The sequence below is a fragment of the Tyto alba genome, unplaced genomic scaffold (assembly GCF_018691265.1).
Source record: "Tyto alba isolate M040663 unplaced genomic scaffold, T.alba_DEE_v4.0 Super-Scaffold_3, whole genome shotgun sequence".
NCBI classification, from domain to species: Eukaryota; Metazoa; Chordata; class Aves; order Strigiformes; family Tytonidae; genus Tyto; species Tyto alba.
The window spans coordinates 11,832,250-11,975,484 of NW_024881304.1; the positions used below are offsets into that span (position 1 = coordinate 11,832,250).

General features: G+C 44.6%; 2 protein-coding genes across 6 annotated transcripts; both read left to right on the forward strand.

Annotated features, from left to right (window-relative positions):
- The first annotated feature begins 9,316 nt into the window (after nucleotides 1-9,316).
- SYNPR (synaptoporin) lies at nucleotides 9,317-120,485 on the forward strand. Of its 5 annotated transcripts, XM_042799370.1 has the most exons (8): nucleotides 9,582-9,617; nucleotides 64,329-64,401; nucleotides 65,387-65,534; nucleotides 89,731-89,855; nucleotides 91,704-91,751; nucleotides 107,967-108,165; nucleotides 117,688-117,879; nucleotides 118,704-120,485. In XM_042799370.1, exons 3-8 carry the CDS (start codon nucleotides 65,517-65,519, stop codon nucleotides 118,968-118,970), a joined length of 849 nt encoding a protein of 282 aa, XP_042655304.1. In that variant the 5' UTR covers nucleotides 9,582-9,617; nucleotides 64,329-64,401; nucleotides 65,387-65,516; the 3' UTR covers nucleotides 118,971-120,485. The 5 variants fall into 5 exon arrangements, with proteins under 5 accessions (XP_042655301.1, XP_042655302.1, XP_042655304.1 ...); XM_042799367.1 differs by lacking the exons at nucleotides 64,329-64,401; nucleotides 65,387-65,534 and adding an exon at nucleotides 9,317-9,463 and having other exon boundaries at nucleotides 9,552-9,617; XM_042799368.1 differs by lacking the exons at nucleotides 64,329-64,401; nucleotides 65,387-65,534; nucleotides 91,704-91,751 and adding an exon at nucleotides 9,317-9,463 and having other exon boundaries at nucleotides 9,552-9,617.
- Nucleotides 120,486-127,082: 6,597 nt separating this feature from the next.
- On the forward strand, nucleotides 127,083-130,572 carry SNTN (sentan, cilia apical structure protein). The gene is made up of 4 exons (XM_009975496.3): nucleotides 127,083-127,192; nucleotides 127,830-127,864; nucleotides 128,646-128,785; nucleotides 130,283-130,572. The coding sequence occupies exons 1-4, from the start codon at nucleotides 127,083-127,085 to the stop codon at nucleotides 130,439-130,441; spliced, it is 444 nt and encodes a 147-aa protein (XP_009973798.1). The 3' UTR covers nucleotides 130,442-130,572.
- The last annotated feature ends 12,663 nt before the right edge of the window (nucleotides 130,573-143,235 follow it).

The window sequence follows — 143,235 nt, forward strand, 5'->3', positions numbered from 1 at the left end:
CATCTCTGGGGGCATCTGTGGGCTGCACAGCCAGCTTTATCGGTGGGTACCCAACTCCTCGTTTGGAATGAGGATGCAGCAGGGCCTGGAAGCCCGTGGTGGGGAGGGAAAACTTCAATGCTGTCCATCTTGGGCCGGGGAGAGCTGGAACTGTACCTCTCCCTGCCAGTGTCGTGTAAGGAAAAATGAACTCAACAGGCTGTTGGAATGGGCAGTAAAAGTTGCTCTTGTTTTTTTTTTTTTTATTATTTTAATCCTTCCACCAAACCTCAAAAAAACTTGAACATTTTTACTAGTTCCAGTTTGATGAAACACAAATTTCAAACCCCACAAATTTAAAACATAGTCCTGGGAGGAGGGAATGGATTTTAGTGTTCTCAAAAGTGCTATAAATAGTATGTCAGCAAACAGTATGACTGTTGCAACAGCTTTAACCAGATTGCATATCTGAAGGAAATTCAGATAAAGTTTAGCATGAGAAAGGGATGTAATGCTAATTATCATGAAAATGACTGTCTCCAGTTGTTTTCTGGTGGTTATCTATTGTTTTAAATAGGTCTCTTTATGACAGGTAATAAATCTTCTGTTTTGAGGTGCTATTGATAATCTGAATTCAGCACACGCTGGCAAACTAGTCATATTGCTAACAAAATTTCCAATTAAATCCAGCAAAGATCTTTATTAAAACTTGAGGGTTTACAGCACTGTTTCTTGTTCAACCCCAAAGCTTGAGAAATCACTTGGGAAAACTGTAGTCAGTGTGAGGAAAGCAAAGATAATGTGTGAATTGCCTGAAACAAGAATAAGAGGAGCAGGGGGCTGATGTTCAGGGATGTTATAGGCAGTCTCTTTTGGGGATTTGTAGGTTTTTGCTTTCCCATAATTTACACTTGTCTAGTCCATTTCTGTTTCTGATCTCTAAAAGTGGGATGTAGAGAACTGCTTATTTCCTAAAAGTTTCTTGAAATCGTGTTGCAGATTACAGGAAGTGGTGTCATGCTTAACTCTTCTATCCACATATCCAGTACTAATGAGATGACTTTTACAAGAATATCCAAGTGGGTCACTGTCTTCAAAGCCTAGCATTCCACCAGTAAAACCTGCTGAGTATTTTGATCTTATTTGGAGCATCCCTCTTGCTGCTGTGACTCTGCCTGGACTGCACAGCAGATGATGCTTTGCCTCTCAGCCTAGTCTCACCGGCAGCCCTGTGCTTGGGGCACCCTCTGGAAGGGATGGTGTGAGTTTGAACTTTCCCTGGCTGGAAAAGAGACTGAATTTTCCTCCCATGCTTTGCATGAGAGATCAGGCCACAGGGTAAACAATAAGTAGCAGTTTTAGGGAGAAGGAGTTGTTGCTCTCTGAAGTGATGGGGCACCAGCTCCTCCAGGCTGTGGATGCATGTGGAGTTACATGGGTATGCCTTGGAAAGCGATGGTCTCTGGGATATTTTCTATCCTTTGCATTTTTATTAACTATTTTAGCCAGCTGTGGAAAATACTTTACAACTTCCAGGGCTGTGCTGGTGTGAATTTGAGTATTTCAGTGAGTTTGTTTTTTCCACTTTGTATTTTTGGAGCTTTGTACCTGCTCTGCTGCCAAATTTCAGAGCTTTAATAAAGACTGAGGGAGACAAATAGATACTCCCCTAGCAAGGAAAGGATGGAGGAAATACCTTCTGGGATAGACATGTGCATGCAGCATGCCTGCCTCATCCCTTTCTAAGGATGTAAGTGCTGTGCATGTCCTTTATACCAGTATTGAGGGTCCAAGTTTGGGTTTACAGTATTTCTCATTCAGTCCTGGAGTGAGCAAGGTGAATCCTCCCCTCCACTGGCTAGCCCTGACCCTCTAATCCCCTACCCTGAAAAAAGCTTTCATCATGCAAAACAGCAGCAAGGTGGGTTTAGGGTTTTGTTGTCTCCCTGGTGCCCTAAAAGGGCATTGGGCCAGGGCACAGCATGGGTGTGAAGGCATGTGTCTCACGGGGCTGGGACAGCTGAGGGCATTATCTCCGTGCAGGATGTGGTGCAAGCACCTTCTTCTGTGGTTACCCCAAAGCAGCTCTGGCTTCTGCAGCTGTACCTTGGAGCTGGTGCACTGACATTTTCTCTCTTTAAGAATAAAAAGTCTATCATTTAAACATTGGCTTTAGTAAAGGAAGAAATGGAAAAGTAGGTTAGATTTGAAGGATTCCAGCCCTGACAGTGTCCCTCCTAGAGCTCCAGACCCAGGTTTTTGGAGAGAGACAGAATATGACTGCAGCAGTGCTTCCCATGCTCATTTGTGCTTTTTGTGTTCCCGTGTACAAAATCATCCTCAAAATGCCCAGGATAAATTATATTCCCTTGCTTTTAAGGGAAGGATTTGGTTGCCAGCAATATATTTATGAAATGAAGCTACCCCTGTTCAGATCCTATGAAACTTAGCTGGGTTTTACCAGGAAGGAAGCTTTTTTTTTGCTTTTAAATAGTCTAAGCTAAATTAGCTGGAACCTAATTAGAGAACGCTTTTGATTAAAGCCAGACAATATGCTCTGGAAGCTAGGATCAAAAATGACAAGACTTGATGTCAGTGAAGGATTAGAAGGAAAAGAAAAATGACTGATTAATTTTAAAAATCAAATCAGGATCACTCTTTATACATGGAACAAAGGTTGCAGAGAAGTCAGGCAAACCTTTAGGACTCAGGAAAACTTTATTTTCAATAATATGATTTTTAATTTAATTTCATGGGCACGTAACTGAAATCCAAGAAAAAACACCAAAGATTATTTCTGCAGCTATTTTTAGAGATCAGGAGAGAAATAATTGTAAGTCTTGTGTGAGATCTAGAGATCTTATTAAGATAGTTTGACTTGTAGACTTGATACTTTTTGGTCAACATCAGCTGTGCAGCCAAACAGCTGGCTGCTTGCCTTAATCACTGAACCTTTAGAAAGTGCTCCATAATTATTTTCATATCATACTCTGAAAATAACCCTGCTTAAAGAAATTGTGCATGTTGCTAGAAAAACAAATGCTGATTCAACAAAGCTCCTTTTAAAAACACTTTTGTACCTTTAGCTTAATAATAAGCAATGGCCTCATTGCTCTACTGATTTGAATCCTGAAGGCTTTTTATTGTCTATCTGGTGACATATTGAGACATGGGTTTTTTTCCAATCTATTTTGCTCTGAAACTAGCATACGTAGGTTTCTATATGCAGTCTTTTTTCAGCTTCTGAAGGTGGAATATTTGGCAATACTGTGAAACTTTAGTTTATTGATCTTAACATATGGCCAGGGGGATTGATGTCCCTGCTTGACCCTATCCTCTGGACACAAGGAAAATTGGGAAATTATGTTCTTTGGGAAATTAGGTTTATTAAGAATTATTTATAAGCAAGGATGCAAATGTAGAATTCGAAAACAGAACAAGGGGTGAGGCTCATGAGTGCTGGAAAATGTGGTACAGGAGCTGGCTGGGACCTAAGGGGCAGAGACTGGTGTCTCCCATGGATCCCCAAATGTGGTTCCTAGTCACAGGGAAGGTAATTCTTGGTTATCCCAAGGTCTCATATATTGTTGCTTATCTATTACTAAATTTTAGAGTGAAGGCATCAAACAAATGAAGCCAAGCCATGAAATGACTGGCAACTGGCATTAGGACGGGAGAGTGAACTCCCCTGTGCCAGGAAAAGGTTAAAAGCTCCCTGGTGCAGAATACAGCCTCAGGGGAAAATATTGTAACCTAATCAAAATGACTGGTAGCTTTAAAAACAACAGAAAGATCCAAGAGATGGCACCAAGCTCTCCTTTTCTTGGGATAATGTATTGCGAAGAAATTTGATGGAGACCCCCGGAGGATGAAATGACCCTCAACAGTGTGGATCTTGAGAAGAGTGACAGGTAGAGTGTGAGACTGAGGCCTGGCTGGAGCTGGGAAATCTGGTGTGCTAAGCGCCATATGGTCTTCCTAGCGCGTGTGCGAGACCTCATTTCCACACCCAACTGCTCACAAAAAAATAGCACTGGTGCTATCACCAGTTGCCTTAAACTTGCTTCAAATTGGGTGACCCCGCCGTCTGGTCCTTGCTGCTGCAGCCTGGATGATCCATGGGTCATAGGCTTTGTGCTCTGCCACATGCAAACAGAAAGGTATTTTCAACTACTTACTTTTTTTAGGCGTATGCGCATGTATATCTGTATGTAAGTAGATCTGGCTTACATTTAATGTCCAGTCCAGCAGAACAAGAGATCGTTCCCAACCATTTCCCCATTAGTAGATGGAAGTAAGATTTAAACTAAAGCAAAGACATCCCAAGCAAAGACAAATCCCCACTGTCCTCGTTCAGTCCCTCGCTGGCACAGCTCTGCTGCAGCCCTGGGCAGGGGCAGCACTGCTATTGTCCCTGAAGTTAGTGTTCTCTTGCAATGACTGTTTCTCCAGCCCCACAGGGACAATTTGATCCTGAGCCACATGCTCAGGAGTGGTGCTGGCACAGCCGTGCTTGCATGGATCTGCTGCTTTCCAGTGCAGTGTGGTCTGCAATTCATGGGTGTGGAGCAAAGGTCTGAATTTAGTTGACTTGGTGCTTGGAAGACACAGTAGGCAATTATTTGCCAGAATACAGGTTCAGGCAGGTCAGAAGTCTAAAATGGATCTTTTGGTAAAGCCCTGGGAAGAAAACCTTTCCAAGCTAAGAGCGAGAAGTAGGCACAATTTGATGCTCTGCCTACTGATATATAACATCTAGCAGATGTAGTTCTTACACTTGCCATTAATCAGGGAAGCTTCCCACTCTCTGTATCCAAATGAAAAATCAGGGTACATGCTTCCTAGAAACAGGAAAGAAATCACTGTAGCTGGACAAGATGCTAATCCTGAAATGAGGACTTCAGCTTTTAAACTTGCTGTATCAGGATTTGTGCCAATTTAAATTTATTTTTCCAAACTGAAGAGGGAAGAGATAAGAGGATTTATCTCTTGGTGGATAAGAGAAGAGCAACTGACATCATCTGCCTGTGCCTGGGCAAAGCATTTGGCATTGTCCCGCACAATGTGGTTGTCTCTAAATTGGAGAGACATGGATTTGGCAGATGGAGCACTTAGTGGATAAGGAATTGGCCGGATGGTCGCACTCAGAGTTGTGGTTAACAGCTCGATGTCCAAGTGGAGACCAATCATGAGTGGTGTTCCTCAGGGGTTGGTGTTGGGACTGCCGCTGCTTGACGTCTTTGCTGGTGACATGGACAGTGGCACTGAGAGCACCCTCAGCAAGTTCACTGATGACCCCGAGCTGTGTGGTGTGGTGACACGCGGGAGGGCAGGGATGCCATCCCGAGGGACCTGGACAGGCCGGAGAGGGGGGCTTGTGGAAACCCTCATGAAGTTCAACAAGGCCAAGTGCAAGGTCTTGCACATGGATGGGGGCAATTCCAAGCACAAATCCAGGCTGGGTGAGGAGTGGATGGAGAGCAGCCCTGCAGAGAAGGACTGGGCGGTATTAGTGGATGGAAAACTGCCTGTGAGCCAGAAATGTGCACTCGCAGCCCAGAAAGCTGCCTGTGCCCTGGGCTGCATCAAGAGAACTGTGGCCAGCAGATTGAGGGAGGGGATTCTCCCCCTCTACTCCACTCTCACAAGACCCCCCCTGCAGTGCTGGGTCCAGCTCTGGGGCCCCCAACATCAGAAGGACATGGACCTGCTTGAACGGGGCCAGAGGAGCCCATAAGGATGATTGGGGGAGTTGGAGCAGCTCCCCTGGGGGGCCGGGCTGAGAGAGTTGGGGTTGTTCAGCCTGGAGAAGAGAAGGGTCCGGGGAGACCATGTGGTGGCCTCCCAGTACTGAAAGGGGGCTACAGGAAAGGTGGGAAGGAACTCTTTATCAGGGGGAGCAGGGATAGGATGAGAGGTAATGGTGTTAAACAGAAAGAGGGAAAATTTAGATTAGATATAAGGAAGAAATTCTTTCCTGTGAGTCACTGGCACAGGTTGCCCAGAGCAGCTGTGGCTGTCCCCTCCCTGGAAGGGTTCAAGGCCAGGTTGGACAGGGATTTGAGCAACCTGGGCTGGGGGAAGGTGTCCCTGACCGTGGCGGGGGGTTGGAACTGGATGATCTTTAAGGTCCCTTCCAACCCAAACCATTCTATGATATTCAGCACTGAAGCAATAGTGTCCTGTGGGGGACTCTGGCTGCCAACAGTGATGCAGGACTGGCATTGCTGCTTCTCCTATGGCACTGGTGGATCCTCTCCAAGGAAAGAAAAAGGTTGGGAGGCTCCTGTATTACACTCATGGTGTAAGGTCCTGTCCCCATGAAACACTTCTGGTCTTCCCAGACTATTTTTTCATTCATCATGGAGATTTGTAACTGCAACTCTCATGGCATTTTTTGATTAATGCATGTCAAGCACAGTCACTCAGGTGTGAGAACAGTGAATATAATTTAGTATCTTGGTGTATAGCCTCTTGCTGTATCTCCAGCAACTGCAGACCTATCTTCTCTGACAGTTTGAACCTAAGTTTCAAAGTGTTTTATTACATAGTATCAAAAAAGGTCCTTAATGTCATTTGCAGAGCAAGGTTTGTACTAGGAAGCTCAAGAACTGGGAAGGAGATGCTCTTCTGAGCTAACTGGGACCATGTATAAAGAAAGCATCTGTGAAAGCCAGAGAGACACCCTGCCGTATCAAAGTATGTACAAATGCTAATAGCCTTCTGGAAGACTTGATAATGGCTAGAAGAGGCACTGAACACTGACTATAAAACCAAGTTGCTGCTGTGGCTCTGCAAGGATTTCCAGTCAAAGGGGGGCTGAGGTGGGGATGGCCAAGCACTGAAGAGCACCAAGCCAAAACACAGCTGGGATGGCAGAAAGGGAATGGAAAACACAGCACGAGGGAGCTCCTGTAGCTGCCTGAAGCCCAGTGTGCTGAGCTAGAGAGCAGTGGGAAACCATCCCGGTCTTCAAGAGGGTTCAACCTACCAGTGGTGAAGGTCTTAAGAATACTTGCTCTTGTCAAAGACAGAAAAACAATTTTTGAAAACTGAAGTTTAAGTGCTGCTAAAAATCTCAGGGTTATAATAGGAGATAATTAATAAAGGGCGAGAGAATTAAGCTTGCATCTCTCCACGGCAGTCAATGGAGGTTGGGCATATGTTTTTTCCAGAATATACTACCAATAAAATTAAGGAAAAAAAGTTTCTCCACATCTCCCCAGCCTACTGCTTGGTTATGCCTTTACTAAATGTTTCAGTAATTTTTTAATCTCTTGGGAGATTTTTGAACTGCTTCAGTACATCCACAGCTGTAAGTCTCTCCATGAAAGAAACCTATTAAAGGAAACAGCACATGAAAGTCATGGTAAACTGCAAGTAATGAAACTTCCCACAGCCAAGAACTTTGGTTACTTGTTACATAGTTAGTTACAAACTAACTATGGCTGATACTGGAGCTGGAAACCTCTGCAGGAGGAAGCATGGTTACTGTGCTCTTCTTGGGGACTGAACTGATTTATTGTTCAGGTATGAGAGCTGAAGGCAGGGGGCTGGCAGTAGCCTGGCCCCGCAGCTCTGCACCAGGGGGAGAAGTGCTGGCTGAAAGTCAGCAGGCCTGCTTGTGCCTCCTGGAGATTTAGGGATGCTCTGTCCCTGTGAAGGGCCTCTGCCTTCCATGGCACCAGGTCACCAGAAGGTGGTTACTAGAGTTGCTGATAAGCATTTTATATTTCCTAGATGTTATTTAAATAAATTAAAAAAAAAAAAAAAAGCTTACTTGATAACATTTTGTAAGGCAAGGTTCTCTATTTTTCTTTCCTATTTTTTTTTTCCTAGGGCAGAAAAAAAGGAGGACACAAAATACGACCGTGTGTTGGGTTTTTTTCCTTGAAAAACTGAAATGCAATTGTAATTCTGACCTCAAAGCTGGTTTTGATAGGGTAAATAAAGATTATTTATAAAAAAAAGAAAAAACAGAACTGGACCCAGTCTCATTGCTACCATAGACTTCAGCTGGGTTTGTTGCAGATCTATGACTGACACAAAATCCTCTGGTGCAAATTCCAATTAAACCTTCAGAAATTCTTCCCCTCTTGCCCACATCTTGTTTACTCCAAGAATACATTTGGAATTTTATTTAAATAGAGCTTTAATCTGAGCAAAACTAATTGACTTATTAAACTTTTGCAGATGGCTGATTCCTTCTAGGGTATAAAACCTTCAGGTATGTTTTAGGCAGATATTGCTGTCTCTGACCTACTTAGGGCCTAAATCCTATTTGAGCACTGGTGTCCTTCTGGTGGCATAACTGGTTGTCAGGGTGGCAGTTAAATTGAATATGCAAATGTTTGCAGAATCAGGGCCTAAATCTAGTTGATGGATATGTGCTGTTAAATAGGGTGATGGGTTTGTGCCCTTAAAGCTTTCCTGAGCCTTTGCTGGGGCAGGAGTTGGCTCCATGGCAAAACCCTCATGGTGATGTTTTAATGCCACAAGGAGCTGGAAATTCTCTCCGCAAGCAAGGGCAGCACAAGCACGGACGGACAGAGCAATCTGCTGCTCCCACCAGGCTCTGCCATCCAGGATGCATTATAATTATTAAGGTTATGTTGGGAAACGAGGCCAGAACCACGGCAAGACAGAAAATGCTGTTCTGCTGTCAAGGAAATGCTACAAAAGCAGGAGGGAGCGAGCGCTTGCGAGCAGGCTAGCAGAGCTGCAGCCCGGCCGGAGCCAGCAGGCGAGTTCGCCCCGAGAGGGGGGAAAGAAGGACACGGTGCAACGTGGTGCCATCCCATCCCTGCTGCTTCCACAAAAATATTCATAGTTGCTTTGTAGGCGGTGGGGGAGGCGGGGGGTCTTTTGTTTGCTTTTTGTTTTCGTTTGGTTTTTTTTTGTCCTTGTTTGGTTGTTTTTTGTGTTTTTTTTTTTTTTTTTTTTTTTTTTTTTTTGTTTAGATTGGTTTTGTCGTTGGTTTTTGTGTTTTGTTTTTTTTTTTTTTGGGGGGGGAGGGGTTGGTTGTTTGATTTTTGTGGTTTTTTTTTGTTGTTGGTTGTTTTGTTTGTTTGTTTGTTTGTTTTATTTTGTTTTAATTTCCCTGACCTTTTCCTTTCCCTCCCTGCCCCAAAATAAAAAAAATATTTAAAAAACCAACCAAACAACCCCCCCCCAAACCAAAACAACAACAAAAATAATAAATAAATAAATTACTAAAACCAAGCCAAAACAAAGCGACATACTAATTTAAAGAGTGGCGGAGTGGCGGGCGAAGCAGCGCGGAGGCCGGAGCGGTGCCCGGGCGCGGGGCGGCTCCGCGGGGCGGTGCGGAGGGCGCGGGGCCCCGCCCGGCTGCTCCGCCCGGCGTGCGCGGGGGCAGCGCCGCGCATCCCCGGCTGGCGGGCGGCTCCGCACCGCTCCGCGCCGCTCCGCGCCGCTCCGCTCGGCTCCGCGGGGCTGCGGCGCCATGGAGGCGGTGGACCAGGTACGCGGAAGCCCGCGGGCGGGATACGGCGGCGGGGCGGGCAGAGCGCGGAGCGGGCGCGGTGCTGACTGCCTCTCTCTGCCCGCAGCTCGCCTCCGCGGGCACTTTCCGCGTAGTGAAGGAGCCGCTGGCCTTCCTCAGGGTGCTCGAGTGGGTGAGTCCCCGGGGGGGGGCGGGTGGGGGGGTGTCGCGCAGCGCTTCGGCCGCGGGTGGGCTGGCGGAAGGTGGGGGGGGGGGGGGATACACACACACAGGACTGTCTCCAAAGTGCGCGCAGGGCGCCGCGCCCCGCGGAACAGGTGGGAACCGGGCTGGGACAGCGGCGGGGGCTGGGGACAGGGGACACGGGGGCTGGGGGCGAGGGGCTGAGGCTGGGGACGCTCATGGCACAGCGGGGTGGGCTGGGGGGCTGGGTTTGTGTGTGACGGGGTGTGTATCCCCTCGTGCACGATGTAAACGATTTTTTTTTTCTTTTAAACGGGGGAAAAAAAAAAAAAAAAAAAAAGAAAAAACCAAAACAAAACAACCCCCCAAAATCCTCATTATGCATTTAGCAAACTTGTCTCTGGGCCGAGCAGGGAAGGAGGCAGATAATTGGTTTTAGGAGCAATGTCACTGTTTGTTGCTCTGATGCTCATTCGTAGTGAAGTCTGCAGGTCAAATGACATTCATCGCCGGTAGGTCTGCGGGAGGAGGGAGCCTCTCTGAACGGAAAGTTCAGAACATGTCATGGAGGATTAATCATGTTCCCCTAACGCCGGCTGGCTGGGGAATTATGTAAGCCGTGTGTTTTGGGAGGCGCATCCCCATGCGGGTGCGTTTATCCATGTGGCCGTGGGGTGTTTGCGAGGGGTTTTGGCGTGGCGGGGGCAGCTGCTCACCCCACACCCCGTCCCTGCCCGCCGTCAGCAGCTCTTCTCCGCTGGGCGCCTCGAAGCACCAGGTCCCGTGCAGGTGGGTGATGGGGACGAGGAGGCCCTGCAGCGGGGTGACCTGCACGTGGAGGATGGACGAGGTCCCTTATGTTCCTCACCCAGAGCTCCTGCAAACCCACCAGCTGCTGCTGCTCCTGCCTCGAGGAGGAGTTCAGGACGTTCAGGGGTTGAGCCCCAGACGTGGGTCTGGGGGTGCTTCAACGGCCCCGCAGCGCTTGCCGCAGAGCAGAAGAATGGGGAGCAAAGCTATTTTTGTGACAAATATCTGGTTGGGAGCGTGGTCTTTGGACTGTCTGCCCAGTGAAGCTATGTCTGGAGGCGGTTGGGAAGTGAACTCCTCCGGGAAGGGCTCCGGGCTGGGGGGTGCAGGCTCTGCCCTTCGAGGAAACTCATCCCCGCAGTGCGTTGGCGTCCTCGGGACAGCAACTGGGAACTCTTTCTCTCTTGGCAGTTTCCTAGGTCTGTAACTTCTTCCAACAGCCGAATATAAAAGCTGCCTTTGTCATGGTTGAAAGCCACATGTAGAACTCTTCTGGCTGCTCTATCTGCACATTGCCTGGTTGTATATATGTAAATGCACATGCGGCTGTATGTAAACAGAGCTCTTTGACACAGCTGAGGTGTACCCGTCCTTGGCAATAAGGGAATGTGGGAAGAGGGTGCAGGGTGTGTTAACATTTAAGATGGTCTGAGACATTACTTTTTCCCCCTTTTGACATGTATGTGTAAGTAGAATTGAGCACATTTAGCATATGGTGTTTCAGTGTGTGGAAGACTTTTTTGTTTTAATATACTTGAAAGGCTTTTTGGATGACCTAAATTCCAGCTCTGTTCACTTCATCTTGTTGCTTCCATCTTCCTTCTCCTGTCATCCTGCCTACCCCTTCTCTCTACCATCTCCAGTATCAACTAAGTGACCAGCTCCCCCTCAGACTCCTTTTATCAGCCTAATTATCATTTTAAACTTTAAAAAAAAGACTGAAAGCTCCATCCGATTCTGTGGCCACTTCCACATTCCCTGGCATCCTCACAGCCCTCGGTGCGCTTGATCAGAACAGTCAAATTATACCACTAATTGCTGGATTTACAGCTGTTTCATTTCAGGTGTTAAATGATGTGTGAGTGGGGTTTTTTATGCAAAAAGTGCTGGTGACAGTGGAATTTATTAAACCTGCTCTTGTTAACGCTGATGAGATTTTCAGAGCTTTGTAGTAATCACCTGTCAGAGGGTGTGACCCGTGTCATGTGAGTGGTGTGGCAGCTGAATCATAGCACTAAGCTTTACAGAGTTTTAGGATTTGGGAAAGCAACTGCAAGTAATTTTAATGTTTTCTTCTTTTGGCTTATTTGTCATCTAAAAGGGAGGTGTTAACTTCTGCTTTTGGAAAACTTGTGTTTTGGTTTTTTTTTTTTTTTTTTTTTTTTTTTAATACATATTTCCCAGAAAGCCAAGTTTTGGATTTCTAGTGTGAAAAGCAAGCAGGTAGGACACAGAGGTGGGGAAAACCCTTTCTGCAATCTAAGAAGGGGAAAACTGGCAGTTCTGCCCTGTTGTTTGTGTACTATAGCCCATATGCTACTCATGGCACCTCTTAACACCTCCCACTTGAGTCCTAGATTGCATCTGCAAAGAAATAAAGTTCATAGCCCAGCTGGTGATGCAGTGATTCTGGGCGTGGGGTGGCTCTTGTGCTTGGGGGGAGGTTTTGTGGTGTTGCAGCACAGATGGCAGAGGAATGGGGGCTCATCAGAAGGGCTGGTAGGGTGGGGATGGCGTAGACTGAAAATGTCCTCAGCTGGTCCAGGCAGTCTGGCCTTGAATTTGCACTCTCATCTTTTGGGCAGTTTGGGTAGGCCCATGGTGGCACAGGGGTGCAGCATGTTTTTATTAATAAACCTCTTGTAGAGTGGTGCAGCTGAAATTTGTCTATTAACGAGTGCAAGCATTTGCAAGTGAGGATACAACTGAGGTAGCTGTAAGTTTCTCAAGTGTGAAACTGTAACTGCTGCAGAATTAATCTATAGGTGTGCAAATTCCAGTTTATGCATAGTCTGGCTGAGACATGGGCTTCTGTCTCGTGGAGCAGGGACTTTATCTGACCTTCAGTTTTCTACTTTGACTATCACTTAACATCCAGAGAGAAGATGCTAAGATAAGACTGATTATTCTGAATACTCACAACACTGTAATATGTTTTCATTTGTATTTCCCGTGTACTTTGTAATCTTATTTTCAGCCAAGAAATTGCATTTAGAAGCCATTAAGAGACAACACTGGCTCAGGCCCAGGCAAGGTAAAGAGAAAGTAAAAAACAAAACAAAAAAAGCCCTCAAACTTGTAGCAATTAAGCAAGAGTTGTGGGTTTTTTTTAACTCTGTGTTGGTAGGTGTTGTGGTTTGGGCCTGGTTGGCAGCCAACCACAATGCAGCAGCTCTCTCTCCCTTCCCCTCCGGCAATGAGAAGGGACAGAGAGCCAGGCTTGGGGTTCGAGATAGGACTGGGATGGGGAAAAATTCCCCTTTATGATCATGCGCAAAAGGCAGACTCGTTAGGGGAAGAAAAAAAAGAACATACATTTATTACAGACACTAACAACACATAACAGAGTAGGACAGTGAGAAGCATTTCCACATCTTGAGAACACCTTCCCCCCACCCCTCCCTTCTTCCCGGGCTCAGCTCTGCTCCCGATATCTCTACCTCCTCCCTGAGCAGTGCAGGGGCAGGGAATGGGGGGTGCAGTCAGCGCTGCCACTTCCTTCATCTTCGGTGAGGGGAGTGTCCGGAACTTGTTCCTCCTGCTCCATCGTGGTCCCCCTCTCACAGGAGACAGTCCTCCACAAACTTTCTCCGACGTGAATTCCTCCCACGGGCCGCAGCGTTCCCCACACTGCTCCGTCATGGGTCACTAACTTCCTCCGACTGGATTCCCTCCCACGGCTGCAGCCCTTCCCGAGCTGCTCTGGCGTGGGACTCCCCCGCATGCTGCAATCCTCCCAGCGCTGAATTACAGCAGCGGGGCTGCCTTTTCCCATGAGACCCCGGCCTTCTTCGGGCACAGAACCTTGATCAGGCAAGCAGAAGCCACAGACCATAAATCAATGTCTGCTCCACCGTAGATCTCCATGGGTGGCGGGGGGGGGGGCGCCCTGCCGTCTCCCCACAGGATACAGGGGGGTCTCTGCTCCGGCACACCTCCCCCCTCCTTTCTTCCTCCATTCCTCCACTGACCTTGGTGTTCACGCAGCTGCAGCAACTCCTCCTCACAAGTCCCACTGCCCGTCACCACGTCCCTTCTTAAATACATTATGGCAGAGGTGCAGCTGATGGGCTCAATTTCCCAAACAGAAGTGGAGCTGGGGGAGCTTCGAGAAGCTTCTCGCAGGGGGCCGCCCCGATAGCCCCCTCCCCTGCCACCAAAAAACTCCACCACTCACTCAACCCAGGACAGTAGGATTGTGTACTTGGAGTATGTGGATCACAAATTGGGCTTGGAAAACTGCACACAGCTGTATGAGATGGGCCCTGGGTGTTTTTAGCTTTGAGTCAACTCTTCCTTCATGGCAAGGACTGGGGTCAGGGAAAAGCTGTTTCAAAGCTGTGTTTGTTCTTCCTCCTCTTTATTTCCCTGGCTGTTACTCCACAGATCTTTTCATGAGAAGAGGGTGTCCTTCTGAAGTTTACTCCTCACAATAATCTGCTGTGGCACTACAAGCAGTTGCAATGTCACAAACACTATTACAACTTCACTTGAGAAATGACTCTCCTATATGTGCACCTGACAATAATGAGTATGGAAAGATGAAAGAGAAGAAATATGTTCATTCATCTCCCTGGATTAATTTCAGTCCTGTGAATTTCTGGATGTGTTTAGACTGCTTTTATTGGGGTCTGCACAAAGTGAGCAAGACAAGCAGGTTTGTCAGTTGTGGTCTATTTGTTCTGCAGTTGTTGCCTCTCTGGAGCCCTACAAAAGCAAGTTCAGTGAAAAGCAGGCTCTGTGTACATTGCAGTGTGATGTGTGTCTGAACCGCCTCATATATAATCAGGTGGTTACCTGCAAAAATATTTGTGTAGAAATGGAAACTTCGTATGTCGAGGCTGAGGTGTGTAATTACTTTTGCTGCTTCCTTGCAGTGATTTGACTCAAACAACTTTCCTCTTGCAGACCCAAATCAACCTGACGTTTGTCCAGTTTCCTTGTAAAATAACAGGTGCTGTCCTTAATGCCTTTTACCCTTGATAAATAGCAGAGATGAAGAAACCACCGTTTTGCCAGTTGGGAGGTGTGGCAGTTGCCTGGCTGATTATCTGCAGGTTGTTTTTTTTAAAATACTGTGCAGCAAGCTCCCTGCTCCACCAGCTTGCAGCCCTGTCTAGGCTGGTATGGGCACAGCAGAAGGGGTATTTTGGGCACAAAGACTGTATAAGTAGCTCTTTCTAAGCCAGTGCTGTTTGTATCAGGGCAGATGTGAGTCATTTATGTTTGCAGGACAGATCTGGAGGACACTGGGGCTTTTCTTGATAGGACAACTTGTAAATGGGCGTTAAGATGTTCAACGACCCCAAATGTGTCTGATGTTTTAATTCTTGCCTTTGTGCAGAGAAAATACATTCCAGGCCTTGCATGACTGCAGATCATCACTGCTTGTGAGCATTTTCACGGGACATGCCAGAGATTTCCCAAGCAGTGCAGGCTATTCCGACAACAGTTCTCCATTCATCTCAGGTGGAAATTGGACAAAGGAATTGAAAGGCAGTTTGAAAAATACCTGTGTGTTACATGGACCAAGCTAACCTTGTTTTGCTTCCTTGCCTTCATAATGTGATTATTTGACTGGTGAGCTAGGAAAAAGGCCAGGCTGTTGCTAGCCTGGCAAGAGTCAAGCTTGCTTTGATTGTATAGATTCTGAATGTGTTAGCACCCCTTGCCTTGCACACAGATGTGTATTTGGAAGGGGAAGGGAATCTGAATCTTGAAAGACTGATGATAAGTCTTGTCTTTTGTCCTAACTCTGATTGCTCATCTGGCCACGGAGCGCTTTTGTTGGATTATATTTGCATGCATATGAATGGACATAAGTAGCTGCATGCTTTGAAGTGTGTCCTAGAAAAGCCTAGATATCTGGAGATGCTGAAAATAAATGAAAAAAAAAAAGAAAAAAACTAAGAAGGTAATGCTTTCATGAGGCATGTGTGATTAGTGATTCGCTCTGTATAGTGTATTATGGGCCTGAGATATTTTGTAGTTGCTTGAGACTTCATTATGTTTGGTTGTGTGTGTTTGGTTTTTGCTGAATCAGAAGGCTGCTACTCTGGCCTGGGCAGAGGCTTTAGGTGATGGAGCAGGGTAACCTTGCTGAAGTTTAATGCTCCTCATGGATGCAGGATTGGAAGAGTTGAGTGTTTGATCTTCTTTACCCTCATATTGAAAGAAAAGACTTAATAAAAGGAATATTTGTTTATGCTTGCTGATGTTGCTTATGCAATGCCAGGTTCAGATGCTGCATTTAGTGCTGAGTCCATCCATCTTGTATAAGATGTGTAAGATCCACAAACACATGTAAAAAATGTATTGGCAATTTTTTTTATGTCTGCCTTGAGGTGTAGGTACCTAGCTGTTCTTGAAAACCTGGTCCCAGTTACCACCTCAAAAGTCTCGTATGTGTAGTGTCAGGTCAGTAAAACATGTGACACTTAATCAAAAACTGTAAATCCAGTTCTATGGTATTTTAATATTAGGAAGGTAACTACTGTGTAACTAACCTTTCTGTGTAAGCTATAATTAATTGGATGATTTCTTATAGGTAGCTTAACATAATGCATGCAAAATACACTGCAGCTTTGTACAGACAAAAACTGCCAGAGTGAAACAATGGGATGTGAGAGTCCAACGGACCCAAGCCCTGTGAAACAGGCTTTATCGGTTCTTGTCGTTGGACCTACAACTTCTGAACACATATCGGGGCATCGGCAATGTGCAGGCAGGGTACTCTGAACAAGTTATTTTTATTAGGAAGAACTGGGAGGTGGATTTTGGTGTTAGACATCAGGTTCTGTTGTGTGCCATAGGAAAGGTCTGAAAAGTTTTTGTAGTCTCGCTGAAGACGGGTGTGAAAGCCATACATATGTCACTCGGTCAGTGGGACCGGGCAGCAGAAGCAATAGCAGTGCCTACATGGTGTTTTACCTTGTGGTCTGAAAGTCTCAGCTTCTGGGAGTTCTGTGATTCTGAAGCCTTTGGCTTTGATAAACCATATGCTTTTATATCATGGTAGCAGAAGAAGGATGGAGGCCCTAAAGACTGAAGCCCCAGAACACAAGTGAAAGAGCAGAAAATGTCTTATGATTCCATGGTTTTACACAGACTGCAGAGCAATGGCTGTTCTGCATGCTGTTCACAATCATGTTTATTTGTGTGCGTATGTTGTTGGAATCTGAGAACTGTGCTAATCTTGTCCTGTTGAAAAGTTGCTGTTAAAATGGTACAAATGCTGGTCCAGGCAAGGAGGGAAGGAGAAAAGGTCAGCAATGCCTGACCGCATTGCAAATAAATGACATCTTTCATCTGAGAAGTGCCTACCATTTTCCACTTAGGCTCACATTGTGATCATGGAAGAGTTGATTTTAAAAGTTCACCTAACAATTCATTTAAATCCTGATGATTCTCAAGCAGCCCTGAGTCGGACCTGATATAAATGAGTTACGTAGGATTAGCACATATGGTTGAGATACAGTGCTCCAAGAGGAAGGAGTTTTTGGAGTTATGTACTGCTTCTGTGGAAAACCCTTGGTGAAACTGGTAAAATCCCCTCATGGTAAGCCACCTTCTTGATGGCAGAATCTGCTGGTGTTATCTGAATGTGAATGTTTGAAGCATTACGAATAGAAGATGAGGGAAGAGACTCATTAATGCTAAATGTGATTATATATGCAAACCAGGTTTCTATGAAAGGAAGAACAAAAATGATCTGACTTTCAAACTAGCAAGATGCATGGAGATAGAGGGTTTCGCCATTAGATATAGACAGTTAGAGTCTCCTTGCCAGTTTTTATGAGGGAAATGTTTCAGTCATCACTCCTGTAAATCAGCATCTGCATAATTGGTCCCCTGGATAAGAGACATGCATGTTGACATCTCTGGATTCGGATGTTGCAGTTGAGGGCGGACAAGCTTGGAGATACTTGTGATAAAACCGTTTCACCATTTGGATCCTGTGGTCCCTGAGTTGACCTGGATTTATGGCACTATGTGTGATCCCAAGGGGCAGGAGACCTCCTGGTCGCTGGCTGAAGTTTCCACTCTGTTTCGGGAGAGAGGAACATCCTTCTGACACAGGAGAAGGGGAGAGGCTCTGCACAGGGCTGGCAGTGGAAGGCAAAGTGCTCATGCCACATCTCTGCAAGCGCAACTTCTCCTTCAGCACCGAATAAAAGTAGTTAAGTAGTATAATGGTCCTGAGGTGCAGTGTGGAAAACAGCACTTGGCTGTCTGTCTGGCTGTCCAGCCCAGCAACTGGCCAAAGGGGTCTTAATGGCTTTTACTCTCGGGTGGGATCTGCAAAGTGCTGTAAAAAACATTATGGGAAGGAACATACAGCATGGAGGTGCTGCTTTTAAGGTGTTTGTTCAAAGTGGCATATGTAGTGCAAAGTGTGACATAGTTGCTAAGGTGACAGCTTGCTTGCTTTTTGGCAAAAGCAAAAGAATACTGAATATAGCCAAAACTGTAAGCTTTTGCTTTGTTTAATTTGCACAGTTTTATCTTCTGGCCATTGTAGAGAATTCTCAGGTTTGTCTTTGGAAGCAGTGTTTTCCCATTCAGAATACTTCACTCAGTTAGAAAAGCTAATATTGCTCCCCATTCTTAAGGAAATGCTTAAATTGCATAAGATGGTGGGAGTTTCAGTGAGTATAATTGTAGATACAAATTATGTCACCGAAAAGGTTTGTTAATGGTATTCAGTCAGGTAAAGAAGCATTGTCTAAGAACCTTTTATATAATCAAAAAATATTAGGTGTTGCCTCATTAACGGCCTATGGATGCGGGCACATCCATGAGTGCACAGTCCAGAAGATTTTTGCACATAGTATTTGCATACGTTTGCAAACTGCTCAAACCTAAGCTGATATGCGTGGTGAGGAGAGGACTCCCACTGTCAGGCTCAGAGGTTGCTTGTGGTGAGGGGGAGCAAAGTCTCGGCAGTAAGTCTTGCATCGGACAGCTCGGTGGCTGCCCTGGTTGAGCATTTTCGTAATGCTGCTAAGGGAGAAGGATCAGCAGAGGATTAGACTGACGTGACCCCTCAAGAGAGGGGTTTTCCAGATGAGCAGCCATCTATGGCATGAAGCAATGTTATAGTCCTCAGTGTGGAGAGGAAAGCAGAAAGGTCTCACAAGCCTAATGCCAACTTTGGTCCTTAAAGCAGTGGGTACGTGCAGGGTCCAGGAATAATTGCCAGAAAAGGAGGAGATAATGTCCTCATTGCCCTTTATTGTTTTACCTTTCCTTTCTTTGTGATGTTCTAACGGATAGATAAATGTGTTTCTCTGAGCAAGCTGTTCTGTCTGTGCCCTTTCTAAAATGCCTTAGCATCTGGGGAGAAGGCTGTGTTAGAGGCAGAGCCTGGGAGAGCTGCTGAGCTAATGCTGTGGGGAGCAGAAAGTGCTGCAGCATGGAGCTTGGGATAAAAGTTGGGGGGAGCTCTGTGGGCTCCTGTTCCCAGGTAAGCGTTGGTGCAGATGTACCAGTCCCAGTTTGGCGGTGCCATCACAAGGCAGAAGTTAGCGAGGATATTTTCAGAATGGTCAGAGATCATGATACCCTCCACAGGGGGCTTTTTTTTTTCTGGGGGATTGGGGATGTCTCTTTGCTAAGGAGACCCCAACAAGCATCCTAGGCACTGAGATGTGCAGAGGGGAGGTAGTCTTCTGTTTCTCTGTGTTAAGGAAGCAGGAGAAAAACTGTGGAGCAGAAAGATTTCAATAAAGCGTTGCACATTTTCAGATGAGGTGTACAATCCCAGACCCGCTGTTAGAAATAAATCTGATTTGACTGTCTTGCAAAATCCCTGACCAGTCAAATGGATCTTTATTGCATAAGAAATACCACAGCCAGCTGTAAACAGCCTGACTGAATATTCACTAGAAGCCCTCAAGAACCGCAAGTATTGAGGGTGAAATTTTGCCCAGAAGATCTCAGAAAGAAATGCTACCTAACATCGGCAAGGTGATTGGTACATCAGGAAGTAATTTATAGTAACAGCTCTTCAGTAGTTCTTTGAATTTCAAAAAGATGTATATTGTATCTGTCCTCAGTCTTCACTTTTCCTGATGTTAATGCTCTGCCCTCCTGTGTTATTTCTCAGGTGATGCAAATCCAAAGTATCTTTGGCTTGAAATGCTAAGCCTCAGCTCAAATACTTTGGCACTTGCATGTTGGGTGCTTGTATTGGAGCCCCATGTTTGACACTGCATTTGCTGATCTTCCTTAAGATTAGGTCAAAAGCCTCTGTGGCACCACAAATAATACTATAGAAGTAGCAAAATCTTCCTTCCCAGGTTCCCAAAAACCAAGGAGAGAACTGGTTTCTTAGTTCAGCCTTCCTGATATGGGCCATATTGTGGCCTGTGGCTGCCTTCAGCATCCAAGACAAAATACCGCAGGGTGCCAGAAAATATCTTAGTTATTTAACAAGCAAACTAGAGCCTTGCTTGAACTGTTTTCAGAATTATGTTCTCCCTGGCTGTGTCCTGGAGGTATGCTTGAAGCAAAACAAAACAAGTTCCCCATCTGTGTGCAAGTTTAAAACCACATAGTTACTTACCTCTGCTAATTCCTCACGCAGAAGCTATGCTGCACACGAAAAAGCACTGCTCTGCATCAGTTTTTTACCCCATTTAAAACAACTTTAGTATGGAGAGTGGTGGCTGGGAGAGGTTGGACATGTCAAGGCCGCAGCTCCCAGTTGGGACTGTAAGGGGGAATGATGCCTGTGGGTGTATATTGAGTCCAGCCTGATGGGGTGAGGTTTGATACTGGAAATTGGCTTATTGCTGCAGAATACATATATTGAAATAATTATCCTTTGGAGTTGAGCAGTTTCTCCAAGTGCTTTTTTGGAGACTGTGTTTGAAAACCAAAGCAAGTGTGGGATTCCCCCACTGCCAAATCCAGCAGCCGATAAATCTTGCAGAGCTCTCCTGATTGCCATCTCCAAGGACAGTCAGAGTGCTGGTGTGGAATTAGGTCCCAGTTTGAAAGAACATGCCTGCCAAAAAATTAAACAATGGATGCCTTCCTGTTTAATTTTAACATTTTAATTAAATTCTTTGCTGCTGCGTGCCTTTGAACTCAGTGAGCTGTTAATACATGGTGTCTGCTGTTGTGTTGCAGCAGCGTTTTGTTCCAGTCTTGCACGCAGATGCAAGGATGCATTTGAGTATGGATAAAAGTGCAGAGCTGCATGCTGCGAGGTACCAAGTGCATTGCAAACTTACTTCTCCAACTGGTAATCAAAGGCAAGTGGACAGAGAGATTATTCATGAGTATGGCTCAATAGAGCTTCTTTCTGAACATAATTTCTCACCACTTTTTAATCTGCTTCTGTGAATGGTGCTGCAAGAAGAGTTTCCTTGATGGAATTACTCATTGAGAGGATTGAGACCAGGAGCTGAGATTTTATTGCAAAAAAGAATCAGTTTCAAGTGGGATAATTAATAAAGTTTGATCCCTCAGTCAGAGAGCAGAAGCAACGCTGTAGGGCGTTGACTGGGCACATCTGTTGATTAGTCCCAGCCAAGTGCCCAGTTTGAAAGCATTTGGCAGCCTGCTGGCTTTCTCTACAGCCATGAAAAATGTGGGTACTGAGCAGCACGTACCCAAGCAGCCCCACCGCAACCGATTTCTAAATGCGTGGGAAAAATTTTCAAATAAAGACGTAGTTACAGTTTTTCCCCTCTGCTGTTGATGGCTGAGCTTCAGTGATGATGGGAGGAGGTAAGCGAGCTGGGAGCACACGGTGTTTTCGTGGCAGGGAAAGGTATCAGAGTGAGTTTCCTCATGTTTTGTAGTCTGGGGTAGGTGACTGAGGACTGTGTGGAGCATTTGTCCTTTGCAGTTTGAGCTGTACCTGGATGTCAGGGAGGCATCTGTCACTGCTGCATCAAAAGGAGTCATTGGTAGGGCTGACTGGGGAAAAGGAATTTCGTTTCCTTGGAGGAAAAATATAATTTTTAATCTAAATTTCCACTGGAAACTGGCATTCTGGTGAGATCATGAATGAAGAAATATTTGTCCCAGAAAGCGCAATATTTCAGCACAAAATAATTTTGTAAAGAAACAGCGGCTTGGTCGTATTTTCCTTCTCCTCTCCACAGCCCACTGTGATGCCCCAGGCTCACTCCTCCTGGAGGAGTCCATGATGGATCACATCAAGCGGGACCTTCCCACGCGTTGGGGTGGTGGAGTCTGGCTGTGGCGCCTGATTTACAGATCAGGGACAGCACCAGGGCCAACCCAAACTCCTTGGAGGCACAGCACTGTTCCCAGGGTAGATCTTGCAAGCTCCTAGCACTGGGACTTGCGAAGAAGAGTCAATGACAGCTTTTTTGGAAGAGGATGAGGGAGTCTAAGCTGCGGAAGATGGTTTTGGTGGAAAATTTTCATCTGACTTTGAAGACAGTGTGCGCACACTGGTGTGGTGGTCTGCATTGTGCGCCTAGCTGGGGTTTTTTTTGGTCCAACGTGGAGGTTTCCAGAGCCGCAGAGAAGCAGCGCGCGGCGGTCGCGAGCCGCCTTGTTGTGCTGCCTTGGCTCTGCGGGCTGTGCGCGCTCCGGCTGCTGCCGGTGCAGCCTGTCGCTCGTGGCAGGCGGCTCTGCGGAGAGGGCGCCCGTTCCAGCACAAAATCTGTGCCTGTCCAGATTGCGAGGCCCTGGCAGGCAGCAGGAGCTGGCTTCGGCGGGCCAACATATGCGGGGGACTTGGGTGTGCCACGCGGCAGAGAGCCTCCTGCCACCGCCGCCCGCGTTACAGTGCTTCCCGGGGGGGACACACACGATGCTGTGGAGATGAGCTCCTTGCCTGTGGTCACTCTGCTTTTTTCTCTCCCCCCCCCCCCCCCGCCTTTCTTTTTTTCATCCCCTTCATCCTGGTTTTCGCAGCAGAATGACTGAGATGGGGCTCGGGTCTCATGGCAGAACTGGTCCAGCATGGCTTGCGTTGCTGAGGAGGTAATAAAAAAGCTCTTTCTGCCATATAGCTCACCGTGGCATAGTTCACTCATTTTTAAAAATAGTTTTTCCATCTTTTTGTTTATGTGCTCATTAGCACTGGCCACCCATGGGTGCAGCGTTGGTTGTTAATGCAGCTGAAGAGGCTCTGACAAAGCTAATAAATGGGTTTTTTGTGCAGCTTAGTCCTCCAAAAGTAGTGACTCAGCAGTGATCAAACATCTCTCATGGGACAAACAGTTCCCAGCTATTCCTGACTTGCAATAAAACCCGTGTGTCACTGGGCTGCTGGGAGGCAGGGCTCGAGTACCCCACATCTGTATTACTTCTGCACAGAGAGATTGCTAAGCATGTCCTGGGTGCTAGGACAAGAGTACTCTTGCTTGGTTTAAAAGAGATATTTTTTTTTTCCTGGGGATTTTTACACTCCAGCCCCGTGATGCGCTTTGGGATGCATTCAGCTTTCTCTTCTGAATAGGGCTCCAGATGATGGAAATAAATTATCATAAATTAGAATAGATTGCACTCTTCAGCATCTCTACATCTGTCATTATGTTTCTTTAACAGTTCAGTTTAACATTTATACACACTCTGACAGCAGCTACTGGTGTGTATGCTATAAATATTGGCTTGGAGAAGACATTAATGGAGTTTAGGTAAACGTTTGATGCCGCTGAGATTCTGTTCCATATGGTGGTACGCAGCAAAATAGGATTCAACGTGCCACGTATAGCGCTCATGTATTCCCTATAGACTGGCCTCCTGGTATTTCATCAGCTTACTGCATTACCAAGAAAGCACAGGTGCCTTCAAAGAGGAAAGTGAGCTTCTTGCAGTCTATTCTGGTTTTTACCACCTGTTTTGTTTGTGATGTTTAAAGCCAATATGTAGCATGTACAGATGGGAAGGGTTCGGGGAGAAGAGACGTCTCGCAGAAGCAGCGGTCAGGAATTAGGCAATGAACTGGGGGAGCGCTCAGCTCCGAACGTCCGTGGGATGCCACTTTGTTCAACTGAGTAACAGGGTGAAAGCTTTGCGTGTTGGTTGGTTGTGCTTGCTAAACCTGAAATTTGTGACTTAACTCCTGATGAAACTTTCACCAAAACCACACATGGGGAGCGTGGCTTTAGGGTTTGTGGAGTCTGGCTTACACCTACTGACTTGAAAGAGGACAAACAGCCAAGACCTTCACAGCAAGAGGAAAGAAGAAACGTATTCTGGTCCCTCTGGTGTTCCTTCCATAGTTAACAGAATTTGGATATCTCCCACAAGTTTGTTTTGTTTTTTCGGTTTGGGGTTATTTTTTGGTTTTGCTAATTGCAACACCTTGATTAGTGTAGCCTGATGATGTGGCTGCCACCTCTGCAGTATTGCTCTGATTCACCCTGCTTTCAAACTGATGTGAGGGTAAAAAGCGTGTTGCTGGGCTCAGCGCTGCGGGGGGGCAGTTGGGGTAAGGCAGCGGGCAGCCCGGCCTCTGTGCCTGATGTGGGGCCCTGGGAAACATCTGGCTCGTGCCAGCCCTGGCGCACATCTGCTTCAGAGAGGAGCACGGCTGCTTCGTTTGCCCCTGTGCAATGCAGTGTAAGTAATGAAGTAACTAATGTAGAAACTGGTGCAAAGCAGAGCAATCCGAAGAGAAAGTGCTCTTCACACTGTAAATTGCTAAAAGTCTTTATGATGCCAATGAATTAAAAATCTGAGAAGAAAAAACCCTCCAGTGCTGTAAGTTCAAGACTCATCTTTTTAAAGCTGCTGGTGGGGAAGGGAAGAGATAACTTATCTGAATGGGAATGTATTTAAACTCTGTATCTTGGTTTCTGTGATAATGTTACCCCTTTTGATCTGGATCATTAGCCAAATTTTCAGACTTCTACAGGTTATTTCTTTTAAAAGAAGTTGCTTCAGATGTTTTGGTGATTCATGCATGCTTATTTGCAATGGCAGGAGCCTGGTGTGCTCCTGCATCTGGTGAGGGACACTGCATCCACAGCCTCCTTCCCCCCTGGCTGGGCAGAAACCCCTCTCTCGCCTCTTCACAAGTTTCCAGGTTTTATTGTTGTTCTGACTGCTTGCGTGGTTCTTCTGCCTTAACTTCCCTCTTCTTTCTGGCTCCTGCAAAAAAAAAAAAAAAATGCTTTGCAAAACCATTAGCAAAATCCTGCCCAGAGCAAAATCTTGCTCATGATTTTCCTTTGAACAGCTAGCTGTGTCTCTCTGAGCTTGAGGCTGGCATTTTTGTCTCTTGAATGATGCTATAAAGGAACTAAACTGTATTTAAAGAAAGGCAGCATTTACATTCACCTGATGTTAAAGACATTTTAGCCCAGCTGAAAAGATTTCATGCTGAGCCTGGGCACAGAAAGGAACCCTTCAGCCTTCTCCAAGCTGAAAGAGAAGCTGGACTCTGCAGGGCAGTTTCAAAGCATCAAAACTCTTTTATCATTATTTATTGTATTACTTTTCTGCATCTTCTGGCTCTTTGAGGCCTGAACACTTCAGACCTGGGCACTCTGGTTAGAGCCCTACCCATGTAGCTATGACAGGCAGGGGTTTCTTTGTGATGCCCTCCTATGAGCATGCTGAATTTGAGAAGGGATGTGCAGTGGGGGGGAAATTAATGTAAACAATCTGCATTGGATCACTTGTCATGAGAATGTTTCCTTGAATTGTTTATTTAATTGATTGCATTTTTTAAATTTAGCTCTGATCTAGACTATAAAGATACTCTTGGGTGGAGGGGAGAGAAAGGAGCCATTATGTCATGGTGGGTTTTTCTGTTTTCAAATATACATGATGTTCCCATAGGAAATGGGTATATGTCCTTCTTTTTCATTAAACCTGCCATGTTTTAGCTTTCATATATGACTGATGTTCATAAATCCCAAAGCTATTTCTTTTAGGCTTTCTGTCCCCATAGTAAACCTGGAGATGAGCCATTCCCAGTTCCTACTGTCACCTGTACCTGGTTGAAAGGCCCCTCAGGGTAGGATGGGAGAAAAGTCACACTTTTTGCACTCCAATCAGTGCTGGATCTCAGAGTTTAAAAATATCACAAGTGAAAAACATGGATGTGAGTCATACAGAAAACACCCTTCATTTCTAAGGGAATATAGATATCAGAAAAACACATTCTTCAGATGTTTCCTCCTCCTGAGAGGTAGCTACATCTAAGATTTCTCTTTGAAGTGTTCAGTCATAAACATTGATCCCCTGCTGTCAGAGTGACCACTAGATACAGGAGACACCTATTAAATGTTAATAGCTAATACTGTGCCAGAGCTACATCGGTCGTGAAGGTCTGAGTGAGCTTTGAACGAAGGGGAAAGGCAGAGAAGGCTGTGACTTCATTGCTTGATACTCCAGCGATCACAGTCTGCAGTAAATGCGTCACTTCTGGAAAGTTTGGTGCTCGCTTTGGAAAGAAATGCTTGTTCACATCTAACACATCTGGTGTCGTATTTGAGGGCAACATATCCGCATGATTTTGGGAGAGTGGGCTCTTGCTTTTCAGTTATCCCCTTTGCCCCTCAGCAGCTGGGAGACTATGATTTTGTATGAGCTGGGCTTAGTGGTATTTTTGAAGCAAGCATGTGTTAAAATGCATATGCATTTCCCTGCGTTTTTACAAGATTAATATTTTAAAGGCTATTTAATACAAAATTGCTGAAAATTATTTAAATCAGAGACATGCTGGAGAGATCAGAGAACTCTTATCAACTGTTGAATTAGTAATGTTGCATTAGACATGAGAAAATCCTTTCCAATTGAAGTGGATTTTCTCAGAACTTTTTGCATGTTTAATATTTTCATTCTTTCTTCTAGTAATTGTTCCAGTTTTGGCTCTCCCTGAGTATCCGTGCAGATGTGCACAACACATATGATTCAGACCCTGATCCATTCAGCCAAGCTGTACATCCCTGAGGACCATCAGGGAGCCCCAAAAGCACTTGTCTCAGGTGTCCTGGGTTGAGTGAGTGGTGGAGTTTTTTGGTGGCAGGGGAGGGGGCTATCGGGGCGGCCCCCTGTGAGAAGCTTCTCGAAGCTCCCCCAGCTCCACGTCAGCTCCACTTCTGTTTGGAAACTGAGCCCATCAGCTGCGCCTCTGCCATAGCGTATTTAAGAAGGGACGTGGTGACGGGCAGTGGGACTTGTGAGGAGGAGTTGCTGCAGCTGCATGAACACCAAGGTCAGTGGAGGAACGGAGGAAGAAAGGAGGGGGGAGGTGTGCTGGAGCAGAGACCCCCCTGTATCCTGTGGGGAGATGGCAGGGCGCCCCCCCCCCCGCCACCCATGGAGATCTACGGTGGAGCAGACATTGATTTATGATCTGTGGCTTCTGCTTGCCTGATCAAGGTTCTGTGCCCGAAGAAGGCCGGGGTCTCATGGGAAAAGGCAGCCCCGCTGCTGTAATTCAGTGCTGGGAGGATTGCAGCATGCGGGGGTGTCCCACGCCAGAGCAGCTCGGGAAGGGCTGCAGCTGTGGGAGAGAATCCACTCGGAGAAAGTTAGTGACCCATGACTACATTTTCCTCCTGTGGATGTGGTGTAAAGATTGAGCCCTTCATGGATAATTTCATACTTGTATTTGAAAAACCTGGTTTTGCTGCTGTCTGAGAGAATGGAGATGATGAGTGCTCTTCAGTGTAGACACTTGAGCATTATCTTCCAAGAATCTTAAAAATTTTAACTAGAAATAACATTTGCATAATATTTTGCAAGAATGCTACTATGAGGCTCTGCAAGGGGAATTACAAATACTGCTTTTTTTTCTTCATAACTCTTGAGGGGGTCATCTTCTGTCCAGTGCCACTTGATAACAAGCTGCTGTGAGAGCTTAGCAGAGCAACGTGTGTCCTGGCCACACCAGATGGATCTCATTTGTGTTGCTGTTCATAGTCATGATAGACAGTAAATGGAGTGGAGCCTGAGGCAGCACGTTGGTGACTGATGAATTATGGAGATAAATAAAGTGAGAGTCTGCCTTTGCTTTTCCCTTTGCGTGTGCACATAAGTGTTAGGTGGCCCGTGTTTGAAGAGACAATGTGAAATGAGCTTTCAAATATTTCCTTGAAGTTGTCTTAATTATTTCATTATAATGGTAAGGAACAAAGCAGAAGAATCAATACGCCTAATTATTAAATCTAAATGCAAGAGAAATTAGCCAGTGAACTCTCCCTTCTCTGGGGAGGATTAATCTTCCTATGCTCTATTTCAAATGTCTTCAAGAAAAATGAAAGGCTTATCACCTAGGAAACACACGGTCCTAATCGCCCAGGTCTGGCACTTGGATTTACAGATGGTGAGGGGACTCTGAGTTGGTCTTCTGAAGCACAAAATTATATTGTTTTGCTTGTGTTTAACTGTTGGAGTTATGTAGCTGGGTGATTTGAAAGGCAAATACAAGTGGGGCATGCACCAAGTATCATATAGATATGCCTTGGCCAGCTCTGGATGAGCTGATGGCCCAACTCACCATCAGACAGGGCCCTGTAGAGGGGATGGGTTGGATCCTAATGTGATCCAGTCAATGGGGCAATGCTAATTAGATCAGCTTCTCAGCAATGAAGTGCTATATTGATGAGTCTATAATACTTACAGAGCTATCTCATTTACCTTTGTGCTGTACAAGACTTGCTTTTCTGATAGGTATATGAGACTGCAAGAAGATATAATTTTGCTGTGGCCTGGTAGCAAATAGCCATGAGATGCTTACAGGTGATCCTGGTGGGACTTGATTCTTCACCCTTGAATTAGTCACTCAGTTGAAACAACAAAAATATTTCCTGAATACTGGGTTTAGTATGGCAATAAATTCTAGTTCTAACTTCTTGCTGTTGACTTGCACCAAGTCAATGATATCTCGTGATACTTTCTGCTAGGTTGATTATAAGAATTGCGAGCTGTGACACAGATGTAAGATGATTTCAGATGAAGTATTGAATGAATAATGTCATCGTTATATAAAATGTGTTTAACCCCCACCCCCCATAAGTTCTGACTTTCTTTAGGTTTTGTCATTTGTTGTCATGTGTCATCCTGGTAGAAATCCAAGTCTGGAAGTACTAAGATGTGCTTCCCCAGAATATTACCACGTTTTTGCAAGTCAGATCATGCTCAGGAAGAGAAGGGTTAGGTTTATTCCTTGCCTGCAAACCTACCTCGGTGTAAAGAAGACTCAGCAACTAAAATATGAAGTCTAAATAAAAGAAAAAAAGGGCCGTTTCTTTGCATAACACTGGGGAAATCAGCGTTGCAATTCACAAACTGAGATGACAGCTTGCTGTAGGGAAAACTTCACTCCATCATTATTTTTCATTTTTGAGCTGCATTACTCGTGGAAATTTATTAATTAGTTTCTATTTTGCACTCTTTCTTAGAAGAAAAAGATTTCAACTCATTACGTATCACCCTTGTACCTTCCTTCCTTCCCAAATTACTCTCTGCATCATGGTCAAGTTCCCATCTTTCCTGGCTGTCGAGTTGATTAACTGGGTGATGCTGACTGGAGGGCATGGGATGGGCCACTGATGCACCACCTGATTATGTGGTCATGGAAACCCCCGGAGGTAAGACCTCTGTTATGAAAATAAATTGGGATTTTCTGCCAACTAATGGCTGGTGAAGCTTGCACTAATACTAGATTCTGCTGGATGGTGCACTATGGAAGCCAATTAGCCTTTGCTGATAAGCTAGGCTTTGATTAAGCTCTTCCAGGCTTTCTCATCACAAGAAACATGTATTACTCATTGGACATGCAGATGCATTTGTAGTGTGTAATTACAAAATTTTCTAAAGAAGCGACTTCTTTTAAACAGGGCTTTTGTTTCACTCTTATTCCTTCGATGCGCTTACCAACTCAGTCACACAGTCTAATTCAGCAAACATAATTGACTGGTTTTAGGAGTTAAAATATCCTATTGTTGGGTGTTTTATGCTTCAAATACCAAATATAATGAAGACCACTGCGGTGGGTATGTAAGCTATCTGCAGCCACTCTGAAAGCCTTGCCCTTTGCAGCGAGCCTTTGGGAAGCAGTGGGCTGGCAACGCTGTGATCTGCAGCTTGAGCCAATTTAAAAGTGATCTTGTCCTGATAATGCTGTGAACAAACTCTTTTTCTGTAGCCATAGGCAGGGATAACTTTTCCTGCTCAATGTGCAGCTCATTGCACTTGATGGGAATTCATGTATTGATCCAATTAGCTCCCAACCTCTTTACAGGGTGATTGTGGATGAACCAGTGTAATTAAAATTGATTATGGCTGTGTATCATGTCTTTTAATCTTTGACACTTGGGATTTGGATATTATGGTGTGCCTTCTGTAGCTGATAATGGATTGTGAAGAGCATCAAGGAGTTAACGTGTTTTCACACTCCTTAGGGATACATTTTCTGTGTTACATTCTCATTTATGGTGGTGTTAACTGAGTGACAGTATCATGTTTCTTACCCGGTCCTACGAATTATGATAGCTTTAGTCACTTCATCTAAGACATTGCGTGAGCTTGTAGATCTGTGTCTATATCCATATGATGGTGCTTTAGAAAAAAGCCTAGGAAATGGAAATTTCAGGTCTAATTCATAGTTTTAGTCCTTGAGTGTAACAAAGGCATTCCTATAGTTAGATGCATATACTTCCTATTTCTGGTGCCTTTAGTTCACTGCATGCCTAATAACATGGAAATCAGTTTTCCTAGTCAGAGTTGTATACTGTGGTACAATGATGTGATCTAAGTTTGGTATAGTTAGCAGTTTCTGATTGAAATGCCTTGCAAAATTCTCAAATCAGAGCAGAAGAAACACAGAGGTGGGCAGTGGAATGCCCCATCTGCATTTTCCCAGTTGTACATCTCTCCTGTGGCATGGCTGCAGTCAGAGGTGTGAGTAACGGCAGAAGCAGAGCTGCTCTATCTGCTGGGCCCATATGCACCATCCCATGCTCTGTCTCCCCCGAACTCCCAGTGCTGCACCGACACCTGGGCTGTAGGGGTAATGCATTTGTCCCTGATGCAGGGGGACCAAATTACTGCTGCTATCACAGAGCCTCTGAGATGTTCTCCAGAGTCTATCAGTATTAGTGCCTTGGCGCTTTAGCAGATTCTTTTTCTTTCCCTCCCCACCCCCCCCCTTTTTTTTTTTCCTGTTTTATTTTTACCTACAAGGGAACCAAGGGTTTGACCCCTGCAGAAAACTGTGGTTGAGAGTCATTATAAACCCCAATCCTGCAGGAGTGATCTTGTGTGCGATACAGGTTTTGTCCCTTTTGCAGATTATGATTGATGACTTCAGCTTCCCATACCTTAGCAGTGGGGCTGGTGGGTTCAAGAAATGCTTGATATGAAGGCGCATGTAGAGCGTGGGCATCCTTCCCTTGTGGGGCTTTGCTGTCCCAGCCCGTGCTCTCTTGCTACGCTGGCTCCTTCTGCTAATTGTGTGGATGCTCCCCGGGTTTCAGCTAATGATCACAGAGCAGACTTCTCTTCTTGCTCTGAAGTCATGTGTCTATCCTTTTCCAAATTAGCAGTTTTCAAGTGTCCCATTGGACTTCAGGCTTAAAATAGTCTTAACATTTCTACTGCTTTACTGTCATTGCCATCTTTCATGCATGCACAAATAATCCAGTGAGGCCATCATCTAAATACATGCGCCATTGTGGCCTTTATTTAAAAGAAATTCCACCTACGGTAGAAATTTTGCAAGGGTAGGTTCCAGGACTGATGTTTTAGTGTGAACGTCAGAATTATAATTTAAATTCTACAGCATTTAGGTTTAAAAAGAATTTTAATAAAATCTTAAGGATTGTAATTCTTTCCCATTCTATCAATAGTAACTGCAAACTTGAGCATATGCTGCAAAAAGCATGGAGGCAAAGCATTCAGTTAGAGAACACAAGTGCCTTTTTCATCTGAGGAAAATTAGCAAAAAGGAGACAACTTCCAGCAAACTGTGGCTTCCGATTTACAAGATGATAAAATCTGCATATTAGTCACAAGTTATTTTTCCCTAGTTCATTCTGTTTTCTTAATTAAAGATGCTTAAATTCTCTTTCAGTCCTTTCAGTCTCTGTTTCATAACTAGTATACTTGGTGGGGGAAAAAAAAAACAAACTCAAAGTCATCACCACCACCATTGTTATTATAGCTCACATCTGGCAGGTTGTGATTTGGTTTTGTCTCAACCAACAAAGATGCCAAGCTGTTTTTTATTCAGGACTAAATCTAAGGAAGAATGCATTCTTTTATTAGGACCACGTTCTGTAAAAATGAGATTTTTCCCAAAGAGGAGGTGTTATTTTATGACAAAAAAACCCCACAGGTTTAATTTATTAAATCCAAACCCTTAATTGCATGGGTTTTTTGCTCAGTATCCCATCACATCCAGTATTTGCACACTGGACTTCTTTAAATCTGAGGTAGATCTGCACATTTTATGCCATTGTGGAAGAACATAGCCATTGTGAGTCTTTGCAGTGGTGGATGTGTGTCTGTCCAGGGCTTGATCCACACAATTAATTGCTGTGAGGATTAATGGTACTCCACTGATTTCACTTGCCTATCAAGGTGTTTAAGTGCCATAAGCTTTTTCTAATTATAGGAGACGTCCCTGGTTTGGGAAAGGGGTAACATCACTTGCCTCATCTTGTAATGGTGCAAAGTCTCAGGGAAACATTTCCTTATCTGAAAAGATGGTCCTTTAGCAGTGGTGTCATCAAAGAATCAGTTTATCTGCCAGAAATAGTAACCACTGGTTACAGCATGGGCATTGCTGCTTAGGATAACGTGTTAGAGTATTTTGGTTGCAAAGCTTAGCGTTTTACAACTTTGTAGCCTTACAGTGACTGAGGAAATCTCTTGCTCTTCGCTTCAGTCACAGAAGGTGTTTTCTGCACTGCTCTGGCATGTGGTAGTTTGTGTAAAAATTGTTCAGGTGGTGCTGCTGAGACTGAGTTTCTGCCACATCATCACCTCTGGAAAAGCACTGGTGTTCTCAGCATTGTCCATACAGTGGGTAAAGCAGCTGGCATAATCAGAGCAAGTACCAGAAAATCTGTTGGCTCTCATGGTTTCCAAATACTTGTCTGGTGCTGGCTGTTGTTAGTGTATGTACACTTTGACTGGCTTTTCTTGTGTTTTCAATCCTAAATTTAAATTTTATTCACTTCTACAACATGGAAATATGTACAAAGGGGAAGGTACATCAGAGGTTATTGGAGAATATACACAGAATTTGCAGACTAGGAATATTGACCTACAAGCAGAAGACAGCCTTCAGCAAGGTCCAGTTTAATATGTCCAGCACATAGATCCAGCTCAGTTTGTGGCAGAAAGCTGTTCTACTATGTTATGCATTATTTTTCCCACCAAGGAGTCATCCATACTTGTGCTTTTCACTGGCCATTTTTCTTCCTTGCACTCCTTTCTTTCCCCATTTTCACTGCTGCCAGCCTGATCATTGCCTAGAGATGAACAAGCGTTGGTCCATCACTCATGACAAGGATTTTTTTGGTTGAAACAGGACTTTCTAGAAGAGCTAACATAGGGTTCATATTTTATTCTTCAATCTGTAACAGAGAAACTTAGATTTTCCAGTCCACTCTGATGTAAGAGTTAAAGCCAATCTGCACATTTAGCTACAGCAGTGAAGACTTTTTATCCCCTACGAAATACTAAAATGCCATTAAAGCAGAATGTTTGTAGTAATTTTATGTGTGTGTATGCATAAAGAACATAAAGAGAAGTGAACCTTATCAATTTGATGGCACTCATTATCCTAGTGCTGTTTTTTTCACAGAGTCCTTCTACCACATTTCCAGACCTTTTTTATTTTCTCTTAAAATTTGCTCTGACGTGGTTTGTGTTTTGGAGGAATTTTCCCTCCACAAGCTAAAATACCATCCTGTCATCTCATTTATTTCTTTATTATTTTATTTGTGGCAAACTCTTAGAAGTTAAAAGCTGAATTCATGGTGGACTAGGAGGAATACGTGATTATGTTGACCTTTATACATAGTTCTGTACTGAAAATGTCCTCTGTTTATTTTCTGTTAAGGCAAGCTAATTCATTTGCCCATGACAAGATTTTACCTCGCCAGTGATATGTCATTAATAAAGACAGTATTTTCTAATAACTATAGCATTGTGTCTTTTTATTATTATTATTATTTTCAGTGTGACCTTCATGTTGGTTTTGTTTGTTGTTAGGTTGAACAAGTAACAATGTTCTGCAGTGGTACACCTCTATCTATAACAACAGTGTTGGGGTATGAATTTTGATTATTGTTATTGCACCGTGTGTTGAGGTGATGGGTGATTTCCATACTCCAAGTTACTGCTCTTCTGAAAAGGCTGATGTAAGTAACTCACCTCTTGGCTGAAGGAAGCTTTCAGGAAAGAAAAAAAAAAAAACCACAAACACAAAGAAAGGTTTTACAAAAGCAGCCTATACTGGAGGAGGTGGCCTCAACAAACAAGCTCAACTACCACCCCAGTGTCTGCACCTGCAAAATCCAGGTGGAAATCATGCTGGATTGGGTACTGATTCTCTCTGAGCCATTTTGACTAAGTGACTTCGCTGTAGATTGCCATGACCATCTTCTTGATGGTCTTGATTTTCACCAAATCTGTCACTGGCAATGAATAAAAGTTGTTGGGGTTTTTTTGTTTGTTTGTTTGTTTGTTTGTTTTTCATGTTAATGTGGTAAGACATTTACAGTAGCTGCTCTGATTGCATGCAAGGGAGAGAGTGAGGGACTGCATGTGTGTGCCCAGCACGGTGCTGGGCCGGTATCTGTCACCTAAGCAGGATACATGCTGCTTTGTGGAGCTGTCGCAGCTGGGATACTGCTGTGCTGATGCTATAATATTTATATCTCTGAAAAAGATGATTGGTGCCTATAAAAGTTGGACCTCCTGTAAAAATAAACCCAAAGTTTTTTGGATGATGGGAGAAGCTTAAGACGTGGTTCACAGGGGTGCAGCTCCTCTGGATCCAAGCAGAGCAGGTGAAAGTCTGATTTGGTGGTGATTTTGGATAAGAAGCCTTTGGCACGTGCCCTTGCCCTGTATCTTCCAGAAGTATTGGGATACAAAAAAAACTTCAGGAAAGCTTCCCTGCAAGCTAGAAAAATTACTGTGCCCATTTTAAAGATGAATCCCTATTTTTAATGATAATTTAAATTTATCTTACCTCTGACATGCTTTAAACTTCAGTACCTGAAATGTTTAATGGAGAGCCAATCTGCAGGGCTCTGTAGGTAAAAAAAAAAAAACAACATATTTCCATGGACACACTGATTTTTACTTTCTAAAGGCAGAGATTGTGATTGCAGTCTGTGTCCCCCAGGACCTTGTTTGGAGCAGATATAACCTCTGAAGACTTAACTATCAGAACCGTTTTCCTCTTGCTTCACTATTACTTTTTTTTTTTTTTTTTTTTTTTTTAAGAGAAAGCTTATAAAACATGGGCAAAATGTAAAGCTGCAAGGAAGAGAAGCCAGGAATACTAAAGAGAGGGAGAGAGCTTGCTTGAAAGTGTTGGCCAAGCAGCTGTTCATGCCTCCTATTTAGCATGAATGGAAGACATAGCCCTGATTAAAAATGGTAGGTAGCAGCTGCACAGCCTGGGCTAAGGATTACCAGATGGTTAACTGTGATTGACTTGTCTCCATGGAGCTCAGTGGGGAGGGAGGAATGGAATATCTGAAATGTGATGAACATGCTAGGTACACAATTTTTTTTATAATGAATGTGCCAGATTTGTTTACATGCTTCTTGAATAAAATATGGCTGCTAGTTTGACTTAAGACAGACATCTTTAGTACATGCTATGTTGCAAAACCTTGCTCTTTTGATTGTAGGTGTGATGATTCCCCCTCATCTCTCCCCCCCGCCCCAGTGCTGTGATACAGCATAAAATAATTGGTTGACAGAATGTTGATTCTGCAGCACGGGGAGGATTTGCACAGATGGGAGTCAAAATATGTCTCCTTGCCTTATGCTAATGCCACCACAAAGGTTAGGGAGAAGTTCAGAGCTGAATGTGGAATCCTTGTGCTGCTTTAGCTGTTGCAAAGTGTTTAAAGTCGGTACCTGAAGGAGGAAGATCTGGATCCAAATGCTCTGGTTGTCTGCTCCCTCTGTTTTACAGCAGAAGGATACCAGCACTTGCTACATATTCATAGTACAATGGTGCTTATGTGGCTGCTTTTCCTTGACATGTGCTTATCATGGCCAAAGTGGGATTTTTTTCTAGCCTGGACAGGGCTAGAAATCACAGATATCTCTAAAAATACCGTGGCAAGAGGATGACGCATCAGCATGATTCCAAACAGCATCTTCTAAGGGGGCTTGGCCAAATTTCTTGCAAGTGCCAAACAGTTGGCACTTGTTTAAGCATTATGTTCTGCAGAGGCCGTAGCCGTTTGCAAGGTGGTGTATTCGTCGTGCCACCTGCTCACGGGCGAGAAGGCAGGCACCGGTCAGGTTGATGGCCAGAACGCCTCACCCACTTCTTCTCCTGGGCGATCCCTGGGAAGTGACTACTCCAGGACTCGGTTTCCCATCCCCTCCTGATCTCAACCCTTTCGCGATGGGCAGCAGCTCTTGTGTGTGTTTTTGGAGGAGTCCTGGAGCCGTGGCATCCTGAAGGCCATGGGGTTCACGGGCAAACAGTCCCACACGCTTCCAGCCATCAGCTCCGTGATTGCCCCGACTTCCGTGGGAGATGGAAGTTGCAGGTAACTAAGAGTAGAAGCCAGTAATTTGGAAAAGTAATGCCTTTGTTTGTCTTTAGGAAAAAAATAATAATAACAGTGAATAATTTAGAAACATGAACATAAACACTGTGTTTGAGGCAATGTGTTCCCTCCAGCTGAAGGGAGTGGGAGACATTGATCGTGTGTTTCTTTATCCTCTGTGTTGAACATTTTTACTTTATGTTTGCATTAATTTTTTAAAGCAAATTACAAATATGTCAAAAAGATTAAATTGTCAATTCTGCCAACTCATTCTCTTGAATTTAAGTATGGATGAAATTGTAATGCAATTTTGTTTTCATGAATGAATGCTTCATACCTAGAAAATATTGCGTTTGAGTCTGACACTTCATACTTTATTATTACTCTCACCTGAATGTTGTCACTGTATATAGATACAAATAAAATACTAGTTCAAGTTTCTGATATTGATAAGCAAATGGTTTATTTTGACTTTATTGGTTTTTTTTTTTTTTTTTTTGGTGTTTTAGCAATATCAGAGCCTCCCTTCTCTTCCTTTCCAAAATATGAAATCAAACCAAGAAGCTATCTGATTTATTGAAGGTGGCAGAGTCTTAAGCGCAGTGATTTAAAGGCTCATTATCCTTAAACAATAAACATAAGTGCCAAAGGGAGGAGGTTGTGGTGGGCATGATGGTCACAACCTCTGCCTTTATGTGGGATAAAACATTTGTCTGTGGGTTTCATGGTCCCGGTGTAATGAGTGTCCTGGCTGAAGTGGCACAACCTCATTTCCTACATCTTTCAAGTGCAGAAAGAGAAGCTCATGAGGAAAACAAACCCATGTTTGCCAGGCTGAGTGCGAAGCCCATGAGGTTTATGGTGCCTTCGTAAGGGAGCAACAAGATTTTGGTCTCCCCTTGGGCATCGAGGCCTTTGCATACTGGGGTACAGTGGATGCCCATGGCTAGCTCACTGGAGCAGATAGCGGGGTGCTTGTTGGGGCTCCCTGTACCTCCCTTTTTTCTGCATGCTGCTGGAAATCTGATTTCTGGGAAAAACTCATCCTCAGCATGGTCTGATTCTCGGTGTACTAGAAACTGAATTAATCTTAACAGTGCCGTAGACCAGCTAATAGATGGAGGTAATAAATCTGCTAGCAGTCACACCAAAATGGCTGTGTTTGTGGAGGTTAGGCATTATTTGTGGAAGATAAATGTTTAAGGTTGGGCCATAGCTTGCAAAAAGAGCAAAAGAGGTGGACAAGGAGAGCTTTCCTGCCTGGTGTTTGATATTAAATTGTTTTCTGAGAGCAGGGAAAGGTGCAAAAAAGTGCTGGTATGACGAGGAACGGAGACTGTTGTGTAAGAGGGAGACAAAAGTGGGCTTGGCTTGGTTTTTCTGGTATAATGGGCCCACTTAAAAATAACTTTGCTCTTTGAACACCTGAAGGGGGAGAACAGCTGAGCTAATGAACCAACTATGTGTGGATGTAGGCACACCGTAGGTTAAAGGAACTCTGCAGCCCTTGAGAGGATGAGGCTCCTCTGCCAGCGCGGTGGGAAGAAGGGAAGCAAAGCTAGTTTTGTGAGAAAACGAAGAAATTTGAGGGTGGTGATGCGATGCTTCCTCAACTGGAGGAGATTTGGTGACCCTCGCAGTTGCTTCCAGCCCTGTGAGAGCCAGGAGAGCGCGATGGTTGCGATGCCCTTGGGACAGGACGGGGCAGAGGGTGTCCCCACTCGCCACAGCCGGGCATTTCCTTCTGCAGCCACCGCCACGCCTCTGAGGGTTGTTGCAGGGTGCGGGGCATGGGAAGAGGAAAATCTGCCCTTTTCCTCCACGTGAGGGTAATTTCTTCCTCAATGATGCTTGGCAAAGCCACGTGTGAAACAGCCTTCACGTCTCACTGAAAAAGGCAAGGCTGCCAAAATTTTGTCTGTTTTCAGTCAGGAAGAAATGTTGAAATGAAATCTTGAAAGTCTGTTTCCTTGAAAAAGATACCAACACCCTAAAACTCAGATCTGGTCAACTAAAGTATTTTGATCCATTATACTTTCTTTTTTATGTGTTTTAAAAATTTATAACACAGTATTTTTCAACCAAAACTGTTCATTTTGAAAACTTCAGAACAAGAATTTTGGCAGTGTAAAAAATTTCTGTACAGAGCATGTCATCCTTCCTATCTACAATTATTTGTGACACATCAAAGTTTTAAGGGGAAAACACACATGCACAATAATAATTCTTTTGGAAATTCCTTTCCAGCTGCATTGTTTAATACAAATTTCAATTTTAATGGTAAAGGAGATGGCTAGTATAGACCTGCAGATTATTTTGAGAATCAATGGCAATTCCTCTTGAGGCTTAGTGAGCCCATCTCTTATTGATGGGTGGATGGATCTTCTGGTGTCCCAACAGCGATTGGGGGAGCTCTCAGGAAATCATCCCCCACCACTTCCCTCCATGAGTTGAAGCCAGGAGGTTTCAGGAGGATGCGGCCGATGGCACAACTGTCATAGTCCCAGTGCGACATGTGGATCTATCTGCTGAAGAGAAAAAGAAGTGTTGAGGAATTTGGAAACAGAAAAGCAAAACTGAGGAGCCAGCAGCTCTGCAACGTCAGCTCTGTGTGCACGGCTGATTGCAAATGGAAGGTAAGGAGCAGCAAAGACTGGGGTGGCACCTGCTGGGAAGAAACATGACTCACAAGGTCATCTTGGGAGAAATGTGTGGGTTTTCAGGGGGGAGTGGGTTCACACAGTGCCTCCTCATGGGTCAGTCTTTTCCCCTCCAAAAACATCAGGCACCTCCATATCAGCTGTGGTGGCAGACCGGTTGAGAGTGAGTACACCCTACCAAAGGTGCAGTCCCAAATTGAGAGGAGCCTCCTGTCCATCAGAGGAAACTACCCATGTACAGCACTGTGTCCAGTACTAGGGTTGTAGCTAATATTAATGAGAAAACATGCCTGGACATAAGAAAGTGGTGAAAGTGAGGTGGGGAAAGCTGTACCAGTGAGCTGTCTGTCAGCATAGCAGCAGCTCAGGCTTTCAAGTTTGCTTTCAAAATGGCCAACAAATACAAGTTAATGACATGTTGCTGAAGCTGCCCTTGAAGGTAAGCGTCTATGGCCATGTTTTTTATGTGTCATTTACTGCTGCGTGTTGTAAATACCAACATATATAAAGAGAAGTGTTGATACCATATTGCTTTGGTACAGTATTGTGTTCTGCTGGTGCGAGGGTGATTGCTGATGCCTTTGCATTAAATTTGCATTAAAAATATTTTAATCTTGGTGAGCTACACATCAGTAAGGACTTGATAGCAAACAAAAAATATCTGACTGCTCTTTGTGACTCCATCATAAACAAAACAGATGCAAGTGTTTTTTCTTTTTAGTGTTGTGTGCTGAGCTTCAGGCCCTGGAAAAAACAGTGCCATCCAAACCTAGTTACATTTTGTATTTTGCCATTTTACTCTCAGCGCAAAACCCATTGTCTCCATGTCATTCTATCATGGATAACTCATTGCCTGACATCTTCCCAGCAATATTTCTAATCAGACTTTTCGTACCCAGTAGCATAAACGCTGTGGACCAGGATTTATGCTTTGTAACTCAAGGCCTGGCACTCTGTACTGAAAATAACATCTTGCCATGAATAAAAGCTCAGTGTCCATGTGTCAGGTGACTACAGGATCCTACCTTTTGCACTGCAGGATTTGTCTCAGAAGGGGTATGATGAATTAGCTCTTTGGCACAGAACTTCTACACGTGTAGTCTGCTTTACAGGTGCCTGGGTGACTCACTCGCACTCACACAACGTGAATCAATTCTCTCTCACTGTCTGAGTGCTACCTTGAATGTAGACAGCAACTTCAGAAATTGTCTTGCTAGAAACTGCATTTTTTATCAGCTTAATTTAATTGTTAAAATTGTTTGCAGTGATACAGAAAAATGCAGATGATTTATCCATTTTTATACAAAATCAATGTATACTTACTCCATGTTTTGTGAGTATAAAGCAATATAGAATTGGCTTAAAAGAGATTGCATCTATAATATGTGATTTTTGCCTTATCCAGATTAACTAAAGTAGTAAAATCTTACCATTGTCCTGCTGCAGTATAGAATGCATCTATGTATAGATTGTAGAAAATATGTATATGTAGGGAGAATATAGAAATATATATTTACACAAACGCATGCTTGTTTACATATATATAGAAATTAAGTAGCGAGTGCATGTGTGGATGTCGGTAGGAACCAGGATTTGAAGCATCACCTTTCAGTTTGAAATCTGTACCACACCTTAACAGGGCAAGATGTCACTCTGCTACATTTTGTGTTTGGATGTGCCAAGAGCAGGCTGCATTAAATGAGGCTGGATTAAATCTCGTTAGTGCTGTACAGGTCCTTGCCCCAGTCTTCGCTGTTTCTTTCAGTTGGATGCTTCCATATAGTCACTTTTACGAATAATCTATGGATGGAAGATAAAGACCCTTTCTGAGCTGTCTCACAGACTGCTGTAGTGCAAGCCTCGCATTTGGGTTTATTCATCGTGAACATGTGCAGACACCCAGCATTGCTCATGATGAGTGTGATCCCTAAAGCCCCATATTTAAAGCTTGGTTAGTGTGGGGAAGCTGGGCAGCAGGTTTTGCATGCATCTGTGCCTTGCATGCCTACGTTTTTGTCTTCAAAAGCAGCATTCCCTCTGTTACCTGTGTCTGCGACGTAAGGTGGTGCTGGGCTCCAATCCTGGTCCTGGGGGTGTGTTGTGCCACACGGGGCTTAGTGCCATTTGGAGATGTGGAGAGGTGCCGCAGGACCTTGCTGCCCAGATACATCATCTCTTCTCGTGGTACCCTCTGTGTTCGTACAGCACAACAATCTCATCACAGGAGATTAGAGGGTTTAGTTCTGCATTGTGCGGTTGAACCAGTTAAGCTGCACTAGATTTATCCACGTGCCCAGCTATCTTGATGAATTCATCCTGCCCTACAGCATGTACATGTTCTGCTGAGAATTAGATTTATGTTTTTAAATTTCTGGAAAAAAAATCTAAATAAACTAACAGAGTTGAGCAATTGGTCTGGATTAATGGGGACCAACTCTATTAGCCTAATACAACACTAATCTGATTCCAAACTGTTAACATATTAAAGCTGCTTAATTATATGTTTGTTTGACACAATGTAGTAATCCTGTATGATTTAGGGTATATTGTCACAGCTCTTGACTTGCAATGCCTCACCATTGATAAAAACACAATTAAAACCCTTCAGTATGGCTTAGGCATTCACTTCACCCTTTGCTGTATTTAAATGTGGTTTCTTGTAAGTGCTGCCAAACATCCTCCCCGCTTTTATAGGCGGGAGAAACGGTCACCACCTCTGTTTAATGCATGGAAAAGCAAGGGGCAGGAAAGGCTGGTGTTTACTTGTGCAGGGAATGGGTGCCTGAGCTGGGAGTTTAATCCAGGGTTCCTGAGTCCCTGTCACTGATTTAATGATGTGACAACCACCTTCTCCTACTAATGCTGCTAACAAATCTGAGTTTCATCATACAGCAAATAAATCAAACATTCAATAGAGGATGTCTGTAATTACTTCTAGATTAACCAGTAAGTTAAAGGAGAAGAGAGTATAGCACTGTGATGTATTTGGGCAGTTATCTAGTGTCGTGCAGTATTTTCTACCCAGTCTGGATACAGCAACGCTCCAAAAAGTGAAAAGCCTCCTCACATCTGCTCACTGTGAAGAGTGGGATAACGAGATGCAAAATCAAAGCAGAACACAAGCCCTCTTTGCTTATTTGAGCCAGGCGCTGTCAGAGGAGAAGATACCTTCACTGAGAAAATTACTCAGCCATTTCTGCATGCTGTTTATGCAAAGGACCCAATCTTTGGCTTGTGGGGAACATGCCGCCCTGATCCACTGTGGGAGCAGGGCCAAACCTGGGACATTTCTGCCTCACTCACTCTGCATCTCCATGGTGCATTGTGTTTTTCATGGCAGAATATGCAGTGTGAAACGTGCCACAGGCTCAGAGGCACAATGTGCATTTCCTTGTGCAGAATACAGCATCCTTCTGGCTCTGCACAGAACCAGAGCTGCAAGATCTGACTCCTGGTGATAAATGAACTGAACAGACCAAGGTCACACACTATCGAAGATCTTACCAGAACAATTCAGCTAATATGCCTGTTCTAAAACCACAGTTAGCACCTCTGCTTTTCAGACTGTCAAAATCTCTGCTGACCCAGATTACAAGTTTTATTTTGACACCTTGTACAATACCCTTGAGATTTTGCATTGGTATTCAGGCAAGGCTAGGCTGCGAATTTTACATAGCATCTTTGTAATCGATACAGATCAGAGGCATTTATACTTTCAGCTTTATATTGAATTGAAAACTTCCAGATTTTTAAATACAATTGAAAATCTTGAAGGGTTTTTGGCAGCATTGGTATGAAGATCTTAGCTTAAGCTTGACGGAGAGGATGTAGGGCTTTGGCCATCCAAAGTGAAAATATTCCTGGAATGGATGACATATAAAATGGTGCCTTGAAAACAAAGTAAAACATTTCTGGTCTTGTGTCTGTCTCTCGAATTCAGCATCTGCATTGCCTAATGAAGCATCTGCAAAAAATTCAGATTCCAGGAATTGTCTTATATGAAGATATCAACAACATCCTCCCTGAACCTAGTAGATAGTGTCTGCAGTGACGGTGCCTTCAGTGGCCACTGTAGCAACAATCTCAAATAATATGATGAAATGTGGACCTGCCAAGTGGATGCTAGAAGTTCTGGGGTGTTCGATAGGGCTGTGGCACTGGGATGGATAATCAGAGGGAGAAAGAAGAAGAACAGAAAGGCCTAAGTTTCATATGATTCTGAAGGTTTCAAGGCTGCTGTTAAGTTTTGTCACTCCGCAAGGGTTTTCTTGCTTCAATCAAAGGACCTGGGGCTTATCAACCAGTAAGGAAGGTCTGTTCCCAGTTAAAGACATTTGTATCCATGGCAGCTCGAGTCAGAATAAAGAGTTTTGAGTCCCTCCGGGAATGTCTTTCACATGATGAGGCAGTGTCAAGATGCTGCAAGAATATTTCCTCACTGATCATCTTCAAAGAGTGGCAATGTCTTTAGGCACCAAGTATGGTGGCAGCATTCCCAGAGTTAGAGCTGGGTGCTGCTTTTGTGTGTCATGCCCTCCATGCATGGCATTGCACGGGGGGCCTGGGATACATTATCTCCTGTGAGAACTTTTTTTCATTTCAGGTAGTTTTTGTAACTGATGCAGAAATATGAATAACTCATATTTTCTCTCTGCTTATTCTGTGCTGATTGTAGAAATGTCATGCATGAACACAAAGATATGAGACTGTTTGCAAATCTCCCCCATCTGAGCTGTTTTTCTTTCCATTACTCCCACTTTGGTGTTATTTTGGATTGACATAGGAAGTCTCTGTTTCAGCACCGTTTGCTCCGGGCACCAGGATAGGTAACTGCTATTTACAGTTATCACTTACCTTGTTCCAAGGTACTCTTCAACTCTCATGCCTTATGCCTTGCTTTACACATTTGGGGGCTAACTCCACCTCAGCTGGAGTTGTGGGAATGACCCAAATCAATTCCTCTCTGGAAATCTGGACCATAACTGCTCTGTGTGTTGGTTTTTGACAATAAAGCAAAGGCTGCAATGCTGACTTTCTCCATAGGCTAGTCTGCGTTGTTCAGAGGCAGCACACGACCCTCCCAAGCCCCCACATCCTTTATGTGGACAAGAGTTAAACTCAATGGTCAGGTTAGGTTTTTCTTTTCTGCAAGTTGTCACACTGTAGGAATGATTGCAAACATCAGGTTATTATCCAGAGGCAACTGTATTGAAAGCTTTTGTACAAGAATGGAGACAAACAGCACCCAATTTTGGAGGGGAAAGTGGCCATTTTTTCTGGTTATACTGGTGGTACATGTGAAAATTGTCCCCTTGAGTAATAAATAGCCCGATAAAGGAGCATTTTCAGATCTGATCTGCGTTAATCAAGAAGTTAGTGACACCTGGTGGCAAGCTCCAGCCGGCTGCAAAACCTGATGGAAAACGCGCTTTTCTGCCTGACCCAGATTCAACAATTGCCCTTTAAATATGCTTCTGCAGAATTTGCTGCTGTTTTCTGACAAGGACAAAACGCTCCACATTAGAGTTATTGTTTTCCAGGGTTTTTCAGTGATAAAACCTGGTAGGTAATTGCGTGCAGTGATAGGAGCATCCCGACTCTCACGTGGTTCCTGGCTGCCTGGGCAGGATGATGTCCCTGAGACTGTCCATGCCTTTTTCTAGCTGCTTGAATTCAGCTGATTACCTCCTCTCAAATCACCTGGAGCATGTTTCCTGTAAAGGATGAGAAATTTGGGGAAGAACAGACCGTAGCAGAGGTTAAGCTCAACCGACTTCTTATCCAGTGTATTTTGGAGTAACTAAATGCCATTTCTTCGTAACAGCCCACATAAGTTTTATATCGCTTTTGAGTATCTGTCTTATAGACACATAGGGAATCAGTTAAAAAGAAGATAATAGCATGCTTGCATTTATCCATACCTGCTATACTTGCCAGCATCTAGCTTAGAAGGATACTTTTGCCTGGTTAGGCGGGGTTTGGAGTCACTGACCCTTTTTGGTGCGAGGACCCTTCCTGCACACAGCGGGGGCCTGTTGGGCTGGTGCACACGTGGAGCAGCAGTTTGGGATGAGCAACAGCCACTGTTCGGGGTGGTGTTTGCTGCTGCAGAGCCAAAGGGGGAGCCTCAGCAAGGTTGCAATCGGGCTCTTTCTGTGTCTCAAAGAGTAAAATGGCTCCAGTCCCAAAACTCTGTAAAATGGAAACCAATTAAAATACTTATGAAGACCTCTTTAAAAGTGACTTACCTTCCTTTACAATCACATCTTGTGGTCAATAGAAGTATAGCATCATTGTATCAGAGGAGTCACATGAAAGCATTATTCAGAAGGTATTGCTACTGATGTCCTTCTCCAGTGATGGCTTTATTGCAGGAGATTAACTATGAAACATATTTATTGGATGGCCTAAAACCCCCAGTGTTTTGAGATCAGAAAAATAGAGACTTTTCTAAAATCCAGTCAGTTCAGTTGTACTAAGGTGTCTTTTCAGACATTTTTTAATGTTTTGGAAGTCTTTTATGCTCTCAGTTTAATTAGTTTCCTCCAGTTGAATTTGGATTTTTAATGTTGACTGAGTGATTCTTCCCCAAACTGCCTGAGGCGTCAAGTTGACCTCAACAGAAATGCTGAAGTAAACATTATTATTTGGTAGCTGCGACCGTTTAGAGCCGCATCACTGGTGCTGAACTGTTACTTGCTGTGACAGCTCATTATCTTCCTGCTTTCCCAAGCATAGTAATACCAAAATCACCCTGTCTGTGTTCTTAGTAGATCTTTTTCATTTATCCTGATGGACTGAAAATAGATTTGTGTCTGGTTTTGTATGTATAGCTGTTTTCTGTACAATAGTGTAACCGTGTGTGTTAAGTGTACAACATCTTAATGGTGTAGTTTTATTGGTGCAGAGGCCAGTGGGAAGGCATGTACTGGTGTAAGCTTGTCTTATGAAGTCCAGGGTATTATTTTTATATATATAGATATATAAAATACACTATAATATATATATTTTTTTTACATATATACACATTTATAATAGTGTGTGAGCAGCTCAGCTTGTGCATGGATGAACATGACAACTGTTTCCGGTCAAGGCTGTTATACCTCCCAGAAACAGTCAATAAAGAGCTTTCCTGGTCTAAAATACCTAGAGATGTATTTCTGAAACTCATCTGGCTTCTGTGATGGACAAGGACAGTAACATTGTCTGCGCTAGGTGACTTTTTTAAAAAATACACCAACCAAGTATATCTGTTGTGATCCATCAGATGTTTGTTGGAATTACTGTAAACTTTTGGAACCATTCTGAATCTGTATTAGATTTTTTTTTTAATGCTCCATCTCAGTAAAGGTGAAAATATTAAGCCTTGAAACTCACTTCTATATTGTACTATTCAGATGGAATATGAAGCTATAAAAGCCCATATTTGGCAGTTTGTCCCTCTTTTGGTTTGGCAGATGGCCTTTCAGGCACATGTGTCGGGAAAGTGGAGTAGATGGAAAATCTGTGTTTCCTTCTCTGGCTGGGGGTTTGTGTTTCATTGTGCTTTATTACAGCTGGGTCATCTTGGCGATCAAGTTTATTTTGAATGGGAGTTTCCTGGTTTTGCACACGTGGCTATATTTACATTGAATCCCATAAAATGTTCCTAAAAACAAAATAAAAAGTTATTTCTCTTTTCTTAAACATTAGGGGGAACAGTGACGGGATCATAACTGCAGAGAATTTTCCAAGTCAAAAATGATGTGATTAGGGTTATGCTACATGGATGGAGGACCCCAAATACAGAATGTATTTTCAATAAAACATCTCTCAGCTTGAACAGCTAATGCAGCATCACCAGGCTGATGGAAGTCACTAATTTTTCATTATTTTTTAAAAAATTGTAAGGAAAGATGTTGTCTTTGTTCATGACCTGGAACAACCTTGTGATTTTGACCTTTTGACCAAGAAAGTAGCCATTTTTACATGTACACAGAATTTGTAATTTGCATTACACATATCACTAAATCATGGCATATTTGAAAAAAAAAAAAAAAAACAAAAAAACACAAACCCAAAACCAGCTATCTGCCCTTATCTGTGCAACAAACTGCTTTGCACTCTCATGAGAACTAGGGACGGAGCCATCTTGAAGGCTGCAGGTCTGCCTGCGGTTGTGGTTTAGAAACCACTTTAGAAAGCCACCAGTTGTGGCTGGTGCTGGGAAATGCCACTGCAGGGGAAGGATGTCCTGCTCTCAGGGCATACAGATAGATATCTCTGCCCTAAGCAGATCCCTGGTGCAATAGGTTGAACTTTGCTGACAACCTGGTCTTTCAAGGCTCGACTAAATGGATTATGCTCTTGCAGAGTGTTGGAGTGAGGAGCTCCACTAACATGACCTGCCTGGATCTCGAGCTCTTACAGTGATGTCTCTTGAAGCAGTAATGTGTTTTTATTTAGTCAGATAGGGGACACTATTCTCAAAGCTGAGAGATAACAAATGCACAGCTTAATGTGCTACGGATGCGTGTGATGGTGAATCAGGGCCTTGGAAAGCTTCCAAAGAGGCAGGCTTTGCTGCTGGGAGTCGTGTGTTACATGAGCTGGTGTGAGAAACCAGCCCTGTCATCCTTGCGTACTTCAGTGTGGTGTAAGTGGCAAGCAAGCTCTGAGCAGTGGTTTGCAGATGGTGATCAGTAAGAGACTTACCTGCTTCTCCTTAATTGTGTATTCTTTTCCTTCATTCACAAAAAATTTCACCCCTGAAGGAACCATTTCTAATTTTCTAAGATATGCTTGCCTTTTTCTTCAGCAAGATGGATTCATTGCATTGTGTATGTATCTGTTGTCATAAATATGCTGACAAAGGAATTTGCCAAAATAGCATTTGTTTGCATAAATTTAGCATGTAAAAACCTGCTTGTGATGAGGTTGAATACAGGGAAAGGATTTTTGATATGAAGAGAACCATCAGCTCTAATTTTGGTATCAGCTACAAAGATATTCCTGTGCATGGATTAGTGCATATTTATGTGTATTGTATGGTGAGACTGATATTTTAATGGTATTTAAAATCGTGTTGAAGGAGCCTGTGTTGCTCCAGTGAGACAGTGAGATGCTGAGGGTGAAGGTTTGCATGCAGCCCATCTCTCCTCTGGGGTGAGCTCCTATTCCCCATGCTGTGATCAAGCTCCCATGCTTGGCAGCAGTTACAGAGTTGTAAAAATTTGAGAAACCCACAACTTCCCATGTTCTCCTGTAACATCCAAAATGTGGTAAACGCCTCAATCCCCACTCCACTACCTGTTGACCTACTGCTACAGTCTATCTCCCCATCCCCAATGCACATGCTGTCTACAGCATAAGAATATGGGGGAAAAAAAACAACCGACCAAACAAACAAAAAAAAATTAAACAAAACACCCAACCAACAACCAAAAAAATGGGGCAGTTTGAAGGCTCAGCCTTATATTGAATGTACACAGCTCTCAGCTGCACTTAAATCCTCTTGCTCCTGTCATAACTGAATCTGTGGCACGGGAGATAATTCCATACGAGCAGAATCTATGTTTGTCTGGGGAACCACAACCACCCTGATATTAAAGACAAGTAGAAGAATGCTCTTTGCATGCGCTCAGTGTAGAAGCTCAGAGGCGAGAACAGAGGCAGCCTGACTTCTGGCAGTGAGGACTGATGACAAATAAGCAACTGTAAGAGGCAGGATCACACCCAGATATGTGTGTATATTCAGAAGCCTGGCCCAGAGGGGACTCTCTTTGTGGATGGAGAATACAGAAAGAATGAACATCTCTTTCCCTGATGCAGCCCAGATCCAATGCAGTTTTCTCAGAAAAATGCTAACATACTGAGCTCAGCTGCTGGAATCAGCTGCTTGTGAAGCAGGGATGGGTTAGAGAAAAACTCTTCTAACTGAGCTCTACCCCAGCATGATTCACCACTTTGAGGGTGCTGATGTCCTGGACCTGGCTTTTCTCCTGGGCAGAGCAGGGAGCCAATGCCTTGTCCTGAGAGCTGCTCCTCTCTGAAATACCCCAGAGGAATGAGGTATACAGCCAGAGTAGATGGAGGCTGGAGGATAACTGTAGAGTGAGATTGACACAAGAAATGTTTGCTGAGAGCTCTTTAATGAACTGAAGTGTCTGTTCTTCATGGGGTCTGCAGTGACTACAGGTCTCCCCCACAGTAGTGGCACCGTAACTCACTTAGGAGTCTTCCCTTGCTTTTAATAGACTTTCTTTCTGTGCTTCTTGGTGCTCTGAGCTATTAAATTACCCAGTTGTCTGGCAGCACCAGAAGGATGAGGCAAAAAAAGGCTGCCTTGTCAAGAGGTGAGCACTAGCATTTCTGGGTATAGTAAATTATTCCACACCGAGCCCTCTGTGTGCCAAAAGCACCTCTCTCCGTGCTCATCCGGAGAGTCAGAAAAGTTAGAATTAAGTTTAAGAAGCTACTTAAAAACCCCTGTCTGAAGTCTATCACAAGGGAGACATCATTCTCTAACTGTTCCTTGCTCACCGCTGCTTTCCCCAGCAGGTAAAAGAGGGGTGCAGGCAGGGCTGGCTGTGTGGGGTGCGCATCTCCCAGCAGCAGCGGTGCAGGATGCCTGGGGTCTGGTGTGTGGCACGGCTGCATCCCAACCCCCGCAAGTTTACCCTGCAAAACTCTCTGCCCTTATTTCCTCGTCTCCACAGGCTTTTTACAGTAAGTGCCTCTCTAGTGCACTGGCAGCTTTTCATAGCTCGGCTGTTGAAGCAGCACCCAGAGGAAGGCTCCCTGAAGTCAGGCTGATGCTGCAGAGGTCCTGTGGGTAGTTGCACTCTCACGCCTTGGGAGACTTGCCTCCAGATATTACATGTCGATCCAGGTTAAGGGAATGATAATTGAAGATATTTTTTCCTGGTTGTTTATGTTTTGACGTTGTACTACATAGTTTCATTTCAGCAGTCTCCATAGTTATTACAGGCTTTTTTGTGTGTTTTTTCAGTGAGTGCATAAATGGTGCGCCCTTACTTTAGAATTTAAAGCAAAGCATCTGTTTTCTGTTCTGTGTTTGTTTAAGCAACTGTGTGATAAGCTCCCTGGCTTTACAGGCACACTCCTTGCTTTCCTGTGGTAGGTCAAACGAGTTTCCTTCTCATTGCTGATCACTAGAAAATTCCCGTTCCTCTCCCTAGTGCTGCACTCCTTACCTTGCCTGTGAATCTTGCAGGGCGACTCATGCTGTTGCTGTCTGGCACTTATGGGGTGATGTCCTGCAGGTGAGGTATCGCTCTGTGACACATTTCAGCCTTCAGATTCATACATCACCCAGAGATACATAAAATAATGTGTTTGATAGCAAATTCTTATTTATGAAAGTAGAATAAAATCGCAAACTGATAAATGGACAGACAGCAATTATGGTGATTGTAAAGGATTTTTTGTTCAACATCTCCAGTAACCTTCAGTTCTTCCCTTTAGGTCAAGCTGGAATCTCCCTCCATTAGCTTCAGGTGAGGTTTCTTGCTTATATTTTCTAGAGATTGCAGCTGTACCACCTTCTTCCACATGGAGAAGGGAATGACCTGGGCAGGAAACAAAAGCTGGGTCCTGCACCATCCCAGGCAAGAATGCAGCACTTGCTCCTGTTTCAGAGTATTTCCAGCAGTTGGATATTGAACCAACCTGGTGCATGGAGGGAGTGGTTTTCCTCCATCCCTCCTAAGGGTTTGGAGGTTTTTTTTCTTAATTAACATGTTGCTTGAACTTAATAACTGACCCAGTTCTGGTTTCTGGCTGCAATATTCTTCGACAGGCTTCTGAGGACACACTGTAGATTGTGTCATGATAGATACTAAGTGAATCATTTTCCTAACAGGTTTGTAACTACTCTTCCTCTGTGAGCGTTACGTAATGTATGTGATGCAGACAGTGAATTTGGGAATAGGATGCTTGATATGAGTAGTTCTTTCCACAGCAGTGTGACCACATTTGGCTTTAGAGGATCAATTCTTATTTAGAGACATACAAAGATAATCAAGTAATTGCTCAATTTCGTCCATCCAATGAGTAATAATTTTTCCACGTAATTCAGCTGTTTCACATCTTTTTTTTATCTCAAAAGTTCATTTCATCCATTCTCCTGTCCCAATACCTGATCAGCCTAAACTATTTCAGACAGGGATTTATCTAACCTACCTGTTCCAAGTATGTCCCATGATGGAGACCTGTTACCTCCCAAAAAGGAAAACAGTGCTCCAGTACCCCCAACTACTTATTTCTGTTTATTTCATGAGAGTAACATGCTATGAAGAAGATAGAAGTTTGAAATAGATGACTATCAGCCTTAGGATAGGGTGATTTGACATATATTAAGCTGAGTAGCTTTTTATAATGTATGTAAGAAGTGCTCAATAGAGTATATCAAAAAAATTAAAACTGTTCAGTTGCAGCCATAACCACGTAACAGTACTACTGCACCTGATGCTGCAGGATTTCAAATGATACAGAAAACAAACACTGAAGTTTCTAAACTCAAATGTGTGACTTGAGTGTAACTTCATATATAATAGCAGTCAATAGTGAACAGTCTTTTAAAAAGCTGAGTCCTAAGTAAATGAATAGCTTTTTATGTAATAATAGGTTTCACAGACACAGAGGAATATTTTCTTAATTAGGTGGGTTTCATTTTCTTGTATGGATTTGCACTGCCAGGGCACTTCTTCCAGCCTTCTTTTGATAGGAAGGATGTGTTCATGATGCTGGACTGTCACTGAGAAATCTGGGCTTGGTTCTTGGCTGGGTCACAGACTTTGTGAGATGCTGGCAAGCAGTTTCTTCTTGTGCCTTGGCTGTAAATGGGATCTTCTTTTCCTCTATCAGGAGCTCAAGGCTGTTCCTTTTAATAATGCACCAGCCTCATTGCCATGTTATAAATAAGGCTTTCTTTTGCATATCCTATGCAGTAGTTTGATTCATCACTTCAAAGTTATCTCGATTTTTCATTCTTTCTTTACTGAGCAGTATTATCCTGTCTCACACTTTCATTTGCCTTTGCCTAACACTGATGAAGAAGAGATACACACAGTGATAAAGTACAGCTGCTGGTGCTCATCTTGCAGGGAGGGTTAAGGTGAAGAGTTTATCTATTGCAAGGCTTCTCTCGTAATCCTGACACGTTGGTTGGAGCACAAAAAGGACTCTTTCTGAATGATGTTGGAGGCAGCGTTCAGCTCATAAATATTTGTGTTTCATCACTTCATCAACGAAAATCTGGAAGGCTGTTATACCCAGTCGGTTCTGTCTTCAGTGACAGTAAAATTTTAATTGGTTTTACTTCTGGTGCTTGTTAACCCAAATGTAATGCCTGTTTTCATGTTGAGTTCAAGGGGAAATGAGATCCCTTCCAACATTTTGGAATGCAACTGTTTAAATAGAGGCCTGTTTTTGTGTTTTAAGACAAACTGTTTTCTGCTCTTTGCAGAGGAAAAGCCTCCCACTGCCTTTATCCTTAGTTCAGCCAACTTGTTTACAAGGATTGAGCTTTAAAATCAAAGCACCATAAGGACTCAGCTGTGACTTTGCCTGGATTACAGCAATGACAAGATCACTAAATACCTGCATCGTGTTATTACTTGCTGTAAGCTCAAGCTCTGTGGAAGAGGCAGCCTTTGCTCTTTTTTTTTTTTTCTTTTCGTATACCACCTCCTACAAAACACGCTGACCTGTGCCCCAAGTAACACATCCACCCTGACCTTTCATGGCAAGCTTTGTTCTGACACTGTCTCCATAAACCTCAAACTGCGACCAGAGTTAATGGAGCAGCGTTTTAGCCTAGTGGCACCAGGAACTGCCGACCTGTCTGAGAAGAAACCTGGGGAGAACGTGGTGGATCTGCAGAAGAGAAGACTGATGAGCAAACCAGGCTCTGGGGGAGACCATTGCTTGCCACTGGGTCAGCATCATCTCTGTTGGTGGATCTGGATCTCCTTGCGATAAACTGCTCTGCACTTGATTGTCTCCATCCAGGGTTTAGGGAGTCAGAGCCAGCCCCAGCACATTGCCTGAGCTGCATATGGTGGTTTCAAAGCTTCTCTGCCTTTCCTGGGTCCAAATTTCAAGGTGGAGAAGAGGGAAAGGTTGCTGTGCTCTGTTTCTTCAACTAGCTAAAATCTTGAAGAGACAGTACCACTGCCTTGGCTTGGAATGGATAGTGATTGAACTCTGCCCTTCCAGGATAATCCAGCTCCAGAGAAACAAGGAAAACCATTGCAGAAGCAGCCAGAGATTTCTTCCAGCATGTGGATATTGGGCCATGCATGACATCTCGCATGGGAACTGAATTTCGCTCCCCAGCGTTAATTTGGGAACATGCTGTCAGCAGAAAGCTTTAGCTGGGGGCTTGGAAAACATGATACTCAGCTTTTAGAGGTTTGTTTTTTTTTTTTTTTTTTTTTTGTGGTGGCTTAAAAAGAAATGACTGTAATTAATTTTGCAGTGCCATGGTTATTTCAGAGGGCTGACTGAAATCATATCCCAGACCATAGGACATCCCACTCAGCATATAAAGCTGAGGGAATAAGAAGGAAGGCGGGACACATTCAAAATGATGGTGTTTCACTGTCCAAGTCACTGTTACACATGATGGAGCCCGGCTGTCCTGGATGGCTGAGCACCTGCCTGCCCAGGGGGAGTGGTGAATGGATTCCTTGTTTTGCTTTGCTTGTGTGCGTCGCTTTTGCTTTACTTATTAAACTGCCTTTATCTCAACCCACGAGTTCTGTCACCTTCACCCTTCGATGCTCTCCCCCATCCCACTGTGGGGCAGTGAGTGAGCGGCTGCGTGGGGCTGAGTTGTGGTTAAACCACAACACGTGCCATATGATTAATGGCCTGTTTCTCCCATCACCTGCCAGCACTTAATGGATGTAAAAGTGAGGTCAGAGTTTGATTTCTGTTTGATTTTGATGCATCTAGTTTTAGTTTGATTACCCCAAAGCTGAGTGCACTTGTTTTGACTCCCCTTAGGACCACTGTCTACAAAGACTCATTTAAGCCTGTGTCTGTTTGAAGTCATGTTCTGCAGAATATTACTGAATCTTGTCGCTGGTAATCCATATATGGAAGAGCCAGTAAGCTCTAGTTAGAAACAATGAAAAGAAAATATAATAAAATAGCGTAATACTACATGACTGGCTGAAAAAAATACAGGCTTAGAAATTTTTTTTCTTATTTCCTACTCTTTCCTTCTTGAGTTACAGTGAAGTATTTGCAGCTTGAATTAATCCAAAGCATGAGCCCTGGTGTCATGTCCTGTATGTGACCTGGCTGATAGGAACATTTCTAACCCTGTCCCAAATTGCCCAGTACGAACAGGAAGATATCATCTCCCAACTGGGTGTTAAAATCACAGTTCAGGTAAGAACCAGCAGCCCATTTATGAATGCAATTATTAGTCTTACCTAAAACTGGCAGGCTGGAAATGTAAAGATCTTTTCTGCATTAAAATGTCTTCAGGCAGTGGTAGAACTTTGCAGAGCTCTGTAAAACCTATTGTCTCTAGTGAAATCAGTCTCTTTGATCTCAGTCTCCATTTTATGTTTCTACGAAATTAAACAAAATATTTGAGAATTAAATAGTTATATTACAAATAAAGTGACTTTTTTTTCTCTTTCACATGGAACATGTTTTTATTAAAGCTGGCATTCCTGAATTTAAAAATACTTGCACGATAGAAGAGGAGAAAATTGGTTTGTTAATTATGTGGATTTGCAGCTGCAAGGTGATTCGCAGTTTTTAAATGTCACATCCGATATTCTTTAATATTATTTTTTTTTTTTCCCCCCCCCTCCTAACTGGTGAGATAACTCTTCCAAAATACTTGGCAGCTGGATGAGACAGAAGAAGTGAGCTGCAGGTGCGAGGCAGAGAGGCCATCGATGGGGGGCACGGGGAGAGCAGCCCACCGGCTGCTGCCCCGCCGCCCGCTCCCCGGGCCAGGGCGCAGAGCAGAGCGTGGCCTCTGCCGTCCCACCCTGTCCCCCGCACGGCCGCCCCGTCTGCCTCCCGAGGCTGCTGGCGAAGGGCACGGGCCCCAGCCCCCCGGAGCCAAGGCCCCAGCCCCCCGAGCCAAGGCCCCAGCCCCCCGGAGCCAGGGCCCCAGCCCCCCGGAGCCAAGGCCCCAGCCCCCGGAGCCAAGGCCCCAGCCCCCCGGAGCCAGGGCCCCAGCCCCCCGGAGCCAAGGCCCCAGCCCCCCGGAGCCAGGGCCCCAGCCCCCCGGAGCCAAGGCCCCAGCCCCCCGCCCTGGGGTGCAGCGCTGGCCGGGCGCCGGGAGAGGCGTTTTCTGGGGGCGCGGGAGCATCACGTAGGCGAGGGTGGGCGCAGTGAACCGCTGTGTGAAATGGCACCTGCACGCTCCCTCCACAAGCTCCTCCTGGATGGCCAGCGATGCCTAAATATTACATAAGCGTGCATTACACGTGTCGCGTTTAATATGATAATACATACAGCCGAATGCACACACGCAGAGGTTCAGGCATTAAATTGTTTGAAGACTCTTGTTTACCACTATTGATTCATGACAGTTCTGCTCTGATTTTAAATCCATCAGGGCCTTGGTGTTCTTTCGCTTTGATGGTTCATACTCCTCAGATAACAATTTGTATGTGTTTTATTTATAACCTTGTGACAGGACACAGTTTCACAGTAACAAAAAGGATGCTTTACACGTGAAATAATTAAATTGTCAAACGGCTTCTGAGCATGCACTGAAAAATTGTCTAAGCTAATTATGTGTTTATGGTTTTCATGAGAATTTGCATGTGCAAATCAGGTATTTTGTGGCACAACCCCCATATGAGTTACTGCAAATGCGTGCAGGCAGGTTTGGCAGGTATATTCGGGCTAGAGTCAAGAATTGCTATATGCTAAAAATCTGGAGGGTGGCTGAAACCAGGCTTAGTCTTGGTCATTAGCATTAGAGGAATGTTATCTTTGTAATGCTGCTTAAACATATTCTGGCTTAATTTCATTTTATGCAGGGATACTAGTATTTTGTGCTCTCCTTGATAGGGAGCTAGTCCTTTTATATTGTTTTTGAATTTATTACTCATATACATATACGGTTTATCACTTTTGATTCATAAGCTTTTTTTCCCTGAGTGGTCTGTAATTCAGAGTCAGCTTCTATGGAAAAATGAAGGGGTTTTTTGAGACTGGGCATGAGACATTGTCGCAGACCTGGAGATAAAGTGTAAGTTAAATGAGCCTAGCACAGTGCTCCAACACCACTGTACATGATAACCACAGTCACAGTTAGAGGGATGACCATGCAGCTGGTGAAAGAAATTTATCTAATAATTAGTATACTACTGCTGCTTTCCAGGAATTATTTGTTAGTAATTATTTGGGAAACGGGGACAGTATCTATTTTAGTGCTCTGCCCAAGTCTGTTTAAAGGAGATAACTGCATGCCAAATTGTTCAGTACACAGAAAGGAGTGAAGAAAGTTTATCTGCAAATCTAAATGTTGCTCAAGTTTTGCACAAACCCAGTGTAGCCTGTGGTGTGCACAGCCTCTTGGGGAGGCTGAGCCAGGTGCTGAGGGATGGAAGGAGGGAGCCGTGATTGATGAGCCGAGGAGGAGCCCAGCCACACCTGCAGTGAACTTGGGATTTGTGAACGTGAAATTAAATCACCAAGCCCTGAATGCCTAAGTCACTGCAGGTGAGTTTAGGTCAATCAGACTGAAAGTTTAAGAGACCATCATTAATCGCATCTGCAGAGTCTCATTCAGCCATTGCTTTTAAGGGAGGAAGGGAGAGGGAGCAGCAATTTTGACCAAGTGGCTGGTGCAGATGTAAGCTGAAAGGTGCTGTGCTCATGTAAGTCAGACCTACCTGGTCCTTGCTGTTGCCTTTCTCTGCAGCACAGATCCTGTGCAGAAATATGTGGGATAGGAATGAAAATGTGCCCAAGGCAAGCTAAAGTGACCAGTGAGTAAAGGGATCAAGAGATTTTAGGATAATTAAATTGTGCTGTGCAGTCTGACTGGGCTTTTTATATAGACAGCAGAAAAAGATAGGCTCCTTAAGGTATTTTAAGTGATGTCTTTGCTGAGAAAATATCTGGAGAAATGTGATTTTGTGTAAGGATCCTTTGGGGAGGTGTAGGAACAGCTTCACAAGTACAGCCTGGGGTGAGACTGTAGGGAGGGGAGTTTTGAGGAAAGGGTTTGGCTATGACATGGTGCTTTGTAGACTGGAAGTAACAAGTATTCTGCAAAGAAACCAAGTAAGTATGGGGCTACAGCAGACTGGGGTGGGGGGTTGCCTAATGGGGAGGTAAGAAAATCCTTCCTGCTTTACTTTGTGCTGGTTAGAATCCTTGGGAAGCATCCCACTTTGGGCTTCATCCTGAAAGGAAGAGATGATTGAGGAAACAGAATCTAGAAAGGTACAGTAAAAATGAGCTAAGAATAGAGACAGTGGGGAGGAAAGTTGTGGGACTAAGGCTGTTTACTGTCGCGAAGAGAAAGCTGCAAGGAGATGAGATCACTGTGTTTGAGTTCTCCTGGGCTGCTGCAGAAAGGAAGGGAATGGGCAGGTCTCTGTGTCTGTGGTGGTTGGGATGAGAAGAAGTAATATTAAGGGATATATAATTTTAAGATGAGGATGGAGAAGCACTGGGATAGGTTTGCCCTAGGAAGTTGGGGAGTTGCAGTCACTGAGGGTCAGAAGTTAGACAAACATCTGTCAGAAAACATAGAGATGACCCTGCCTCAGGCGGTGTGATGGGCTGCCTGGCCTCTGCTCTGAGGCTCGTTCCAACCCTCTTCTCTGTGATGACATGGAAAGCACGTTCTGCACAAAAATAAGTCAATGTGTTGCTGTTCCTCTCCAAGGAAGGAGATGCATGGTGTGTCCAGGAGAAATAGATATGGAATTAAAGTAGCTGTGGCAAGGGGCAAAATGGGACTCAGACCTGAAACCAATATAATTATTATTTCCTTCCTTCTCTTTAAATATTAATAATAGACTTTTTTTTTTTTTTTATGCTATCAAGATAGCCAGCATTATTCTATGCTGTTGCCTAAGCCATTAATGCACTGTGCTCTGAGTGATATTTTGCAGGCCTTTTTCTTCCCCTCTCAGAAGAGATTTTCTTATGAAGTGCCATTGTAGGCAGCGGAGCCGGGCGCTCAGGTACAATGCAGCGTGGTACTTTATGAACAAGTTCCTTGGGTTCTGGAACAAACAGTGACTTTCTGACGCAAGACTCCTTTGTGTCCCTATTCAACAGTAGGCAGCCCTGCAGGATGGCTGATCTTGATAAAGAAAAGCACACTGTGTGCACTGGGGAAATAAGAAGGAAAGGATTCGTGAGTGATTTGGAGTGGAATTCTAGGGGCCAGCATCCTTGTCCAAAGGAGCTGTTAGTACCAGGAACACTGCAGCAAAGTGCAGTAAAAAACTTATCAAGTGTATACCATCCAAAAACATCTAACAGCACAAGTGTGTCAAGTTTGGGATTTACGGTCGCTCCCGGCCCTCCTGAGGTGCAGCGAGCTGAGGTCTGGTAGCTGTAGCGGTGGCCGGTGGAGTTGCTCTCTGGGATGTAGAACCAGCTATAGGTGGGGTGGATGTGTCCTGCCTGTCCAGCTACAGGTCTTCTCATGGGCTGTGGTCATCAGCTTGAAATCAAAGCTGAAAAAAACCTGGAAGGTTTTTGCTGTTTGGAAGCTTTTTTTTTTTTTTTTTTTAATTAATTTGTTGAGATGCTTAGCATCAAACCTGGGCCGTGGAGTATCGGTGTGGCCCATAATTTCAGGTTTCTGTGATCAAAGCTTCCTGATGAGTAAAGCCTTTTTATCAACATCAGTGATGGAAAGCAAATAGGCTTTGTTATCTCTCTGCTGCAGAGGTTTTTCATATTGCCCTGTGCCCCCTGGATTACAAGAAGCTGGGGCTGGCCCTGGCTGGCAGTGTTGCTGCTGTGTTGGCAAGAGGCAACATCCCACACCTGGAGAACTTCCAATCTTAGTAAAGACTGTCAAAGTAAGGAAATGCAGGCTCTCGTTGGCTCATTAATGTCTGTGCTTGTTGCTTCTAAGTGGAAATATGTTGTGTGGCTTTTGCATATTAACAGGCTTTTGATATTGGACAGGATTGTGGAGAATTCAGTAGCTGCTTGAAAAATCATGGGTGTGTTTTTTTGTTTTTGTTTGTTTTGGTTTTTTTGTTTGTTTGTTTGTTTTTGTTGTGGTTTTTTTTTTTTTTTTCCCTCCTCCTTGTCTTGGATATGCTGAGGATAAACAGCTCTGCCCTCTAGTGCCGTTTGCCAAATCTGTTAAAACCGAATACATCAGCGATCCTGGGAACATGCCTTGTCTAGAGCATCCCTTGGAGCCTGCTGACCTGTGCCAGTCTGGGGCTGCTCTGGGCATCGTGCCGAGGGGGGGCTGGGAGCACCTGAAACCTGGCAGCTTCCAGGTAGGAGGGTTTTAGCCCCATCCCAGGCAGGGGAGCGTGGAACATGTTGGCATACCTTCTGCGCAGTAGCCGCAAGTTCATTTCTGTATTTTCACTTGAGCAACCCTGTCGAGTCTGATATTTGCTTTCCCATAATGTTTATTATGCCTTTGAGAGACATGTAGAAGAGCTAAATGATGAACAACCATTTCAGCAGCTTTGCTCTTTCAGCCCCATAAATAATGAATTCATCGGGGTGAGAAAACACATGCCCAGACTCAAACACATGCAGAGCCTTGCAGAAGAAAGGGAATAAGCACGGAAGCTTAAGATCCAAATGCAGAGCCCTGTGCCAGTAAAATAGGAACTGCTTTTTGGAGTGAGAAAGTGTCAGAGGGTGGGCATGGAGTTAAATGCCTCAAGAGGAGATAAGAAGCAATTAGGAACGCAGGGGAGTACCAGCACTGAGGTTTGAAGTGATAGGTTGTTACCTGGTTGGCTTTTGGAGAGGGCCATTAGTTCATACAAGATGTTTGTTTTATTGTCTGTAAGTCCTGTCTTTTAAGCATCAGCTGAAATAATTCAGTTGTGACTCAGCTTGAGTGGTGGCCGGCTCCCTGCGGCCTGACAAGATGTACAAATGTATCTTGAACTTGCTAGCCAGCTTTTACTTGATCAGACAGGATGGTGTGGTTTCAAGGAGTCTGCTTTTCTGGAAGTTTTGTAAAAGTAAATAAATAAATGAAACCTCCCAATTCCCACGCTGCCCCTGCTGAGAGTACTTGAAGAGGTAATGCATGTGCAACTTTCTATAGACACCAGAAAATCCACGCTGGAGCGGACTCAGAAGGCAGCTCCACGGAGCTTCCTTAGCCCCAGTGCTCACAAACAAGTTGCTGTGGCTGGAGGAGCGAGGGTTGTGCGGCGAGGCATTGCATCACGGAGCGTGCCGCTTCCAGGGCTAACGCGGGGGGAAGGGAAGAGCTGGTTTCTTCTGATTCATTGGCAATTAAAACGGGCAAGCACAGCGAGGCGAGGTCTGGTGTGTGCTGGCAGAGCGTGTCAGCGGAGCCCCGCAGACCCGAATCTAATCGGCTGAGATGCAGAGCTGCCAGTGCTAGCCAGGGGCTCGGGAGCCTGTTGGGATGTAATATTTCAGGCTTTTCTCTGCTCCAATGCGTTTTCCCCAATTTTTTAGCACTTGCCAGCTCCTGCCTTCAAAAAGGGGCCTGCCTGCTCTTTTGATGAAGGGATTGCATGCAGCTGGACAGCGATAGCCTCTGTCAGAGGCCGTGTCTCCTCTCTGGCCTGGCAAACCTGAGCTGCATTGGGAAGGCAAATGGGATAGAAGTGTTCAACTGGGTGAATTTAGGAGTGTTTTCCTGGCTGGAGAATAGCATCTTTGGGTTAACTCTGTGAATTACTTTTCTGGAAAAATATCAAGGCAAAATATACCGGTTTGCAATTAGTCCTTCAAACACAAGTGCTCCTGTAGAGCCAGTGAAGCACACAGGCAGCCCTTTGATTTATGAAACACTGAGACTTCAGTTCTCTGATCCATCTTAACTTGATTTGTCCTGATAAGAGTTTAGGGTATTTTTGTAAAGTTTGATCATCTGCTTATAGCCTTGTCTAAAATGTTTCACAAGTCAGCTCTCAAGATGATACTATCTTTTGTGGAGCTGGAAATATGTTTGTGAAGTGCTGGACAATTCAATTTGGAGGCACTTTACAGCTCAGCAGGTGGTGATGGGGGGGGGAAATTCATGCAGAGTTTAAAGATACTGAATTTCTGAGTTTAACTGGGGCTCACAGTTCTTATGCTGGCATTTAAACCATAACTACTTGACTATTGCATAAATAGGCCACGGATCTCCAGGCACTGATTGATTTTATTTTTTTTTTTTTTTTCCTCTTGAAACTCAGGCTGTCTATGACAACTCTTGCTTTGCTGTATTTTTCTCATTGATCTCTGAAGCAAGCGAAGCCTATAAGATCATGCTGTCTGAGCTCCTTTTTTCTCCCCATAGATTTTGAACTCGTTAGCCTGTCTTAACCAAAGATGACAAATGAAAGGGGGAGAAGGGAAAGGCAGACATTAGTAATTCCCAAATCTGGGAGAAGTTCAGCCAGAGCTTTCCCCCTTAACTGTCAGTTCCCTTCTCATCCCCCTTTATATAAATAGTTGGTGTAATGATGAAAGCTCAAATATGACTGCAAATAGGATGTAATTTTGCAGAGCATCATTCCTATGAGTGCTACAATCATTACAGACTGAAATAATGTAAGTAGAGACATAATAGTAAAGAGAGGAAAACGGAGCAGCATGAGCAAAACCAAGTTTTCAGCCAAGTTTTGGAAAGAAATGGAGAGGTTAATGAGTTGGAGCTCATCTAGATGGCAGCATCAGGCATTGCTTTTCCTACCAGGAGAGGTGATGTGTGTCTTGAGAATAAAAGAGAATTAAAAAGTTGCCCAATTAATGGGTGGGGGTGGAAGGAGCTACAGAAAAGGACTAAGAGTAGACTGAAACAATTGAGGTGTGGATTTGTATGTACTTAAGTTTATTCAGAATGAGCGCCTGATACTGGGCTGCTTTATCTGTCTAATCCCTTTCTGTCTTCATTTTTAAAATAATGTTTGGTTTGAGCAGTTTTCATCCTATTGCTGCTACAGAGTGGTCAGGAAGGGAGAACCAAATGTGATGACAGAGGGTTTGCCCCAGCCTGGAGACCAGCACCAAGACATGCCAGGGTTTGGGGCCATCAGCATGCCCACTCTGGCCCCATTGCCTCCTGGCTGGTGGGTTTAAATTTTAGCAGCTGGTTAGACTGAGCTGTGGCCTTGGTGTGAGCTCAGGGTGTGCCCCAGCTGTGTAGGCAGAGCCCTCCTGCTTGGCTGCAGTACCCCAGGCAGAGTGGACCACAGACACGGGTGGAAAAAGGGCAAATAGTCCCCAGCATCCTCAGGAACCAGAGGCACGTGTGTTTTGCAGGCTTGTTTATCCTCTGCCCTCTCCCAGGAGCACAAACCTGGAGCATTTCACGCCTCGGGGTGGCTGCAGCCTTTTGCCCCAGCTGTGGTGCCAAGCAGAGGATATTTTTCATACTGCCAGATCTGGCATTTGATGTAGGCAGCTCCTTTGCCCTTTTTTTTTTTTTTTTTGGTGAATCCTGGTCAAGGAAGCGAATAGAGCCAGCAGCTGTGTAATTAGTGGGAGCAGGTCCCTGCGTTTGCGTGGGGTATTTGATAGTGAGCCAGCGGTGCGTGCGGAGGTGCTCGCTCTGCCTTCGCGCCGCTGTGCCAGACGGAGACGTCGGTGAAGACAGACACAGGTGGGCTGCTTAGTGTGACAGAAAATAATTAGGAGAGCATTAGTTTTAGGTTGAAATAAATGGGTTGTCCAGCTGTAGCTGCTGTAGAGAGGAAGCTGAATGTTAATTAGATGCCACCAGTAATTATGGTGATTATGTATTTTTTGAGTGGCTGTTGGGAATAGCTCAATTCACATCCAGAGGGTAACATGAATGACATTTCTAATCTCTTTAAGGAAGAGGGAAGGTACTTTAAGGGGAAAAGGAACCCCAAGGGCAATTACAGTAAAACAAAGGTACAGTAGGATGCTAAGATCTGTAAATGTTTTGATGCTCAGGAAAAATGAGTGTTGGTTGAAGTAAGAGAAAATGTTTTGTATCTGGTGCAAAAAACTACATCCTGCTTTTCTACATAGAAAAACAGATGGTGACAGAGATGGGACCTCCACCTGTTTTTCTATCTCCTGGTGTATTTTCTCAACTGTGAGACAAGCAGTCCTCTTGAAAATAACTCTGAATTTATTTTGCTGACTTTCAGGCCTGTATGATGCTTCCTTTTGCCCCTTACACAAATAAACAATGATGATGCCAGTAAAATTAATGGGAACAGTGATCTTTGTAAGAGACTGTTACCTTATATTATTTGTAGACAGTCAATTTTAGTATTTAGACCAGAAACAATTTTACAGCCTTGTCCATACAAAGGGCTACTTTGAATCAGTTGTTTCATGCATATTTATGTAGGCATTGTGATAAAACAAGTGCCCACATGTGAATCTATTCAGGAATAGCTGTTGTGCTTTAAATTCCATTTTTCTTTCATTTTTTTTTTTTCAGTTGTAGATCAAACCTCTCACTTATACCCACTAGTTAAGGAGTGAACTCATTAGCATGCCACCCACTGTGTCTGATAACCTAACAAACACCTTCGATCTCAGACGGTCTCAGCTCAGATTCACTCTTAGCATTATTTGTCAAGATTATTTATAGAATAAATTTGCATAAATTCTCATCAAGCATGTACTGGACACCCAGACTTTTGTGTGATGTTTTACTGGAAATGGATGATTCAGACCCAGTAGATGAGAACTTGCATGCACTGTGCAAGAGTGTCTTCCATGCAAACCCACTAAGTGCTTATGGGGGTTCTTCATTTCTAGAAATAATAACAAACACTTGAGTATTATACAAATGAAAATGTGCAAAAGCCGAAGGACAATGAGCTAATTTGCACAGAAACCTCTGATGGCTGAACAAGGACAGTCTTCTGTGATTCACAGGGAAGGTCCACCTGAAGCACTTGTGTGGCTGCCTAACACAGAACTTAAAAAATTAAATCATACATTTAGGTTGAAAAAGACCCTTAAGATCCTTGAGTCCAACTGTTAACCGAACACTGCCATGTCTGCCCCTAAGCACCATGTCTACACTTCTAAATACCTCCAGGGATGGTGACTCAACCACTTCCCTGGGCAGCCTGTTCCAGTGCTTGATAACCCTTTCAGTGAAGATGCATCATTCCCCTTCGTTCACAGGGGAAACACAGTACCTCACCACCTGACCTTTCTGAAGCTGATGTTTGGAAGACCCCTGCTGATGATGATTCAGGTAAGATATTACCTTGGTTTTGGATCAGCTCTGTTAATTGCTCTCAGGGGCATGACTGATTTTCCTGAGCACTGGAACCACCAAGATACCCTCATGATTGCTGGTGTGTCTCAGGCAGAACTAAAAAGATATCCAGCATAGTGGCATAGCCACCTTTTTGGTCTTGCATTCCACTGCTCAGGCATTGATTGGAGGTGTGTAATTTTTCACCAAATGGCCAACCTCTTACCTTCCTCCAGCTTCTTTCTCCATGTGGAGGTTCTTCGGTGGTCCCTGGTCTTGTCACATGGGATCACCTACTTCTTTGGGTGTAGCTAGAAGTGCACCCATCACAGGGCCAAAGGGCAAGTGTCCCGCATCATGAGATGGATGTGTGCAGTCAATTCCTGTCCCTTGCACCCAGGCACGTGGGCATGTCTGTCCCATTTGTTTTGCTCCAATAATGGATGTAGTTGAATGGCAGGGGAAGTATTGCAGATCTGAGGGAGATGGAGCAGTGGGGATTGATTGCTGCATCAGAGAGTTGCCCCACATCTGGGAACAAGCCTTGGGCTAACAGCTGGCTGAATACTTTTGGTGGGTTGGATGCATCCAGGGCAACATGATTTGCCAAAGGAAAAGCTCCCCTCCCAACTGCAAACAAAACAGTCCTTGCATTCCTTAATTACTTCCATCTAGGAAAGTTGATGGCCTCTTTGATTCAACTATGTTAAATGAAAAGTAGGTGACAAGATTAACTCTTTGCTTTTGCTTCCAGAATCCCACTACTAATTAGACGTTATTGAATCAGGAATGCACTTTTCCCCCCCCTTTTTTTTTTTTCCTCTGGCCAGCCAGTCAGTTGAAAAATATTTTTACCCTTTCATCTGTAGTACTTAAATTTGGGGAAGAGTGAGACCCTGCATGCAGACCACTGTGCAAATTTGAAAGTTGGACTGGCCTTGATTTACTCAGTGCTTATGCAGCCTGTGCTCTCCTCTTCCAGATTCCTCCTGAAAGATCTGCCGCTGGTTGATGGGAAGTCATTAAAATACATTGTGCCACATTGGGAGGAGCACAGGATGGCCTGGGACTCTTGTCCCTCTTCTTTGATGATGAAGAGTTGACAAGTCTAAATGGATACAGCACAAGCAGTTGAGTCTGGGAGAGATGGAGGAAGATCAGGAGCCCCTGGCAGAGTTTGAGACTTTGAAGAATCAGTCCCAAAGGATGTTCATCTAGATATTAAGGCCTGTGTTTATAAGACCGGTTGCTCTGCCATGCTCTCCTTGAGGACCTGGCTGAGCATCCAAAGTGGGCGTATACACTGTCACCTTCAGCAGAGGCAGGCTGGCTCATGCCATCCTATGTGTTCTGGTGCTCTGAGCTTCTCCACATGCTGTGCCATCAACATCACTTGTTCCTATAGGAGTTTTTGGTGTCCCTGTGTCTGGCAGCTTCGGTTTTCCTTGTTTGCCCTTTACTCTTCTCCCTTCATCCTGTATTTAGACACAGGGATAGTTCTCAGTCACGCTAATGCTTCAGCTCTGATACATTGGTGCTTCCCTCCTTCATCCTTTCTATGTCTGGCACAGATGTGGAGGCTGTGGGCTCTGCTCACTGGTCAGGGGCTGGAAATTCCATGACAGAGCCGTCACCAGGGGTAATTTTGGCTATAACACAGTTTCCCTGGGTCCGCGGAGCTTTCTAGGTGAGGAGATCCATCAGCCTGCAGGTTCATTTGCCCTAACACTGTGGGTGAGAAAATGAGCGCTGGGTCAAGCCATGTTTATTTTAAATCTGAGGGGCTGCCAAGAACTGTGTCAGCCAAGGCCACCCGGCAGGTCCTGCTGGCCCCAGGGGTGTCCTCCTGCAGTGTGGCTGGCTGCAAGCCGTGAGTAGCACCTCCTGGGCGGCAGTTGAGTCTCCGTCCCTGGGGACACCAGGGCTCTCCAGGCTGGCCTTGCTGGGAGCTCTCCTGGTTTTCCAGTGAGTGCTGCGGTGCTGCTTGGCAGCCTGGGCGATAGCATGAACTGTTTGCTATCCTTTTGTCTCCAACAGTAAAGCAAATAATGTGACTGAGGGAGGAAGGAGTAATGGAGCTCAGGGAGGAGCTATGTTCCCACAGAGGGTGGCACTGAGCACACTTAGGTGCTCACAGTGCACACAGGGGGGTTTTTTAACCCCGGGATCCCTCTTGAGTGCTGGTAAGGGTGTCTCAGGCACGCATGGGAAGCAATGGTTTCCATATGGCTGCAATGCGTCATGCTGTGGCTGATCCCTCCTTGCTGTGGAGTGGAAAAGAAAGTAAGGAATTTCTTGTGCACAGTTTTTTAAGCTCCAGAACAGGTTCAGCTGCATTCAGAGACCTGGCCCTGGCTCTCTGCTGGCATGGGAACCTCGAGCCCTTGCTCTTCAACACCACTTTGAGAAATGTGTTCCCCCTCTTCCTCGCCAACTCTCAGCAGTTTCTGTGCGTGCCCACCAGAGAGCAACCCCGGCACAGGGTTGTTGTCTCCTGAGATGGGGATGGTAGGTGTGGGTGTGAGCCAAATCTATCATCCCTTCCTCTTTCAGCCCTACCACCTCGTCCCAAACCTGAGCTGAACAGTGAGTTTGGCCCCACCGTGTCCTGGGCAAGAGGAGCATCCTGCTGGGCAGGGAGGATGGGCTGCTGCGTGAAGCCCTGGCAAGAGACCCTGCAGCAACTCCACTGCCTTCTCCAGGGAAGGACCACAGAAGGTGTTAGCAAGGAGCATCTGTCCAACGCACAGGGAGCAAGTAGGGGTTCAGACAGAGCTTACAAAATGTGGATGCATGAAAATCCGGTGCTTCATGCAGTCTCCCAAGTAAGTGTACAGGCAAATGGTGCTCATCTCACAGAATCATTTAGACTGGAAAAGACCCTTCAGATCATTGAGTGCAGCAGGTATCTCAGTGGATATCTTTGGTGCTTGAACACGTAGTTGGGTGTCTCAGTGTGGTTTTGTATGTAAGATACCCTCCCAGTGCTTGGTGTTTGGGGAGGGAAGAAACTTATGCTTTTTCATGCATCCACAGACTGCGAGTGTCAGCTGCACTTTAGTGCTGGCACGAGGTCCCAGGGTGGGCAGTCGCAGCTGGGCTTGGAGGTAGGGATCAGCTATGCAACATCAGATAACTTACCTGAGCTGCTTGTGCCAGGAGGGAGAGATGGTCAGGATTTATCTTGTCTGAGGCAGACACGCAGTGCAGGGGGGCCGAATTGCCTGTTGGAAGGACCCATCCCTCTCCTCTGTGCTCTGCCTGAGCCGGAGGAGCCGCGTTCATGTGCCTGTGGTGGGTGCAACGGTCCGCGGCACTGCTGAGCCGCAGCCCCAGTACTTGCAGAAATGGGCTTTGAAAGAAAGCTGAGGGAAGAAACAACTGCTTGCTATTTTTATCCTTGCACCAGCCTCCGGGGATTTCGATTGACAGGATTAGTTATGAAGCCAATATTATGAGTTCAACTATGAGTGAAATAACACAACTTCTGTGGGAAGCAGAGTAAAAGAGGCAATTATACAGTAGTTTAATAACAGTGCTCTGCTGACTGGGTAGTTGAAAACTTAGAGTTGACAGTAATTATGTTTTTTCATTCTTCATGTTAAATAGCTATAAAAATTACAATAGAAATTAATCTGATTCTCTTTTATTCCATTCTGTTTTCATCATCCAGTCCATGCCCATTTGGCCTTCAGATTATTATTGTATATGTTTTTAGTGTCTGGTATTTCAGGCATGCAGAAACAGGACCTAATGTTGAAAAATGCAGAAAGTGCTAAGAATAAGGGGTGGCAGTAACACTCTTCTGAACATCAGAAATCCAAGGGATGCTTGGATGGACAGTGAGGGCTTTCCAATTTGACTCACCCTGAATAACAGCTGGACTTCTAACCACAGGACTTACTCCAAATCATTTAAAATTACAGTAGAAATGAGATGTTGGAAATTAAGCACTCTTGCCTGTCTGTTACTGTAATGCACCACACATAGATAAGCTGTGAGGAGGGAGATGCTGTGGTGCAGCATTCTGTATGCTCGCTGCCCTCGCCTCCCTTGTGGGATGGGAGTCGATGTGGGGATCTGGTGTTGGGCTTTGTTCCCACCTTGGGCACTGTGCTGGGATGGCAGCATGAGTGGTGGCAGGTATTTGTCAGCGGGACTGGTACTAATTCAGGCAAGAACTTGCGCAATCCCTCAAGTCGGCAGAGCGTCTTCTCTTCCCAATCTTTGCTGCTCCTCTGCAGCCCCACGGTGCTGCGATGTGTGCCAGCAGGCTGGGGCTCTACAGGCATCTCATCTCCCTGCTGTTTACACCCCAAGTGATGCTTACTTGTCAGCTGTCCTCCTTTCAAGCACTGTCCTTTTCTTTTTTGCGTCTAGACAGCAGTAAGTTTTCTCTTTATGACATGAAAACTTGAATTACTTCAGCAACTGTGTATTTCCAAACTTGCAGGGTAAAACTTGATGAGCCAGCAGATATGTGGCATTTCGGCTGCTTATGATCATCGCTTGAAAGCACTATGCAGCACAAAGGAAAGAGCTCTCGGGCTGCTTCTCATCATTGAAAGCTCGGGATGGGGTATTTGCTTGGAGGCTGAAAGTATTTTTCCTCTTGCTCTCCTTTATAATGTAAAAGAACCAGGTATGACAAATGATATCCTAGTTCTGATGTTGTGATGGGGATTGAGGGTGAGCTTGTGTTTTGCAGCTCTACTGTCTGGTGGGATCTCTGACACATGCAGTAAGTACGCTCTGCAGCAGCACGCTTGACCTCACAGCAGAGCACGTCTCTTATTTTATTTCTTTTCCTGTGCTGTGGCAGGAACGTTGCAGTTCAACTTCACACTTGTGTTTTAGTTTTAAGCCACTCTGGCAATGACCAGACCCGTTAGCAGGGCAGAGGCCACCTCCAGGTATGCTCCTACCCCATTTGCTTCCACTGCTCAACAGAAATATGCTGTGCTTTTGGCAGATGCAAATGGTCCAGATGGTACTGGAAAACGTGCAAATGAAAGATTTGATTCCAGCCCTTCTTCACTTTAATAAAATCCTGTTCATATCTCTGGAAGAACCTTTTTTTTCCAGGGGCTTTTAAAAATGCATTCCTCCTCCTTTCTCCTACCCTTAACTCTGAGCTTGTGACCTTCAGCTCATTCCTGTGTCATTGGAAGGTGTGCTGCTCATCATTGCAGTCTGCCATCCAATGCACGTGCTTTCCAGCACGTCAGTCTGGTGCTGAGATCATAGTCTGTAAAAACTGGATATAATCCATGAATCAGGGTATCCACCTGTCTCTGTGGTGGGGCCAGCTGCCAGGTTTGGGCCGGATGGTCAAGGTAGTGAGCAGTTCATGGGGTCTCAGCACCCAGGCGTGCACTGGTGTGGTGCAGACCTTCAGCGCGTGGTGAGAGGAAGATTCCATCTTGCCCTGGGTTCCCACTGTTCCCAGTGTAACTGCAGCAGGGGCAGCATGTGGCTCGAAATGCTCAGTGCTGCTCTTGGGCTTTGCCTACTGCCCAGGTAGGCAATGTCCTTCTGCAAAGCCATGGTAGAAGAGCAGGGAGGCTGAAAGTAGTCACCCTCTGGGGGTGGCCCAACCCCTGGAGGGGCACTACCTGGACCTGAATTTGGCTTGGGAGGATGAGAGAGAGGCGAGCTGTCATCTGCTCCATTAACTCCATCTGGAATGGCATGCATGCTCCCAGTCGTGTGCTGTGCTGATGCTCATACAGTGCCCGAGTCACCACCTTGCATTAGCTTAGTCCACCACATTTCCTTGTTACAAAATTAGATCCATTTTGCAAATTGCTCCTGCACTAGTAATTGAACTGAAAGGTGTTTTTTTGTTGTTGGTTTGTTTTTCTTTTTTTTTTCTTTTTTTCACTGGAGTAAATCAGGAATAAGTCAACAGAATCAAGCCCTTAGTGCTTTCAGCAACATGCTCATTTAAATTGGATGCAAGAGGGTGTCTGTGTTTACATTTGGCCTGCCAAGAATCTCTGTTTCAGAAACTGGCTTACATAATATGTCAAAATTGGTTTACTCATTAGCATTGCAAACTGCGTGAAACAAGCCGCAGATTGATAAACTCGCAGCAATATTTGCATCCAGAGCCGAATGGCACAGGGGGAGGGGAGGTTCATTAGGAAACGTTCCATTTCCACAAGAAAAACAAATGGTTTCCAGTTATATATCTCAGACTTTGTTAATTTTCTGTCTTCCCAAATGTAAATAAAGATTGAGAGGGAAATGTGAAAATCCCTGTTGGCAAACAGGCAGCCCATCTTAATATTTCCTGGGCTGATGGGTTATTTGCAGCAGTGGCTCCAGGCTGGCTGATTCTCCCTTCTCCGGCCAGGGCTGCAGCCCCTCTGCCAGCCTCCAGCCTGCTCACACGGCTGCTGCTGCCCTGATTGATGTTTTCTCTACAGCACGGGTAGGATGGAGGCTCTGATGAGATTCGTTAGCTCCTCCACACGTGGGGTGGGCATAGATGTAGTACCACAGTCCAAAGGGCCCGTGGTGGTGCCGCCTGCTCCTGCCTTAGCCTGGCCAGGATGAGCGTGGGTGCAGCAGAGCTGAGGACCTTGATGCTGAAAAAACTCCAGCCCAGATCCTCCACGGCAAGACCAATAAAACTTCCTCTTTACTGTCCAGTATGGGATTTTATAGGCATCTGTAAATCTGCACGCACACCTGCAAGCATGAAACAGGGCTCCTGGGGTAACATAAGCAAGTATCTCAAGAGTAAAGTGACACAGCAGTGAGAGGGTCTGAGTGTAACCAGTGCTTTTGGGCTCCCACTATGTTGGCTGTAGGTACCCTGGGGTGGGCTGGGGGCTGTGGGAAGGCACAGCAAGGCACGGTGGGGAGCCAGAAGAGCAGCCCTGTCTCACGCTGCCTTTGTGCAGTTGCCTCCCGTGATTACTGCTGTACCAGGGGAGGAGAACTCTCTCCCCAGGCTGCAGCCCTTTTAGCTGTGTTGGCCATGAAACCTCCTACAGGCAGGGATTAAATCTCTTCAGACCCTGAGTGATGTGGCAAAGCTGGCGGAAATCTGCCACAAAATCTGTACAGCTTTTCAGTAGTATCTAAAGGAGTTTGGTGCTTAAATCCCCTGAAGCTTTTTAGTTTGCTTTGAAACTCCCAACTTTAAAGTGAAAAGCGGAAAGCTCTGATACAGCACAGAGAGAGACGTGTCATAACAGCGCTGGCATTGGCAGCAGCTGTTTTTATGCTTGGTGATGCTGAGTGCCCCGTCCAGTATTTCAGACGAATTTTTGAAAGGAGTCTAATAAAGCTGAAAAAAGCACCAGCCTGCAGGGTTCGCCGCAGCCTGACAAGTGTTTTGCCTTGTCAGCAAACACCAACACATCTGCTTTCAGCAATGTTAGACCTGATCCACAGCATTCATGGCGTGTCACTGGTTTGGGAAAAAAAAAAAAGCAGGTTTTGATCTCCTTATTTTGTGGAGTCTGTGTTGCAGTGTTGTTTGAAGGAGCTACGCAACAGGACAGATCGTTGACTGCTGCAACCCGTCGTGCTCTAGCTAAAACTGCATCCTCCACCCCCACATCCCACACAGGTGCCCACATGGGCATATATTTTAGAGGGCTGAGACATGGAAGCTCCCAGGGTTGCCTCTGAAAAACTCTTTTAATGGACGTTTTTCAAAGTTTTTAGAAGACTTCAGTGAGTTTAAGTAACAGCAGTTGTTAGATGTGGGAAGGGAAAATAAAATTATCTCACTGGAAAATGAAAATGAGAGGTGTTTGCATTTCACTTACTGTCACACCTTGCAGAAAGAGGCTGGTCACCATGAGATACAGCAAGTTTCAGTGCCAGCTGGAGAGCTGAATGCAATGAAAAAGGCCGGGAGCAATGAGATGTATCAGCTGGGGAGCTCAGGCAAGCTGAGCATCTTCCTGCCATGCTCCACCAATGTGTGACAACAACCCAGGAACCCACAGGCTGGAGAAGAGCTCTTCCAGGGCTGTGGGGGAGCCAGCATCACCCTTTGTGCTGATGCAGTGGGTGGTAAGTTTTGTGTGGTCCAAAAGTCACTTTTGCCCATTGCTGGCTCTTGGTTCATGTTCCTCTTTGGGTCTGTGTTCTTCCTATAAAACCTCCTCCACGCCTTGTCTGGGCTGCTCGGTCTTTTCTAGAGGTGGCAGGGAAGGAGGAGTGAGATGTGTGAGCCCTGTCCTCGGGGAGGAAGGCTTGTTGGCCAGTGCTAACCAGGCGAATGCTGAGACACTGCTGCAGCCTGCATGGCGTGAGCGCGGCTGCAGAGAGCAGTTCCTGCGTGGATAAAGGGCTGCTCGCAGTACCGTGGGAGGCAAATGCTAGCCAGCTCTGCAGCCCAGAGGCGCCGAGTTGTTTAGCCTTTGTGGCTGGGACTCGGGCAGTGTGCACGGTAGCTGACAAATGCTTCCACGTACGTTAAAATGCACCGAGCAGCAGAGCAGTGCTTCAGCCTGGAGAACTCTCTCAGCACCACTATGTCTCCTCATTACGGCGTCAGCTGGCATCAGGCTGTATCTGCTGGAAACGTGGGGCCACATCATCAGCAGTGACATCTGTCAGTGTGGCAATGCGGCTCCTGCTCGTGGGAAAGGGGCCTGGAGGTTCAGGGCTCATAAAGGGCTGTTGGAGTCTCCTCTGTGCCTGGATTGCACTAGAAGTGCAAGCCCCAAAAAGATACATTGAATTATCAGATTAATTCAGTCTCCTTGGTTTTGTCTTCAGCATTTTCCCTGTGAATTCCAGCTCTTCCTGCACAATGTAAATCCCAAGCTGCTGGGGAAAAGCAATTGTGTTGGGGTTTTGCTGAGTAGAGAACTATTGTCACCCAGCAGATGTTTCTGTGTACCAGCAAGTAACTTCTGTCTCCAAATAGAAGAAAGTTCACCTTGTGTCTCATTTAAGTCACATGTATTTGAAAATATTTGATGCAGTGTGTAGAAAAGAGGGCAAAACAGTGATAAACGCAGGGCTGATAAATAAATAGCACAGAGCGTGATTCACGGTCTCAGATGGGCTGGTGGTGCCGGAGGCTCACGGGGTAAGCGCAGAGCCGGGTGCCTTGCAGAGAGGGATCCGTGGATCCATTTTGTGCTCTTAACGTGCTGAAGTCCTGAACGCTGAGCAGAGACACGGGGCCAGCCTGAGACCCCTCTCGTGAGGAGGTTTGCAGGGACGGGAGCGTGCGGTTTGTGTCTTTGTACAGCTGCCAGGGGGAAGCAAGCGTGGCGTCTTTCCAAAGAAGTGACATGCATTTGCCACCGATGTGTCCCATTCGCAGGCAGGTGCCTGTATGTTGGAGGCAACAAGCTTACCTCCTGCTACCTTCTCCTCCTCCTCCTGCCAACACACACAAGGGCACAGCAAAGGTTTTGTTTTGGTCAATTAATAGCACAGAAATTTTCCCTTTTCTGTGCAAGGGAACCCATGGGCTTCCTGTAGGTTTTCTCTGGTACACAGAAAGGTGCAAAAGCTCAAGTTCCAAGAAGATGCTTTGGAGGTCCGGTCCTGTGCGAGTACAGGAGGAGGTCAATGCACCTGAAAGCATGGGAGACCTGAGAGGTCTTCTCCCCTTTCTGGATGGGCTTCTTGCTGTAGCTGTGGGGCTGTTTCCTGAGATGCAGTGAAAGGCATCTCAAAATACAACAGAGAGTCCAAAAAGCCCCCAAATCCAGCAGTGAAGAAGCACTGCTCCGATGACAGTGTCAGAGCTTCGGAGGATCTTTAAGCTTCATGCAAGTTTAGCCCAGAACTGTAAACTGTTTGTCCTCCAGAGCACACACAAGGACTAAAGTGATGCTGCGTGAGCGGTGGGGAGGAAGGGGCTGCATCTCCCAGCCCGCTGTGGTGGTACCTGCACCACAACAAAGCCATCAGCCTCTCACCGAGGGAAAAGTATTCACTTTCTCTACTTAGGCTGTGTGTAGTCATTGTCTAATAATATGAGCATTTTGCCATCCCTCTGCAAATAAGGCTGAGGCTGCTGCCTGATTGGTATATCATCTCACTTTCGGCATTGATTTTCTTGCTCTCCTTATTTGCTTCATAAAAAGCGAGGCAAGGAGCTGGTGCTCGCTCGCTCCCTTTCCCTCCCTCCCTCCCTCCCTCCCTCTCTCTCTCTCTCTCTCTCTCTCTCCCTCCTGTGAGAAGCTTTTGGGAGCCTTTATTTTTAGTATGAGACAAACCTTGCTTTATTTCAGGAGACGCAAGTTGGATTATAAATCCTTTTGTAAATGTGTATGGTGATATTTGCTCCGGTAAGTTACATGCATCTCTATTTTTTTGTGTAACTGTACTGTTTGGGGGTGAAGTGGGGTTTTACAGGAATCGTGAAGCCCACAAAATTGGTTTTAGGTTTGATTTCTTTGTACTCTCATGCTGAGCCCAACTGTTCCATGGTTTTTAGATATGTTGAAATATTTTCAGTTTTTGTTTTGCTTTGCAGAGGGGGGTGCCTGCTTTGAAAACTTGTTTTGCACTTAATTTTACATCAGAAATGTGGAAAGTGAGGATTAAAGGAAAAAGGAATTCTGATTTATCATGTTCCTCCTGGCATTATAAATCAAATATGCCTCAAAATTATGCAGCGATATTTGATATAAAATAAATCAGTTAGAGCTATTTAATATTGATCAAGCTGAAGTATGAATATCTAACTGCATATTACCTTAGAAGGATCAATCTAAAGTATGACAGGTTGGCAGCAACATGCTCCTCATCAAAATGTATTAATAAAATGAAGAAAATCTTTAAAGTAATTAAGAAAATAGCTTGCTTTTCAGAGTGTAACATCATTAATACAGGTCAATAGACTGTTGCTCTGACTTTCTGCTCCCTGCCTCTGCTTTGTACAGCAGAGCAACCTCATTCCTCAGCGCTCTCAGCTAACTTGGAGACCTCTTTGTTACCTGTAAATTACAGCAAGATGCAGTTATTTATCTGTCCCTGTCATAGCTCCTAGTGTGCTTTCCAGGCAGTACAAGACAGTTATTGTAATAGTAAGGCTAAGGAAAACAAGATATGTAGCTGAAATACTTTTGGACTACATAATAAATACTTGAATTTGCAGCATTATATTGATTAATTTATTGGCACTTTGATTCTTTCATACTTGAATCACATCCATGGGAGTCGACTGCTTTGGTGTTTCAGAAGCCTTTGAAAACTCCAGCTGTAGCACAAGCTGGAGCTGCTGTGAGAACATGTTTGCGTATATACCTGCTTGGAAACTCAACATATTAGACCCAGAATAATCTGGGTCTAATGATTCCAGTGTATGCTTATAGATGTATGAAGTGTACTTTAATAAGATGTTAGAGGACTGTAACTGGAGAAGGTAAGGATGTTGTGCTTGCCAGTCCAAGCTAAACTCTTCCAGAGAGAAATTTCAGATTGCCAATAACTGCTTAGTCATTTGGACCAGTTAATTGCTCCTTTTTTTTTTTTTTTTTTTTTTTTTTTTTTTTTTTTTTTTTTTTCCCAGAAGGGAATAGTTGCACTTGCCTGAAGAGCAGCTGAAGGGAATATTTTGTGGTGTGCTCCTCTGCAGCAGGCTCATGAGCTCTGCCGGGGTCTGTGCTGTGGCTGCCCAAGCCCTGGCTGGGCAGGAGCTGGTAACGGCGCGCAGCATCCCACGGGCAGCCAGCCGGGTGCAGGGCATTGTACAGGCGAGCCCACACACTTGGTTCCTGAAAATTTAGCTAAAAGGCACCCAGTTCAGTGTTTTTGGGGGTTTTGCATGGTTGCTGTTGCATAGGGACCATATATATTTATACTGGCTGCGTAACTTGAATGTATGTGCTCAGCACAGTGTTAGAGAACGTGGTACATAACAGTAATTATCTTTTTCACAGTCATTTAACTCCTTAGGTGTGGAGGGTATGGGTGTCTGAGCAGTGCACATCTAACACACTTTCTAAGCATAATTCTGCTTGCCTGAAGAGAGTATTAAACATTTCTAACTTCGCTGAGCCTTGTTATCTGTCTCAGTGCAGTGTCCTCCAGGTGAACAGAAGGACAGTGGTCAAAGAGCACATCTGAGTGACCCAGGGAGGGAAAGGGTTAGGTAGCATGAACCAAGGAACACGATTCCTGCTTCCTACCCCACAAAACTAAAGGCCTGGATTTTTTTGTGCCACATAACTCATCATAGCAGGAGTGCCAAACTGCCCTGAAAGCTAGGCTGAGATTTGTTAAGGAAGCCAGCTGAGTTCACCCTAATAGCTTTGAAGCAGGAAAAGTGGCCAGGGATGGTTGGTTTGACTGCAGATGGAGAGTTCTCACCCCTGTCCCCGAAGGCAGGTTGCCAGCAGCCAAAGGAGTGTAAGGCACAAAGTGAATAATGTGGTTAAGTCCATCACTGCAAGACTTTCCCTTGTCAGAGGGGCTTGTGGCTGAGCAGAAATGATCCCTTCAGCCTTACATGCCATCTCTACAGGTACTGCTGAACTTGCCCTGCTCCTCATGTTGTACATACACAAGTCTTCAGTGTTGATCATTTTCCATCTGCTGCCTTTTGCCCATCCAAGTGTTGCAATGTGTGGTACTCCTTCATCTCCAGCTACTTGGTGGTAGCAGATCTGGGGGCAGCTTCTCCCCAGTCCAGTATCCCCAACCGCCACACATCTCTCGGTCCTTGGAGCAGCCTCCCATCACCTCCCCAGGAGCTTGACATCCTCTGTGCAAGCTGACTTCATGCTGTCCCATTCTAGCAGGTGCATCAGGGTTTGAAAGGAGTTTGAAGCACTGTTTTAGGGGTGACTGGATCCTGGAGAGCTTCTTTTCCTTTGAGACCTGTCTCCTTGGCTGCTCCTCTAGCAGCTCAAACACTTCCTAGAGAAATTCCTTAAATTCTTAAAAAAATGATTTCTTAAATATCTGGCTCCTCCTGAATTCCAGATACTCCTTTTTTAGCCAAGTCCTTGGAAGACTTAATGAGTTAATCCTCTGTTAATCCTGTTCAGATCAATAGGCACTCTACAGGGGGAAAGGTTTTCACACTGATACTGGATAACAGCTGCCTGTCACTGCCGGTGATGGCAGGTGGTGTTTTATTTTTCATGTCACTCTTGATTAGGTGTTCCTGTACAATTATATGACCAATTTTTTCAGGAAATATTTCCCTGTATATAGGATGGCAAATGGCAACTTGACCTAGAGTTTGGCCTTTCCTGATTTTGCTTTTGGGCTCTCTTTCCCTCAGCAAACTGAGCGCAAGTCATTTCAAATAGTAGCGCGGTACACCCTTGTAAATACAACACGTTTCTGTGTGGTGGGCTGGAGGCTGGTCTGAGCAGAACTGGGGTCCCAGGGTCCCTGCCTGAGCCCTGCCTGTGTGGGCACCACCGTGGGATGCAGGCGTGTGGGAGGGCGTGAGGAGAGCTGTGGATTGGGGACCAGCAAGACCGCGTCCCTGCTCCTTCATCTAGAGCCAGCGTGGGCAGCCTGATGGAAGATGAAGAGATGAAGCTGCTGCCTGCCAGCACAGCACAGCACAGCACACGCGTGTCCCTGTGCACGATGCAAGGCTGCTAGAGAGCCTGGGTGGGCCTGAAGGAGAGATTTTGCTCCTTGCCAGGGTATGCAGCGGCACAGCACTAGCCCTGAAGAAGTTGGAAGGGGCCCATCGGTGTGTCTGGGCTGCAGGCGAGGTTGGGGCCGGGGGGACACACTCCTGTCCGGGCTTGCAGGGTCAGCGGGAGCAGAACTGTGGAGCACTGGTTCAGTTTTTAATTCAGTGTCCGGTGCAGATGGAGAGTCTGAGCCTGCCTGTCCTTAGTTTGCAAATGTGATCATTACCTTTCGCGAGGAGGGCTGCTCAGAGCCCTTGAACCTGCAGTGAAATTCCTCGGTAAGTGAGCTGTGGGGCCAGAGATGTGACATTACTCTTCAGCCTTCCTCTCCTGTCATGTACAACCTCTTATTTTGGAGGAAGAAAAAAAAAAAGAGGGGAATGATAAAGATGTGCTGAGCCCTTCTGTAGAGACAGGGGAAGAGGCAGGTGATCAGCATGGGGTGCCGTCTCTGGGTGCTGCGCTTTTCCTCTCCTCTCCAAACCACGGGGTGCTGGGGCTGTCTGTCTGTCTGTCTGTCCGTGCCGTTCGCAGGCTGTCTGGGTGGAAGGGCTCTGTGCCACCTGAATGGCTGCACAGCGGCTCATCTGTCACTAAACTTCCCCAGTGCCATGGCAAAGCAAATATGCTGCAGCAGGCTGGAAAGCTGTAAACATATGGGCACTAACAACAGATTAAGTGAGTGATTTAGTCTAAGGGGCTTGGTAGATTACCATAAAATGTATCTTAATTAGAAAAGCAATCAAACTTGCACAGAGTCAATAAGAATGAAATATCCTTGTTGGCAATAGTGAGCACTGTGTCCACCACGCCAGGGAATGGGGATGGGGATGAATGTATCTCATGCCCACCTTGGGGGGTTTGCTGTGGTTTTCCCAATCCAGCTATGGGTGGAGGGTGACCTCATGCTGAATTATTTGTTCTTTGGCCCATGACACCATCCTGCCAGCTGCTCAGAATGAGATTGATGGTGAGCTTGGGCTCCTTTAACAGCATTAACAAACCAGAAACTGCTGAAGGTGAAAGAACAGAGCATTTGCACATTTTCCTTATAACTGTGCAATTACCCAAAGATACAGTTGAGTGTTTGCCATGTATAGCACAGCTAGTCCCAGATAAAGGATTGGGGCTTCTAAGTGCTACCATAACACAAATAATTAATAAGTCTGTCTCCCTCACTGTGTCCTCATCTTTTTAGTGAGTGTGGCCATAATTAGCTTTCACCTGATTCTGAATTTATAGCATGTTCAATTGCTTTTTTCATTCTGCTTGTGTTTTCTTTGCTTCCTTATTTTATTGGCCCTACTATTATTCCACGGGCCTGGATCTATAGATAAAAAAAGCTAGATAATCATCTCCAGTGGTGCAGATATAAAGATTGCAACAGCCGAAAACATATTGATGCGTTACTGGTTTTGTACAAGTACCTGCTTTTTTCTGGGGTCTGGGAGGATTTGAAGTACATTGGGAAGTGGCACAGAAGATGTACAGCAGCTGCTAACAGTAGAGAGGAAGGAGAGGATGCCTGGTTATTTCAGAATTAAATATTTTGAACCACGAAGGAAATGGAGAACATTCAGTCAAGGTTTTTGTCAAGTTTTTTTTCTTCTCTTTTCTTGTGTTTAGAAGCAGGTATGGCTGCAGATTTCAAGGAATGTGAATGAAAGGGCATGAAAAGAACAAGATAGACAAAAGGTGTGGAGGAGCACAGTAAGAGGGAGGATGTAGAGGAAACAGGACAACTGAAGCTGTCCAGATGAAGTGTGTCAAGAGCTAGTGAGAAAAGGAATATTTTTTAATTTCAATTTAAGGACACTGTTATTAACATTTCCTAAAAATATTTGTGTTTAGGTGTTGCTTTTTATGATTAAGTGTGGGGAAGGAGAGCAATGCTGCCTCTGGGGACAGAGTATAAGAGGGGTGGCAGAAGAGGAAAGGGAGGTTTTAATTTTAAAAATGCTTCTTGCTCAAAATGTTCCCTGTGAATTCCCAGAGCTCAGCAAAGCAAATGTTCATTTATAGCCCGTCATTTTAATTATTAGAAAAGAAATTATTTTTACCATGTGGGCTGATAGTTAGCCAGGAGCAAATTCTTCTTCTGGCCTTTTGCATAGAGGCGGGTGCTGAGGTTGGAGACAGCTCCAGTGGAATTTTCCATCCAAAACTGGTTTGAGATGAGCTGATGGGTCCCGCATTTGGGTCCCACCTGCATGAGATGCCAGACAGAGCTCTGGTACAGAGGGCTCGAGGCATCCTCCATCATAAAAGATGACATGGCAAGGCTGGGTCTGGAGAAAGAAGGTGGCATCTGCGATGGTCGGATTAATGAAGGACACCCTCATGTGCCTCAGTGGCCAGAGCTGGGTAGTCCCTGGAGGACTTTGCAGACATACTGCCTAGAAAACCAGCTGTGCTTTTCCAAAGGAGAGCCTTGGTTCCCAGTGATCCTGCTCATATGAACACTGTAGGGCTGGAAAAAAAAGGAAAAAAAATAGCCAGACATCATCTGAAAGAGTGCTGTTGGGTGTGCAAGAAGGATTGAAGGACCCATTGCTTAGCAATTTGAAAAAACTCTCAAATCCTCACAGGAAAAGTTGTTGCACCAGATTATTAATCCCAAGGCTTTTCTGGATTTCTTCCCAAACTAAGTAATTTTCACCCATTTCCTTAAATCTGCTTGAGAAGGGAGACACAGCCGAATGCAGGCATGCATGTGTGTGGGGCGGACAGGTGGAGAGGCAGCAGATGACACCAAATAGCTACACAGAAGCACGGGGAGCTGAGAGGAAGCTACTAATGGTCTCTGATGAGCACAGACGTGATAATAATGAGGTTAGTGCTCTTTCATTCACCCAGAAACATTTTAGAGAATGTATAATCCCTGCTAGTCAATGGGCAATCATTAGGTCATAAATAATACAGTGTGATTGAAGGACAGGAGCCTTTCCTGTAATACTAATTTTCAGTTGATGCTGACCAGGGGAGGGCTTTGTTGCAGCCCCCATGCTGTGCCACGCTGCGGGGACCGAGCTGTGGGAGCATTTTCTGGTCAGAGGAGCACTCCCACCTCTCGTTTTTGCTGTGTGCGTCTGTCATCAGCTCAGGAAAATGCTCCAGCAGAGCCAAGGTCTACCAGGTAGTGCTGGGAAGGAGGAGCTGGAGCTAATGGAAAGAACAAAGACACAAATTAGATAAGGAAGCAGTTACAGCAGCACAGACGGTGCTGCCAGGGGCCTCGACCCACCCCAGTGGTGCTGGGTGGTGATGCTGGGAGAGCTCGGGATGGGGCTGGGCTCCCCAGCTGGGAGAGGTGCCTTGTCCCAGCCCCAGCTGGGGGCAGACGGTGTGTACTTTGTGTACAACACTGCTTCTGCAAGCTGGGTTTGCGGTCCCCTGTTATCCAGTGCTTCAGCGGAGCAGCTATAGTGTGGTCTTGGTTGTCGTTGAGCCCCTGAGGCTGTATTGACCATCAGGGGTTTAGTGACATTAAGTTTCGGGTGCACTTTCCCTTTGCAGAGTGCTTCCCATGTGTGGATGTCACTCAGCAATAATGTAAATCCCTGTGTTTATTAGAGGGAGTAAATCCTACTTAGTAGTAACTTGGATCATGCTCTACATGCATTTATGTTATATTGTGGGCCATTTTAAACCAGGTGCTTTTAAACCCACCAAGTGAGAAAGGAAATGAGCAGCCATCCAACATTTTTTATTTTATAATTAAATGTTTACACTTGTTACACAATAAATCCCATAATATCAGCCTCTAAAGCCTTCACAAAACCTGTGTTTTCAAGAGGGAGCAGAAACAGAATTACATTTGTACATGAACCTGAGCATTTGCTGGGTTGCCAAACCTCATCCATTAATAAAATAAGAATTAACATCACCTGTTAGAAAACCTCTCCTTTGCCTGAGCATGCCTTTCCTTGACTTTTGCCTGTGGTGGTCACAGGTGATTGAAGCCAAAGCACCTCATGAGACAATATGGGCACGTGGGGGGACTGCTGGCATGGGCAAGAGGATGGGGAGCCAGCCTGGGGGGTGGCCACTCTCCTGGGCTGGCACTTGTGATGCTCTGGACGCTGTCACAATGTGGATCCTGGTAGAGACCACTACGGTTGTCTTTTTTACCAGCAGTCTAGGACTGGGAAAGTTTTCAGGCCCAAAATGGAGTGCATGTCTCTGCTGAAGTGATATATGTCACAACACGAGTTATTCAGGGATCATATGTACAAAACTAAACAAATCTGTCCAACTTGTGCTCCCACCTCCTCAAAAGAAGAGGGTACAAATGTGGAGTTGTAGAGGCTGCAAAGAAAGAGCTGTAGCTTCCAGACTGCTCTGCAGCTGGGGCGGGAAAAGGGCTGCAGGCTGTAAATGAAGTGAAACTACCACTCTGTGATACATCCCAAATGAAGCAGTGTACACCAGTAATTATCCCAGGTACTCCTAAATCTGTCTGCAGCAAGTATCGATGTATTTTGTTTCATGAAAGACTTGTTGCCAATCTGTCAATGTCCACATGCAGAAAGCAATTTGTACAATAAATAAAAAAACCCTCAGGTCCTTATAAATGTCTTCAATTATCTCAAACCTTTGACAAATGGTTAGAGGGGCTGGAATAGCTTAGCATCTCTGCCCCACTTGTGTAAGTAGCTTTGTCCTAAGAGATGTCTTTATTTTCTGCCTGTTAACTCTTCCATACATGCTGCCAACCATAGCATTAGCTTTCAACTTCATGGCTGACCCATTAAGTACTGGATGAAACACATCTCATCAGCTTGCATTACATTTTGAACTTAATAAATAGGAAAGGCATTACTTAGATTCTGTCTGGCCATCTGGAGGAACAGTGTTCTTTACCTCAACGAATGGCTATCCAATCCTCTCATATACAGTTTGGTTTTATTCTATTAAAATATAATGAGAAAGGACTACCATACCATTATGTGGTGGAGCTAAATGGGATTTTTAGAATAATCAATGGAAGATGAATAAAAAAGATAAAGGTTTTCTTCAAAGAAAAAGAGAGAAAATTGTCTCCTTGGGATTAAAGTATTGTAGAACTAAATTATTATAACATGATCTTTACTCATAAAAATACCCCAATTTCATTTCCATAAATCTTTCCATTAAGAATCAAATTAAGCTTTTTTTTTTTTTTTTTTTTTTTCTTTTTAAAAATGCGAAGCATTAAATGAAATGCTGTGCCTTAAACAGAGGATGCTGCAGGGCTCCTGTCTGCTGCGGGGTCAGGTGTTTTCATCCAGCCACTGGCATCCAGTGCTGCTCTCTGAGGGCTGCCCTGAAGTGCCAAACAGAGATTTGCTGCTGCAAATGCCCCGGCGGAGACCCCAACCAAGTGGGGGAAGTCTTGAAGCAGGTTGGTCTCCAGGTGGGTGGCAGTGGCTGGGGCCATGGTGGCTCACACCGTGTGGGTCCCGCTGGTCTCACGGGCTGGAGGACGCTGTGTTTTCCAGCAGTAGCTGTCCTCACCACGTGGCACGCATAAGAAAGGGCCTCATTCTCTTAGCTCGGTGTAAAGTCATAGAAAATTCTCGACACAAGGACTTTCCTCCAACACAACTGTAGTTGCATTTCCATTCCCTTTTCAAAAAACACGGAAACATTAAGTCTGATAGCCAGGTGAAAGCCATGAGGTGCTTTGTGTGAGATCTAGACAGGTGGCATGTCCCCAGCTACGGCATGGTGACACCAAAGGCCCTTTCTCAGCTGCCACCACATCCTGGAGGTGCCCATGGTCTGCAAGTGCCTCCTGGTGTGGGACAGCCACTTGAGTGGTCCTTCAGCGGTGTGCTAAAACTGAGGCACAGCTGGGGTCGATGTCTGATCAGATGTACAGTGTTCCCCAGATGGGGCATATGTGGTTCTCCAAGCCCCAAACTCCAAGATGTTCCCTCATCCCTGAGCTTTCCCCTCCATGCAAACCAGGTCTGGGCAGGCACAGGATCGTTCTTTGCAATGCTGCTGTTTGTTTGAAAAAGGGCATGCTAAATCCCAGCAATTAGTGAACAACTGCTTTAGGGTTTATTTCTCAGCAGGAGCAGAATATATTTCAGCTTTCTCCCTGTATAGCTGTTGGAGGAAAATGACTCCTGCTAGTCATCGCCTACCCTCCCAGCATTGCGTTGGCTGTGATGCTATCCACCTCCAATTCATCAACCAGTCAAGTTGATATAATTAGGAATCCCAAAGTCAATAATCTGATAATCTCCAGTGCACAAAGGCTTGTATGTAGGAGAAGTGATTCCAGTAAGTCTGCAGCTTAGATCCGTGTAGGAAAAATGCCAGATTTTAAAAAAGAAACAGGCAGAGACCTGGAGGAGAGTGCTTCCTAATCTTTCACTGGTGACATATTTTGGGCCATCAGCTCTGCAGTAAATGTTTTCCCGTACAGTCATTTAGTGCCTTTGAACCTTCCCTTTACAGTCTTAATAATAATGTTCAATTACTGGTTCTGCTCTATAAATAAATAATCTCAGTTTAACGAGACACTCTGCTGGGTGAGTGATGCTGGCTGCCAGGGGACGTCTCCGGGGCCCTCAGAGCAGCACACTCCCTCCCCACTCTCACGTGTGCAGTTGGCCACGGTGAGCAGCAGAAAGTGTAAAGCAGTATAGTGTTTGGCAAATGTTTTGCAGTCTCTTTATTATGGCGATCTGGAGAAAGGGAAGTCTTACATCCAGAAATGATGCCAGAAAAATATGTCTTTGTAAAACACTTTGAACATGTAAAATGACTAATAAACGTGTAGGCGTTTCAAATATTTCAGGTTGCTCTTTAACAGTGTCAGGAGTTTCCCTCGGCTTTCCAGTGTTAGGGCAGGAGTGGAGGGCTGGGGGGACCCCTCTGGGAAAACATCCAGCAGGTTCATTCCCATTTTATTCCTTCGACTCCAAGTGAAAACATTGAATATGAACCCACATAATGAACTATGTGTCCTTCGCAGCCTGTTTTTGGCCATCACAGCTCCAGGTGGGACCAACAGAGTTTCTTTTTAAAATCTCACTATTCTGGAGGAGTCGCTGAGGAGCCCTCAGGCAGAGGGGAGATCTTCTCTTTGCATGAGGGGCATTTGGGGTGCATCCCCAGGACAGCTTCATCTCGTCTGCCAGCAAGCTGCCAAATGCTGCTGCACGGGGCAGACATGCTCCTGGGAAAAGCAAGTGGCTTATATAAAAGTTTCATCAATTTTAAATGACAGTGTTATCTTCCTAACAGGATGTTTTAGGTGTAACATGCTCTACATAAGCCTTTTAACTCGCCTTGTCAGGAACCATTCTGCCTTCTTCTGGTGCGCACAGAGAGCCTGTCGCTCAGCAGGCATTGAGGGGAATTGTCGGAAAGCCAAACGTGGAGAAGCGATGGGAAATCATCCCATTTTTCCCTTCCACAGTGGGATGAGTGATGTCCAGGGTCGCGTGCTGAGGCACTGCCAACTGTCTAATGCACAGCTGGGACTTCAACTCCCCCAGGGCATTGCACACCCCGAGCCCCCGGCCACCGAGAACGGCTGGGCTGGGAAACGAGGGGACCAGCCTTGAATCTGGAGTCTGGATAAATAACAGCTCCTGAATACTGAATTAGGGGATCCATTGCCGTGGCGTTGAAGCCTGTCATCAGAAGAAGACGGGCTTCCAGCCGATCCCGCAGATCAGCTGATGAACCTTTGCCTGCCCTGAGCTGGTGTGAGAAGTGTGTGCGCTGCTGGCAATTATATTGCTATTTATTCTCAAAGTGATAGGGAGCCAACTGATCTTTAAAACATGCTAATCTGATTTTACAGGAAAGGCTGTTTGTTATTGCACAGTACATAATAAATATAATTTCTGTTGGTTGAGTTAGATTTACCTGACTTCCTCACAAAAATGTACCAATAGCACAGGCCAAGTCTGAGAGGTCATAAAGGGAATGTCCCGTAACAGGAGCAGGGGATGGGGTGTTAACCACCATACGGAAAGGCATTGCAAGCTCCAGAGGTGTGCTGCCTTGTTAGAGACGTGCCTGAAACCACGTGGAAAAAGGGTGATCCTCCAGCCAGGCTGGACTGGACACGGGAGATGTGCATTGCTCCAGTCTGTGCCGGGGAGCACAAATAATGTCCCTTCCTCCCCCTCCCCTTGGTCTGTGGACTCGCTGGGTGGGTCAGTAACTGCTTCGATAGCGCACATGGAATGAGCGGGATGCTTGGCTGGTGTGTTATCCCACATCGACTGTGGACCACTGCTCCAAGCTGGAGACAGGCATTTTCCATTTCCCTCGAGGGTCTAGGCAGGAGCCAAGGCACCCACCTCCCCGTTGTACTGCTGTTGCAGGAGGGACGGGGTGTGCAGGGGATGGCTGGGCTGTGCCTTTCTCCCCGGAGCAGCCCGGCACAGCCACCGCAGCCAAGATTTGTTACCTTGAGGGCACCATGTTTCTCCCGACTGCCACTTTTCCAAGGAAGGCAAGTTCAGCACTGGCTGTCGGGGCTGAGCCTTGAGAGGCAGAAGCCATGTGACAAACAGAGGTAACTGTGTGCTGGGAAGATTTATCTAATATAAAGGGGAAGAGCAATATGCATGCACGCTGCAGATGGGACTAGCGCTGAGTGTGGATTTATAGGCAAAGAGTAAATAGGAACATAGGGAAACGCTTTCCCTTTCTCCATAAACTTTTCAATTTCAGAGAGGCCAGATATGATAAAATTATCTTGCAGATGGAGGTTTTATTGAATCTGGCCCATAAAGCTCCCATTATGGGGTTTACAACTGCCATTTACACAAATCCTGCTATAATAAAATACAGTGGTGTTTACAGCATTCCTGCAACTGCCACAGAATTACAGTGTGCACAAAACCCAACGAGTAAATCTTGGCTTATTGCGCCAGGCACTCCACTGACAACATAAACCCGCAAAACTTGGGGGGAAAAAAAGGAAAAATGCAGAACTAGGAGGAGAAGGTTGCTTGGGCGATAGGAGAATTATGCCTGCTTCTTGGCCAAGATACCCCAGGGAAATACCATTGATTTACAGCCCTCACCCTGCCCTTCTTCAATGCAAAACATAAATATGCTTCCAAAAGGTGCTGCATGACCTCAGCACACAGCTGTGGGGATCGACCGGGTATTACTGGCAACTGGGTGATCCCAGTCGTTAGCAGCATCTGATCCAGCCTCAGCAGAGAGCCAAGCTCAGGCTGGCTGAGGCCTTGCTGAAATTCAGTATAAAAATCTCCAGCTGGGTCCTTTTCCCTTTCCCATCTGCCTTGTGGATCCTGCCTCAGTGCTTGCAGCAGAGTGCGTGCTGAGTAAGGGTGGAAGCTGGGAGGCAGCGTTGGTGGATTGTGGCTGGAGAGGAAGGAGGCTGAACGGTTTGCTGAATGAGTGCAAGCACCTGAAAAGCTTCTGGTTAAGAGCTGGATATGGGGGAAAAGGGTGAATAAAGGCTAGATGTAGACTGTCGGAAGGACTGAGACTTCAGGTGCCCGAGTCTTCCGTCAAAGGTGCTCGCAGTAGGGGAGAGATAAAGCTAGAAACTCTGGAGGGGACTGTTTTTGAGAAGGAATAGCCCGAGGTGTGTTTTTTTGGGCATGGCTCCATGGCCTTGGTCAATAAACATGGTGGCACACATTTATGCTGATTTTCAATGCTTGATTGAAGGAGATGCATTTCAATTTCATATCTTTCCTCTGCTTGTGTCCATGCTGAGAGCTGTAGCTGGGAGGTGATGGCTCTTCCTTTACGGCTGGTCCATCTCACACTGCAGCCCTTCGGTTCCCTCTTTATATATTATTGCATTAATCTTTGTGCCTCCCTATGTATCTGCAAAACACTTGCATTTGCAACTCCATTAATTAGGCCAGAAAGCAGGTCAGCACTAATCTCTCTTATTCTCTTTAATCTATTGTTTTCTGACATTGCCTCACAAATTAAACTGAGATGATTAATACTGATTTTCAGTGCAGTGCTAGATGTAAGGTCAGAAACATCTTGTATTTACAGAGCAAGTGTCTCAGTTTGAAGGAGCACTATGTAAGTTATAACAGAAACACTTCATGGCACATATTTAACAAGCCAATCCACAGTAAAGTTCAGCTTTTCTTTTTTTTTTTTTTTCAGTGAGGTCAGCATAAAGAATGGATTCAATCAAAGTTTTTATCAACTTTCCTTATCATTGGGCATCTAAATACCTTTGAAAATCTATCCTGGGTGATATGCCCTGATCACAGTGGAAGTGAGTAGCAGGGTGAGAACTTGCATTATTCTCCAGTTACTCTCTGTGCTCCCTTGTGCTCAGCACATCACCTTGCAGCTGGGGAGGCTCTGCCTACCCCAGGGCTCAGGAGAGTCACCCGTGTAACCTGGCAGTCTGGGGAAAAGAGGCACATGCAAAGCTGAAGGCTGAGGACGCTGCTGAAAACACCTTCCTTTGCTCGTGTTGTGAATGGGGAGAAATAAGATTAACGGCATGTCTTGCAGAGCATTGTGCAGCGGGGATAGCTCTATTATTTCTGCTTATTGTATTTCCGTATTGTTTTTACTGAATCATTCAGTCCTTTATTTTGCCATTACATCTGCTTGCTGTATAATTTTTCAGTGTCCAAGAGCATGTTTTCTTTTCCAGAGGTGCGCACTGTTTGTTTCCTCTGGGTTGCTGACTTTTAGCTTATTTAATTGTGACTGCGATCAGGTGTTTACTTGTAATTTCCCATATCTCCCCCACTGTAGGTCTCAGAGTAACTCCGCTGAAGATGGAGTTACTTCAGAGCTATAGCATTACAATCAACAAAACCTAACCTGTCCTTTAAATTAAATTACAACTGCATAAATAAACTGTTGCTGCTTCTGCTCAGGGTCTTCCAAGGAAGCTTGCATCAGTGATGTTTTAAGACACCCATGCCTGCTTCTAATTCCTCTGTTTGAACTCTTGATAGAAATATAAATGCTGATGTGTCTCTGGCCTGCGCACTCCCTCCTTCACCTTCTTCTCCTGGAAGATTAAGATGTGATATGGGTTTGCACCAGAACCACCCAAGCTCTTTGGTCCTGTCTGGTTTGCCTGAGCTTATCCTAAGTTTTGATCTATTTTTTACCTTTTTTGCTGAGTGTCGGTTTACTGCACCTCTCTATCAATCTTGGGTTATGGTAGTAATTCATGAAAAATAATCAAAAAGTTATGGTATTTTATTTCCAAGTAATACATGAAATGGAAGAGCTGCAGCATGATTCTGTGTTTTGGATTCTGTGTTTTGCCATGTAATGTGCTGGCAGTCAAATGAACTGTCTTGGTCTACTGTTACCGCTCCTGATTGCTCTTTATAAATACTTCTGCCAGCGTTTTATTTGGGTTAAGACTGGCTCATTATGGTCAGTCAATATTCATCCTTCTGTTCTTGTCCAAGCTTGCCCATCAGTGGGATGATTTAAATAGCTGCCTGGGTTGTAAATTCCAAATGGGGTTCAAGACAGGAGGGGAGGGCTGAGATTCCTGGCACAGACAAATGGGGATGTTTCTGTCTATGTGTGGCAACAGAGCTTCACGATTTGTGGTTCTTTGTATTTGCTTTCGGGAAGGGCACAGGAGTAATGTATGGCAATGCTTTGAATGCACAGAGTGACGGATAGCCTGACCCGAGGGGGCTGGTGCTGCAGTGAGAGCTGCTGCATGGATCTGCTTGTGGTGGTCGCTGAAACGAAATAAAATAAAAATGTTGTTTGTTTTTGACAGCTTTTTGCAATCTTTGCATTTGCAACATGCGGTGGGTACTCTGGAGGACTGCGCCTCAGTGTGGACTGTGCAAACAAGTCAGAGAGTGACCTCAACATTGACATAGCCTTTGCCTACCCCTTCAGGTAACCCGGTTTGGTTCGTGGCGGTTTGTTTGCAGAGAGGCAGGCATTTGGGGGCTGATGTGAAGCCCATTTTCAGTGGGGTTTCCCGTCATTTATAGCAGCTTTTGACTAGGCACCAATCTGGGGCTCCTGAATTCTCCTCAAAGTGTTGTTTAGGCTCTGGGTGTACAGGAGGAATTAATTTGGTTAGACCTCGTGTGGATGGGGCCACAGAATCTGCTGGGGAACTGGAGCTCAGCAAAGAAGAGAGTGGTCGTGGGCACGCAGAGACCTGTAAAGGCCAGGACAGCTTAGGAAGCCACAGGGAGTGGCAAACAGCAGGCAAGGAGAAAGAACAAAACCACATCAGCCCAAGAAAAAAATGGGGGTAAAGTATCTATTAACTGTGGTGTAGCCATTAACTAAGCTGGAAATGAGGGAGGATTCCCAACCGTTAGAGTAACAAGGGTCTGGAAGAGCTACTCCATGGGGAAGGGAAAGCAAAAGGCAGAACAAGTTTGAACCATAATTTTGATATGCTTTTGAAAATTCTACTAATTGTCTGTCTTGCATCTCTTGGTGCCTGAATAAAGTTTGGAATGTAGTGACTTAGGAAAACAGATTTTATGTTGTTTAATTACGTCTGAAAGCTGTAGTGCGGTTAAATATATATATATATCTATATAAAAACGTTCACGCCATTTAGGATCCTGCTTCAAAAGAATATCCACAGCCTTCTGGTTTTAAAGATGTCAGGTCTACTCTACAAACCTTTCACTTCTGTATAAGTGATTTCTTTAAGGAATTGAGATGATTAAGAAAAGAATGCATAATCCAATCTCAAGTCTAGTACACTATGACTCTAAAATAATTTTGCTTCCCTGGGAAATCACATGCTGGTTTGCTTATGATTGCTGTGCACAGACCAGATGTAATAACATCTACTTCTTTAACATGTTCTAAAATATAGCAACTTCCAAACAGTGGAAATTGAATTTGATTCCTTGAACTGTTGTTCTTCTTTGACACACATTTGTTACTCCAAAGAGGCACATTTCCTGGTATTACAAATGTTTATTTTTTGTCTTGAACTTGTCTGCATTTTCTTTCATTTCTGCTTAGTATGCATGAGATAGATCCTGAAAATTTAGTTATGTGAATTTGTAATGTGATTCACTTCCAAATAGGTCATTTCTACAGCATTCATTACAGCATACACCCTACAGTAAAGTTCTTTTAGTTTGCATGATTATAAAATAGTACTTTATGTAAAAAGTTAACAAAATGGAGAGAAGTAGCCAGCACATATCTCCTGGTCAACCATTGCTTCTAGAAAGGAGTGGCCACATCTGCAATTTCCAACAGAAAATTGGAATTCCAGAAAATTTCAACTCCAGAAAATTGGAAATAATTACTGGGTAATTGTAACATTACATCATGTTGGAAAGGTGTTGCAAAATTGGATTTATTTGCAGAAGGAATCCAACTGAGGCTGTAGTTGGCCCTTGAACTGTCTGTGTGGCTCCCAGCTGTGGCTGGGTGTGCTCAGCATGCGCAGGTGGGGTGTATGGCATGTACACATGGTTTAAATATACCTGTAATTTGCACATGAGAAGGAAGATCACACTTAGCCAGATGGTATTTTGGGAGAAACATGAAGATGCTCAGGTTTTGTGCAATTTGGAACTTTGCAGGCAAACCTAAGGCAAGTGCAAAAAGTACCCAGAGATGTACAGATTATGTGGGGTAGTAGATGTGTGCCTGGAAAATCTGGCCCAGTGCTACCTGTGGAACTTAGTGTCATTTTATTGTTTTACCTAAATATTCCTGTGGCTTCCTCATGAATTTGCTCTTTCTGCTTTTCTCCAGTGCTTCTTCCAGAGAATGGAGAGGGGATGCTCTAGAAACAGAAGTGAGGTTAGTTGGGAAAGGTAACGTCTCATACTAGAGCAGTTGATACCCTTGGAAAAAGCAGACACATTTTAAGTTCAGGCCCTCTCATCAAGACCATGATCCTGAAGCTCATTTGCCTGCATGGGCATGTAGGCTTTGTGTAGGTAGGATGAATTTGTCACCAGCTCTCTTGCATCCAGGTCTGAAGAAGTCCATGTTCACGTGGCAGTTTCCTTTCAAATGCCTTCAGCGTTCTGATTATTGGCTGACAGCTGGGGGAGGTGTAGGTGGAAGGAGAGATGCTGCCGAGCATCTGACACGGCATTGCTGTTGTGGCTGTCAGCAATGACACTGAAGCAGTTGAATACCTGAGCACTGCTTTTTGAGCTGCGCCTTCCAGCATGGCTAGAAATGAAGAAAGCCGTGCTATCAGCTCCTTTCATTCCTGTTGCTGTGAGTTTGAGATTTTCTTTTTTTCACCTAGAAGTTGAACTGCTAGACCTTGGCTAGTGGATGACTAAGTGTCAGGAGCTTTAAGCAAGTAAACAAAATTGTGAGGCTCAACAGGACAGCTTGGCAAAGCAAGAGTACTTGGATGTTTTGGAAATGAGATTGAAGGAGCCTGAAAATGTTCCCATTAAATCAAGATCAGACAGGCAAGGGAGTTTTCCAGACTGAAAGGGGGGGCATCGCACTTGTGTCCATATGCTTCTGGTGCCCATCACCTTAGATAAAGAAAGGGAGGACGCAGGAGGGAAAAAACAGTGCCAATGGGGTCTGGAGATGTGTGATTAAAACCTATCGATTGCCAAGCTGACTTCAAACCAATGATTCATGTATCCCCAGGTCAGTCCTGAATGCACTGAAGAAGCGCTGTACTTCACAGCAGGTAGCTCCAGATGCTCCTGCAAACCAAGGAACAGCTTTATGCCCTCTCACTGAGATTTTTCTCAGCCCCAATCTACAAACTGCAGAAATCTTCATCAAACAATGTAAATTAATTCAAGGGAAATCATTGTTCCAGAAGATAGGGAGTTTTGAAGGGTACAGTTTAAACAAACAAACAAACAAGGAACAAGAAAGAATTAATATTAGTTTAATAAAATTATGGTAAAATTATAGTTCTGCTTGGCTCCTGCATTATCTTACTGCCGTTGTGACTCTGGGAGCAGGAACCTGTGGAGCACCAAAGAAACCCCCTTCACGAGGTGGTTGCTGTTTATTTCTGCCAGAATCACATTATCTTTCCAGTTCAATTCTGGGCCTGGATTCATTTGCCCTCTGAAAATGGAGAAGTGCAGAAGTACAGATAAGTACATTGATCACTAGAGAAGACCATCAGACTAATCTGATGAAGTGGTGCTTACACACGACTGGGAGAAGCAATCCCTTCAGAGAAAAGCCCATGTGGTGGGTATCTGTGTGGGGCTGTCAAGTGCCAGGAGCCTGTGGAGGCAGAGCCGTTCCCCATTTGAGGGGTACCCTGTGCTGGGGCTCCGGCTCTGGGCTCGCGCTACTGGGGTGCACTATCCATCAGAGTCTCTGCAGCATCACTACTGAGTAATTGAACCCAAATCTCACTCCACCATCTCTCCTGGAGTAGGAGGGGAGGTGGATGCCTTTCATCTACAACTACAACAATTCATTTAAGCTTCCTGCAGCCCGCACCCGTGACTCTGCAGTCACCATGTAATGTACAAAAAAACCTGTAGTCCGAACCCTAACACCCCCCAGCAGTGTCTCCTGGAGCTCTGCCACAGTTCTCTAGGTATCCTGCCAGACTCTTCCATGTCCAAGTTGATATTCATAAGGCAGTTTCAAATAATCACCTGAAGCTTTCTCTCATTTCTTCTGTCTGATTCTAGTTTTATCACAAAGGATTTCTTTACCTCTTCATGCTTTAAAGCACAAATCAGTCTTTCTTCTGGATACCTGTATATATTTCAGAAATTTTACAGGCTCAAATACGGAGAAAACTTCTCTGGTCCCACAATAGCAGCTTTTTCTCAGTATTAGGATCTGTGCTTGGTACAGTATCTATTGCAAATTTGTCACACATTAGGGTGTTCTTCAGCTTGACCCTCACCCCAGTAATGTTTCTTTCAGTGGGGAAAAAAAATCTTCATCTTGGAATTATTTGTTACTCTCACAGTCCATCACCCTTTCAAATCGAATTTGTCATTCATCCAAGTGCCCTGAGGCAATATTTCTTCCTGCAGTTAGGGTCCTGGTAAAGGTCCTATTTGTTTATATCTATTATTTTCTCCTGATCCCAGCAACATTTTTATCACGTAATTTGCTATTCATTGGTTTTACCTTAATAGTAAGTGGTTGAATAGTACACCTACTGTGCACATATTTGTTGCTGGTATTCATTGTTTTAAGGTGCTTTTTAACCAGTCCTCCTAAAATCAAATTTTCTTGGTTGCCAGCTCAGTTGTCAAGCTTGAATTACTGAGTCTGTACTGAAGATTTTTGCTCCTTAATTGTTCATGTCATAAACTTAATGTTTTTCATGTAACTGGCAGTTACACTGCAATGTTTGGGCTTCTTCAGCTACTGATTTAAATGAAACTTTGCATAGCAGAAGCGCTCTCACAGTGTTGCACCATGCAGACAGGCAGCACACTGCCAGCCAGAGATAATAATATCATTGCCTGCTGCTTGGTGGTTATCTCGCCTCTCCAAATCCCTGTCGTGACCAAGGGAGGAATGTTTGCTCAGACCCTGGCTTTTGGGTGATGCTGCACAGGGCCCATGGCAGGGGTGAGCACCAGGCGCGGAGGGGTTGGGCTGCAGGGGTCTGCAGTGCCACGGGAAGGGAGGAGCATTTCAGTACAACCTGTTAAGTGTGCTCTCTGTTAAGTCTGGAGGCAGATCCCGAACTGAAATCTCTTTGCCTTTAGCATTTGGAGATGCTTTAGCCCAGCTGACATACACAGGGTATCCCCAAGTTAAATGCTGCAAGGGGGATTCATCTGGAGTATATCTTGCCTTTTCTTGTGGCATTCATCCTGCAAGCTACTTTGAAAATATTGGCCCAGAGGATCACATGATTAAATTTTAAGCACAGTCTCACCTAAGCCAAAGGTTAAGGTAAGTATGTGCATAGGTGGTAGGAGAATTGAGCCATAGTTACTAGTGGGACAGAATGGGATTGCCTGGTGGTGCTAACGTGAGAGCTGTGCACATCTTTGTACCAGCAGTGAGCAAAACAAATGTTGTTTTCCATTTTATTTTAAATCACCTATTAGTATATTTCCAGTGTGCTAGTAAAACTGTCTCTTGAAGTAATCCTTGCTTCTGAAGGAAAAGGAAATTGTATTTTATGGGAGCTTTTAATTCACTGTCTAAGCATCTCATTTGAATAAAGACATCTCTATTGAGCACCCTTTAAAGTGTACGCCTCATCTGCATGCGATGGGTAGGCTAGTCTATCATCTGAAATATGACAGCCAGATCTAAATTGCCTACTTAGAAGCTACAGATGATAATTAAGGACAAAGTAGCTAACTCTTTGTGCTTTGCAACTATCTTTCTTTGGAAAAAGCCTTTGTTAATATTAGCACATCTCTGTGCCAGAGCGTACTAGTCTTCTTTTTTATTATCCATTTGTAGTAAATCTTGCTTCAGAATTCAGTAGAAAACATCTTGGCCAAAAGATTATAAATGTCTATTATGTCTGGGAGTCCAGGAGCTGCTGATAAATAGGAAGTCTTTAAACTAAATAATTGCCTGCGATGCTGACTTTCAGGCAGCTATGGCAGGCTCCCCTCCCAGCTGTCTTGGACTGCCGTACCAGTTGAGAGTGGGAGATAGGAAGGAATAAAGTCATGTAGTCAGTTAAACTCCCTAAAGTTCATGCTTTATTTTGCACATGTTCATTGCACAGAAGACGCCCCTTCTGCAAAGGCAAATTGTGGCCTCATAACAGTTCTGTGGGTAGACGGAAGCAAAAGCAAGCCAGCAGAAGTTGCACTAGCTTCAGGTGTGCTCTGTGCCAAAATGTAAATGTCCCAGTTCCCAGGCAGATTTGGCAGAGCTCCCAGGAGGGTGAGAGGCCCTGGTTAAACTCTGCATGACCCATTCCAGCTTAATGAAGGGAGCAATCTCCATCCTGGCACTCCTTAGATCAAAACTTGGTGCGTTTTGAAAAACTGTGCTTTTTCACAAACAGGAGTTGCAGGGTTGGTTGGGTGAAGTTCAGCAGCAAAGAGCTAAAGCTGCATGGTCGGAGTGGTCCCTCCTGGCTCTGCAGTCGGTTGGTCCATGAAAGCTTCATTAATTTAGTCTGTTTCCTTGCCAAACTGTGACCACCTCAGCTAGCACTGCAGGTATGGGCTTAACACATGAACCGACAAGGAAAGGTGTTCAATAATACATGAGTGAAGCTGAAGATTTTCTTCAATACCCCCAATTATATAAACTGGCTTTTTAGGATGGGCATGAAGCGCTCGGTCATGGCATTAATTACCTCCTTCCACAACAGTTTCAAACCCTGATCTCAGCAGTGCTTTTTACCCCTAATTTTGGTCTCTTGTTGAATAGATTTCCCTAACAAGGACTTCTAGGTTTTAACTACTGTTAGTAGAAACTGGAAATAATGCGAGTGAGGAGCCTAATGTTGCATCCTGCTGAGCAAAATTCAGCAGATAAATCCTTCAGGATACAGATATCTCAAATTGTGACACCTTCACAGAAGTATCTTCATATATAATGTGACCTAATGATGCAAAGCAGACTCAAACGTTAAGATGTATTTTTAACTAGGAAATACAGACTTTTTTTTTTTCTTTCCTTAGTTGACTTGTACATTCTGGTAATGTATAGGGATCTCCAGAAAATTGCAGTTGCATTTTTTCAAAGTCTTTTTTTATTTTCCAATGGAAACACAGTAAAAAGATTTTATTCCATAATGACATGAACACAAGAACTTTCTGAGCTATTTAAAGTATGGCCCCAGCACATGGCTTCCCTGGTGTTGAAGGCATCAGACACCTTGGTCAAGTCTCTGTACTGAAGCAAGTCCATAAGTGACCTGAATATGGAGCTCACATAGCCAAGCTGAGTACTCTAATCAATGAGCTATTGGCTTAGTTAGAGCTGTTTGCTCTTACACTGTCTTCTGGGCCAGGGAAAAGGTGATCTAGTTCTACAGAATAAATATATTTCTTTCCAGCTTTGAATGAACATAGTTTTTAATAGGAAAGTATTTCACATTTTTGTAACCAGGTGTAGTTATTATTGAAGAGTGAATGCCATAATTCAGAGCCCTGATATAATTTTTATTTACTTGTGCATGACCACAGACTACTGAAGTAATTCTAATCTGCAAATCAGTGTTTTCCAGTGTCCGTGAGTCTTTGAGGACCGCACTGGCTCTGGGAATACTGTTTTTAGACAAAGAGCATAGTAGAATGGGAGAAAAGTATCTGTGTTTTTGTACTCAGACAGCCGTGGTCTGCAGTAGTGGCTCTCTGTGAGCACAATGTACAATTTAATTCTGGTTGTCAGGGAGTTTGATGAACTCATTGCTGGTCTGATTAAACCAGATAAAGATAAGGATGACTTTGTGGCTTTTCCAGTTTTGAGTGCCTGTTTCTGCCCCCAGTTACAGTCTTCAAAACCCACTTTGTAGAAATCTTCAAGATTAGCAACTTGGCCAAAGAGTGGTTATTACTGCCAGTTTGCACTTTTGTTCGAACTGTGGATGCAAGTACCCTTTTCCCACAAGCGAGGGATTGGGAGATGCTTCCAGTCACTTGTCGCTTTGTTCCTGCATGACATCTATAGAAAACCACCAGAAAACTGATGCAGCCGCATCTTCACCTTCTCTTTGAGGCTGGCCCCTTGCCTGTGGTCCTTAGAACAACTGATGCCCTGTGTTATATGAAGGAAGAGATCATCCACTGTCCCCACGATTTGCTAGCTGATCTGGATGGCTTAGCTTCTGTGCCAAACTATTTTCTACACAGCCAAGAAGCCACAGCCCAAGGGTGGCTACCTAAGTGGCAAAGCCTTTGCTCATTAATGCTTCTGGTGTTTTGGGCAGTGTGCAGTGATACGCTGCTTAGGCACATCAGAGAAGGAGGTCTGGCTGCCAGTATTTGTAAAACTGCAAAGCCCCCAATCCGTTGTGCAACCAGGGGGAGGCTGATTGCTCCAACCTGTGGGTTTGTCAGGGGGCAACAGCTCTGCAGACAAGATGATTTTTCCAGATGTTGAGGTCTTCTCAGTTGCCACTATCCTCAGCATTCTCCAGCTTCTACTTTGTAGATTTTAATCCCGTAAAATCTGAAGCATGTGAAGTTGTGTTACATCCTTGAGTGCTGGGTGGGGGCCATAGAGGAGGCTTGTCTTGCTTTGCAACTCTTCAGACTGGTCAGCTCTTGTCTCCTGTTATGAACATCCATGCGCAAACATTGTATGAACACAGGGTTCATGGGCACACAGCTGGCTGGGAAGCAAATGAGGAAGGAAAGTGGTAGCAACTTTCTGGAGATGGTGTCTCCTGCAGAGAAGGGAAAATGCTGCTTCTTAAATTCTTGTTAAATTGTAGAAGCATTACTTTTGGCACTCAGAGTAATTGGATTCTTGATTAATTTGGATAGTATTGATCCAGACTGTCTTATTTTGCTTCATAAAGGCTGTATTTTATGCTTACTACTGTTTTGTTGCCAGAAAAATTTTTCATTAATACTTAAGCTAGAACTTGTTGTTAAAGTGGAAGTCACTTTTGGATTTGTTAATACATGCAGCTTTTTCACAATTTGAACTTTGAATATATATTCATGAATAGTCTCTGTGGTATTCCGCAGTGATGGTGTTTTATCTGTGCCTGCCACAAAGGCTTTTTCTAAAAGTCAGGCTTTTTACAACTTCCCTTGCAAATTTTTTTTGCACACTTTCATGCTGCCCGTACAGAAGCAACCAAAGCAGAAACCCTTCGGCTTTGCTTTGTTTGGCACTTGATCCCAGATGGCATGTGGTGATCCTGCTAGGGGACAATCAAACACACGTCCTTCCCATTTCCTCTGCTCCCAAATGTATATTCTCTGTGCAGCAGCCCTGAAGGTTTCCCCAGGACCACAGGGAACTGGGTAAGTGGGATGTGTTCAATCTCTTCCCACACCTGGCTTCTACATGCACTGGTTTGCCAAAAAGTTTAATGCAATATTTCTTATTCAATAGACTCTGGAGAGGGTGGACATCCAACCCCACCTGGCATAGCCCCACTCACTAAGGTACCTCTCACTGTCCTGTCTGGATTCCCAGAAGTGACACTTCATGGGTTATGAAGGTCCTGGCAGTTTGTCTGTCAGCAGACCCACAGGTCTGCCTTGGCTCCTGCCCTGTGTGCTGCTCAGCCTGTGATCGAGCCCACAGGCTCTCTGCGAAAAGGATTTGACCTGTATGTCAAACGAAAATATTTTGACTGGAAGTTCTATTGGATTCATGCCTCTACAGAGGACTTAGTTTGATTGTTTTAAGTGCCTTGCGACAACATGCTTTGGAAAACTATAGTTATAATACAAAGTTGATGTAAATATGATACAAAAGAATGAAAATTGCTGCATCTTCTGTAATTGCTGTTGCATTTATCTCAGCTTGTCCTGAAGGTAAAATTGCTGCTTTCAGAGTTTATAGACCTAGATTAAACTATATGTGAACCTTGCTTCTCACAGGGCAAAGGATTTATGCTTTCAGGTGGTTCTGTGTGAACAGCAGGTGATGCCCAAGAATTTGAATTGATTTTATGTGGAGTTCTTAGCCCATTTGATTGTGGAAGGCAAGGTGAGTTGGACGTGGTGTGAATGCTATGAAGCAATGTGAGCAGCAGCAGTGCATGTTGAAGTGCAGGAAGGGGGACTCAGCAGTCCCACATCGCTCCATGGAAATGCACTGCCCAGGGATTTGTTACACCCACTTCCCAGACCCAGTCTTATTAGAGTCAATGACTGGTTTTTAGGTCTTTGCTTTATGCTTTTTATTACTTATGATGTATCTCTAGATGTTTAGATCTTTGTAGATTTTTCTTCAAGTAGATGCTTTTGTTCTGCTCTGACAGAGGCTTGTTAGCTTGGAAGCTGATTTCCATGTCTATCTGGACGAGAGGGCAGTGGGAGCAACACCGGAGTCATGGGTTCACTCAGGATCTGTTGGTGGGACCGGGTAGTGTTGGACAGCTGTGCATGTGGCAATGCAAATACATGTCTGTGGCATTTGTAGGCCACCTAATTTGCATCATTCCATGGACGTGATGGCATTTTTTAAAGATAATCAAGGGTTACCTTCCTTCAGAGATGGTAGCTAATCTTACCCATGGCTAGGAAGCCGTCCACCCCAAGAAAATAGGTCAGTGAAGGGGAAGCAGAGAGCAATGCTACCAGTCTGTGCCACAAATAATGTAAGTGCCCAATCTGAGAAAGTATTTGGGTTTGTAAAGACCAGTGGAGCATGTCTTTGAGTGCTGTGCTCTGCTTACACAGCAAGGAAATGTGTGTGTTTCTGAGAAGAGCTGTGAAAATATCTCAGGAGATAAATCTGGGTCTGGATGTAGGCTTGGAAGTGGGGTTGGGACCACCCACTCAGACGTCTGAGCGCTCCCAGCAGCGTGTGTTCTATAATGAGCTGTTTTATTTCTTTTTTGGTGCTACGATGGAGTACTAGGGTTTGCATTACTGCTACGTGCACAGTCTGGGTAGGTTCATTGCTATGGCTGGCACGCATCCGGAACGTTTCTTCCTCTGGGAGCGTGACGAAGCTGTTGTACAGGCTGTTTTCCAAGAGCTTTGTGGACACAATCACTGGACCAGGTCCTACAAGAGGCATCCCAAGCCGCGGATGTGGTGCTGGTGCCCTCCCACCACCACCGCTGGGGTTGTCCATATTCCAATGTCTTTAGACCCCATCCTCAAAAAGGTTTTGTAGCTTCCCTTCCTGGAGATCTGAGCACTTTGGAGGGTTTCTGAATCGCTGTGTTAACAGGAGAAGAAATGTGAGGTGGAGAGGGATGGAGCAGAGGACGTGCGTGTTGTGATGCTCTGGGTAGGCATTGCAGCGTGCCTGCTCCACGCTGCTTGTGCTGGGGGAATCACCACCTCTCCCAGCACAGCACACAGTGTGGTGTGTTGAGACGGCAACTGTGGCTGACAGCTTGTGCTATTAAAATCAGTACTGTAGGAAAATAGAACTGGCCAAATGTTTGCACAACAGATATGTGCGAGTGAGGGCTGAGAACCTGACAAGTTAAGAAATTGAAAATGGGATTGGGGGGGGAATATTTTCCATTATTTCAACTGGACATAAACCAGAAAAGAATATAGCTTGCTACAGCTTTCCTGGACACCTTGCCAGCAGCATCTACTGGGGGGTTTTGATGATGCAACACTGGTAGATGGGTATAAGCCACTGAAGGCAGCTGTGACAAAGGGGAGAGCTTTAGGATGTTCAAATGTTAGTTAGAAATTAGTTAGGAGTTAGAAATAAATGTTTGCAAGATGAAGTATTTATTTGCATGAAACTACTGGGAGTGTTGAATAATTCTAGAGAAATATGGGCTTTGGGATATTTCTTGGAAGAAATTGATAGGATGAAAGTTCAAAGTGAAATAGTTTCAAATACTCTTTGATCAGCAAACGGTATTATTTCTTCCTCTAGAAAACAAAGAAACAAAAAAAAAACCCAAGCTTGGATTGCTGAGTCAGCTGGAGAATTTTATTTTTGTTTCTTATCTCCAGAGAAAAATGAACTGATTTCTTAGGGATAGGTATGTGGTAAAAACTAATGTGCTGCTGTTCTGGAAGGGGAGGAGATCAAGGAGAGGAGGGTATTGAAGGCACCTTTGGATGCTGGAGAGTCTGAACAGGGTGTTGCTATTGGGGGGGCTGGTAGAGTGAGGTATGGAAAATTGCTGGGACAGTTAGGAAATATCAGTAAGCACCTCACAGTTTTGGATGGCTGTGGCATATGCAGGCAGTGCTGAGATGTGCACCATGGGAAAGGTTGGGGATGGGAATGCTCAGGTAAATGGTAGTTTCTTCATCTTGGGAAAAGAGCTGTTCGAAAGCAGGCTTGTAGTGGGAAACAGTCTTGTTGCTGTGAGCAAAGGGGCGGAAAACTCGGGTTTTGCCAGAACATCGCAGGTGCAAAAAGGGCTGGGGAGCAGTGGCCTCTGTGGTACCTGCTGTCCTGCTGCTGGGCTAAGCCCATCCATCCTCACAGCTGTCCAGGGCTCTATCGACACCTTAGCTATTGAACTTTGAAGGGCTGGAGAGAACTTCGGCATGAATGGCTTCAAGCAGATCAAATGTGGTATTAACGGGCTGGCTGCCTCAAAAGGAGACTGACTTCAACAGCTCAAGGATGCCTGGGTGCAAAGATTCAGATCCTACAGGAATTACTGGATAATGGTTATAATTAGCAAAAAATATGGACTAAGGGCAACTGCTTAGCAGTGGCTCCCTCTGCAAGAGTTCATGGTGTGTATGAGAGCCTGTAGAGGGGCTTCATTGCCACAGGGCTCCCCCCTCAGGAGTCTGTCCTCAGAGAGCAGATCTGGGGTGCGAGGGAGGAGAAAGCTGCAGAGCTCAGCTCCATCCACCCTCCCAAAGGATGGAAGGAAGCCTGTTCCTTGCTGTGTGGGCAACCTTTCAGGTAGTCAGGTTTTAGCACCAAGCATACAGAGATGCCCAGCACCAGGGGAAACGCTCTTTGCAGTGAGGAGCACTGTGTGCATTCCTTTCTCCTTGGGAACCTTTCCTTCTCAGGCAGGCTTCTACTTCCACCTGAGTACTAAAGGTTACTTTTAAAGTGTTTTTTTTCAAGCAGGTAGTATCTCTAGGGTAGTCTTCTGGGAGCGATGAGCCCTGCTGTGAGAGGAAAGTGCTTCCACTAAACCTGTGAAAAATCCATATTCGGCACCTCAAGAAGGGGCATTTGCCCAGGGACAGGCTGGTTGGAGGCACTGGTATGAAAGCACATCAGTGTAGTCCTCTGAAATAAGTAAGCCACAGCGTTTCCAGGACTAGCTGAAAAAAATGCCTTTACTTCATACCCCAGAGAAAGCAAAAGGTACTCCCTGTCCCGTTCTTGTGCCTCACCAGAGCAGTTTGACTTGCTAAGGGGCCCTGTGTGTTTCAGCATTTTGTTGCTGTGTTTTGAAATTTCATTTTTCCCTCATTTTGGAGATTATCAGCCAAGATAAACATTTCACAATGGATTCCTCCACAAGGACTATCTGCAGTAACTAATTTCCAGTGGTGTATTTCTGTCATTGCTTTGCAGACAGTAAATACAATTGACAGTTTGACTACCAGAAACAAGTGAAGGGGAAATAAAGCCCAATGAAATGATAATAGATCTTTTGATTCTTGCAACCATGTGTGTGGGTGTTGCAGATTTTGCTCAAGCATGTCATAGACAGGTGGGGGGGTGGCTTACAAGATGCTATTTTCAGAAAATAGGACAACCTGCCAAAACAGATAGATTTTTTGCCCGTTTTTCCCCATGTCCTAGTAAAGGAGTGGAGAAACACTAAACCCCCATTGAGAATTTTTGGAGGAAGAACTTTATCTGTTATTTATTAATCCAGGCACCGATCAAGGTCCAGGAGAGGAAATCTGTGCTGGTTCATCAATAATACTTGAGCACATACTTGCTGTTAATTGCATGTTCTGTTGGTTTCAAATCTAAGCCATGAGTGCATTGCTAAAGGGGGAGGTTTTCTGAGTCAGAGAAGATTAGATCACTTGGTGCATACTCTCCTGCTTTGGCTCTTCTGTGTCTGCTGGTAGAGTGGGACATGAGACAAGATGGGTCTTTGAGTCGGTTGGCTCTGACCATTTTTGTGCTCAAAGATCATCAGGTAGACTAGGCTGCTCAAAAAAAAAAAGAGGGACTGTAATTAAAAGCAAAACATGGCTTTAATATTACACTAAGGAAGTTCAAGAAGAAAAGGCAACTTCACATTTACGTGGAGAGAGCACAGCTTCTGCTCCCCCACGCACATGTAACAGCTGTAGCTTTGTTCAGCATGTCTGGCTCCATGTATTGTTTTCAGAGCAGGGGTAATTAGTGTCTGAAAATGTAGCTTCTCTTTGCTATTGTGGAACAATGTAAAAATCCTTTTTTTCAGTGTAAAACATTCCTGCCCTCCTCTGATCTTGTCAAACTAGACAATATAGCTGTCTTGTCATCATATTTCCCACTGCAATGGAAGGTTTGCCAAATGGTAGAAGAAACCTCAGAAGCCCTTAATTACTGTGACTTCATCAGTGAAACTTGACTGCCTTTGGTGGACTTGCTTCAGATTCAAGTGAGTTTGAGGGAATTCAGACCTGGATGGCTTGGCAATGGTGGCTGTTGTTTGCAAACAGACTCAGCAGGCAAAGGGGATGGTGTCAGTAGCAATGAGCAGCGAGGCTGACCTTAGCACTGCTCTGCTGAGTGGTGGGTGCAAGGTCACATTCCTGAGTCATCAGCTTTATTTCTGAATTAATAACAGTACTCAGTGCAATACAAGGCAAAAAGCACTGTCCAGCTCATTTTTGGAGGAACTTAAGGGGGAGAGGTTTTTCATCATTTTTTTCCCTAATTAGGTATATTTATTACTGAAGTGTTCCTTATCTGCACTGTCCATCAATCAGTGAAAATCACTTCTGCTAATGCAGCCCAACAGTATTGCTCAGATGCTGACAAAGTGCAAAGGGCATGATTGCAAAGGGTCACTCTTGGGACTCCTGATTTTGTTTAGGAAATGAGAGGCAAAGGAGAAAGGTAAGGGTGGTGCTGGAGATAAAAACAGCAGGACACTGGCCAAGACTGACTTGAACAAAAAGATGAGGTATAAAGAATGAGAGATAAGAAAAGATGAAAGAAGAATAAGTCACAAGGAACTAAAAGGCAGAACAGGTAGAACTGCATCAAAAGTGGGAGGCAGAGGCAGTTAATTTCTTGTGAGTCATCACGAAGCCATCCTGCCCCCAGAAAGGCTGACTTAGCAACATCAGTGGAAAAATCAGAGCTTTCCCTCTGAGATGCCATTCCAGATCAAAGAGGTTTCGATTAGTAAAACTGGATTTTCTGTCACTGATCTTCCCTTGCTTTAAAGAAACTTTTCAAATGCCTCTTGTGAAGTCAGCATCCACCCTAACCACCCCAGGGCTTGGCTCACTCACCTCTCTTTCCTGCCACGTGTCCTCTTCCAGGGCCTGAGTCATGGTCTATTTTGGGGCCCTTTGCACAACTGAGATCTCAGTTGTTTGGGCAGAGGTGAGGTGGCCACAAGAGGCACCAATTACTGCACATTCTCTTAGAGGCTAGGGAAATCTAAAAAGAAAAGCAAGTGAATAAAAACAACTTGATGGAAGAAGGCTCTGTGATCTGGAATCCCTGACAGATGCTTGGCCACAAAAGCACTGCTGGGAAGATGCGAGATGTTAGTATAATATATGAACATTTTCTCTGGCTGATGATTCAGAACTAAAGTACAGTCAAGCAAACGGGGAATGCAAAAAGGAAAGTGGTCTCAGTTGCTTTACCATGTTTCATAAAGGCTGGTGTGTTGTTGGTGATTAGACAGGATGGGGCTGTGGTGACTGAGGCCCATTGGAGGTGCAGTGGTGAGCAGCAACTCCTGGTCTAAAACTTGACAGAAGCATTCCTTAAGGTATTTCATCTTTGGTATGTGCAGGAGTTTGAACTGTTACTTACAACACCATGCATTGCTCAGTGTGCTATTTCAGGACTCCAGGGGAGAAAAAAAGCCCACCATCCTAAAGACGTGTTTTACACGATAAAATGCATGCAGAATTGCCTTGTTCTTTTTTTTTTTTCCCTCAACACAATTGCATTGTATTTAACGTAGCTCAGCTCAATTCCACAGTGTCTGTGAAAGCAATGTGAGGGCCAGAGCAATTCTTTAAAGCCTATTTGCAGTGTGAGGTGGTAACATAAAAACGTGGAGCTCCCACCATCCCAGCAAAGCCTGGCTTTCCCAGCGAGGGGCCAAGCCTTTGCACTGTGCTCAGCTGGAAAAGGATGTGTTTGTATGTGAACATTATGTGATTCTTTATTGAAAAAGCATCCTTTTCCAATATATAGGAGTATGGCAGTGGGGGAGACGGTAGAATTGCACCACCACAACAGCAGCAGGGCCCTTCAAAGGCAGCTGTGGCACCTGAGCGTGGCTGTTTAAACGCGGCAAATGTGGTCACTTATTTAAGAACCAGAAAATGCTACTTAAGCATTTGGTGGTTTGAGAGGGGAAAAGAAAAAAAAGAATTAAAGCCCCCAACCTTGACGGCCTTTGTGCTGAGTTGCAAAGTCTGGGCTGACAGGGAGACCCTGGGTCTGTCAGTGGCTGGGAGCACGGGGTGGTCCCCAGCCCTGGCTCTGCACACCATCGCAGGTGTCCCATGGGCTGGGTGGGAGGTGAAACATGGCTTGAACCCAGCTGCAAGCCCTGGAGAGGAGACCTGAAGAGGAGCAGGAGCGCAGCCTCTGGCTGCACAGCACTGCATTCCCCTGGGGAAAGAGGGATGGGGCCAAACTTCTTACTGATCCAGAGCCCCGCAGAGGCTGTTGCTGTTTTCAAGGGGTTTTGAGTCAGGTTCCTGGTTTCATTCTGTGTCAGTACAGCACCCAAGCAGCTGTGCATGAGGGAAGCAGAGAAAGCTTTGTTATCAGACCATGCAAATCATGCATTTCAAATCTTTCCATAATCCTGCTGATGGTTAAAACAAAACCACTTTCTCTCCACGCTTCAAAATTGGCATGAGAGTCACTAGGAAATCTTCCTTCCCCTATTTTCCCCTTCTTTAGGAAAGAACAATAAGCCCTGGCAAAAAGTGTGCATGCAGTGGTGCCAGGAAGCTTTGAAACCAAGTCAGGAAACTCTCTGATCATGAACATTAGAGTCTCTCTCGTGTTCACTTTTCATCAGACTTTGCTGGGTTCATAGGGGAGGCGACTCAGCTGCTGCTCCTCTCCACAATCTAGGCAGATGAGTTTCTTGTTTTCATCCCACTACTACTATAGCGACAGAAGCTCAGGGAAGAAAATGCCTGAGGCAAATAAACGGTGTTATTCATCAACCGCTGATGAAAAGGTTCTGCCTACACGTTCGAGTACATTTGGTTTGGACCAGAAAAAGCAAAAGTCACGCAATCCTCCAACGTCCATTAATCCATCTTCTGTGATTTCTACTGTGGGTACTTTGTTTTCCTCTGGGGACCTAACTTTTTATTTAGTCATATATTCATGGCTGCTGCTGCCGTTGGCTTGCTGTTGCTCACATTAATTGCCCTTCAGCAGAAGAATGTCTCCCAGAAGGCCTCATCCTTTCTCTGCACCAGATCATAACTTCTTTAATTGCTGCTGTTAACTTGCTGCTGACTTCATCCCCTCCACTTGCCCTGCACAGAGCAGAACAGTGTGATCTCTCATTGGGCCCCATGTCCCCAGTGATGCTAATTGGGCCTGCCAAAGTACCCCCTCCAAGCATACCCTTTCTCTTTCTGAATCAGAAATTAAAATTATTACAGCGAAAAAGGGTCTGGCAGGGGCTGCCAGACAGAACCATAAATCCATTAGCTCGATCACTGATGGCAAACGGTGCATGAGTACAAGGTTAGGGCTTTGATTGCTTAAACAAGGGCATGTGGCCTGTTTCTTTGACCCAAGTTGTGTATTTCTGACGCAGCTTGGTTTTAAATGCTTTTAATGTAGAAGCACTTTGTGGCTCACAGCCCTGTGGGCTAACAGCCACAGGTAGCTGTGCACTAGGCAATTTTACACAAGGAAGTCATGAACTTCCAAACATGGGTATCTCCTGGGCTTAGTATAGAGGATAAGACCTGTTTTCTGCCACACTGATTGTAAGAATTCAAGAATCAAATTGTTTCTCATGTTATCCTTTTTCAGTTGTTGCCATGGCAAAGCCCCAGAGAGGAAGGGGGGTTGTACCAAACCATTGGAACATCAACTTTTCTCTGAGATTAACAGATGTGTTCAGGTCTTCAGTCTCATTTAGATGCTCACATGGAAGTAACTTCATGAGTATGAGCAGCTCTGAAGAAGACAGCCCACAAGACTACTTAGAGGGTCAATTCTTCAAGCAGGAGATCAGTGTGCATCAGGGATGAGATAGGGAGACAGAGCAAATGTATTTATATCTTTATTCAGGTAACAGTTTCCTTTTTCTATACTTCATCTGCTGTTCTTTGGGATGTTTTCCAGGTTGCATCAAGTGAATTTCGATGCTCCCACTTGTGAAGGCAAGCACCGAGAAAAGCTCTCCTTGATAGGGGACTTCTCCTCTTCGGCAGAGTTCTTTGTCACCATTGCAGTCTTTGCCTTCCTCTACTCACTGGCCGCCACCGTGGTTTATATCTTCTTCCAGAACAAATACCGTGAAAACAACAGAGGGCCTCTAATTGTAAGTGTACATTTGCAGCGTTTTCAGGCATAGGTCTTAACCTCTTGCTTTTTTGGTGGTTGAGGCTGTGGTGTGGTCTGGGAAATCCAAATGGCCCAATGTCCAAAGCATCTCTGCATTCTCCTGGTTTTTTTAATCTTAATGGTGATTTAAACTTTTAACATCAAGGGTAACAAAAACTATATGTAGGTGGCGCTTAGTCCTAACCTTGTATGTACTTGTGGGATTCCCCACTTGTCTCCCACTGCCTGCAGTGATGATGTTCACACAAGTAATGGACATGTTGCAGAATTGGGGTCCAAGCCATAAAGCTGTGACAGCAGAGCTTCTTCGGTGGGGACAAAAGGGAAGAGGAGATCTTTGGCATCATCCTAGCAGATAAATGAGACCATGTCCCTGACCAAAGCCTAGCCAGGAAGATTTCTATTGCTAGTTACTGCTGGGTTGAGCCGAATTATTTTGCTTTGGAGAATAATTTCACTGGTTTTCCAGTATTACCCTGAGCTCCTAGCATAATTATGACTCTGCGCTGGTTTATGAGGCTCCTCACCTTCCAGGTATCTTTCAATGCACCATCAAGCTGTGGGCATTTGTGCCTTTATTTTTCTTTTTCCTGATTCCTGAAGGCTTGTGGTAAAATTTCAAGTGCTGCTGTGCATTTGTTTTCTTATAAATCAAGATTGTAAAGCCAGTGAGAGCTATTTTGTTCTAGATGTCCATTACCTGTGAGTGTACCACGTGCAGTGATACACCCCCTGGTCTTGCTGGGCAGCTGTGTGCTGATCCCTGCGCTGGAGCTGGGTCAGGTCTCTGCATCTGCGGGACGTAGGGATGCCTCACACTCTCCCTTCCATGGGCAACTCTCTTCTCCATGTCTGCAAGGATAAGGTTACACTAAGGTAGAGGAGATACTTCTCTGAAATCTTGGTGTAATGAGAGCAATCCAAAGGGAAGGTGGGGGGAGTTTGGTGAAGACCGGCGCAAGGAGAGTTAGTTCTGGATTTCAGAAAAATCTAAGGTTTATTACTGTCAGAAAACAGATATTTGGCTGAGACTTGTGCCTTAAGTGACTGAAAGCCACCAGTAAAGAGCATCAGAAAGACATAACAGAAAGGAAAATAAATCACCAGGGCAGAAAGGCTGTACCTGTTAAAGGAAATAACTACAGTAACAGTAAGTAAAAGATTATACTGTAGCAAGGTAATCTTAGCATCACAGGTTTTTGAGGGAAAGATTTTCCTGCTGCAATGAGATGTGAGTTGTTTTATTTAAGTTTGCATAATTCAAAGCTGATGAATTGTTACAGAAGGAAAAATTCTCATTCCACATCAAAGGAAATGAATCCTCTTCCTTTGGGGGTTATTAGGACCTTTCCTCTCTCCCTAGAAAATGGTGAGGAAAGGAGGGGAAATCTTCATAAGGGAGAGATGCAACAAGCAAGATAAAGGGGTCTCTACAGAAAGAGTAAATAAATAGTGCCTCGCTTCTGCTTGATTCAGTTGATGTCAAGTAATATATAATTTCAAACTGCCTCATCAAATAATTAGTTTCAGAGATCTGCCATTTTTATGTTCTTGAGGAAAATAATTCTTTCTTCTGACCAACCACATTATCCTGTGTAGCAATAGAAAAAGAGAAGAGAAGAAATAGTACTAATATACCAGATTATGATGTGGCTGTTTGCCATCGTCCAGGATTTTCCTGATACAGCTGCTGCAGTCACATTTGTCACAGGATGCACAGTGCAATCCACTACAGCATTAATGTGGCACTGATTTAATTTGTTCTGTGTAATGGATTGTAATTAAATCTACATGTTAAATTTAACCAGTGTCTGTTACCAAAGCCTCCGTTTATAATTTCCCGGTCTTTAAACCAAGCTTAAATGACTTTATCTGTTCAGAATATAATGATGTTTCTGAGTTTGTCCTACAGCAGAAGCAGCTCCTGCTGGTGAGTGCTGTTGGACGTGGCTGAAGGTTATGCTCAGTATATGCCTGCCAGGAGGGGAGTCCTGTCTGCCCCAGCCACACACTCCAGCATCTCCTTTGCACTGCCAGCTCTGTTGTGTTGGGTATTTTTAGAAAAAAAAAAAAAAAAAAGCCTTTTTCACCTGGACCACATCTTTGCTTGTCTCCCCTGAGGCTGCCCGGTGCAATGATTGCAGCACAACAGCCTGACTGGGTCATGGTGTGAGTCCTACTGTGCAGTGGAGATGCAGAGAAAATGCAGAGCCCCAGGCAGGGAAAAAGCAAGCAGCTGTAGCCAGGAGGAATTCAAGGGTCAAGGGAAACTCAGAGTGAAAACCAGCTTCCCACGGCTGCGGGCCTCAACCAAGGGATGCAGCGCCCTGTGCAAAGGAGGCAGGCGACGCGTCCTCCAGCTCCAGGCAGATGCTGCACTGAGCTGACGTATCCAGCAAGATCACACGTATATCAGATCAGATGTGTGAGTATGTCTCATCTCTGAGATTGTTCATCCCAAAGACAAGTGCTGCAGAAATCTGAGGTGCTTTGTGCACGCCTGAGTCCAGCCAGCAGTCCCCAGCACGTGTCGGTGCAGGAGGCTCCTTCTTTGTCACCAGGTGGGATTGGTGTGTCAGGCACCATTTCCAGACTACCATTTTTTTACCTCTTAGTGAAGAGTTAGATGATGATAGTTTCATCTGTCTTTGCTTCTGCTGGAGTGCCTGATCAAAATTTCATATTTAAAACCATTCCCATTTTAAGCCCTGTACTTCCTCTTGGCTTGATATTTGCTCAGTCTGGGATGACATCTGCCTTTAAGCAGCACCTTCTCAGAGCTGGCTGCCTTTCCTCCTGACAAATTTTCAGGATTTGAAAAATGAGTGTGACAGGAGAAGTGGAGAAAGTAAAAAAAAAAACTTTCACTTGAAATTTAAAAATATTTTTTCAAAAAACCCTTGCACAGGCAGTCAGAGCACCATTAATGCATTACCAACTTGCAGTGGCCTGACTGGATGCAGAGTATATGATTATAAAGAATTTAATGACCACTAAGTCACGTGAAACTCTCAGAGAAAATTTCAGTCACAAATGTTTCAAGGTTACCTTGTTTTTACAGATATAGGGAAACCCAACTGCATGTACTGAGATCTCATCAAAGTGCCACTTTAACTGTAGAAAAATATTTTAACGCTCAGTGTGAAGTGAGATATCATGGCAAGGAAATATTTCCAGTAGGAGAGGCCGTTTACTCCTTCCACAGCTGTTTGGATGGCACTGACTTGTTTTATCCACTGTTCAGTAAGCCATGTCTGTTACTAACGTTGCCTGTCAGGTTTTGGGGATAAAATTCTCCCATTTGGTTGCACAAGGCCCTGGTTGTGTTACTGATCTGTGATGGAGGTGGGAGTCTGCCCTTCCCAGCGGGCTAGCAGCAGCGGGCCCTTGCCATGTGTGCCCTCCACTTGCCTTGCTGCTTCCACGGAGAGATCATTCAGCAGGGCTTATTATAGATAGATAAACCTCAGAGGTGACCTTGGATTCCCAATTCCTAAAGGAACAAGGAGCAATTTACCTGGGATTAAATACCTAATAGGCATGTGCAACGTATTTGAGCTCTGCAAACCACAGCTGTGATTTTAATTTCGTTGCAAACTCCCGCCTGATGCATGTGTACAGCGAGGAGCTGGGGGCATTGCTGGTTTGCAATAAAAGCGGAGACGGGCTGCACCTGGGACTGCCACCCCAAGCACCTCTGTCTCGATGCCCTGCTTCAGATCTGTATGTTTGCAGCTGCTTGCAAGCAGAGAGTAACCAACTTAACCCTTAGCCCTGGGCTAAAGTTTTAGGGGATCAGGGGTAGATGCTTCCATGTATCTCTCAAGTGGGAAAACGAAGGAAAGGCTAGTCATGGTCAATGTGTATCAGTACCCGTCACTCAGATTTCTTACTTTTTCCGTAGTTTCTATACCCCCTATGTACTGTACTCCATTTAAAACCCATACTCTTCAGATTTGTATGTGGGAAGTTATAGATCAGCCATGAAAAAACACATATATTCATGTATAAAAGTAAATCACTTTATTAGTATTCCAATCAATTAATACAAAAGTATAAGATTATTTAGCCAAAAAGAAGTGACTGACATAGCCCCAAAAAGAGATATTTAATTTTTATAGTGATTACTCGATAATGTAATTCTTACAGTGCATAAAGATGCTTACATGTAAGAAGATGAAATCATTCCTTTGCATCTGTAGTTCTGTGAATAACCACATTAAGCAGAAAGGCATTTGCTTCTTTACATATGTTGTGGACCAAGTGAGTTAAGTACACTCCTAGTCTGCCCTTTTGAGTTGTCTTTGATTAAACATGTTTTATTTCCTCCCTTTTGTCCAGCTTTCTAGAAAATAGATAGGAAAAAGAGTCATCTGTAAAAACAAAGACTGAATCCTTTGCAGTTAAAAAAATGGAATTATGAATAACCTGACTAGTTCTTTGCATTTCAAAGAGCTGCTTCAGCCTACTGTGGTCATTTCCTTTTTGAAACATAAGCCGTGGTGATCTTGCTGTACACGCTGGTGCCTCCCAAAGGGCTCTGCATGTCCAAGCCAGAATCAAGCTTGCAAGGCCATACAACATTGCAAGAAGCACGTAAATTCTTTCAAAGCTTCATTCAGCAGAAAATTTTGGGTGGGACCTTGTTCAAACCAAGAAAGATGCCACTGTAGGAGGGCGTTTGCTGCCTGCAGCAACCTGCTGTTGGCTACTTTCCTGGGCTGGGGCCAGGGCTGTGGCTCTTGCTGGGTTGGTTCTTGAATTTTTAGGTTGGCTGTGGTGGTGAAAACAAATCCTCAGAGTGGTTTGCCCCTTCTGGGGTAAAGAAATCTCCCTCTGCTCCTGCGCGGCTGTCCGTGGAACCCTATTGTCAGTGTTGCTGGGCTGGACAAGCTCTGGCTGGGAGGGTTTATAGGCTTCAGCGTTTGAGGAGTTGCTCCCTTTTATGCTGTAAATGTACAAGAGAGTTTTGTCGAATGAAAAGGTTTTGTAGCATGAGCATTAGTGGATGGAAACACTTCAGGCGAGGCACTGAAAGCCCTGTGTGGAAGACAGTTACGGGGTCAGCAGCTGTGCTTCGGTGAGGGAGGAGGGAGCGGGAGCACGGCAGGGATGCCAGGTGCCCTCCAGCCAGGCCAGAGCTCAAGTGTCGCACAGTTTCAAACTTAACAGCCCAGGGCTGTGTCCTGGTTTCAGCTGGGATAGAGTTAATTCTCATTTAGTAGCTGGTACAGTGTGTTTTGGATTTAGTGTGAGAATAACGCTGAATACAGGCTGATGTTATAATTGTTGCTAAGTAGTGCTTATCCTAAGTTAAGGATTTTTCAATTTGCCCATGCACTGCAAGTGAGGAGGTAAACAAGAAGCTGGGAGAGCATGGCCAGGAGAGCTGACCCAAACTAGCCAAAGGGATATTCCATACCATAGAATGTCACACCCAGTATATAAGTTGGGGGGAGATGTCTGGAAGGGTGGATCGCTGCTTGGGGACTGTCTGGGTGTTGGTCAGCAGGTGGTGAGCAATTGCATTGTGTATCACTTGGTTTTGTTCTTTTCTTCCTTTGGTTTTATTTCTGTCACTTTTTTTATATCCCTTTTCATTACAATCATAATGATTATTGTGGTTTATTATTATTATTTTTAGTTTAGTTATGAAACTGTTTGTATTTCAACCCACAAGTTTTACTTTTTTTTTTTTTTCCCGACTCTCCTCCTCATCCCATTGGGGCGGGGGGAGGAGAGAGCGAGTGGCTCCGTGGTGCTTAGTTGCCAGCTGGGCCCAAACCACAACAGATCATTGTGCCAAACTTGGACCACGGTGGCTGGGAGGGAGAGCAGTGCACAGAGCGTGCACGGGGACACGTGTTGCAGCGCTCCAGGGGTTGCTGAAGCCACCAACCCACTCAGAGCAGTCAAAACGTGTCCCCTTTCCCAGCGAGCAAGCAGGTTCTGCAGATGCTTTTGGCTGGGTGAGATTACACTGGGCGATCTAAAACTGTGCTTGGGAGACTTAAGCAACTGTAAGTGGCTGCCCCCTCCAAAGGCAGGCATTTTGCAAAAGTCAGTGTCTTGATAGCAAGGAGAAATGTTTCAGTCACCGTGAAAAGAAAGGCATTCACAGTTCTATTCTAAAACATAAAATATATAAAATTGTTCCAAGTAAGCATTTTTGGCAAACTCAGTAATAGCAAGTTTCAGCTTGAAAAAGGCAGCAAGAAATATTTTTTTTTTGTTACACATACTTCAGGATCTTAAAAACTCCCTCCTTGGATATTCAGCATATTTTAAATCTTGTTTTCTGCTTTCTCCTACATGTTCTTATTTTGCCTCCCTCCCAAAGGCACCTGTAGGCAGACCAAAGTATCTCAGCTGAGATCTGAGAAAGAAACTTCGCAATTAGGAGTATAGCGTAACTGTACAACAATACACACCGAAGAGATCTGTAGACACCATTTCAAGACGGCAACTACAAAAATTACTTTGTTCCAAAGGAAAAAAAAAAACAACCACCCATGCTATGAGGATATTAAACATTCAAATGCAAGCTTTGTTTTAGTATGCAGACACTCTGGCTTTAATTACCAAGGAGAAATTCCCCAGATAGACATTAAGCCACAGAACAGCTTAGCTTGAAATTCACTTTTATTTTCAGCATGTCATTATCTTGTAACTCTGTTCCACCCAGAGCTGTGAAAATGTTCAGCCAGAAATCCAAACCCACTTGAAAACAAGAGGTTCAAGTTCCAGCCAAAGCTGAAGGTTAGCAAAGATTCAAAATAAATAGGAAGACACAAGTTTGCTCTAGTCATATATTTTGCTCCTTGCACAGCACAGAGGAGATGGAACATCCTCCAAGAGCCCGAGTTCGGCCATGTAGCCTTGGTGAGAGCACCTGCTGAAAAAATCCTGGTGTTTCATTAGCCTTTCTGTCCTGTCTCTCTGACAAGCTGCTGGTCAGCTGCGTGGTTTCTTCTCCGAGTCCCACTGGGCCATCTTGCCCTTTTGGCTCGCTGTGTTTCTTGCACCCAGCCAGACTTTACAGATTTGGGGAGTTCCTGTATAAAAGGACTGATCCCAGGAGAGGGGACCCTTTCCACAAGGCTCTGATCTGCGCTCAGATAGGGGGATTTGTGGCAGAGAGGGCAGGATCCGGCAAGGTTAGGCTTGTGTGGACACCCTGGTGCAGGGGAGCAGAGGAAGTCGGCTGGAAGATGGGGTGAGATGGAGAAGACAAGACCTGAGAAATAACCTGAAATACTTAGTCCCTTTAGGACCAGCCCCTCAACTGCACAGTGCTATTGGATGTTCCTAGCAGTACTTTAGAGCCCAAGACATAAGCTACTAGCAATTAGAATAAGGGACTCTTGCAGATTGCAGTCATTTGTGCCAGGAGTTGTGCAGATGCCTCAGCAACATGGGGTCAGGATCTGTGAGCTCGACAGCAGGTCTGAACCCCTGCTGCTGTCACCTGCCCAAAGAACTTTGCTCACTTTTAAAACTTCCTTCTTTTTAGCAAGTTTAAGCTCCTACATTGTGTTAGTTTTGGTCAGTTTGTTTGCTTCAAATTTCTACCTACCGTTATGCATTTATTTCATTGTTATCGCCAATGCACTGATTGCAGAGTTTGATTCAACTTGCAAAATCTAAAAGTGTGGTGGCATTGAGAGAGAATTGCTTGTCATTTTAAAAATGTATTCCTCAAAACTCTGGTGTGTCCTTGTCTACTGTGTCAATCAGAACCTATTATGGGGGCTTGGCATCCAGGTAGGTAACATGTTAAGCCTCGTAGCAAGTAAGGAGCATATCCTATCATTATCCACAGCTCAGTGAATATCCGGCGTTTCTACCAGTTGGAATTTTTAGGAAATGTTTGCAATTGAACTGTTGCCTCTGGGAGTCCATTTCTCACTCAGTTACTGCTAGGACATATAAGATACAATAATTTATTTTGCTGAAAATCTCCCTGAGAAGAAAAAACTACTCTGGGCTAAATGCCTCTGCCTACCCAGAGTCTCTGGGTGTTCAGATAGTTGTCAGCTCCTGGGCTTCATGCTCTTCAGGAGAGCCCATTTGGGCAACGTGAAGGGAGGTCAGAGAAACTCAAAGCTCAGTGTTAGACATGGGCCTGCAGAAAACAAATTGTGGCACTGTTAAAAGAGGAGGATGTATCCTTTGGGAAAGCATCCAAGCACAGTTAATTTAATCCCATCTGCATGAGCAGAGAAATCCTTTGTTCGTGACTCGGTTGTGCGGCTGGCTTATTGACTGGTGCCTCTTCCATCGTGATGGAGGCTCGTGTCCTCCGTCCCTGCCGTGCCCCGGAGAGCTCTTTCCCCAGATGTCACATGTGCTTGTAGAAGAGTAGAATGGTGTTTCCTGGGGATCAGTTACTTCTTTGGATAGCAACCCAAAACACTGTATTCTTAATAAACATTTTCTCTTCCTTCCATGTACACCTTTACTTTGTAAGGGGGAAGGGGAAGCGGCCCCCATGGGAGGTGGGATATCAAGACGCAGCAATGCAGTTAGTGGTATGTTAGACTTTGGCACCTCTACCATCTGTTGTGGGCTGACAGATGGGATGAAATATGACAGCAGAAAGGCTCTTCTGTTTTAGCAAGACACAAGAAAGCTTGCAAAATCACACCTCCTCCCTCCTTTCCCCCCAAACCCACACAACAACAGTGTCACTTGGCCACTTGTTCTGGCTAAGACAAGGAGAAGTTTATGCCTGTGTGTGCTCCTGAGAGTCTTTAGAGGGAAAAGTGAGCAGAGTGGTTCAGAGCAGAGCTGCTCGGAGGTGCTGGATCCTGGAGGGACCGCCATCCCTTCTCTCTTTTCTCATGGATGGAAATTAGGAACAAATGCTATACCAGGACAGAGAGGAGCTGGGGAGTCTCTGTGCTTGGCAAGTCTTGCTGTTTATTTGTTCACTTGTGATAATTAGTGGCTGCACGGCTTGTGCAGCAGGGACATTTGGCCTTACCTGTAGCTGGTGAGAAAACTCCTCATCTGGTAGCTGAGGATTAGCCAGTTTGAGGTTCTCTCTGAGAATGTGCCACAGACGGAAACGCTTCCTATCAGAAACCCACCCTGGCTGTCTGTAGGAGCACACGAGGTGAGAGCCAGCCCTCGGGAGGGCCCAGCCCCTTTCCAAGCATCTATATTTTTTAATTGATCCCAATTCATCAGCCAGGTGCTGTGACCAGCCACATTTCCAAGGCAGCCTAGCATCCTGGGTGCCGGCCACACGCCTGTGGGAATCTGGCCCTGATGTCAGAGATGCAAATGACAGCAGAAGGGCTCTGCCCCGTAAGACACCTGAAGCACTTCTGAAAAGTAACTCTAAGTGATGACAGTAATCACAACTTTCCACGAAATAACAAGCTCTTGTTTTTTCTCTCCTCTGACACAAGCTTTCAGTTTTCTGGTGATTTTTAATATTTTTTCTTCCCAACGGACACACCAGTATAATGCTTCTAACTAATTTGTCTTTTAGGATTTCATTGTGACAGTGGTCTTCTCATTCTTGTGGCTAGTGGGCTCATCTGCTTGGGCTAAAGGACTGTCAGATGTAAAGATTGCAACCGACCCAGACGAAGTGCTGTTACTGATGTCTGCCTGCAAACAGCAGTCCAACAAATGCTTGCCCGTTCACAGCCCTGTTATGTCAAGCCTCAACACTTCGGTTGTGAGTGACTTTGATTACTACTTTTCACCCTTACCTTGCAAACGTATTTTCATCTCTTTTACCCGTCTATTGGCCTAAATTGGCTGGTGTAAACCAGTTAGCTGAAATAATTTAATTGGAAGTATAGTCTTGCTTCAGGGAAAGGCAGAGTGTGACTCATGACAGCTATCTGCTGGGGAGCAGCGGTGGGATGAGCATGCAGGGTTGGACATGGAGAAAGCAAAGTGTCTGTCCAAGTGCATTGGTTGGCCTGTCTGCTTTTAACTTGCTAACTGCAACGCTTTTGAAGAGGGGTCTGTACACTCCTTTAGGAAGAAAAGAGGGTTTTGCCTTACAGATTCCTTTGAAAATCCTCAGGAAAACCCAACATAAAATTGGTCTTCAGAATGTTTAAAAAAAAACCAAAACAGCCAACTGACCAAAAAACTAAAAAAACCCCAAACAAACAAACAAAAAGAAAAAACTCATAAACCCTCCAGGCCAGCTGACCCATTAATATCTCTCTTTTTAATTATTTTCTTTCAATTTTATCTTTCCACAGCTTCTTTAAACTAGATTATGTTTTCAAACAAAAAAATGTTTTGGCCTAAAAGATCAACCTATTTTTGGAAGCAAAAAGGATAACAGATCCCTTATGAGCTACAGATAAGGGAGGTGAATTTGGGAATTTGCTCCAAAGCTGAGAAAATTGTCCATCAGGTTTTGGGAGAAGGATGGACTGAGAGCAGCTTTGACTTCTCCCAGGACCGTGCAGGGTCCATAACATTGGGCTGGGCTGTGAGACCACGGCTGCCAGGTGACGAGCTCCTCTTCTCCCCACCTAGGTCTTTGGCTTCTTGAACTTTATCCTCTGGGCAGGCAACATTTGGTTTGTGTTTAAGGAGACGGGCTGGCATTCCTCGGGCCAGCGGCACCCTCCAGACACCATGGAGAAGCAGTCCAGCAGCTACAACCAAGGTGGCTACAACCAAGACAGCTACGGGCCAGCCGGTGGCTACAACCAGCCAGGTTCCTATGGCCAGGTGGGTGAATATGGCCAGTCCCAGAGCTATGGCCAGAGTGGGCCAACCTCCTTTGCTAATCAAATTTAGGGTTCACGCAGCACAAGCTCTTGTATCCCTCCCGTGTAGAGAGTTTAACAGGTCTCAAGTTTCAGCAGCACCAGATTTTTAAGGGTTTTACATAAATTAATACTACAACATGGTGTTTAATGTCAGTTGAAGATCTAAGCCTACCTCCTGAGGCAGATGGGAGGTGGCCAGTGGGCTGGAGTTGGCCTTTTTTTCCCTGATTCGCCAGATACAGGGGATGTGCTCATCGCACGTGAAGACCTGGAGTCAATGTTGTAGTATGTACTGTAGAGATAACTTTATGGTAGTTTTGTATGTGTTAAGATGGTAGAAGCATTTTGTAGCCTCAAGTCTGTAGTATTTATTATGCATAATATAATTGAATTTCCTTCTGCATTTTGGTGAAAAACAAAAGTGTTTTACTATTATTTCTACAAATTAATCTGTATATCCATGCATGTAACATTGCACCTAAATTTTCCGAACTGCCTGTCTGTGACTCTTCAGATCATTTGTTTTGGTTATACCTTTTTGTTTCAGAAAATTTTACTATTATTTCAGTTAACTGTGTCATCTGTAACTTAGTGCATGGATAAGCAGTTTCATACTACCAAATGTCTGGACTGTGTAAATGGAAATTCTCAACTTCTGCCACTACATTTTGTTAAATGTATGTTTAAAAGAAGTATGCATCTTTTATATATTTTGCAGAGTTGAATATATGGCTTACTCAAGTTCTGAATGCTTTGTAACTACAATGTTTTTCCTTGAAATGGCATTCAGTAGTATATATGGTACCTGACCAATGTTTATTCCATTTAACTCAGCTAAGTATTCATTCTATAAATCACTATTTCTATGGATGTTTTGTGAATCTTTTAATGTGAGCTGTGGAGAATAAGGACCAAGTAACTGTGTTATATGTTTACAAAAGTATTTATTTAACTAAGATAACAGAGGTGCAGATATCAGTATACAAAACCATGTGAAAATGCCCTGTTGCTTAATATAGCAAAACATGAAAACCACATGTATTGTTGTGACCTTACAATGCATAAATATCCCTTTTTACCCTCTTATAATAAGAAAACCTTTCTATCTGTGCTGTGTCAAGATTGTTAGATATCCCTCTGTTCTGTCGCTGCTCTGAGCGCTAGCTTGGTGCCACTGGAGAATGTAACTGGATTGACCAAATAACCCAGGCTCAGAGGAACTCATCCTAAAATAGCCAGACCCAAACTTTTAGCCCGTTCAGATTTCTCCCTGGGAAATGCAGCCCTCCCTCACTATAGCATATGGGATGCGTTGAGACAAACAAAAGCCTGAAGCACAATATACTAGTCAAAACTGATCATCTGCATTTCTAAATCAAAGTGTATCGGTATATAATCTTATTGTATGAGCTGTAATGTTGAAAGCATCTTAGCTTAAAACAGCTTAGTCTCTTCTATGATTGTTGTAACCAATTTATGGCTACTCAGTGGATGAATCTATATTGTGATATCTATTTGACCCTAATAAAGTTATTGCATACAATGCATGTTTTCAGAGTATGTTAATATTAAAATGTCACTGCAAAATAACTAAGATAACTATTAAAGGTAAATAACTATTCTATGCTTGACCTTATTGGTCATATTCTTGCTGTTTTCCAACACTTTTATGAGGATGTTTTTAATGTACAGGGGTGTATGACACTTCTACAGACACTTGTCATTAAAGGTCAGTATCACAAGTTAAAAAAAAAAAAAAATTAAAACTGTTCTAATCTAATATCTGCCTGCCTCTCTACCTCTCGTTCCACCTGTCAGTAGGACTAGCCCAGTACTGTACTAACTAGCTCAGTTCTGTGAACTGCTGGAAAGTCATGTTTGAGCTGTAGAGAGGACAAATTGGAATGTCTAAGTGTCCTGGTATTCCAAATGGGAGCAAATTACAGTTTTCTGAGTCAATGAAAAGTGTTACTTTGGTTCTCAATTCTTTTGTTCCATGTTTGGTTTTGATTTGGGTTTGTTGTTGTTGTTGTTGTTTGCTTGTTTATTTTATTTTGTTTTGTTTTGTTTTTAATTTGGAAAAAGTTAGATATAGGCAAGCCAAGAGAAACTGAAACCTGTGTGTGTGACAAAGGATGGAGTTGGGATGTACGCTTTTCATGCCTCTTCCCACGTAGTCCTACTTCTCTTATTTTTTTTCATTTATTTATTTATTTATTTATTTATTTATTTATTAATCCAATTTGTATTAATTAATCAGGAATATCCCAAACTGGTTCATCTCAGCCTCTCCACTAGAAATAGATAAGAGTTTTTTGTGTCAACTAGCTTTCTCTTTATGAACTTTTCCACCCAGATCAGCAGGGTCCCAGTTCCAAGCTTTTCTATCCAATGCTGAGGGTTAGAAACTTGAGTTTTACTGAGGTTTATTCCTGTATTTCAAAGAAGCGGAAATTCTTGTGTAACCATGTAAGCACAGGAACTGCAGCTTTCAAACCCTCAGGAGTTGACACCCATGCAGAAAGGGTAGTTTATGATACAAGATTAGGGAGAGAATTAAGATGATGGCTTATTTTGTGTATTATTTGCATAACACCAAATCGAAGATTTTCTCATGAAGGGCAGAGCTGGTGAAAGAGTTGACAAAAGCAGTGAGAGAAGCACATGTTTTCATTAAAAACTTGCCCTTTGCTTTACCCAGTTGGCCAGATCTTCACAGGTACGTGAGCTCCTTGCTGCCATGCAGAACTGCTGAGCTGGTTGTTATCCTCTGGGGACTATAGTCTCCGCTGTGAATTAGGAGGGATGAAGAATCTCTTCATCTATAGCTTCTTAGATTAATACAGTATGGCAGCAGCAAAAGTGGAAGCAACAATGATGCATGCAATTGTCTGTGTTATATAAGAAAATGTATCTGAATGTTTTCTCCAATGTTCCTCTGGATTCGAGGCTTATCACATCCTTTGACAATTACTGAGAAACTGGAAGTTTATTGGAACAGAGAATAGAGACTGTATAGCAAAGTGTTGAGCAGCAAGATGGAAAAGACTGTATTTGATGTTTTCTGGGTTTAACACAAATACCTAAGTATGCTTGAGCATCCTCTGTGAAGCCGCAGCTGGCAGACTGATTGCCTTCCTACTTCATCATTAGTGAGTATCTCTGCCAGTTAGTTAAATAACTAGGTCAGCCTGGGAAAAAAAAGTTCCTTGATCTTCTGTGCTGTCCCTCCTGTTTTCCCACGTGTTTCTCTTTATAGCCCATTTCTCAGCTACCCAAGATGGGAGGGTATTTGCTTTATCAGGTGTAGAGCTGTGGGAGAGAGGCAGGTACCTCTGCGAGTGTGGCGGGGATGGTGGGAGCATGGGGGGGGGGGTTCTCTCCAGGTGCCTCAGAGGCCAGGGAAGAGCCATGCTGATGTGCTGGTTTAGGGTTTCCCCATTGCTCTCGACTGGGGAAGGGATGCACTTTGCAAAGCTGCATCATCATACCCTCGGTGGGGAGGTGCTGGTGAGGGCAGGGAGCATGACTGAGTACCCAGAGGCTCTGCAGCCCGCACCGCTCCCTGCCCAGCACACCAAGGAGACAAGGATGAGTTGGTGCAAATCCAGCCCACAGAGCTGTTGACAGGGTGGTTTTTTATTGTGCGATACTTCCTCAATGACTGATCAAATCTCCTTTATTGTGGCCATCGAGCTGCCCGTAACAGAGCCTTGATGATGTTCAGGACTTGGAGAAAGTTCGTGCTCCTGTTGCATGAATTCATATTGCAATTGCCTGATCTGATTAGATTACTTATTTCCAATCTATACATGCTCTCCATTTGAATGAGCAATTCGGGCTCTAGCCCCGAATTATTCTTGGCTGAAAGTCTGGCTGAAAGAGGCAGTAGCATACAACACGCATTGCAGCTGTCTATAGTCTGATCTTGACAATATCTCCAGAGTTTCACAGTTAATATTACAGACAAATAAAGAACTAACGAGTAAAGACTGCCATGTGTTGCTTTACCCTTTTCTGAAAAATTTGTTCTCCTATTATGCTGTATCACGTCATAAGCATTTAGTCCTCTGTCTACTAATTTAACCAGGTTTGAGTCAAAATCTTTATATATGTATATGGATGGGCTACTTATCTTAGGCTCTCCCTGCCTTAACTACTCTTTTTTAGGATTTCTTTTTATTCCCTCTTTCTGCTAAACCCAAGAGCTTTTCCTCCTGGAATTTTCTAACAGCAGCAATAAGCTGTATTTTAGTATTAATAGCTGGTGCTGATTATCCCATCATTTGTCAGTGCCATACATCCTTAGTATGAAGATCTTAGCATTTTTATATGAAATTTTAATAGTTCAGTGGGGAGGCATCCCATTTGTTGCATTTAGCGACCAGTTTCTTTTCTTACATTTTTATCATTGTGTCCTTCTTTAATAAGATTTTAGGTTTTTATGAATATAGCTGCCTTTTTAAAGTCTAAATGCCCTATAATAAAACATTTCTCAGAGGACAAATTATTTGGTAATAGTATTTTCAGGCTTCCATCTGAAAATGAATACCATACCAAAAATGTTGGGCTCATCCCTTATCCATTAGATTGCCAAAGGAACCAGGGGAGCTGGGTGACTGCACACAGGGGATCCCCACAACCACACTGCTCCCTGACAGACCCCCCATATGAGGCATATTTTGGCCAAAGCACTGTACCATGTCTGAAAAATGCCTGGACATGAGATGACAAATGATGTTTCCCTGCAGACAGACCAGTTCTAATAGCTTTTCTTAAATGACATTTCACCTGTTCTGTCTCAGCAATGGAATTCATAAATATTTTAATCATTCATGACCCCAGAGCTAAATTCCAGGCTGAGCTATCTCCTGCATGTGTGGTAGTAGGGAAGATGGGCTGACTCCCCGCTGGGGTCTCCCCCCTTGCCCCGACCCCTGCACGGACCCGCTGAGCGTGCCCTGCAGGGCAGTGGTTTGCATTACCTGGAGGAGCTCTGCTCACAGCTTAATCACCAGGCACCGGTCAGCAAACTGCACCCAGCCCGACTGATGCAGATAAATACTGGTGCAGATTTCACCCCTGAGTAAAATCAAATTGACTATGAAGAGATATTTTCAAAAAACGGTGATGGCCAAGAGGCAGATGTTCCTGGGACACACAGAACATCACTTAGCCCATCCCAGCACAGATGGAAGCAGCAGCAGCAGCATGCACCCCAAAAGACGTGGTGATGGAGAAACAAATGAGTAGGAAACACTCAGTCTGTGATTTTCTTCATGCTCCACATTCTCTACCTCCTGAAATAAATGTAGGGGTTCAGGTTTCAGGATGCTTAGCAGTACATCAGCATGGGTAAACCAGTGAGCAGGAGCCAGTTTGGCTCTGTGACAGAGGGGTACAGGGACCATTAGCTAAGTTACATTTGTGCAAAGCAGACTGCTTGTTCCAGCAGCACAGCTACCAATCCCGTGAGCTGGTTAAATCCCCCATTAACCTGTGTGTGGTGGTGTCTCCTCTTTGCATGCCACTGTGCAGAAGAGGAGGAGAAGCTCCTTCCCCAGCGGGGCTGAGCCCACTTGCCCGTGGGGCCACCAAGGGTTGTGTCTGGTGTTGAGAGGCCAGCCGCAGTGAGCACATCAGATCTGCTGCTTCTGCTGTTTTTTCTCACATTAAGGAATTGGTTTCAAAGGGATAGAGCAAGAGGAAAATAGTAGGCTGTGGCAGCCAGTCCTGTTTTGGGCTAAGGTGGAGTGGGGGGTGCTTCTCAGTCTTGGCTTTTTGGGAAAAAAATATGCGTTTCATGTAAGATCAAAATGACCATATTCTGGTCACAAAGAACCGAAGCTATTATGTCCTTGGGTGCAAGTTGGCAATGCTCCTGCAGCTGCTCTCTAAGGGCGTGAATGCATCTTTGGTTTTAGGTGTTCCCTTGTCCCTGCCCAGCACGGGCATGCTCACACCTGCCCATGCCCAGTGTTGGAGGGTCATCTCCAGGGGAGCTGGGGCTCCACCACACACAAATGTTTCACAACATAAGTCTTCCCAAATGGCAGAAAGTACTTTAAAAGATGTGAAAGTTCTGGGAAAATACCAAGAGTGAAGTGGAGACTGCGGCTTTTTGCAGTGGCAATTATTTAAAGTGAACTGCCTGCAAAGATTTTGCAGTTTCAAGTGTCAGGTTGCATATTTTGTGCAGACAATATTGTTAATGTGTGAAACATGCTAAAAATTGACCGATAAAAGCACCTGGATATTTCAAACATAAGTAGTGTGTATCAAAATAGATACAGAGCAGATGGCCTGGCTCCCTGCACACCTTGCTGACCAGAATACTCGAGCAACACATACAGCCAAAATCTTGCTGTCTTCAAAGCTGATCACCTGCAAAGACAAGGGTTATCCTCATGCTACCCTTTATCTGTTAGGCACTAATGCTCCTGCATGTGCTAACTAGTATATTCTAGAGGGATAGTGTACCCCAGGCTTCCTTGAACGTGTTAATACCCCAGCAAAGCAAATCACCTGTTCTAGAGCTCAGGATCTCAGAAGTCGGTTAGATTAAAAAAACGGCGAGCTGAAATATAATCGGTGGTGGAAAGAGATCAAAACATAGAGGGCTGGGTTTGCCAACCGGCTCACAGTGCTGCCTATAGCTGATAAACATGCAACAGAGTCTGTTTCTCACTCTTATTTTTACCTTGGACACTAAGACCAAACATTACCGTTCTGCAGATTAACCGGGATGTAAGGCTTTTCATGCCTTGTTGTATGGTTCAACAGATGTGAAAGGGAATTATCACTTCAATATGATATCAAGACTTTTTTTTTTTTTAGCTGATGGTAGATTACTAAGCCTGAATTCTTGTTTAATTTTAGTGTGTTAATTGATGGGATAATGAGCATTGATTATATGTGTTTTGGCTGCGTCATTGCAATTACAGGCTCTGTTTTATTCATGAGCCAGTCCTAAAGAACGCACTAGAGATCTAAGACAGCTTAAACCTCTCAGAAAAAGGCTCTGAATTGTTTGAGTAATGACACTCTTAGATGGAAAATTAAAGGTTCTCTTTTCCCATGCTTTTTAAGATAATTAAAATCCAGGAACAGTAAGGTGGTGAACATCCTTATTCATTAGCCTTCAGTAATTTAGCTTCTACTAAATGAGGAAAACATTTTAATTCTCTAGGCCATCTGTTGCAGTCTCCTTTGCATGTCCTGTTACATAAAGTCTCATCCTGGGTAGTTTTAGCATCAGTATTGTATCATTTCACCTGGAACGATGAGCCAGATGAGATAGTTGAAGTCACTACCTATTAACAGACCACCCTAGGATTAAAATGGCCACTTGGTCTTTTAGGTCAAAGTTATCCTGTCTAGACACCTCTAGGCAAAAGATCCACAGAAAGGAGACCGTGCACAGAGATAGGCAGCGTGACAAGCTGTGTGTTTTCTAATAGCGATATCCATGCCAATAAATAACAAAGTTCATCGGAGCCCTTTCAGTGCCTCTAATGTGCGACTGCTCTGCCATATGGCTCTGTGCTGCTTTTGGAAGCAGGCAGTATCTGTCCGGGTAGAAACCGAAGCAGAGGCCCCAGGCTGGATGCTGCTTTGCAAGCGGTTCGGAGGAAGAGCAGATCTCCTCTTTGCACTGTGCCAGGGGAATAAATATTAGAGCAGGAGCGTGCTCACCTAGGATAAACGCTGGGTCAGCAACTGGGAAACTCGTGGTTTCTGACTCTCTATAAGAACAACTCACTTTATAGCTTGGGACAAGTTACATTAGCCCACACTAGAAATGTTTCCCATTAAAATGATAATGTGTATAGCTGAACGGATTCAGTGTCTTAGTTATTCCTGATGAAAAATTACATCCCTACAGATCTAAGAGGATTCAGGCTTCACTGGTTTGGTTTATTTCTGTCAAATTCTCACATAAAATAAAAGCCACGCTACTTGCCAACCCAGAAGTGCTGCCTTAGAGGGATGTATTTAGCTGGATCTGTGATCACCAGGTAGCATTTACATTATTGATAGGGCATGGCTGCAAGCAGGCTGCTTTCACAGGGCAGAGCTTGAATTCACCTGTTTGCTATTACTCGAGTTGCTTAGAGATCACAAACACCCCAGCCTCGAGATGTGTGGCTGCAGAGCAAGTGTTCCCAGTACAAAGCAGTACTCAGTCAGCCAGCCAGCTCCTGCTTCCACCAAAAAAAGCCCTTTGGCTGCAGCAGGCATGCCCAAGCGGTAAGTCATCACTTTGTTCTTTGCATCTCTGGTGATCTGCTGTTTGTCTTGAAATTCATTATCTGGATGTATTTGTCTCTATCATAAGCAAACTCTCCTGCTGTTTGTTGGCTGCTCTGTAATTAGTTTCCGGCACTTTAGCAAAAGTAAGCAGGCTTTAAGCTTTAATAGAAAGCAGAGAGGTGCTTCTCACAGATGTAAGTCCTGCTAGAAATAAAAGCTGCGTGTCTGCTCCAAACTGGGAGCACTGGTGAGTGGGGGATGACAGACTCCTCTGCAGTTCCTTGGGGATGGGCTTAAAACTGAGAAACTTCCTAGAGCTTTTTCATGTTCTGAAGAAATTACTTGAGGGATGTTGTAATACCCTTCTCTTAAAATTATTTGACAAATGCCTTTAATAACAATTCCAGGCTACTTGCTTAAGTGAAGAATTAGGGCCTGTGTGATGTCGTGTGCCACTTGTAAAGGTTATTTTCATTTCCACTGAAGGAAAGCCAGTCTCCTTTAGGGATCCTTGAGTTCCTGAGGGATTAAACAAAACAGAAATGAGCAAACTCATTCATGGAGAAACTATCTATATATATGTATACACACAATTCATCAGGTGATAACTGTGTCTCTTCTCTCTCACTACCAGCATACCTATAGCCAAGCAGCTGGCATCGATAAAAGGTAAGGAGACCCATTTGTTGCCCCTTGGGGGTTCAGGTCATCTAAGGCCACAGCCCAAGTACAGTAAATCCTGGTGATTTTGCAGAGCTGTGGAGGCTGTGCAGACGGTCAGACAGTGCAAGATGAGAGAGTCTTGTGGGTCCCTGTGCTGTGTGCTCCTGTGTTGATCCATGACTCTTTTTGTGCTTGCCTTTCTGTTAAAAATCACACCCAAGTCATCTGCGGTACCTGATGCTAGCTGGGGGCTGTGAGTGCACAGTCTTTGGGATGTGGCTTAGGAGTGGCGGGAATGAATCCAGCCAAAATCCCAAGTAGACCGTGATGCTGAAGTGCAGCGCTGATGCTCAGGCATGGGCATTTCTGTTCAGTCAGGTTTCCCAAATGGGCCATGTTTTCCCTGGTGCAGGATCCTGGGAGTCCAGACGCACCCAGGAGGTGGCCAGCATGGCCTGTCCCCGTGGCGTGGCAGGTCCTTGCTGGATGCCCAGGGTGGGGGTAGACCGGACGGGTCTCACGTGTCACCCTGCATTACTGCCCCAGCCCCGATGGAAAGCTTGCTTTTGGGGTGTGCTTCCATGAGATGTGAGGCATGTTGCTGGCCCACTCCAAATAAAATCTGGGCCAGGTCCTCTGTGGGTATAAACAGTTTCAGTCTCATTAACTTTAATGAAACTACACAGATTTCCACCCACTCAGGATGGTTCTGAAGGATTCCTTTCAATTATATCTCAAATGCCACTTTTTCTCATAGGCTGATAACTTCCCCTCCCCCATCCCCCAGCTCTAGGAAAAGGCTCAGACCTTGAAAAAGCTTTTGCTACAGCGGCTTTGGTGTATAACAACTCTGCTGACCCCGAGGGCAAGCTCAGCAAAGCTGAAACCAAAAGCTTACTGCAAACCCAGTTTTGGGGATTCATACAGGTGAGGGGGTTTGGGTGAGCGGGTGGCACTGGGCCAGCACTGACCGAGTGCTCTGGGTGTGGGAATGGCACCTCGGGCTCTGTCCTGCAGCTGGGTGAGCATCGGTCCATGGGGTAATCCCAGGAGAGGCTTCAGTGATTTGGTACAAACATCTTCAGTGAATTAGTTGCTTTATGTTGAGCCTAACATGTGGCTAAAGAAGAGGGGACAGCAATAAACCATAGTTGGTGTGCCTGCTTGCATTTATTTAAGAAAATAGGGCAGCTGTGAGGGGAAAAAAAAAAAAATCACCAAAAAACCCCCACCAATAAAAAAAAACCCTCAGAAGATGGCAAGAGGCTGTATTTATGAAGAGGAGAAACCCATAGTATTTAATGAGGCATTTGGTAGTTTGCCAGAGCACTGACCCAGTGCCAGGAGAGCCAGCCCCGTGCCGTGGAGCCACATGCGCTGCGGTCACTGGTGGGGCCCCTGGGAGAAAGGGAACAGGAGGCACCTCTCCAGCGGTCACCCACCCGGGGTGTCGGTGGCAGCCAGGTATGGTGAGGAACAGCTATATCAGCATTTGTGGCTATAAACCTCCTGCAGTTGTTGGGTGGTTTTGTTTTGGTTTTTTTTTTTTTTTCCTCTCCCTAAATTAAAAAAAAAAAAAACAAGAAACAAACAAAAAAAACCAAAACACAACAAAAACACCACCACCACCCCCCCAGTTTTATCAAGTAGTCAAAAAAACTGTGTAGGACTAGTAAAAAGAGCTCAGCTAAGTAAAGGAGAGAGATGGTTAGGAGCAAAGATATTCTTGACGATACCTTTGCTTCCAGGAATAACAAAATCAAATGACGTTTGGGGCGGGGGAATTGGTACCAACTTAGAAAATAGGCACCTTATGGAAAAGGACTTGAAAATATCAATAGCCAATCAAATTTGGAATTGTGAGATGTTTTGAAGATTATTAAGCTAAAAAAAAATCCTCAAACTCTTTTTTTTTTTTTAATACGGAAATATGAATAACAGACATGATACGTAATTTTAATAATCCCTTCCATTCCAACAATAATTTCCAACATGACAGAGAATAGTAGCTACTACATAAGAGAAGTTATGTCTGTAAAATCAACAGCTTCTGAAACCCCCACAATATATATCTGAGGACCTGTCTTGAGTATTCAGGTTAGGAGCATGGTTTGCTTGGTTGTTTCCTGTCCCTGATTTTATCAAGACACACATGACTAGGTGTCTTCTTTTAAAAGATGTATACTTTAGTCTTGTAGAAACTTTGAGGACTGGTTGTTCTCCTGTCTGATCGTAATATTTAAGTTTGAGTTTCCTGGGATACCTTTAGAAAAACTAATATGAATGTGGACATAAAAACCTGAATGAGGAGATAGAAAAATACATGAATTTTTACATAGGTGTCTGTATTTTTTTTTATGATGATGCAATAAAAAAGGAACTTCATGCTTAATTTTTTTTTTTTTCATTTAAAATTCTCCATAGGGCCAAGAAAACAAACCAAAATATCAGGAAATAATTTCTGCCCTGGATGAGGAGTCAGAGAACAAACTTGATTTTGAAGATTTCATGATCTTGTTAGTCAGTCTCACTCTAATGTCTGATCTGCTGCAGGAGATCAAAAAAGTGAAAACCACAAAATGACCAGTGTTTTAGAAGAAGAAATGTCTTGGCACTTTATAAGGAAAGCAGGAGAAAACCACACACAGAGATAACACCAAGTGCCTGGATACCTTGTGCTGGTCCCTTTTAAATGGAATAAATTCTTGTCCAAACCTGGCTGAACTGAACTCCTCTGTAGAAACGATCTATCGAGTGTAATGTTGGTGCTCCAGGCTTCGTGTCTGCCACGTACGTGCTTTGGGAGGGTGTGCTGACTGGCTCCCAGTGGGTCCCAAGGCCCCAGCACCCATTAGTAGATGGGTGCAGCCCCCAGCCCAGCTTAACGCCAGGGAAAGGCAGCCCATGCTCTCCCAGACTTCTCCATCATCTCCCCCACTGTTGTGGGGAGATGATGGGGAGACTGCTGCAAAAACGCGCAGCCCCATCTCTTTGGGGCAGCAGCACACAGAGCATGGCTGGTCAGCAATCCGGGGCTCTCCCAGTTACCCCAGGGTGCTTCAGTGCTGAGCAGACTGATACCAGTGATGGGTTTCACAATGGGCAGTGACTGCAAAATCTGTTGCAGTGTTTGGTAAGTGTTGACTTCAGTCTGAGTGGTTTCCAACCCATAATTAACCCTTCTGAAAGGAGCGTTTATTTATTTTTATTTCCTCTTTCAGCTAACCTCTTAATTGAGTGATCACTATGGAAGGAGTTTCAAGTCCAGCATTTGCAGTCCCTCTTTGGCAGTGCTGTGCTTGTGTGACCAGAGGGATGACTTAGTTAAACATGTCAGTGAGCTGAGTTTGTTGTTTCATGAAACTGTGAAGAGGAGAAACCAGATAAACTAAGAGGTGGTCCAGACTAGGGTTGGTAGGGAAAAAGGGTGACCAACAAAGTGTTTGTAGTAGAGCTGAGTGATATTGGCTGTCCAGTCATGAGCTTGGTTAGGGCCAGAACCTCAGCATTAAATGTTCATCATCTTAATCTTTGTTTTGATTGCTACCTATAAGGTCCTATCTCAGAGCCAACATTTAGTCCACTGTGACATCCCTTTGGGACACAAACAGCAGTCTCACACCCCAGGAACTGAATATCCTCTGTAAGAACTTAACAAGACTCTACCAAGACAGTTAATATGAACGAGCCAGCCAAACATTGCAACACTTTTCATTTTCTCTTCTTCCTTTTCTGGAAAGGAATGATTTAGGTTTGGTGCATCATTTTTTAAACAGGAAGGGATCAAAACCTTTTGTATGAAAAGAGGGAAATTAATGCCAGCTGAGTAGCAAGATTTAACTTGTGACATAAAAAGTCTCTTTGTGTTTCCAGAAGCCAAGAGGCTGGTTTGTAATGGATTTTGGTACAAAGGAAAGACACATGGCCAGCAGCCAGTTGCTTTGAGAGGGAAGGTCTGTGTCTTTGTGTGGTATGGGATGGAGCTGAAAGAAGAAATGCAAATGTATATGGTGGGATTTGAAATGGAGCTCGGCAGGTAAGGTGCTGTTCCATGGGGTTTGAACCTCAGCCAGGACATAGCCTGGCCTTGGAGGCTAGACATTCACAAATGGTCTTCCTACAAATAAAAACTCATAGTAGCCAAGTCCCTTGTTCTGATGGTGGGTTGCAAGTATAGGCAATATCAAATGAGTTGTCCCTCCCACATACCTGCCACTGAGGGACCGGTGGCCCTGTCCTGTGAGGATGACTGCCCCCAGGGTGTGCACCTCAAATCTCCCAGAGATAGGATATGGGAGCGCAGGGATGGACAAGGAGGGAAAACGTCTCATGGAGGTCTCTTCTGGGCTTGTGTGTTCTGAGGTAAGTGGACCTTGGCCAAGCATCCTGGATCAAAACAAGGACTTAATCTGGTAGCCTCATCCATGCAGATTTCACAGCTTCATACTGATAATGTGTCCCTAGTTTTGCTCAGTCTCTTTCCCCTTGTCTTTTGGCCTGGTAGAAGATCTGTGAAAGCTTAAAAAATCAGCTGATACTCCTTTTTCTGCAGTAGAAAAATGGATTGTATGTGAGAGTCCTTCGAAGGATTTCCCATTACTAAAGTAAAGAAAACATGACACACACCTGAAAAGCTTGCTTGGGAGCCACTGGTGACTCTGAAAGCATACATTTCCTAATATCTCTCTGTTACAACAAAAAGCTGAAAGGAATAATATTGTGAAGCCAATTAAGAAAGAGTTCTTTGAAATGCAAAGTCCCTACCACAGTTTCTGTTATTGCTGAAATGTTTCTTAATCTTGTATGGCTTGAATTAATGACTTAAGACCCTTTTATCAGATCAATTCACTCTGTCATCTCATCGTATGCAAAGCCTTTTTATTCTAATTCAGTGTGTTGTGAGCTAGCATCCTGAGTCCCTGAATTTGATCAAAAGCCCATTGTGCTAAGCAACAGTGGAAATCCAAAGTAAGAAGCAATTCCTGGACAACTCAATAGCAAAGATATTCAAATGATAGGGAAGGAATCAGAGGCACGGAAAAACCAAGTGCCTTGCTCAGCCATGTAGCAGAGCTGGGACTGGATGCCAGTCTATACTGGGCTTCTGGCACAGAAGATCATGGCTTGCCAAGAGGCACTGTGATGGTTTCTGCAAGAGTTTCAGAACAAAGTGAATAGGATGTTCAAGGTTTGATCTCCATCAGTCCTTGAAAGTCCCGCTTGATGTTCAAAAGCAGAAGGACACACTTGGAAGAGCCCCAGAATCCTCTTACAGTTAGGAGTAGGCAGAAGTTTGCAGCTCGGCTGTGGAAGATGCTCTTTTATTAGCTCAGACTATTTGTGACTGCCCTGAGCACTCTCAGCTAACGGCTTTGAAGCTGATCTGGTGTAGACAGCATGTCTGGCTGCGTCCTTGGGGAGCTGGCTAAAAGCTTGCTTAAAAGACTACTGTTGTGCTTTATTTTGTTCCTAGCTTGCTCCTATTGGAAGCAATGAGAGTTCATCATCGATTTCTCATAGCAGAACCCACTCAAGTACTAAGGAGTTGAGCAGACAGCTAAATTGATGAAATCTGCAGGCTCTTCTACCTCAGCAAGTGTGAACATCATATCAATATCCGATAAGCCCTAGAAGTAAAGGCAGCATGAAGAGCAGCTAGTGAAAACCTGACCTCTCTGGTCTTGGGGTTGGGTTGGGGTTTGTGCATCTACACTGTCCAGGTGTGAATAGCCACCCTGAGAGGCTCTGCAGACTTTGGATCTAAGTTTAAAATTCTGTTCTGGAAAGTCTGAGTCATCTCTGCAGTTACATGAGCTTTCAAATGACTGTCAGAGGAGAAATGGGGGTCAGGGAGATCTTCAGCCTCAGATCTTCAGCTTCCATTTCCAAATATCAACTCAGGAAGGCAAGTTCATTCTCATACTTTAATTAGTACACATAAAGCTTCTTCCCATGACTTTTTATTTCATATCTGGCTTTAACTCTGTGGCCTGTTGGACTTGGAAGGTTTTGAAAATCTGGCTTTAGTCCAATTTCTAAGGTGCTCTCCCATCCAGTCCACCGACTTGCAGGAGGTGAGTCACTGCAGTTTTTCATGCTGAGCTTTCTGCTGGGTCCCTAGGGCCGCACGTGTTGTGCACGCAATTTTGCATAAATATTTCAGGAAATAGAATTACCCTGCCCCACTATCTTGCTGTTATTGAACCTTCAGAAAGACCTCCTGTCTGGGGCACCAGAGCCTGGATGCTGAGGAAACCTTGCAGTCTGAGACAGTTTGCCTGTCTCCTCCTCCCTCAAAGTAAGTGTTGTGTTACTTTTTCATGTAAAATAAAACTTGCCTTGGTTGCACACACTTTGCAAGTATGTGTGATGCACATCCCCATTGTGGTACTTCCATGTGTTGTAGCCTATCTTGGCAGCTGCTTGCTATAGCCATTCAAGTGGTTACTGCAGCAGGTCACTTTGCAGAGAGAGGTAGAGGTTTGCATCATAGCCTGCCGAAGTAGAAGTTAAATTGTGGCTATATGGTAGGAAAACCTTCTTCAGGAGTGTTGGAATGAGTCAGAAAGATGCTATGTGCATCCCCTTAGGAGTTCCCTACAGAGCAGATGAAAAGCTTTGTCCCAGAATTATGTTCTCTCTAAAGTGTGATAGTTTGTGAGCCACAAAGGAGCAATCTAAAACACCTCTTGGAAAAAAAGAAAATACCTTTTTTTCATGCTCAGTCAGGGAAGCTAGATAAAGAAGAGATGGTGTTTTCATGGCTCTCTGAACTGCCAGCTTTTAAGTCCTGCTTTGACTTTTACTGTAGCCAGTGGTTTACAAGGTTTCCAGTGAAGCTGTGTCTTTTCTCCTCGGTTTGTTCATTTGCTGTTGCCTCACCCCGCAAGTGTTTATAGCCCTAGTTCCGAGTCCTCCTCCAGCAAAGGTAAACACCAAATGATGTTCAGCAGCCAGATATATCAGGCTGTCTCTCTAATCCCCAACTGCACAAAACAGCCATTAGACTTAGATAGTCTCAGAGCCATGGGTCTTATCTTTTATTCATTGTTATTGTAGGAGTGAGTTTATGCTATGCATAGCCATAATGAGACTCAGTCCCAGCATCCAGTGCATACAGAGGAGCTGAAACCGTGATTCACCAAACTGAACATAAAGAAACTCATGGGATCGACCCCAGCCCACCACTGGGTGTCTGTAGCAGAAGCTGGTTGTGCATATCTGATGTAGTGCCTCGATCATCATTCCTGCCATGAAAAGGTCCAAAAAAATCCAACTTGGAAAGGATCTCCTGTGCAGAGAATCACGTGTGGTGCTTGGTTCCTCCAGGCCAAAACGCAAATTGGGTTTTATAGCGAACGAGTGCTTAATGACTTGCCAAAGCACCAGTGAGTCTCAAACAGGACCTAGAGTGCCAATAGCCTCTGGGCAGGTAGGGATGTCCGCTGCAGCCCAAGCTGTCCCCCAGATGATAGCTCCTCATGTGATGGCAGCACAAGCTGCAGCTGCTTGCATGGATAGGTAGCACCATCACATTTCTGACACCCACAGTGAAACCCCTGGAGCCAAGGAACCAACTTGCATTTGTGATTTCCTCTTTGTTTCATTCCCTTAGTCATGACCCAGCTTTCTCGGTTGCTATCTGATGGATCTTGATGTCTAGAGAAACACAAACCACAGCACATACTCTTGTGAAGCTGCTGCTGAAATACGTGAGAGGCCAGGACCTCTTGCGTGGAGGGAAGCAGCTCCTCAAGTTGTCATGTTTCTAATGCTTCAGTAAAACCAGCAGCCCAAACAGTTGCAGAAGTTCATCAGTGGACAAAATCAAGTCCCTGTTTGTCATGACAAGATCAATAAATGACGTACAGGATAGCAGGAGCTCTTCCACCTTTGCAACCTCCTGCATTCAGCAGCTGGTTGGCCTCTGGGCACTCTAGCATCAGTGGAGCAAAGGAAAGCAAGCATCACAGTAAATGATCTTTGATTAAAGACTTGCCTCGCTGCATGTGGTTAGTAGATGGTTTGTTAAGTATTAGTCACTGTTATAAAATGAAATATGAACTCTCTGGAAAGGCAGCTAAAGCTAAGTTGTTCAAGTATTCTTACAGTAGGCACAAGTAGAAAGATCTATCTACAACCCAGCCCTGAGACCTTCCCTTCTCCTCCAGTGGTGGCCCAGAGAACCCTCCCACTATTTCTTTGATTCATTTTCCCAGGAGCATGATATTGGTTTACTCTGACACCTGGGGCTGTTGGGGGAAACCTGTCCACAGCTGTTGACACATTTCCCACATCTGCTGGTGGATTTCTCTTGATCTAGTTGTTCGGCCTCCATCCCCACAAGATGGTCTTTTGGGGTTTTTGTGGAGACAACATGCACTAGTAGAAACATCCAGGTTAAGCATTATATGACAGAGTTTGCTACTCTGAAGCTGGCAGGGGCAAAAATCGTATGGGGATATAGTGTCAACAGGTAAATATCCCTCTTTCCTTAGACGCTGTAGCTGGTGTCACAGCTTCCCGGGGTTTATACACCACTCTGTGGATTTTATAGGGTTTTGCCTAATTAATTAATGAAAACAAATTGCAAAATTACTTTCTTATTAAACTGATCTCACTACAGAAATAAGGCTGATTACTTTCCTGACAAACTTTAATTAGGCAGCTACAACAAACTGTAATAAAGAGCACAAATTAAAACCAGATCATACTAGACGTGGCTTTGTCAAATGCTGCGTTAATACTGGGCAACATATACAGTGATTAAATTAAACAGAAAAAGCTCTTTTTTTCCTCCTCTGGTAAAAATCTATCATATTCCTAGAGGAAGAAGACTTTATATAAAAACATATTAATAACCAACACATCAGTGAGTGTTTATCAGTAGTTTCTTTCCAACAGCAGCTCTTAACTTGCGTGTTCTGCAAGACTCAACCATTACAGCACTCTTATCTTTTCTCTAAATTTATGCTTGTAGTACACATGACCCAAGGTTATTGCAAAGCCTCTGAGGAAAAAAAAGCTTTATTACCTGCACATATACTCCTCAATTTGTCTTTCCTCTTCTGTTTTTTTAGTGCTTGGACTCAGCTCAGCTGAAAACAGAACATAATCTGAGAGCAATTTGCATAAGAATTGTAAGCAGAGGCCCACACAAATTAGGCATTAATTAATGAGCATTTAAAGCCTTCTGCTGAATGCATCCTGAGGCAAAGCAATGCTGGGAGTGATCAAGTACATGCAAGGAAAAGAGTGGGTAAGCATATCAAATAAAAGAGCAACTCTTAATTCTTCTCTAATATTTATTCTAGCCCTTGAGACCACAGGAGAACTGAAGACTTTTTACCCATGTTACAGGATGGCAAGAGCTGCCCCTGAAACAGAGCTGGGTTAAAAGGAAGGTTCTTTCACGTGCATCTGAAGTCATCCTGGAAATCCCAGGCTGTGTTGAGCTCGAGATGCCAGACTCTGGTTGAGAAGTGATGGTGCTACAGAGCCACAGCCTAGCTGTGCCCCCAGCCTGGGCAGCACAGGGGTGCAAAGTGGGGTTGGGGTGGGGGATGGCGTGCTGATGCCCAGGAGGACAGACAGACAGCACCTCTGAGGTGTAGTGGAGGAGGAAGGTCTCTAATGTAGGGTCTGGGGGGATTTACCTCCTCAGTGAGAGTAAAGAGATTGCTAATATAAGAGCAAAGTGGGCTTTGGACTTGAAAGAAGCTCAAGGTTGAGTCTGGAGACTTGAAATCTGAAGGGACCATTTTTCTTATGATGTTGGATGCATACATTTAACACAGTGGGAGATGTCTCCTAAGGAAATTGGCTTTTAGCTTTACTGGGTGGCAATGATGCTCTGGACATGCCTGCTCCCCCCAGAGTTATTACAGCCAGAGCTGTCAAAAGAGAACATGCTCTAGCTCTCTCCTATTTCCTAGCCCAGAAAAATGTTTAGTAGCTCTTCCTTAGGCATTTAACTGGGAGGTCTCAGCTGCTGAGTGTTTCAAATCAGCTCAGAAATTCTAGTAAAGGGAAAACACTTTTCTTCTGCAGAACTCTTGGAAGAGAGGTCAGGATGCTGGACTTCCCAGGCTGAGCAGAAGGGAGAGCTGTTTTATACTGCCTCACAGGTATGTAAAATATCTTCTTGTGTCAGAGATTTATTAATATACAAGAAAACAAATGCTGGTATTAATCAGTGTGGGGGGGTGTTGGTGTCCTTGACTTGCTTCAGTTGTGAAGCTGTCTTGAACACAAAGCTTGCAATCTGGTGGCTTTAGGAGGGTCCATTCTGGCCTTGTTTCTTCCTTTTGTAAGCACCAAGGGCTTAGGAAAGGCAGGATTGTCCCCTGAGCTGGAAGGGACATGAGCCATCTGTGTGCTCCCCTGCAACCTGGGAGCGTCTTGCTATTGACTTATTTCATAACAAGATTCCTGACTAGATGTATGCATCCTCATGAGTACTGTGAGCTAGCAGGGACCAATAGGTACTTTAAGATCAATTGAAGTACCTAATCAGTTTGTTAAAACAGTAGTCTGGAGCCAGAATTATGAGCGAATAAACAAATAAATTGAACCTGTTATGTTTTTAAATTTCATCGTACCAACTGCTGCAACATCTCAAGTCCCTGTAATGACTCAAAAAAGCACATGTTGCCCTTATGGGCTCTTCTGGACCTGCTTTGTGGCTCTCAGCAGAGAGGTGCTGTGATTGTTGTCTGCCCGCCTGGGATGGAAAGAGGCTGCGTGTGCTGCCCCGGGGGGGAATAGCGAGGTTTGGCTTCTGGGACTGTCGTGGAGCCCATGCTCGGGGTTTGGCACTTAGTTTGCTCTAAAGGAAGGCATTTAATTTGCTGCTAAGATGTTTCTGCTGTCATTGCTCCCCGGAGCCCTGCGTGCTGCTGTGTTGCATTCGGTATTGCCGAGTGTCTCCATCCACACCTGTCCTGCGAGCGTGGCTGGTGCCCAGTACCCAGGGAAAGACTGTAGCAAAGGGGGTGACCATTGGCTTGTATATACTTGTGTGTATGTATACAAAATATATATGTTAAAATTAGTTTATAATATATTTTGGCTTATACACAAGTTATAATATATATTTAATACATATCTTATAGCTCATATATTAATAACTATACATAATATCTCTGTGTGCATATACACATATAAAAATCTCCTCCAGTTTTCACTATCCTGCCTCGTTTCACCTACAAACTTTGTCTTGCTTCCAAATGACTTTCTAGGCCACTCACAACTACAGTGAACAGTACAGATTCTTGTGTAAAACCCTCTCTGTGGAAAAACTGGGGTTTATTTTCCTGCCCTTGTGGGTCTTGTGGGATTTTTTTTGTTTTTGTTTGGTTTGGGGTTTTTTTTGTGTGTGTGTGTTTTTTTTTTTTTTTTTTAATCCCTCTAGTTATTAATGCATTAAAGGATCCTTTCTCATCCTGTGACATCCTAGCAGCTTTAAGCGTCTTGGAGAGGGGCCACTTTTTTTTTTTTTAATCTGATTGTTCAGAAACTCCTGTACTTTAATACAGCCCATTAGTTTGTAGGGAGATGACAGAAGAAGGGGGCCATGACCATAGCAGAGACTTGCTGATTTGCGATTTTGTCTGTAACACACTGCTACATTGTAACTGCATCTCCTTGAAGGTAATTACCACAGAAAAATCATCAGCTCTTTCTCAAGAGACCCCCTTTCACAGGTGCATGCAGTGGGAGCCAAATGCCGGGTCCCAGGTGATGTGTGCTCAAGTGAGCTCTGAGACACTGCTCCAAAATCAGGTGTCTCAATTATTCATTAGTTAATGGTTCCTTAGGGATGTAAGGAAGGCTGGGACTTGGGAGTCTGTCTAGACAGACAAGACCAAAGATACAAAGGGTTTATACTATTTACAATAACAGAAGCCCTGAAAATGCTCTGTATGAACCTGGTTTCAAGGAGGGGCACAACCCTAAAGCCTCCCCTGTAGTGAGTGGACTGATTCAAGGAGCAACCAAAGAAAACCCAGCCAGCTGAGCCCCCAGACCTGTGGTACGGGGTGAGGAAGGGTGAGCAGAGAGTCCCTGGGAAGTGACCTTCCTGGGACTGCCATGCGGCTGGTGGAGCTCTGGGAGACAGACTGGTGATGAATGGTGCCTGTACTGGGGTAACAGGAGTTACTCACACACTGAGATGTGTAGTACAATACTACACGTGCTCTCCTTACATGCGATTTAGCCCAGCCAAATCCCAGCTCCCTGTGCTCTGGTTGTAGGTGCTTGCCTGTGTTAATGGTGTGAGCTGTAAAACTGCCCTGACGCCTGCCATTTGGAACACACATCCTACATTAAGCGTATTGCCACATCTCCTGAAGCCACTGCAGTGAGCCCTCTCCTTCCATATGCTTCAGAGTGTGCAAGCCCAGCTCCTGACTGTTTGTGATAGCTGTGCTAAGGCAGCCTTCCTGACTGCCCCTGCCCAGACTTTGTCCCAGGGACTTTGTTGTGTGACTGCTACAGCATGGGGTAGGGATGCTGTTGGTCAAAGTATCCAAACTAAAATTGCGTGGAATATTTAACAAGTTTTTTTTTTTTTCCCCCAACAAGCTTTACTGCAGGGCTCTTAATTTGATGAATTGCTGTAAGACATGCTAATGTCTTAAAGACAGCAGGCAAAGATCTGTCTGCTGATCCCAGACACAACAGATTTCAACTGTGGTGCTGATGCCACTAAAAAATGCCATAAAGATAACAGCAGTATCTGTGCTGGCCTCAGAAGAAGATGCTTGTGGCTTTTAATTTCTCTTCTCCCTCTGTGATAGGAGTGTGAACAACTGTCTTTGTGGGACAGGAGCAGGCTGGTGGGAATCTGCTCCCAAGTGCACAGGACAGAGGTGCATCCGTACAGCCCGAGAGCCCACAGTGGGTCCCTGGATCATTGCAGGGATCTTTCATTCCTGAAGAGATTGGGGGTATGCTTTTGTTTGTCTCTAGCTCAGTGCAACACAGGCTTTGCAGTGCATTTTATTAAAAGTATAGCAAAAAAAAAGGCTCAGACCATCTCTGTCTCTACCACAGAGACAATGTCAGGCCAGAGGGGACAATTGCAGAGCTATTTTGCTCCCACTATACCTTTTTTTTTTTTTTTTTTTTTTTTTTTTCCCCTATAGTCTGTTTGGTTTTTACCAGTATGTTATCAGTCCTTGAGTGGTGACACTATTCCCATCTAGCGGGTTGTTTTCTTTTTTTTTTTTTTTAAAAAAGGTGTGGAGGGTGAACCCCATCCTGGAGCAGCTCCTACATCTGCAATTCAACCATAAGGAAAGATCTAGATTTGAAGACATCAGGAAACCCCATGTTCCCTTTACTGGGTTTGGAAAAGGCTGAGTTAAAGTGTCTGAGGGGGGAGATGCTACCTTGGTCCTGATGTATTTGACTAGGTAGCTCATTGGCTCAGGCTTTCCACGCATAACTTATATAAACAGTCTGTTGCTGGGATAAAGGAAACTCTTACTGTGTTTCTAGAAGTAGCTCTCCTGTGGTCACTGTGCACAGAGATGTGTTGGTACTTTCACAGCATACAATAATAACCACAGTTTGTGTATTGAGAAGCAACTTTACGACTTTGCTGTCTGCTTGAACTTGCCCACAGCAGACTCTCAAATGATGCATATTGAAATGGAGCCACCTCGAGATGCCTGTGCCTAGAGAGAGACCTCCAACTAGAGAGGACAAGATTGCTCCATTGCTATTTTGAAAGATAAATGACCTGACTGTGAGTGGCTGTCTGCTCACACAAAGAGCATTTAGTCATTTGGCATAAGGCAGAGTATCTAAACCATTAAGGTGTGTGGGCTGTGCAGTGCATAAATAAGTTACAAATTAGGGATTCTGAGTGGCTGCTCGCCCCTTGTGTGTAGTGCTCCAAGTGATTACTGTTCTCCTCTTTGTCTAATCAAAGATCCTCAGCTCAGAGCAGGTTTCTAATTTAAACACTTGAGTACAACATATCTCACTAAATTAAATAACCCTTACCCAGACAAATCATTGCAGAAATCTGTCTCTCATGCACAGATTCTACCCCCCTCTTTATATATGACCTTTATTCTCCTTGTCTCTGTAATACAATTTCTTCTGAAGAGTAAATGACTCCGAATATAAACATGAATAACCTAGGCTTTGCAGTATTGTATCTTCAAACAACTAATTTTAAGACATCTACTAGAAAATGCAGAAAGCACCCTGTAACTTTAGACATGGTGTCTTGGTTTATAGGGTCTCAGGCTTCCCAGGCTAAAATTGGAGTTAATTTGGGACAGGACTTGCAATAGGACATCTTTACTTGAGGGCTTCAAAGACCTGGCACCCCTGGTGTGTCTTGCAGCCTCCATTTGTATTGCAGTACCAGGGTAACTGTCTAAATAAAATGTGTATGCGGATATCATAGCACTGCTCCCTAAAGGAACCCTCCCTGGATAACTGCACCTTTATGTAAATAATTGGCAAGCAAAGTCAGGAGGTGGTCATCAACACAGAGAGTACCTCAAGAGACTTAACAGCACACACTTTTTTCCTACACTGATGCTGCTCGGTCTCAGCTTTTGGCAGTGCTGTCTGCAGGGTCGAACACAGACTTTAAGCCTGTCTGATGAACAAACCACACGACAGCTGGCTCTATTCCAAATTGGAAATTACTTTGGTTCTGTATATAGTAACAGAAAGATATTTAAGGTATCCAAAGCCCATGAAAGACTATAAATACTAGCTCCTGTGGCTGACTCGATGAAAGAGGGAGTGTGCCATGCTTGATAAACAGTGTCACCTGGCAAAAGGTGCATCCTGGGGGTGAGGGATGCAAATGGAGCATCCTTGTAAGTAGAGGGAGACAATACAGCTACATGTGTGCAGGGGAAAAAGATTACCCTTGCCTACATAGACTAGATGAAGCAAATTAATTTAGAGCCTGACATAAGTGTGTGCTTGGGCTCTAACTCCCAAAAAGGGTGGCTTTGTAGGGTTTCTTCTTCCCTCTGCCAGAGGCAGAGACATCTCAATCAGCTGTAAAGCAGCAGCTGAGCTGCTGCAGCATGCAGATGAGCACATTAAAGGACAGCCAATGCAAGTTGGCTCAATTTGCTGAGCTGGGAGCTGTGGCTGCTTGATTGATGCCTGAGCTGTACTGCAGCAGCCATGGGAGTGGGGTGCAGGCCACAGTCACTGCATTTGTTCCCAAATAACCCGCTTCCATGGGTAAATCAGAGCTAGGTGTGCATGTAAAAACGTTTAGAGTTACAAAAAAAAGACTTTTGGCTCAAGCTTGAAGTTATGCAGACAGACTCTTGTGCTGCCTTGATTCTGTTCATGTCCTGATACTTGCTGCAGCCAGAAGATAGATT

Excerpts from the sequence above, each read along its gene's own strand:
- SYNPR (XM_042799367.1), top strand. Across the intron at positions 9,618-89,730 it reads TCCTCAGGGTGCTCGAGTGG|CTTTTTGCAATCTTTGCATT; the intron begins GTGAGTCCCCGG and ends TGTTTTTGACAG. Across the intron at positions 89,856-91,703 it reads GCCTTTGCCTACCCCTTCAG|TGCTTCTTCCAGAGAATGGA; the intron begins GTAACCCGGTTT and ends GCTTTTCTCCAG.
- SNTN (XM_009975496.3), top strand. The coding sequence starts at position 127,083 with ATGTGTGGCTGCAGAGCAAGTGTTCCCAGTACAAAGCAGTACTCAGTC. Across the intron at positions 127,193-127,829 it reads GCAGCAGGCATGCCCAAGCG|CATACCTATAGCCAAGCAGC; the intron begins GTAAGTCATCAC and ends TCTCACTACCAG. Across the intron at positions 127,865-128,645 it reads GCAGCTGGCATCGATAAAAG|CTCTAGGAAAAGGCTCAGAC; the intron begins GTAAGGAGACCC and ends CCCATCCCCCAG.